The sequence below is a fragment of the Cricetulus griseus genome, chromosome 3 (genome assembly GCF_003668045.3).
Source record: "Cricetulus griseus strain 17A/GY chromosome 3, alternate assembly CriGri-PICRH-1.0, whole genome shotgun sequence".
NCBI lineage: Eukaryota > Metazoa > Chordata > Mammalia > Rodentia > Cricetidae > Cricetulus > Cricetulus griseus.
The window spans coordinates 48,523,436-48,652,914 of record NC_048596.1 but is presented as its reverse complement, the minus strand read 5'-3'; the positions used below and the strand labels follow the sequence as shown (position 1 = coordinate 48,652,914).

Here is a 129,479-nt window from a genome sequence, read left to right as displayed (position 1 = left end):
CAACGGAGATGAAAGGAGAGCAGGAGGAGCAGAGGGAGGGGGAACTGGAATTGGAATGTAAAAAGCAAATTTAAAAAAGTAAAGGCAAATAATAAAATAGATATAACTCAGTACCTTATGTTTTCCTGAAAATTGGAGTCTCCTTGTACACATATCCTCATTCATGAGTTCCATCCTTGCCTGCCTTGTAAGTGCCAGCTCCTGGCCCTCCTCAGCCAACTTCTTTGCCTTTGTGTCCTCTAGTGTTCGGTCCCATTTTCTCCTGAGCCATTTCTTCCTTTCATTGCTACATTACATAGTTATAACATGCCTTCTTTTCTCTTGCCGTGACTTCTCTCATTTGCTTATTTTTATCTGCACCCTTTTCTAAGTCTTGAAGGGCCCATCCCACAAGTTTCTTGCTCCAGCCCCGTCTTGTCTGTGCGCCTGCTGCATAGACTCTATCTTCTCTTGCTTTTCTTAGTTTCCTGGTGCCTTCTGTTTCTGGAGCTTCTCTTTCGGTCCTCTAGTTTAACCTATGCATTGCTGTGCTGCAGGAGGCAGGCCTCCTCTCCCTTCGTTCACTGTACAGCATGCCTTTGCTCCTGGATGCTGGTGACAGAGGCCTTTGGTCCCAGGTGTGTGTTTTTCGCCAGGTCTTTCTGTTTCCTCTCTTCTTGGACTTCTCACTGTTCCTTGTTTAATCTGTTTTCCTCCCAGAAGAACCTTGTGAACATCTGCGTTTGCACCAGTTTTTGCCTCTTTAGCTCCTTGCTGAATGCTCTCCACTCCTCACCCACGTTCTCCCATGGACACAAACCAACTTAGTATTGAACTCTTCAAAGTGTCTCCTCAATTGCTGGTCCAATTTTTTAGCCATAAAAATCTTGCCTCTCTTTTTTCTTCTTTACTCTTAATAACTTGGTTTTCTCTCTTATTCTCTCTCTTTTCTCTCCAATGCTTCTTCTTTCAATTGCATTTTCTTCTGATGCTAAAAGTTTACATAGCTTATTATATCTCTTTTCAGTGTTGATGATAGAGTCTTAGCTAGGGTTTCTGTTGCTGTGATGAAACATCATGACCAAAAAGCAAGTTGGAGAGGAAAGGGTTTATTTGACTTACACTTCCACAGCACTGTTTACCATAGAAGGAAGTCAGGACAGGAACTCAAACAGGGCAGGATTCTGGAGGCAGGAGCTGATGCAGAGGCGGCCATGGAGGGATGCTGCTCACACTAGCTTGCTCTCATGGCTTGCTCAGCCTGCTTTCTTATAGAACCCTCTCCCATTGATCACTAATTGAGAAAATGCCTTACAGCTGAATCTCATGGAGGCATTTTCTCAACTGAGGTTCCTTCCTCTCTGATGACTCTAGCTTGTGTCAAGTTGACACACAAAACCAGCCAGGACACCTTTCATGGCATCCTTGATTCTTGCTTGCACAAGATGTTCAAATATTCTCGGCCCACCACATTGCCGGATGGCGGGCGGCAGAAATAGTCAGTTGCATTGCAGAGGAGCTCACTTAATTTGAGCTTAATGGAGCCAGAAGTAGTATGCTACTTCTGGTATCTACACTGGAGATTCTTTTTAGATGTTGGTTAGCTCCTTGAGCCTTGGGAGGCTTGGCTATGGTTCCAGAGGGTTAGAGTTCATGGCGGTCGTACCTGAGAGCATGACAGAAGGCAAGTAGGCATGGCGCTGGATCTAGATGGGAGCTAATATGTTTTGACAAAAACTGTTAAGGGAGAGACAAACAGACAGAGAGAGAGGCTTTTCCTTTTTGATCTCCTTTTCTTTGTGCTGCCTATGACAAAATTAGAAATAACTGGAGCTCTGGCAGCCATCTTGAGGCTAAAAGTAACCTTACCAACAGAAACAATACAGGCTGCAGGAAGCTGTCTATCTGAAGATTTCAGGGATCCATTCCACATAAGCCTCTGCACCAACCCAGAGCGACTTTTTCTGTGTCTTTTCTTTGCATGTGAAAGGGTTGTGTTTAATCCAATATAAACTGAGTTTCTGTTACTTGCAAAATAAGTCTAGCCAATTATTACAAAGGACTTTTGCTGTCATTTAAGTGCTATTAAAAAACCACTTTTTTGAATTTTTGGTTTTTTGAGACAGGGTTTTTCTGTGTAACTGCCCTGGAAGTTGCTTTGTGGATCAGGCTGACCTCAAATTCACAGAGATCCACCTGCCTCTGCCTTCCAAGTGCTGGGATTAAAGGTGTGTATCACCATGCCTAGCAAGAAAAAACACTTTCTAATTGTTATATATTTTGAGGAATCCATCCCCCAGAGCCTACAGTTTTCTCTGCAGTGTAAAGCATGCTTTTCTGGTGTGAAACCATGGGGCTATGTACCTTGAAGAGGGTGATAGTTCTGCCATTATGTAAGAAAATTTTTTTTTTTGTTTTGTTTTTGAGACAGAGTTTCTCTGTGTAGCTTTGGAGCCTGTCCTGGTACTCATTCTGTAGACCAAGCTATTCTGGAACTCACAGAAATCCACCTGCCTCTGCCTCCTTAGTGCTGGGATGCTATCAAAATTAAGTCAAATGTCATTCTGTTGTGTTGATGATATCTTGACACCTGCTATCTATCTATCTGGGGCTTCTTACACCGTGGCACAGACATGCAGGTCAGAGGATAACCTGGGGGAGTTTGTTTTCTCCTTCCTTCCTGTGGGTTCTGGGGCTGGAATTCAGGTCATCAGGTCTGGGAGCAAACACCTTTCCATGCAGAGCCCTTGTTTATTTAGTTTTCTTTCGTTTTTGAAAGGGGGCCTCATACAGCCCAGGCTGGCCTCAAACTTGCAATATAGCCAAGAACGGCTTTGAGCTTCTGATCCTCCTACCTCTGCTTCCCCAGTGCTGGGCCTTCCAGCATGTGGCACCGTGCCCATTTTGTTACTGTGGTGATGGGGATTGAACCCAGAGCTTTGTGCACACTAGGTGTGTGCCTTACCCACTGAGCCACATCTCCAGCCTCTGTGACTCCTCCTTTGAATGGATCCAGCTTTTTTTCCCCTTCCCTCTCTTTAAATCAGGGTAGGTGAGATGACTCAGTAGGTAAAGGCTCCTGCCACTAAGCACAATGACTGAAGCTCAAATCCCAGGACCCACATGGTAAGAAGGATAGCACTTTAATCCCAGCACTTGGAAGGCAGAGGCAGACGGAGCTCAGTGAGTCTGAGACCAGCCGGGTCTACAAAGTGAGTTTCCAGGACAGCCAGGACTGTTACACAAAGAAATCCTGTCTTAAAAAAAAAAAAAAAACATAAAACAAAAACAAAACAAAAAAAAGAAGGCAAAAATTGCCAGGTGGTTGATACACACCTTTAATCCCAGTACTTGGGAGGCAGAAGCAGGTAGATCTCTATGAGTTTGAGGCCAGCCTGGTCTACAAAGTGAATTCCAGGACTATTACACAGAGAAACACTGTCTTGAAAAACCTAAGTAAATAAATGAAAGATGACAAAACATAGGTAATATATGACATGCCTAGTCACATCTGTGTTTGATGTTACTTTGCTTGTTTGAGTTTCTGTCCTCTCCACAGAAATGTAGCTAGAAGTGAGGATGGTATGAAAACATAAACAGTGCGACACATGAAGATACTTTACAAAAAAATAAAAATCTACTACTGCTTCTAAAAAGTTCAAATGTTTCCAGACTTCTCTACAACATGTCTGATGCTGTCCTTGAAAACCATTTGAGTTTTTAGTTACTGGGACAAAATATCTATTAAAAAAAAAAAAAACAATTTGGGTTGTTGTAGAAAGATGGCTCAGTGGTAAAATTACTTGTTCTTTTAGAAGACAGAGCATGGTTCCCAGCACCCTAATCACGTAGCTCACAACTTCCTGTAACTCTAATTCCAGGGGATCTGACACTCTGACTGGCCTCCTCAGACACTGCTTGCATGTGGTACACTTACAAACCAGTAGGATACATGTATACACATTAAAAAAAAAATGCTTTAACAACAACAAGGACAACTTAAGGGATGAAGGGCTGATTCTGGTCTCATGGGTTCAACCCATGATCACTTAGTTCCATTGCTAAGGGGCAGGGAACTTGTGGTGGATAGGGCATTTCCCTTCCTGGCAGCAGGCAGGGCAACAGAGGAAGAGTCCAGGCGTAAAGATAGCCCTTTAAAGGCAGGCCCCTAGGCCTCATAAACCTACTTCCTCTAACCAGGCCCCGTCTCCTCATAGCCCATTCAGTTATGAGTTTACAAATGATGCAGCTATATCCTATGATACCATCACTTCTTATTATGGTCATTAGCTAGGGACCAAACCTTCTGCATATGAGCCTGTGGGAGGGAAGCGTCAAATCTGAACTACAACTTGGGTGAGATATATTGGGCTCTAATGGCCTTTCACAATTAATAATTACAGGTAGCATTTAGTATCATAAATCAAGGCACATTTCCTGTGTTTTCATTTAATCCTCCCCCAAATCCTTAAGAAACAGTTACTAATATGGTGATTGGAAAATTGTCAAGCTGTTGTATAAACAGCCCAAGATTGAATGTATTTAGCAAACACAGGATTTATGCCCTGGGACATTGTGACCGAACGAGGGGCACAAAGCTCTCCTCCTTATTTGAAAACACACAATGTGGTGCTTACACCTAAGGAGCCAAAAGCAGAAGGCACATTATTTCCTTCTCTCTCAAGGATCCCTTCTGACACCCTCACTCTGTCTCCTTAGTTTCAATGAATTACATCATTCGGTTGCCTAGACTTGAGTGAAAGAGGAAGGTTAGAAGGCTCAGAGACAGCCCTTGCTCCAGGAAAAGTTAGATAGCAAACAAAGGAAATTAGACCAATCCCCAGTGATCACAAAAATAGAATTCATTCCCCAAGCTCTTTCCCACTCTGAGTACAGGACCTGGAACCGGTAGACACTACGAATCACTTAGGGAGAAAAGGAATTAGTGTCTCTCTGGCAAGCAACAACAGGGTTACTAAGTTCAGCTCCTAGCAGGGTCTTTCATGTAGGTTAAGAGAACTAACGAAGTCTTGGCCTAAGAGGGGAAGTGCTTATGGAGTATAGGATGCTCTGGAGCAACCTCCTAGATGCTCATGTTAGGACTAAGCAGTGTCCTCAGCTGCAAGTGTTAGTGACTGATGGCTCACAGCTGAGTGTCTGTTTCTCAGGATTGCCCACTCCCTGGGCAATCTTCAGGGAAAAGGCTGAGGCTTATCTACTCTGAAGCTTGAGCACCTCAGCAAGCTGACTCCAGTCCAGCTCATGCTGTGCTTGAGGGTATCTGTTGCTATTACATTCATTCTTCTGCTTCTGGCCCTTCCTGCTGCTTTCATTTCCCAGAAAGGAGTGTTTCCAGTAACGCCTTGGGAGAATTCAGTCTAAGGCAAACTCAAATTACTTCACATTCATATTTACAAAGACACTCCTGGACCGGGCAGTGGTGGTAAACACTTTTCATCCCAGCACCCAGGAGGCAAAGGTAGTCAGATCTCTGAATTTGAGACCAGCCTGGTCTACAGATTGAGTTCCAAGACACTCAGGGCTACACAGAGAAACCCTGTCTCAAAAACAAAACAAAAATATCAAGAACCAAAGAGACTCTTACTGTCCCTTAAAACAACAAATCAGTTGTTGGGGCATGGTGCTGTAATGCCAGGCGGGTGGATCTCTGTCAGTTCAAAGCCAGCTTGGTCTACACAGTAAGATCTAGGCCAGCCTGAGCTATATGGTGAGTACTTTAACTGAAAACACACATGCACAAATCAATCAATAATTAAAATTTTAAAAAAGATTCTCTTTTCCAATAACAATGTGTTTTATGGACTATGCAAATGAAGTGAGGGTAAAATAGGGGCACCCAATGCCCAGATTGCACTACATTAACAAGGTTTACACACCACAAACATCTGTGCCATTAGCAAAATATCACATGGTCAAAGTTGGGCCATAGAACCATTGTCACCATGCACAATGAAAAATAAGTTTAAAAGTTTAACCTGGCAAGTAGGAAACATGTTTATCTAAAAACGTGTATGCTCAGATGGAAGAAAAATGAACTAGGAAGCAATGGAATACATATTACAGGAAGGCAGATGGGGGACTATTTGGAGGGGAGAAGACACCAGCAGAGCCGAGGAGGGAGTAATTAGAAATAAAGTATTGGTGTGGAGATTCTGTAATGTGGACTGGAGTGATAATCAGTAAAGGGCTTTGCTTGGGCAGGGGTGGGGGGATGGGAGGTGAGGGAGGCAGGGGGCCTGGGCAGGGAACCACTTGTTTAATCCCCAGAACCTTATTTAAAAAGCTGAATGTGGAGCAGTCAGGCGGTGGTGGTGCATGACTTTAATCCCTGCAGTTGGCAGGCAGATCTCTGTGAGTTCGAGACCAGCCTGGTCTACAAGAGCAATTTCCAGGACAGCCTCCAAAGCCACAGAGAAACCCTATCTCGAAACCCCCCCCCCAAAAAAAAACAGCTGAATGTGGTGGTCCACATCTGTAATCTCGGGCTGGGGAGCCAGAGATAAGATAAAGGCTTGACAGCCACCCAGGATAATCAGGTCAGCAAGTTCCTCCAGGCCAATAAAAACCAGGTGATCATGTCACCCATGGTTGACCCCTGGCCTCTATGTGCACAATTGTACTCACGTACCTACATGTATACGTGTGCACACAAAAAGAAATGCTGTAATAAAACTACTTCTTTGTGTGTTGACTTAAAAAAAAACTTAAAAAGACTCAGTGGGGGGCAGGGGAGGAGGGGAGGGAGCGGGAACTGGGATTGGCATGTAAAACAAGCTTGTTTCTAATTTAAATTTAACAAAAAAGAAACAATGCTGCACACAGATCTTTCTTCATATCCATTTTATTGCTAATTGCTAAAACATGTATACATTCCCTGCCAAGCATGGTGGTATGCTCCTTTACTCCCAGCACTCAGGAGGCAGAGGCAAGTGGATCTCTGTGTATTTGAGGCTAGCCTGGTCTACACAGTGAGTTCCAGTACCAGGGCTACAATAGACTGTCTCAAAACAAAAACAAAAACAAAAACAAAAACAAAAACAAAAACCAGAGGATGGTTGTGTAAAAGGAGTCTTTGTTTAAAAAAAAAAAAAAGTAATGAGTGTATAAATGTCAAAAGTACTGGCATTTGTATAGACTGAACAGTGAAAATTGGGACCATGAAGGAAGGTTAGAACCAGCAGAGGAGTTGTTGGATTTCAACCTCTAGATCAAGGAAGCCATTGAGAATCCTGGATGGAGAAGGTCAGGCGTGATGACATGCATCTTTAATCCCAGCACTCAGGAAGCAGGCTGATCTCTATGAGTTTGAGGCCAGCCAGGTCTGCACCACGAAACCTTATCTCAGCAAAAAGAAAAAAACAAACAAAAATAAAACAAAACAACACCAAAAAAGGAGAATTCTGGATGGAGAATAGACTGGATTAAGAAGATGCCCCTGGAGGCGTTGTGTGAGATGCATTCTAGAAGATAGGCTGAAGGCACACATAGTCGTTGAAGGTACAGAGCTCTGTGTTCAGCTCGCAGTCTCCCTTGGAGGCGTGGGTTCGAATCCCACTTCTGATACCAAATATAGTGGGAAATTACCAATACGGAGTTAGGTAGAAATATAAGGGTACTTAACAGGGAAAAGCCTTACTTACAGAGCGACCTAGCCAGCCAGCGTGACAGCAGTCTGTACAGCAAGAAGCAAAGTGAAAGCAAAAGAACAAACGTAGTCACCCTACATCCCCTGACCACGCCCTCGCAAGCTTGTGAGGGCGTGGTCAGGCACACCTGTAGCCAGCCCCTAAGTAGGCGTGGCTACAGCTTCCCCTACACAGACTCCATAAAGAAAAGGGCTGCATAGAAGATTACATAGGGGTGGGTGACTGAATGACTACATAGAGTTCAGGACTCGATGAGAATACTAAACAGTAATTTCAAACATTTGTCCTCACACACATTGACTAAACCACTGAGATGCACCAATCCTAACTCCAAAACCCTGGAATTTGTCAGCATCTTCCCATATCTGTTGTCACAGTATTCAGTGACGTTACCAGCTTTTGTTTGTTTCTTTGTTTGCTGTTTTTCGGGTTTTTTTCAGGCAGGGTATCTTGTACCTCCTGTCTCTACCTCTCAAGTGCTATATAATGGGATTACAGGTGTGTGCCAGTTAATGGGGTGCCAGAGATTGAGCCCAGGGCTTTGTGCATGCTGGATAAGAGCAGCCACTGGTAGGCTTTAAACAAAAGCTGAGGTCACTTGCTTTAACTAAGTCCCCGTGCACTAAGAAAGAAATCCAGGTCTCCAAGCACCATGTTCTGTCTCCACCTGGGTCACTGTCTTTTTCCTCCTCAGACCCTTTCACATGAATGACTGTCTCTATTATTTCCTAACTCATTCTCAACTGCCAGATTATAGCTTAAAGAGTGATTATTCTTCTTTGAAATAAATTACACTTGTTACTCTCTTTCCTAACACCCCAGTTGACCTCCACAGCTTTTCTTGTGTGTATAATCATTGTAATACTTTTCTCTGTACAAATACTGTGTCTATCCATTCACATGTTCCGTATTGATTATGCCTCTGACCCTCAGGTCACACAGAGCCAGTCTATTTGTATGTTTACTCTGGTGTTCCCAACACATGGCTGAGGCTTCAAGCTGATAACAGATGCACAACTAATTTATTTTTAATTGTATGTGTGTGCGTGCGTATATGAGTTCCCTTGGAGGTCAGAGTTCCCTTGGAGGCTAGGATCCCTCTCAAGCTGAAGTTATAGGCAGCTATGAGCTACCTGATGTAAGATCTAGGAAGAAAACTCTGGTCCTCTGTAAGAATTGGACTCAATCTTAACCTCTGAGTCATCTCTCTAGCCCCATAAAGGTTAATCTCATCAAGTTTATTGGATTGATAGACAAGTAAATTAGTGAAGCACACCTTTTGGGTCTATGAGGGCATTTGCTGAGAGAGTTAACTGAGGGATAAAGACAACCTCCCCTTGAATATGGAGAGCAGCAATCCACAGGTTGCATAAAATAAAAGGAGAAAAAAAGAAAGCCCTCATGCCTCATCACTACAGGCATGCTCTCTCTCCCTCCTGTCCCACCCCTTCCTGCTGTGACTGAGAGTTCTAAAATTATGATCTAAAACTAATGTCCCCTTTTTCAAGTTGCATTTCTCTGATGTTTTTACTAAAACTTAAGACAATACTATAGGGAAAGTGTGAGTCTGTAGGGGGATTGCTACAGGATAAAGACCAAGGGGATACTCTATAGAAATGTAGTAATCACATTGGTCACTGAGAGAGAGAGAAAGTCTCTACAAAGGCACCAGTCGGAGGAAGTCCAGGGCCCACCTGGAGAAGGTGTGTGCATCAATTTAATGGAGCATGGAGACAAAAGCAGGAGAGGAAGGGGTGGGCAGAGATGGTTCCCAGAGGGACCTCATCTGCCACACTAAAAATTCTGAGTTGTATTCTGGAGGTGGTTTGGAGTAACAATAATTCAACTTAGTAACTTTTTTTTTTTTTTTTAAAGACAGTTTCTCTGCATAGCACTGGCTGTCCTAGAACTGGCTCAGTAGACCAGACTGGTCTTGAACTCAGAGATCTCCCTGCCTCTATCTGTCAAGTGCTGAGATTAAAGCCATACACCACCACACGAAGCTGTTTGAAAATCTTTTTGAACAAAAATAAAAATTGTAGCACAACAAACAGTGATGTACTTGATATGTGAGAAAAACAACCAACCAACCAGTTCCGGTTTTGCTATATTTGCTTTTTAGGTAAGCACATAGATATGTACGTCTCCATGTGTGCAGATTTTAGGGTACACACTCCTGTGATGATTTACATATAGGGAGCACCTGCCAAATGGTTCCTTTCTTGAAGGCTTGGTTCCCCCATGTGGTGGATTCAATCACTGAAATGTGATGTTCTCATAAGGGCTTTGAACTAATCAATAGGCAAATCTATTTTTTAAAAATGTATGTACACCAGCCGGGTGTTGGTGGTGCACACCTTTAATCACAGCACTCAGGAGGCAGAGGTAGGCGGATCTCAGTGAGTTCGAGGCCAGCCTGGTCTCCAGAGTGAGTGCCAGGATAGGCTCCAAAGAAACACAGAGAAACCCTGTCTCGAAAAACAAAACAAAAATGTATGTATACCTATGTGTGCCTGAGAATATGTTTGTGCATTATGTGTGTACAAGAGCCCAAGGAGGTCAAAAAGAAGATTCAAATCCCCTAGACCTGGAGTTTCAGAGTTATAGGTGCTAGATAGTGAGCCTCAGTCCTTTGTAGGTTCAGTAAGGCCCCAGGGTAGAGGTAGCTCACACCTTTAATCCCAGCATTCAGGAGGCAGAGGCAGGAAGATCTCTGTGAGTTTGAGGCCAGCCTGGTCTACAAATTGAGTTCCAGGATGGCCTGGACTGTTACACACACAGAAAGCCTGTCTCAAAAACCTGGAGATGAGAAGTAAGCACTCTTACTCCTGAGCTAACTCTCTAAGACTTGGAGGAAGTAGAACACTGAGGACTGGCCCTTCTCTGTAAGGTGCTTTGCTGACTACATGCTCGTCTCATCCATGCAGGCCCAGAATCAGTGGAGCAAGGAGACCCTGAGCAGGAACTTTGGAAATGAGAAGGCAAAATAAATTCTTCCTACTGCAAGCCGTTTCTCAGAAACTCTGTCTCACTGATGAAAGTAAACATAGTGATTTAGGGACCGTCTTCCTTTTTCTGCCTTTTGTGGTGAATCATTTCAAAGGAAATTAGATAGTGCAACATTCACTTCTATATACTTTGGCATAGTTTCCCAAATCTTTTTTTGTTTGTTTGTTTGGTTTTTGAGACAGGGTTTCTCTGTGTAACAGCCTTGGCTGTCCTGGAACTCATTCTGCAGACCAGGCTGGCTTTGAACTCAAGAAATCTGCCTACATATGCCTCCTGAGTGCTGGGACTAAAGGTGTGGGCCACTATGCCTGGCCAGTTCTCCAACTCTTAAAGATTTATTTTCAGATCTCCCACATTAACACTGAATTAATGTAGTAACTGCCTAACAACAGGCTGATAATACCAGACAGTTTGTATTTTGCAACTGTGCTGGAAAAAAAAGTCTAAAAGTCATTTTTGCAGAACCAGAATCCAATCTGGTATTTGCCTGTGTCTTTAAGTTTGTTTGTTTGTTTGTTAGCTAGCAAACAGAATCACCCTAATATGTAGCCCAGGCTGGTCTTGAATAAGTTTACTGCCTTCCTCTCCTAGTGAGTGGTGCTGAGGAATAGAATTCAGGTTCTTGTGCATGCCAGGCAAGCCCTCCACCAACTGAGCTAATCCTCGGTCTTTAAATTCACTCATTAAAAATAAGTGTTTTAGACTGGGCTGTGGTGGCACGTGCCTTTAATCCCAGCACTTGGGAGGCAGGTGGATCTCTGTGAGTTTGAGGCCAGCCTGGTCTACAAAGCAAGTTCCAGGACAGGTTCCAAAAGCTACACAGAGAAACCCTGTCTTGAACCCAACACCATCCCCCTACCCCCACCCCACCCCAGTCCCGAAGCAGTTGCCAGAGGAAGACAGAGGCATTGGATCTTTGGAACTGGGATGACCAGCGATTGGGGGTTTGAGCTGAGAGAAGTTGGGTTGTGAGCAGGAGCAGAAAACTTCACAACCACTGAGCCATCTCTCTGGAGACCATATTCTTGATTTGACTGTCTCCTTCGACCTATTGTTGAACTTTCTCTAGCCCCTAGAAACAGGAGTGCAGATCTAGAGGCTTTACATGATTCACTTTCAATTATTTTGGCAAGAAAATCTCATTCACTGATGGCACTAATATGTACTTTGTGCTGCAAGATCACAGGGACCTCATAAAAATGTTGTTCCTGGGTCAATGATGTTAAAGTAGATTACTAGGTTGAAATTGGGACAGCCAGACCTCCTGGTTTTAAAAGTGTGTTTCTCCTTTGTGACTGCACATTGAACAAAGGAACAAGAGGCAGCACTGCTCACAATTTTTACATCTGTTTGCAGTTTGTCGAAACTCAAATGAACTTTATTACAACTGCATTATTGTGCGGGCCCTTGTTTTTGCTGTAATCATTTTTTACCAAAGTGAGAAGCCAGGCTTCCCAAACAAACATGCTAGATAACTTTTTTTTTTTTTTTTTTTTTTTTAAAGACAAGGTTTCTCTTTGTAGTCCTGGCCATCCTGGAACTCCTCTCCTTCTTGAGTGCTGGTTTAAAGAAAGGTACCACCACGAGGTGACAGCTATGTCAGTTGTCCTTTGTTGTTGTTAAGATTTCTCTGTGTAGCCCTGGCCTTACTTACTCTATAGACCAGGATGGCCTTGAACTCACAGATCTTTCGGCCTCTTGCTTCTGTGCTGGAATTAAAGGTGTACCCCCACTCCCTGGTTTAGATTACTTTCTTGACATCCAAGAGGAAAATAGTTTTTACAGGATCTAAAAGCAATTCCTGGGGTTAGAGAGATGGCTAAAGGTGCTTCCCGATCTTCTAGAAGGCTCAAGTTCTGTTCCCAGTATCCCTATGGGTTGATTACCCTTCAGCTTTAACTCCAGCTCCAGGGGGATCGTATTTACTCTTCTGGCATCCACAAGTACCTGCACACAAATGCAAACAGATACACAGATACACACACACACACACACACACACACGTAATTAGAAAAAAATAAAAAATAAAAGTTCCTACTATCAGCTACAACTGCTAAACTTTAAACAGGTATTGGGTTCCCCGAAGTATAGATTTTTGGCTATTTTTGTTATAATTTACAACAGCTCAATGCTGCACTAGTTACTGAATTTGTGACCCCCCCAACACAAGCTGTAATAAAACTCATCAAACCTAATGATTCGACACTCAGTACAAAACAAAACAACAAAAACCCAACAACAAACAAGAATAGTAGTATTTGTGTTTTTACCACACTAAACCTAACAAAGGCTTTTAGATCTGAAAAGAAATATAAAGGCCGGTAGGTCTTTGCTAATCTATTCTCCCCGGAAACTAGGTCGGCAAATAGATGGTCAGAATCAGCAGAAGTGTATAACAATCTAGAATGAAAAGACAGAGGGTAAACCAGGAAAGGGACTAGGATGGGGGTGGGAAGTGGGAGGCGTCGTGGGTGCAGGAGGGAGCTAAGGAAGCTCTTTCTGGGCTCTTCAGGAAGCAGGGCCTGAGAAGGGAATCCCTAGGAGGACCCAGAAACCATCCATCTCTATCAAGACCATCTGCAAATCTTAATTCAGGAGGGAATTCCACAACACGCCCACATCAAAGAGCACTTATAGCAGTCCACCGCTTCCTTAAAGCTGCGAACAGAAGGGCGCGGCCCACTCCTGCGTCTAGGAATGTATTTGATGTCTCGGCCTTCCCCAGCTTTCACTGACAATTCCCAGAACCAATCATCTCCAAGCACAGCTCCGCCTCTCCATCGACGTGTGAAAGACATAGATATCAGCCAGTAAAGAAGAAGAATGACTTTGTGAAGGCCGGACTCTGCCCCTTTTACCTCAATGCGTTCAATAATTGGTAGAAAGGCTTGAGCAGCTGATGTCAACCACCAATGCCTAAGAGCGGAAGAGGACGAAGGGCAGAGCGATGGGCGGGGGTGACGTGGCAGTGACAGAAGCATAAACTGAAATGACTGGCGGAAATAGTAGCCAATCAGAGGCCAAACCGGCCGGGCGCTCTGCATTCTCCCGTCCTCGGACTTCAGAGAAGCACCAATGGCTTTGGAGATCTGCCTGATTGACTTTCCTTTAAGCCAATCGAAATCAGGCCTGGAGGACGCGTCGCGCCCCGAGCTTCTCACTGGGCGGAGTAGCATGACAGGCCCGAGAGAAATGCCAATGTCCGCGGGGTCTTCCGCAAGTGACACTTGGCGGCACCAATCGCCGCCCTCCTTCCCGGCGGCCGAGCCCTCCTTCCCGCGGCGGGGCTGGCGGGGCGGGGACGCTGCGCGGCGGCGGCTGAAGCGCTAGCCGTGTTGGGCGCTCCGGGCGGCGGTGGCGGCGCTCGTAGGCGGTTCCGGTCTTGTCTCTCCGGGCGGCGGCGGCTCATGGCGGCGACCGAGCTGAGAGGAGTGGTGGGGCCGGGCCGGCCGCCATCGCAGCTCCGGGCGGCGGCGGCGCCGGTCCACCCGCGGTGGGAGGCGGCGGCGGACGCGGGGACGCGGGGCCCGGCTCCGGGGTGGCGTCCGCGTCAGCGGCGGCGGCGGGCGCCCTGGCCCGGAGCCGGGGGAGTGGCGGCGGGCGGCCCGGGCTCTGCACCGCCAGCCGCCGGCTCGGGCGGTTCGGGCGCCGGAGGCTCGGGCTCTGCTAGAGAGGGCTGGCTCTTCAAATGGACCAATTACATCAAGGGCTACCAGCGGCGATGGTTCGTGCTGAGCAACGGGCTACTGAGCTACTACAGGTAACTGCTTCCGGGGCGCCACGCTCACCTGGCCTCCCCCAGCGCAGCCCACGGGCCCGCGCTGTCACTCTCCTCCGGCCGGCTTCGCAGCCAAGGTCTCTCTGGGTCCCTGTCTGTCACCTGTGCAGGCTGACAGCTTGCAAAAGTCATCCCCTCCAAGATTTGACATGCCGCTCCTGTCCCCGCCATCACCCGTCTCTGGTGCCTCGTCTGCCTCCATCCCTGGGTCTTTCCTGTCAGCAATTGTTTGGAGAGCAGCTGCTCTGCCATTGTATTTCCGCTACCACGTGGGTGCAATCGCTAATTCTGCAAGTAAGGCACTGTTGTGAGGCTAGAGCGGCACAGACAGAGCTCGGGCACTGCCCCTCAGGAACTTACAGTGGAAGTTCTAACTCCTAACTTCATGTGCTCCAGTCTCGCAAATTAAAAGTTCCTGACACACTCTTGATAATTCCTGCCCTTGCTTGCTCGCTCCACACATTCAGACATCAGAACACCACAGACAGGGAGACTTGGGGATTCTGTCCACCATATATATGTCTTACCTCTTTAAGCGTGCGCTTACTTTCTCGGTCTGGACAGCCCAGAATGGAGATGTGTACTCTTGCTATAGCTTTTACATTTGCTTGCCCCACCTCCTCCCACAGGGATGATTGTCTTAGCCAGAAGTCCCGTGCTCTTTTTAGTTTTACTTACATTTTATTAAAGGAAGTATGAGTGTTTTTGAAATGCTTATTTTGGTATGGGTATACTTACCGTGACTCATAACGTGGTAATAACATGTCACACTTTGGGGCTTATATTACTAGACAGAGCTGTTGAGAGGTGATTTGGGGATAGATCATAAGCATTCCCAGTGTCTGGGCATTGAGGCTGGATGCCTTACATGCAACATTTCATTCAGTACTCATAGATCTCCTAGCTTCCTGGGAGTTAGGACATGTTCCCATGTTCCTGACAAAGAAGCAGACTCTCCCAAGGTCTTAGAGAAGTGAAGATTTCAAGTTAATGATCATACCAATATAACCTAAAACCTAGGTTAGTGTTACATGAACCAATTAGATACAGAGATAATTACCTAAAACAGGGTTTATAGATTATGGTTACAATGTGCTTCATGCAAAAAGTACATAAGTATACTTTAAGAGGAATTTGCTTAGTATAATGCCATTTTTAATTGAAATCTCTTCCCAAAGGTCATCCAGTTTGGGAACCCAAGACACTGATCTGTGTAGAAGAATGGTTCAGCCTGTATTTCTTTTTAGTTTCACCAGTAGTCATTCTCGATACCAAAAATTTCAGAGTAAGCAAATAAGTTTCTCATAAACAACATTGGCTTGTTTTTTGGAGACTTTTAACGAAAGCTTGAAGACAAGACTTAGAGGTTGTCATGGGGGCATTGTTATCTTCTTCTCAAGCATAGAAGATGCTGTAAGGTAGCTCATCCTCTATGCTTAAGCAACATTAGTTGTGAATCACATTTGCATTGTTGTAGTTTGACTTTGTTTTAATGAGCCCTTTTCTTCTGCTCATCCAGAACTCAGTTTAGGATTATAACATGTATCTAAAGTTTGACCCAAAGTTTTGCCCCATTTATTCAAGCTCATATCTTGTTTCTATTCTAATGTTCAGTTCTTTCATATCCTAACTTGGTTCATAAATCACTAATGACACTGATTCCCCATTTTCAAATATTGTTCATTATGGGATGGGCATGGTGATAACAAGCTTTAATTCCAGTAAAAGGCAGAGACAGGCAAATCTTTGTGAGTTCGAGGCCAGCCTGGTCTTCCAGGGCAGCCAGTGCTATACAGAGAAACCCTGTATCTAAAAACACAAAACAAACAAACAAAAACAAAACCCAAACAAACAACAAAAAAACCCACATAAAGTAAATCTAAGAAAAATTAAAAATATTCTGTGGTCTTTGTAATCCAACCAAATTCTTGAGTGATCTGCTTTTCAGGCTATTTGGTTGTTTGTTCAGTATCAATCTTGATCAGTGCTGACCTTGGACATTAATAACTTACCTGTTGCCATCTCTTTGTATTTGTTGTTACTTTTACCTTCTTTTTCACAGTAGCTGACTCCATGTAAACTCCTTCTGAAACATACAAAAATATACCATTAGTCTGTCCTTGCCAACTAGGATGGTCCCACTCACAAACCAACCAATCAACAGGGTCCAGTTTATCAATCTATACATAACCTTACACTCCCAGGGAAGTACCTCCTTTCTACAGCATTGACAGTTTATTCTTCCTGGTATGGTGCCTGTGATCCTCATTTCTTTTCTAGAATTATTTAACTATGTTATTCCTTCTCTGATTGTCATATGTCCAAAACCTAGAGTCTCTTATGTATGCCATTTCTAAAATACCTTTTTCCTTCATAGACTCCATCCTCTAATGACAGAGAACAGACGTGTGCAAGCCTTCCTTTTATCGTTCTTATGTTTCTTTACATAGATACCCCATAATCTATTCTCTTATACAGAATCCCAGCACTCCCCAAACACCCCAGGCTATAGTATTGGTTTTTCTTTTAGCTTCTAGAGATTAAATTACTATTTCATCTGGCCTTATCAGGCAAGAACTTTTCCTGCACTCTCAGAATCTTTCCTGCCTCGGTTCTAAACATTTATAACCATAGGTGTGTTTGCCTGAGCCTAAGAGCTGTAGTCAAGCCTGCTTCCCTCCCATTGTTTCTTAGTGTCTGTTAAACAGCTGTAGACTTTCTATTATCCGAGAAGCTTCTTTGGTGCATGAAGCCGGGGAGGCAGAAGAGATCCTAGGAGGTGGTTAGTGAAAAGTGCCAATAAGGAGGGAGGAATGTGATGGAGGCCCAAGTAGTAAGGGTAAACTGGCCTTCAGCTGTGAGTCTGTAATTCAGCCTGCATTATTCATAATGTAACTGAAGCTTGGGGCTGAGAGGTAAGAATAGAAAAAGCAGGAGTTCACGTTACAGTGGCAGGTGCAGGACAAGGAAAATGGCCAGTCCTTTGAGACCCCTACCCCCACTCCAGGATCCCCTGTTGCTCATTAGTACATTTGAGAAAGAAAAAAAAGTTACATGTGATGAAGTGAACAACAGTGGATCTGTCTTCCTAAGGGCAGTAAACAGACTTTCTCAAACATACTAAATCTTGGGTGTCTGGAGAAGGGTGTGTGCCCTTCCTGGCATGTAGGAATTCTGGATGTGCCAGGTATATTTGGCTGCTTGGCTCTACTGCTTTGTAATGTGGCAAAGGACTTTGACCTCTTTATGTTCCGATTTGGACAGGGAAAACTGCAGTTTCAATGTGAAGGTCCCTGGGCATAGCCAGCGGTAGTGAAAAGATGAACACAGTTTTCTTTGCATTCTCAGTAGTGCTGTGAGTTTGATGTTTAATGTGAATCTTGATATTTTATGTCAAGTGCTTTGTAACTTGTTGTTACCAAGTAATGTTGTAAAGTTCAAAAGTTAGTCTATTAATAGAACTGTCAGTAGACATTGGGGAAATTTTTACACCCAGTCCTCTTGAGTGCAGACCTGCTGAATCTTTCCTGGCTATTAATAGGATGGCTTAGAAGTTCCCACCAATAAAAGTCTGGAACTTAGGAAACTGCGTTTTCTAGAAAGATTAAAATGCCTGGTGATTCTTTTGTGGTTATTCTTTAGTGTCTCAGACAGATAGTTATTTCTTATCATTTGAGCCATGACCAATATTTAATAGTCTAATCGCTAAAGATTTATCTTTTATACACTTTTGCAATATGATCCTAAGTGTGGCATGACAGTTCTCATTTGGGCTGATTTACAGTGAGGGGGTGGCTCAGTGTATAAAAATGGAGCTATTCTTAGAGAATGAGAGTGTCAAAAATTTTTGTTGCACAAGGTTATAAAGTGTTTTATAACTTGCTAAGTAAAAAGTGTTTTCTGACTTCAAATGGGCATGAGGGAGCTTTGTTAGGTGAGGGAATGTTCTTCACTTGGATTGTGGTAGTGGTTGCACAATTGGATCCATTTGTCAAAACTCATTCAGTTGTACTTAATTAACTGCTGAATTAATATTTCACGCAATTTTATCTCAGTGAAGACTGTATTTTAAAGCTAATGGTAAGAGGAACAGTGGGGCAGTAAAATCTGACTCACATTATGTTTATAAGCTCTGAAAGCAATTTCCCAATGCTTACATTTCCAAGGGTTGAAAAATTTGCTAATTCCTAAGACTGCTTAATTTTCAAAGTGCTCAGAGTTATGAAAAAAAAACTAAAAGCAGAGCAGGACAAATATCTATTACCTTTCTGTTCAGCCTTTTTTGTCTTGCTATGGCAGGTCCAAAGCAGAAATGAGACACACCTGCCGTGGTACCATCAACCTTGCCACAGCCAACATCACTGTGGAGGACTCTTGCAACTTTATCATTTCCAATGGGGGTGCTCAGACCTACCACTTGAAGGCCAGCTCAGAAGTAGAGAGGCAGCGCTGGGTGACAGCCCTGGAACTGGCCAAAGCCAAGGCTGTGAAGATGCTGGCAGAGTCAGGTATGGAGCAAAGAAACACTGGACCTGAGTAACACAGGTTTTACCCTTGACTGCAATGTAGCTTTTGATTATGCCCCATGCCTTAGATATCTCAAGCTTCTCATTGGATGTTACTTCTCTTGAGTAGTGGTTCTAAACTGAGTTCAGTCCTACACATGCACATACAGCATTTTTAGTTAAAATAATGAAATCTGGGGTGTGACTGGCACATAGAGATTAGAAGCCAAAGACACTGCTTAATTCCTTATGAGGCACCCCACCCTGCAACAAAGAACCAACTAGCTGAAGTTGAAAAACCTTGGTACTAGAGATAGAACATAGCACTTAGGCTTTTTTTTTTTTTTTTTTTTTTTTTTTTTAATTTTTTTGATTCAGGGTCTTACTAGTAACCTTGGCTGTCCCAGAACCCCATCTTCCAGCCTCTCCTCCTGAGTGCTAGGACCAAAGACATGCTTCACTAATGCTTGGCCTGTGCCTTTGTTAGTTGAGACATAATTATTTTGTTACTAGCTCAGTATTAGGATTCTTACTTGACCTAGGTTTTTTTGTTTTGTTTTTTTTTCTGGCAGTTTCATGTCCCAGGCTGGCCCTAAACTCACTCTGTAGTTTAAGACCTTGAACTCCTGATTCCTCTGTCTCTACCTCTCAAGTGCTGAAATTTTAGGCCAGCTTCTGATAGCTTCTCGTTTGTTAAAGTTGTAACAGAATTGATAGCTGACCTAAAAAACAGTGTTCTCAGGGCTGGAGAGATGGCCCACTGGTTAGGAGTGCATCCTGCTCTTGCAGAGCGTGGGATTTCAGTTCTCAGCCCTGGAATCAGGAAGCTCACAACTATTGTGACTCTGGCTTCAGGAGGATCTGCCATCTCTGACTGCTAAGGGTACACACACACAAACACAACTTAAATAGTCAAAATCTTTTTTTTTTTTTTTTTTAAGAAAATAATAGGATTTGCCCTATTGATAGATAATCATACTGAGCTTGCTTGGTGGCAGAGGACTGAAATGTTCAGTTCTGGCTTTTTTTTTTTTTTTTTTTTTACCAATTGCCTAGCTTATTTTCCATCATTTCCCATACTGTGCCTAGTATGTTAAAGCCATGAGAGGAAACTTCATCGCTTTACCAGTTTTGTGGTGACAGGTTATATCTTGACTTGACCCCTGCCTCAGTCTAGCAGAAAGGACAGGTCTTTTTCTTTTTTTTTTTTTCTTTTTTTTTTTTCTTTTTTTGGTTTTTAGAGACAGGGTTTCTCTGTGTAGCTTTGGAGCCTATCCTGGTACTCACTCTGGAGACCAGGCTGGCCTCTGCCTCCCGAGTGCTGGGATTAAAGGCATGCGCCACCAACACCCGGCAGGACAGGTCTTTTCTTGTTCCTTTTGTTTAATTTGAAGCTGATGTCAGCTCCACAAAGGAGTGACACTGCTGGAAAAACAGTTTGCAGTGATAAACTGTTAAGTACAAAGCTGGTGGTGAGAGGTACAATACAGATTCCTACTTGGTTTATGATTTGAGAGCTCTCTTGTTTTGCTTGTGGAGTAGCTTTAGGGTCAAATAAGTTCATCATGAAGTTCAGCTTTCCCTTGGAGAAGAAAAATGAATAGAGCTTTTAGTGATGTACACTTTATCTCAAGAAGCTGCTCTGTGATGCCCCCCATTTTGCAGAGGGCCAGCATGCCTCCCTAAAGATAATGGTGGGTTTGCAGTAATAATTAGTGTGGATTACATTGGACTCCTCAGGCTTAAAATGTTTAAAAGCTTGTTGCTGGGGATGTAGTACAGTCGGTAAGAGTGCTTACCTACTATGCATAAAGCCTTTGATTCCTCACAACAGCATAAAATAGGTGTGGTGTTCATAATCTTTCAGGAGTTGGAAGCAAGAGGATTAGGTGTTCAAGGTCATCTTAGCTACATAGGGAGTTCAAAGCTAACCTGAGCTGCATTAGATGCTGCCTCAAAAAAAGAGTTGGAAGGCTTAGTTATATGTTCCTAATTCTAAGAACCATCCAGTTTCCCATAATATCCTTTTCATCAGTAGATCTTAAACTTCAGCATACATTAGGACTACTTTAGTCACAATTAGAAACACAGATTCTGGGCCAGTGAGATGGCTTATCTGGGGAGGGCACTTCCTAACAAGAGTGACAACCCGAATTCCACTTCTGAGATCTGCATGGTGGAAGGAGAGAACTGACCTCCACAGTTCTCTGACCTCTCCACATATGTACTATGACATATGTGCCCTACCCTTACCCCCACAAACATAATTATAAATACATATAGCTTTAAAGAGAAATGCAGGTTCCCAGGCCTTGCCTCTGATCATCTGAATCTAAGTGTCTAGGAGTATGACTTGACGCTATGAAGGGCTTCAAGTCTGTGTGGTACAGGCCATGGGCCACACTTACAGAAGACTCCTCTGGAATAACCAGCCCTTAGTTGCTCAGAATTTGCATCATGAAGCATGGTGGTTTACTTGGAGCAGAGTAGGTCCTGATCCTAGAGGCAGAACTTAACCTTGACGTCCCTACAGATGAATCAGGAGATGAAGAGTCTGTCTCACAAACTGACAAGACTGAGCTTCAGAACACCCTCCGAACACTCTCCAGCAAAGTGGAAGACCTGAGCACATGCAATGACTTGATAGCTAAGCATGGCACTGCCTTGCAGCGTTCCCTCAGTGAGCTGGAGTCCCTGAAGCTGCCTGCTGAGAGCAATGAGAAAATCAAACAAGTCAATGAACGAGCCACACTCTTCAGGATAACCTCCAATGCCATGATCAATGTGAGTAAAGGTGGTGCACCTCTGGCTTTATGACACTTCCCCTCTGAAATGTAATACTTTCCCCACCCCCTTGGATCCAGCTGGTAAAGCACTGACTGTACCAGGTCTTGCTTGGATGATGAGTGCTTCAGGTTACATTGTCTGTTGCATGGAACAGGACTGGCTGCCCAGCTGGGAGGTGCTCTGCTTAAATGGTAGTAAGGAGCCCTGTAGTGCACACTTCTTTCTCAGAGCAGCAGGGCATCTGAGGTGCTATTAGTTCGGTGCCTGAACTTCTTTTGTTTTTGGTTTTGCCTCTTTGCTCTTTTTTCCTAATCTAATCTGTCAGAGCTGAAAGAGCCTCTTGAATCATTGGCACTGTTGTGTTCTTTCGCTTCCTTCTTCCTTGGAGTCAGACCCTGCATGGCTAAGGCGTCCTGCCTATGAGATGGCAAGCAGGCCTGGCTCAAGCACTGCTGAGAACTTGTAATACTAGTTAGTTCAGTGTTAGCCTTTGATTCCAGAATACTCCACTTGGGCATTAGAGACTGTGGGTAAATACAAAGAAAGCATCGTGGGCCTTGCTGGTGTATTGCTAGGTATGAAAAGAGCACCAGGTTTTACAATGCTGTTTTTCCTCTCCTGGTAACTGATTCTCACCTGACGGATTGTTTTAGCTCTCATGCACATAAAGACGCTAAAGGACATTTCCCAAGTGAGCTGAATATTCTGTGAGAAATGGTTTTGCAGAGCTTCTCTCCCTATCTAATTAAATGGGTAAAGTTACCTCACAAGTGCCGGATTTCCCTTGTTTAGGGAGTGATCGTGAGAAGAGCTAGTTTAATTCCTGTAGTGCCTGAAGATCAAAGACCTTTTCCTGCCATGAAAGGGAAATATCATTTTCTCATTTTGTTTCTTTGTTACTTGATGGCAGTTGTGTTAACCTTTATTTAAGTGTTGAACACCTGCAGGGCTCTGATTTATCCCAGCCAGAAAGAAGACAAATTAGTTTTTCCTCTTAGGAATTTCAGGAAGGTTAGTCACCCCCTTGGAGTACTCAGCAGGTCAGTGCTAATGCAGGCATTCAGTGACCAGGAAGCCTGGTAATCACACAAACTGATATCCATGGTAAATCTGTAGACTTACATTTTGTGGTTTGTGTGTATGGGTGTTTGCCCTGTATGTATGTCTGTGCATATGGAGGCCAGAAGAGGGCATCAGATCCCTGGAACTGGAGTTATTGGTATCCACAAGCCACTATATATGGGTGCTGGGAAATGAACCCAGGTCCTGTGCAAGAGCAGCCAGTGCACTTAACCCCTGAGCCATCTTCCAGGACTCAAATATGTATACTGTTAGTAAAAAAACAAAACAAAACAAAACTACAAATATCGCAGTCACCTAAGAATGATGGCTAATTGTTATCAACATCACTCAACTTCCTGACTGTCTTTTTTATTTTCCTTATTCTAGTATGAATATTTTTTTCTAAATAAGAAACCCTGCTTTATAGAACCAAAGCCTTGCCTTAGTCTTTTCTCTTGGAAATTGCTCATCTTTGTTCTTTGGGGAATTATTCATCCTCAAGTTCTAGATTATGTCGGGAATGGTCTCTTAGAAGTCAGAACCAAACTTTCAGGAGGGGAATGTAGCTCTGGGAATATATTTGCCTAGCAAGCTCCACGCCTTGAGTTTGATCCTCAGCACAACACACACCAAGTCATCCAATAGCTTGGTAGAAGTAAGCTGTTCTCTCCCTCTTTGCTTCCTTGTCCACTGCCTGTGTCCCTGTTATCTGATTGTTGCCTGAAATGCACTTTTTGTCCTTTGTCATCTGTTTATCTTTCAGGTGATAATAGCAAGGATTTAAATGCAATGTGCATATTAAAAAGAAGCCAGGTATGGTGACACATGCCTGTTAATCTCAGCACTCTGGAGGCTTAGGCAGGAGGAACAAGATTTCAAAGACAGTCTGTGCCGTGACAATAGGCATAGGCAGCACATTGGAGGTGTTCAGTGTGTACTAGGAAAATTAAAGAAGCTAACACGGCATCCAAATGCTGAAGGAGAATGAAAACCTTCCTAGAAAGAAGGCAATATAGACTTGGGACTTGGACTCCAGCTGTGTCCTCCACTGTCTGCATAACCCAGGGAAACCTATCCGTTTTGTGACGTCTGCTTCTTATCTATGAATGCTTTGATACTAGTAGATCTTTCACGGTGTTGTTGAAAGACTTTTGGTAATACATTTGAAATGCTCAGTGAGTGCCTGGAGGTACAACTGTCTCTTAATATTTTTTTTTATTTTAACTTTTGAGACAGGGTCTCTCTGTAGCTCTAGCTGTCCTGGAACTTATAATGTAGACCAGGCTGGCCTCAAAATCACAGAAATCTGTTTGCCTCTGCCTCTCTAGTGCTGAGATTAAAGGCAGGTACCACCATGTCCAGTGATTCTTGCTAAATTTCAATTATCATCAGTATTATTAAAAGAGAATGAGGGAGAGGAATTGGCAAGGATAGTGATGTATGGCATATGTGGACTCCTGAGAGTCTGGCACCTGCTGGTGACTGTTAGAGCAAGGAGGTAGCTAGATGTGAGGCTTGAGTTAGAGGTTAGGGGCAGTGCAGACTTAGGCTTGTGGTCACCTGCTAGAAGAGACTGAGGCCAGTCTTGAGGCAAGCAAACAGGGCTACTGCCTTACTGAATGCTTACTGTGAACCGGTGTGGTTCAAAGTGCTCTGTATAAAGAGTGACAGCTCTGAGGTGGTCTCTGTTGTCAGTCTTTGTTTACAGTGACTGTGAGGCAAGAGGAGTTCTGTAACTAACTAGATGGCAGAAAAGAGCTGTGATTTGAGGCCAACCATCCCAACCCCAAATGTATGCTCCCCTGCTTCTGCTGTGGAGGAATGGAAAGAGATTACAGACTCCAGAATATTAGATAGTCACTAGGACTTTGATATTTGGCTATGAAGAAGGAAGCAAAACTGAAAGAGAGACGCCTCCATAGGGTTGGACAGCTTGAAGGGTTTTGGAACCGCTTTGTGATGGAGAAATTCAAAGGAAGAAACAAGAGGCAGCAAGAGAATGTGGTGAATCAAGCGTGAGGCCCACTGATTTTGAAGTTACTTTGAGCCATTGAATAGGTACTTGGATATTCTGGTCTGAACTCAGAGAGTCCAATTTGGAATCACTGATTTAGTAGCCATTGGTGGACCTGTAGGCAATTGTTGAAACCATGGGAGCAGACATTCTAATAGAACCTTTTAGTTTCTCTGTAACAGGGAATACACTTTCAAGCTTACATTGGTTCCTTCCTTCGTTTATTTATTAAGCAAACTTTATGAGGCTCCTGCTATGTGTTAGGAGCTGGAGACCTGTATATGTATAAGCTGTAAAATGTGTTTTAAAGTTGCTTGTGATCCCTCTGGAGAGATAGAAACTTAGTCATGATACTGCTGTGCATGTGTTAGGTGGAAGTATGCTGAAACTGGTAAGGAGATAGAAGCAACTGGCTGCTCAGGAGTGTGGGTGTCATAGAAGTACCATTTCTCTATAGGTCCTCTGCTTTCTTATAGAAAGGGGAGATGGAAGAGCAGTGCAGGCAGAGTGAGTAGCATATACTTAAGTAGTTAGGGCTAGGGGAAGGCTGTGTGTCCAAGAAATGGTGAGTTCAGTGTGTCTGCCTGTGTTGTACAGTACAGAGGTAACAGCAGCGGGGAGAGGAGGATTCAGGTGGTTGGTGGCTATACCTGGGAGGGCCGTTTGTGTTGTAACAGTAATTAGGATTTGATCCTTGCCATGAAGAGCCAGTAAAGGGACTGAGATAATCAGATGGGGGGGGGGTGTTGTTTTTCTCTACTTCCCATCTTTGATAGTATCCTAAAAAGATCAGTTGTTTCCTAAATAACTAAAATACAAGCAAAGCCAAGTTATCCCATCTCTAGTTTGAGTCAGTGCAGATTCTGTTCTCAGTGTCTCAGTCCTCAGCTTTGGGTTATGTGAGCTTAGTTGGTTTATTGAAAGCAGTTGTCATTCACTTTATCTTTCAGCCAGTAGATCTCAGGTGCAGTTCACATGCCCGCCCTTTGTGCTGCTGCCACAAATGCCTTGTCTGGGTTTGTTGCTCACTTGGTATTTGCTTGGTCCTCGTGACCAGGAAAATAGGAGAACTATGACAACGTTGTTCACTCTTTCCCAAGTCTGACCTTGATTGCAGCACAGAGCTGGTTGTCCCTGATACTGTGAAATAGCAGGAAGTATTAAATTGTCATATGCCTTCTCATGTTCCCAGAATAAGGTTACTTTGTGGGGAGTCTGACTAGTTGAAGTGACATAACGAATACTTTCTCTGTACAGGCCTGCAGAGATTTCCTCATGTTAGCCCAGACTCATAGTAAAAAGTGGCAGAAGTCACTACAGTATGAAAGAGACCAGCGTATCCGACTGGAAGAGACTCTTGAGCAGCTGGCAAAGCAGCATAATCACCTGGAGAGAGCATTTCGGGGAGCCACGGTGCTGCCAGCTAACACTCCTGGCAGTGCTGGCTCTGGTAAAGGTGAGAAGAAAGTTAGCGCTTACATAGCTGTTCCAATATGACCCAGGCGGTTTCTGCAATTGACAGAAGAAATTCTCCACAATTGGTGGCTCATGTGAGATGCATTTGGAGCTGTTGGTTTCTTTTGGCCTTTCTGCTGCTTTCTACCATTGTTGCCATGTTTGTGATCAGTATTTAAAAGAACCCACTGTGCCAGGCATTGGTAAATGTAACCACAGAAAACAAATGAGGCTTTTCTCCTTGTAGATCAGTGCTGTTCTGGCAAAGGGGACATGAGTGATGAAGATGACGAGAATGAATTTTTTGATGCACCAGAGATTATCACCATGCCTGAAAATTTGGGCCACAAGTAAGTTGTCCTTGACTGTTGAAGAAAATGAACATGTGTATTTATATGATGAGAATCTTTCCCAAGAGAATCTGAGCTGGTGACACTTGCTAAGATGTGGGTTTTCTTTGTGTTGAGTAGATGGAAAACTGTCAGCATTCACTGAATTCTCCAGAGACCCCAAATTCATACCCTTTCTAAGTGTGGGCAGATATTTGGCATTGTGCTTCATAAAGAACTGATGAGGCCCAAACTTTAGTTCTGTTCTTTGCTCTAATTCTCCTCTGTTTTTCATCCATGAAGACGTACTGGTAGCAATATCAGTGGAGCCAGCAGTGACATCAGCCTTGATGAACAGGTAACTCTTATTTGGAGATTGTCAGAGTTGAGGGACTTTAGTTTTGATTCCCAAGGACTTGTCTGTGAGGCTCTAAGAGAAATAGAAACTCCTGTTGTTTGTTAAGCATTGGGGGAAGGGAAGGTTATAGATAGCAGATTTTTTGTTCTTTGTGGCTGATTGAATTTGTGGCTTTGTTTTTGCTTCTAGTACAAGCATCAGCTGGAGGAGACCAAGAAGGAAAAGAGAACCAGAATACCATATAAGCCCAACTACAGCCTCAACTTGTGGAGCATCATGAAGAACTGCATTGGAAAAGAGCTCTCTAAGATCCCAATGCCGGTGAGGTCCTCGGATACCCAGAGTGGTCTACTCTCCACCTCAGTGGCACTCTGTAGCAGCTTTAAGCATGGTCTTTATTACCTTGCTAGTCATCCATCATCCCTTTAAATCGGCTTGTCTAGTTCTGGCTATGGATCTGGTATGTTTGCAGATCATTTAGAATCAGTTGCTTATGTTTGATAATATTTATGAGCAATTCCTGTGGCAGGCAGGCAGGCATGAGGCATGTACAGATAACAGCATCACTACTGTCTTCAAGAAGCAGATAGTGGGACTGAGGAGATGGCTTAGTCAGTAAAGGTACTTCCATGTAAGCACAGGGACATAAAAGGTCAGGTATGGTGACATCGATGTCTGCCTTGGTATGCCATGCATTCACTACACACAAACACAACTACCCCCTCCCAAATCAAAATAAAGACTGTAGTAGCAGGGTGTGGTAATTCATGCCTGTTAATACCAGCACTGGGAGGAATGAGTTTGAGACTAGCCTAGGCTACATAGTTTCTTGCCAACCTGGGTTAAAGAGTGAGACCTTGTCTCAACACACACACACACACACACCTACCCACCCAAAACAAAACACACATAGATTAAAAGTCAAGGAAACAAGTGGAGGATATTTTTCCTCTTTTAGTGTTATGGGAAGCCCTATACAAAGGAAACACAGAAATGAAAGTAGTTTATTCAGCTAGGAGATAAGGACCATCTCCATGGTGAAGATGGATATTGGAGCTAGGTATAGTAGCGCACACCTTTGATCCCAACACTTGGGGCATAGAGGCAGGAAGATCAGGAATTCAGAGTCAGCCTTGACTACCGATCAAGTTCAAGGACAGCCTGAACTACTTGAGACCTTGTCTCAAAAATAATCAGAGATGGGATTTGAGTTGACCTCCCTTCTCTAACTACACTTCTCCTGTCAGTCCATACTCTTGTCAAAAGGATCTTAAAACTGAAGATGTGATCATGTCAGTTCTCAGCTCACCATCCTTTAGTGGATCATCGATGCCTTGACTATAATCTGGTTCCTTGGTGGGCTGTGTGCTTTCTCCTGATGAGCAGATCTCTATTGTGAAGATTAGAGTCAGGATAGCCTTTGGGTGTTCAGGCATCTTGCCTCTTCCCTTAGGGCATTACACACATGCTCTTTATGATTGAACTGTGTTTATTTGCCCACCAACCCAAGGCTCTTTGCTGTGTTGAAGGATTTTGCTATAGTGTCTCTTTAATAAACCGCTAGCATATCTATCAGGGTGAGATACTGATCCCCTGTGCTCCAAGAAGCTCCATTGTTTGTGTCTGACAGTGTTCTGCTTGCTTATTTATTCTACAAATTTTTACTGAGTATTTCCAATTTGTCTATGCAATGTCAGTATGCCTCTTAGATAGATGTTCAGTTTATAGGAAGAAATTCCAAGCTACATTAATTTGAATCAGAGGTCAGCAAACTGAGGCCCTGAGGCCAAATCTGTCCACCATGTAAACAGCCATAAGCCAAGAATGTATTTTTATTTTTTTATTAAGTGGTTGGGGAAAAAAAATCTAAAGTAATGTTAATGTCCACAAATAAAACTTTGTGGGGACATAGATTCTCATTCATTTATTTCTGTTTGTGGTTGCTGTCTTGCTGTAGCAGCAGTGTTGAATGACCACCTGGTTCTGAAGGCTTAAATATTTACTGTGTAGCTCTTTACAGAATAAACAAAAACAAAACAAACAAAAAAATGGGCACCTGCCTTAAACAAATGTTGGTTTGACACCTGTCCCAGGCTGATACCTACAGTGTTGGGACCAAGATTGTTTCTGTTTTGTTACCTTCAACTTACGATTAGGTGCCTTAATTCATAGATCTGTAATGGGTCCTTGAGCCATCAGGGGATACTTCTCAGTCAGCTGGAAGATGGAAAAATAAGAGCAGACTGTGCCTTTTAAGGGCACTTCCTGGAAATTGTGTAATCCATTAATCTCTTGAATCTCTGTGGCCAAAACTTACTTATTTGACCATGGCTACCTAGAGAAAAGTCTAAAAATGAAGACTTAGGGTGTGGCAACTGCATGTTTTGTACTAGCTGGTACTTGGAAGCAGAAATAAAATGCCCTTCTCAGCCTCTTGGTACATAGCACCTACGTCTTCATAGACTGTTTCTCATAGGTAGGAATTATATTGTTGCTGTGTGTGTCCTTGATGCTTGGCATGGACATTCAGCAAATACTGAAGTAATTAATTAACTGAGCCCAGAAAACAAATAGGATTTTTTGGTTTTTTGGTTTTCTTTTTTTTTTTTTTTTTTTTTTGGTTTTTCGAGACAGGGTTTCTCTGTGTAGCTTTGGAGCCTATCCTGGCACTCACTCTGGAGACCAGGTTGGCCTCGAACTCACAGAGATCCTCCTGCCTCTACCTCCCGAGTGCTGAGATTAAAGCATGGGCCACCAACGCCCTGCTAACAAATAGGTTTTTACATACACGTTTAATCTTTACTTTTTAAAAGGAGTGATTCCCAAAGGTGAGAATGTAGCCCAGTGATAAGATGCTTGCCTAGCATGTTTAAGGTCCTACATTCCATCTCTAGTACTACAAAACAATAATGGTGATGATGGGATAGTAACAGCAGTAGTAAAAGCTAGGCAGTGGTGGCACCCACCTTTAATCCCAGCACTCAGGAGGCAGAGGCAAGTGGATCTCTGTGAGTTTGAGGCCAGCCTGGTCTACAAAGTAAGTTCCAGAACAGCCAGAGCTATTACACAGGAACTCTGTCTCAAAAAAATAAAACAAAAAACAAACAAAAATTAGTGGTAGTAATTAATTAAAACAAAATGAAGGTTGCCCCACAAAAAAGATCTTAATGAGCATATATTGGAAAAACCTCCAAATAATTGGTGTTTGGAAAATAGAAGAGGACCCACTTGTTCGGGCATTGAGCACCTTATAGGAATTAGTAGGCAGGTGGGCTGGAAAGGCAGGTTGTCACTGTCTCAGATTGTAGATCCTACTTATAAACAGCTTCTGGGCTTGGTGACCTCTGTGTCTTCTTTCCTTATTGACATGGCCATTAGGAGTGTGTAGTCCTGTATCTGCCTCCAGACAAATCATCTTCTCAGGCAGCATTCTACCACAGGAAAGCTGGTGTAGGTTATGGGTTTAGAACTTCTGTTCCTACTGGCGTCTGCCTGGGCACTGCCAGTATAAGACACCAGTGGGAGATCATGGTTCCCTCTTAGGCAGTCTTTTGGTAGCACCTGTATGACTCTAGTTTTCACTAGGCAGTCCTCCCTGAGCTCCTCAAAGTGTTAGGCTTCTGCCATATCCCCTCAACCTCTGAGGTGCAGTGATGTTCCTGCTTTTCTTTGTCCCTCGCTCATGACTGCTTGGTGTTGCTAATCTCTGGTTGTCTTTTGTGGCTAGCTAACTCTAATTGGCAGTGAGTGATGTCCTTGCTTCCTTCTGCTTAAAATACTCACACCCATTTGTTTGTGCTTGGCCTCTGAGTAATAAAATGACCATAATAAAGAGCTTGGCACTTTCAGAGAAGCTGAGATTCTTGGAACATTTATTAGAAGGTGGCTTATATGTAAATGACAGACTAGTGATGTTTGGACTCTGGTCCAGGTCTGTTCTGTGTCTGGTAGCCACCAGTAGGACACAGTTTGTCATGATTTTCCTCTGAACATGTGAAAGTTTTTCTCTATTCTCCCTGAAGTGTTGCCACTAAGAGATTCTGTTGCAGTAAGGATTTGGGTTACACTGGTCACCATGCCACATTCAGGCATCTCCTATAGTGTAGGTGTCTCTGGAGTCTGAGGCAAAAGTGTTACAGGAGGGGATGGGGGACTGGAACTCGATCTGTAGACTAGAGGCTGGCCTCGAATTCACAGAGATCCACCTGCCTCTGCCTCCCAAGTGCTGGGACTAAAGGCGTGTGCCACCACCACCCATCAATTTATTTTATTTAATTACATATATGTGTGTGAATATGGGCTTTGAGTTGAAGTGGCTGGAGGACAGAGTCATGTGATTCCCCACTATCACAGGTGGTTGTGAGCCAATGAGCTCTTGGGAGGTGCCAGTCTCTACTTATGCCCTCCTCACCCCCCACCAATGTTGGGGTTACAAACATGTGCAGCCATGCCTGGCTTTTTTTAATGTAGGTAGTGGGGATTCAAACTCATGCTTGCAGAGTAAGAGCTCCTACCCATCAAGCCCAGCCCCTAGAGCAAATTTTGTTTATTGTTTTGATACGTGGGTCTCCTATTATGTAGTAGCTCTTGCTGTTCTGGAACTCATTATGTAGATCAGACTCAGAGATCCACTTGCCTCTGCCTCTCTGTGTGCTAGGTAAAGGCATGTGCCACCATACCTGGCCTTAGAATAAATTTGTTGTTGTTGTATTTTGAGACCAGGTTTCTCTGTGTAGTTTTGGAGCCTGTCCTGGAACTTGCTCTGGAGACCAGGCTGGCCTGGAACTCACAAAGATTTACCTGCCTCTGCCTCCCGAGTAGTGGGATTGAAGGCATGCGCCACTACTGCCTGACCCAGAACAAATGTTAAATTAGCAAAATTATTTAAAATTTCAAAGTTACCTTAGAAATTAGCTTATCTTCTTGAAGGAGAAGCAGTGTGAGCAGTGTCTATTGTTCACTTCACTAAGTGGGAAGATTAGGCTCTGGCACCCACAGCACTCAGATAATGTTTGTGTAATGAATAGTAGGTGCACATTTCCCCTAGCAGAAGTGCTTCCTCATTCCCTGCACCCGTCTCTACACACTTGCATCAGCTAGTGATTGGGTGCTGTAAGTCGGCTGTAAAATTTGAAAATTGAGAGCATACCCTGCTTCCTCTGAACCCTAGCAGCAGCAGTCTGTGTCTAGCAACACTGTCCTCAGAAGTCAGCTCCTGACCAAGACTCAGCAAGTGACTAGTCCAGGGTAGAAGCTGACTTTGGCAATGCAGTCATTTCAGTGGTCAGGACACTCCTATACTTATAATTTACCACCCCTTTGTTTATCCCCCCAAAACGTTCAATATCTAACTTCCTCTCTAGGTGCACTTTTGAAATTTTTCGTTCCTTTAATTTGCTCAGTTACTGTCTGATGAGGTCTCCTATGATCAGTCACTTCTGCCTGTTGTTGGATCTGCAGTGCTGCATAAACAAGACATGATTTCCATCTCAAAGAGCTTATAGTTACTAAAATGACAGAAAGCCACTCACTGACATGGACTTTAACAAAGAGTGGGTCACCTGAAAACTAATCCGAGAGCTACGACTTATTTTCTCTTCCGTTGCATTATCACCTCAGCATCTCAGTGTCTTTCTCCAGCTGTCTCCTTTAAATGTCTGGGAAGAGACTTTAGATCTGTTCTTTTCCTTACAGGTAAACTTTAATGAGCCCTTGTCCATGCTTCAGCGCCTTACTGAAGATCTGGAATATCATGAGCTATTAGATCGAGCTGCAAAATGTGAGAACTCTCTAGAACAGCTCTGCTATGTTGCAGCCTTCACCGTTTCCTCCTATTCCACTACTGTCTTCCGAACCAGCAAGCCATTCAACCCTCTTCTTGGGGAGACCTTCGAACTGGACCGATTGGAGGAGAATGGGTATCGATCCCTTTGTGAGCAGGTAAAGAGCCCAGGCCTGTAACACTTTCCCTTCCTTATGATGGGATAGTTTTTGAGAAGCGAGTCACAATCAGCCGGGTCTATCTTCTTTTTCATCAGAGTTCAACACACCAGGCCTGTCATTCACTGTTGTGGATGTAAAAATATCACAGAAGACTTTTGGGTGTTTACCACCAACTAATAGGCCATATCTTTCTCTTCTCTGGTCTTCTTTCTTAATTTAAACCTTGTTTCTTCAAGGTGAGTCATCATCCCCCTGCTGCTGCGCACCATGCTGAATCCAAAAATGGCTGGACATTGCGTCAGGAAATCAAAATCACCAGCAAGTTTCGAGGCAAATACCTCTCCATTATGCCCCTCGGTAAGGCCACCATGTTTATTCCTGTGAAGGTGTTCTGGCGTAATGGAAGACACCACTGTTTCAGGCATCAAGAGATTGGGAGCTCTGATTCAGGCACCAACATCACTAGCTAGCAATCATTTAACTTCCCAACTATCAAATGAGTAAGGAGGGCAGGTACTTTTTAAAGACCCATCCTGCATAAATTCTTTGTCTCTTTAGTATATTCACTTTTTGCCTGTAAGTGCTACTTTAGAATATGGATTCTAGCATGCCTTTAAAACGTTTTTTAATGGGGTTTCCTCATTGCTCTAGTTCCATCTGTACATAGAAGATTAGGTTTCTTGGCTAATCTTTCCCCTATGGTCCTCTCTCTGCTTGATGGTTTAGGTGTCATTTATATAATGACTGAATCCTGGGTAGATGAAACTTTATTTTACTGGATTACAAATTATTTTTGTGTTAGGATCAAAAAGATGAAGCCTAGGAGTAGGAACCCTGACTTGCAGAGTTGGAAGCACACAAGAACTTTGTAGCCGCTACCATTCCTCACTTTACACTGATTTTCTTGCAGAGGGTGTGTGTGTGTGTGTGTGTGTGTGTGTGTGTGTGTGTGTGTGTGTGTGTGTGTGTGTGTGGTCTTCTAAGATTTATTTTTGCTGGGTGAGGTGGCACATGCCTTTAATCCCAGCACTAGCAGCACTAGGGAGGCAGAGTTAGGTGGATCTCTGAGTTCGAGGCCAGCCTGGTCTACAAAGCAAGTCCAGGACAGCCAGGGCTATTGCACAGAGAAACCCTGTTAAGATTTATTTTTACTATTTTTTTGTTTTGTTTTGTTCTTTTGGTTTTTTGTTTTGTTTTGTTTTTTTCAAGACAGGGTTTCTCTGTATAGCTTTGTAGCCTATCCTGGCACTCGCTCTGGAGACCAGGCTGGCCTCGAACTCACAGAGAACCACCTTCCTCCGTCTCCCGAGTGCTGGGATTAAAGGCGTGGGCCACCAACGCCCGGCTATTTTTACTATTTTTAATTTGTGTGGTTTTGCATGTGAATGTGTACATACGAGTTCAATGCAGTTCCCACAGAAGCCAAAGGTGTCAAATGCCCTGGAGCTGGTGTTAGAGACATTTGTAAACTACCAGATAGTCATGCTGGCAATCAAACTTAGATCCTCTGAAAGAGCATTTAACCACATAGCCATTTCTGCAGCCCCTGGAAATTGTATTTTTATGCTTTAAATCTCATTACATAACTTTATATTGTTTACTTACATGAATATTTTATAAGAACAAAGTTATATACTATAATACATAGCTGACTCACTGGTCTCTTAATTTCTTGGGTTTTTGTTGTTTTGTTTTGTTTTGTTTTGTTTTTCTAGACAGGGTTTGTCTGTATAACAGCCCAGGCTGTCCTGGAATTCACTTTGTAGACCAGGCTGGCCTGGAGCTCACAGAGATCTGCCTGTCTCTGCATCTTGAGTGCTGGGAATAAAGGCCACCATGTGCCACCAACGCCTGGCATCTCTTAGTTTCTTAATGTGGATTAAAGTTATCCACTAGTGTCCTTTTAGAGTTTCTTAGAAGACTGATTATTTCAATTTTATTGATCTGGGGATGACTCTTGAGTTCTTGCTTATGCAGGATAGTTTTTTTGGTTTTGTTTCTATTTTTTATCTTTTTATATATTTGAATCACAAACAAGATTGAATTACATGACGATCCCAGTTACCTTCTCCCTCCCTCCCTCCTCTACCACGCCCCCCAACTAAAATCCTGCCTATCACATGTCCTTTCTTGTAATCTATACCTGACTCAAAATTTCTGCTTCCTCATGACCTCTGCATCCTTCCTTTTCTTCCCTTCTCACTCTCGCAGCTTCCTCCCCCCTCTTCCCATGTTCTCAATTTTATGCAGGATAGTTTTGCTGGTTATAGAAGTCTTCCTTTAATAGTCTTCTCAGCATCTTGAATATGTTATTCTACTCTCTTTTGGCCTCATGTGTGCTTTTTCCCTCAAAATTTTATTGTAATTTTTTATACACATACATATATAAGCATTCCTTACATGTTTTTTTCCTTACATGTTAAGTATGTAATTCAGTGCTGTTTACTACATTCATAATGGTATATGAACACCATCTGACTCCAAGATGCTTCATTTTGTTCAGCTGATAATTTCCACCCAGTAAATAGTAACTGCTCATTTGGTCCTTTCTCCAGACTCAGAATACCACTGCTCCACTTTCTGTCTGTATAGTTCTGACAGATCTGTGACTTAAAAGCATTTCTCTTTTTGTTACTGGTTTATTTCATCTCAGGGTCTTTTTCTCCTGTGTTCAATGTTAGGATTTCTCTCTCCTTTCTCCCCCCCCACCCCCCAACAGCCCTGGCTGTCCTGGAACTCACTCTGTAGACCAGGGTGGCCTCGCACTCACAGTGATCTGCCTGCCTCTCGAGTGCTGGGATTAAAAGGGTGCACCACTACCACCCGGCTAGGATTTCTTTTTTTTTTTTTTTTCTTTTTTTTTTTTTTTTTTTTTTTTTTTGGTTTTTCGAGACAGGGTTTCTCTGTGTAGCTTTGGAACCTATCCTGGCACTCACTCTGGAGACCAGGCTGGTCTCGAACTCACAGAGATCTGCCTGCCTCTGCCTCCCGAGTGCTGGGATTAAAGGCGTGCACCACCAATGCCTGGCTAGGATTTCTCTTTTTAAAATGACTATTGCCATTACATTGTACACGTATACACACTGGTTTTTTTTTTTTTTTTCTCTCTTTTTAATCTGTCTACCTGTTGATGATTATAGGTTGCTTCCTTGTTTTAACTATTGCATATAAATTCTTCTGTGAAGCTGAGTATAAATATCTCTAAGAGTCCTTGCTTTCTATTCTTTTGAATATACACCAGTAGTAGAATTGCTGGATGGTAATTCTCTTTCTAATGTTTTAAGAAATTCCACACTTTTCCAGTGTGACTATCATTTTATATCCCTCCAAATGGTGTACCAAGGCTGTAGTTATCCCATGTCCTTGTTGTTCATTCATTCATTCATTCCTCAATAGTATCTACACTGATTGTTGTAAAGTATATCTCATGTGTTTTTGATTTAACAGTGGTGTAGAGTATGTTTTTTGTGTGCTTTATAATGATTTGTGTATTTACTTTAGAGCAGTCTATAAGTCTTTTGCCAGTTGTTTTTAGGATTTTTGTTGTTGTTTTGAGATTTTGTAGCTCTGGCTGTCTGGATCTGAAAATGCAGCCAGGCTAGCCTGGACCTTATTGAGATGTTCTCCCTCTGGATGCTGAGATCAAAGGTGTGCACCGCTATGCCTGGGCCTTTTAATGGTTTTTATTATTATCTGTTTTTGAGAGAGGGTCTCACTATATATCTCTGGTTGGTATGGAACTGTCTTCTGAGTACTGGGATAGTATTGTGCCACCATACTATGCCCCTTTTGCCAGATTTTAAATTGTTTTGTTTAGTTTAAGGAATTTTATATGTGATCTGGATATTATTCCCTTATCCAAAGGAAGGAGAGAGGGAAGGGAAAGGAGGGGGTAAGATTTACAAGCCAGGCAGTGGTAACACACGCCTTTAATCCCAGCACTCTAGAGGTAGAGGCAGGCTGATTTCTGAGTTCAAGGCCAACCTGATCTACAGAGTGAGTCCTAGAACAGTGTGATCTACACAAGAAACCCTGTCTCAAAAACCAAATTAAAAACTCCATTCTGTGAGTTGCGTTTTTACTCCATTGTTTTGCCCTTTGATCTACAAAATTTTTAAATTTCAAAAAGACCATTTTGTCCATTTTTTGTGTTTGCTTTTATTGTTGCTTATACTTTTGATGTCATTTCCCAAAAGTCATTACTGCTGGGCAGTGGTGATACATGCCTTTAATCCCAGCGCTAGGGAGTCAGAGGCAGGAGGATGTTTGAGTTCTAGGACAGCCAGGGATACACAGAAAACCCTATCTCGAAAAATCAAAACAGAAAAAAAAAAAAGTCATACTAATATAATCTTGAAACTTCTTTACCTTTGATTTCTTTTGAGTCCTCCCTCTCACATCCACCCATCTTCTCTCCTCCCCACCCCACTTCCCCACACTCCCAGAGACCCTAGCCCTAGCTGTCTTAGAACTTGCTCTGTAGATTAGGCTGACTTTGAACTCAGAGATTCACCTGCCCCTACCTCCCGACTGCTGGGATTAAAGGTGTGGGCCACCACTGCCTGACTTACTGAGTTTTATATCGAGGTGTAACCTTTAACATTTGGGATGAATGTTTGTGTATATGGTAATCATTTTGCATGTAAATAAAAGACTGTCCTTTTCCTATTGAATGATCTTGGCCCCCTTGTCAGAAATCATTGAGAGCATATGTAAAGTGTTATCTCTGGGCTTTTTGATCTGTCCAATAACCTGCTGTTTTTATGCCAGTGCTACATTGCTTTGGTTAGTATGATTTTGCAATAAGCTTGAAATCGGAAAGTGTGGATCTTCCAGTTTGTTCATTTTCAAAATTGTTTTGATTGGATTCCCTTGTAATTTAACGTGAATTCTTTCCTTTAAAATTTCTTTTTATCTGTGTGTGTGTGTGTGTGTGTGTGTGTGCGCGTGCGCGCGCGCGCGCCTAGGGTGTCCTGATGCTTCTGGAGACCATAAGAGTCCCCTGGGTCTGGAGATGCCGGCAGTTGTGAGAACCTGACATGAGTTCTGGGAGCAGAATTCAGGTCCTTTGCAAGAAAGAACAGCAAGTGCTCTTAACTATACAAACACACATTTTGAGTTCTCAGATACCTCTGCTCGTACTGTAGATTTTGATTTAACATTCATTTGGGAACCTATACCTACTTGTAACCTTGTAATGTTACAATCACCTTAATGAGCAAACAAGTATTTGCTGGTGACCAGGGTGTGGTGTCCCAAGTCTATAGATTATAAACCTGCCAAAGGAAGTTAAAATATAAAATATTCATTATAAATACAATCCTGACACTACCCACAGTATTTACAGATTCTGTATGTTAAGGGCACAGTTTCCAGCAACATTGCCCTTGCTTCTGATATAAGCCACAAATTTTGGGGTGCTAAATTCCCCATACTTTGGACCAACAAGCTATAAATTTAAGGGATACCCAAGTTCCCTCAGGTCTGAAAATTGCAAAAACAAAAACAAAATAATTCTAGATTTATTTGTGTGTGTGTTTTACCTGCATGTGTGTATGTGTACCATGTGTGTTCCTAGTGCCCTCAGAGATCAGATAGAGAATGCCACACATATTCTCTAGAATTAGAGCTTTGGATGGTTGTCAGCCACTATATAGCTTTTGGGAACCAAACTGGATCACCTGCAAGGGCAAAAGTACTCTTAACCACTGAGCCATCTCTTCAGCCTCATTAGTTTTGAAACTTACTGGAATGACTTGTGGAACTAACTCAGGAAAGTGGTGTGCATACAGTATTGTCATTTAGTGTACAAATCAGGGTCAGTTGAATGAAGAGACTTTGAAGCTGAAGCAAGGTGGGGTCTGCATGCACCACTTCCATGACCTCCTACAAAGGAATCAGGGCATGTTACTCTTGAAATTTGGACTCCAGAGATGTTCACTATGTGAGCTTAATTAATTGAATTCCATAAGATTTAATTCAATATCTGTCTTCCCTTCTTGAAGATTAGTAGGTATGGTAATAGGTAACTCAGCCCAAATTGTCAACAACACAGTTGATCTTTCTAGCCTGTCTTGCTCTCATCCTGAATTGTTTCATTAACATTAACTGTCAGTGACCCCTGAGTAACCTCAGCAGCATAAAGTATCAAACCCACCTAAGATAATTTCTATTGAGAAATTACAGCAGTCAAAAGATTCTCTTCCAGTAACCATAGCAAACCCGGAAAAATTATTATGTTACATAGGATTGCACATGTAGTGAGTGAAAAGCCAGGACTGAGTCCAGTTCAGTTCTGAATCTCTCTCTTTGCTCTTACTGTTAAAATCCATAGATAAGTGGTTGTTTAAGGTCAGCCAGCTAATTACTAATCCTGACTGCCAATATGTATTCCTTTCTCAATGCAGTTTTATGTTTTTGTTTTGTTTTTTTCATGATGAGACACATTTGTCTTGTTTCTGTAAATTTTAAATTTGGTATTATAAAATACAATTCCTTAGCTAAGATGCCTCAGTTGTTGTTATCTGACATCACCTAATCATATTCATATACTTAAAATCAAGTAATCCAATACATTAAGAAAGTTATGCTTTTATTACTTTTTTAATTGCTGTTTTCTTTTTTAAAGTAAGAAATGCTAATGGAAATCAGTCTTATTTCTAGTGTGCATGATGCTGTTTTCCTGATACCTGGCTGTACACTTTTGTTTCTAGGTACCATCCACTGCATTTTCCATGCAACTGGGCACCATTACACTTGGAAAAAAGTTACCACAACAGTACACAACATTATTGTGGGCAAGCTGTGGATAGATCAGGTGAGCAAAGGTACCATAAGTGCCTCTGAACTTCAGGGCACCTCTTCAGATAATGTTGGTTGTATTTAGTATCCAGTAACTGGTCCCAGACTGTTTTTACTGGATCACTAGTTTCTCCTAAGGATTTTCTCTCAAGCAGTAGTCCTACGTCCATATAATTCTATATTCACATTATTACTTATGAATGACCAAATTATAAGTTCCGTCAATGACTACTGGGACTCTGTTGGGCAATAAAAGGGATATAAGACATAGTTAGATGGGCCCAACTCTTAATGTTTTTGCTAATCATGAAGTGTTTATTGCCAAGCAGTGCCCTAGGTATTATTGTTACAAAATCAGAGAAGGCCCTCCAGGGATTATTGTATCATTGAAGAAATATGACTTGTGTAGGTTGAAAAGTATGTAACAAAATAGCCTATAGTACAGGAATAAGCTAAGAGACTAGCTAGTTAAGTGTTAGCTTTGGGCTAAGACAGGTTTAGCTACAGTCAGAAAAGAGGTAATACTGCCTTCTGATGAAGATATATATTCCGTGATAGATGTGGAATTAGGCTGAGTCTTTAAAAGACAGAAAGGAGAGAAAAATAAACCAAAGTCTATGGGAAGATCTATAGAACTTTGAAACTGTAATTTGTGTTAAGCAAAGGAATTCTAGAAAGGTCCTAATGAGGGACCTGCTTAGAAGGGTAGATTATTACATGTGCATTTTACTACATGTACTGAAGGTCAGGTCATGTTACCAACATGTGACACATATAAAGAAATTACTAGCCGGGCGGTGGTGGTGCATGCCTTTAATCCCAGAACTCAGGAGGCAGAGGCAAATGGATCTCTGTGAGTTCAAGGCCAGTCTGGTCTACTGAGTGAGTTCCAGGACAGCCTCCAAAGCCACAGAGAAACCCTGTCTCAAAAAACCAAAAAAAAAAAAAAGAAAGAAAGAAAGAAAGACTGACCTTAATTCCAACCAGAAATACCATTATTGTCAGAGGGGTTCCATAGTGCCCCAGGTCTGGCTAGGACTTGTTCTTTAAACAAGGGAGCACTCATATGTAAAATTCATGTCAGCCTTCATAAAACTAATTCATGATTCTTTTCACTTTATAGTCTGGTGAGATTGACATCGTAAATCACAAGACAGGAGACAAGTGTAATCTTAAATTTGTTCCTTATAGCTACTTCTCTCGGGATGTAGCAAGAAAGGTAAGAGTGGTTGAGATGTAAATATTTTTCATTTAGTGTGCATCCCTTAGAAGTGCTGGTGTGTGTGCATGTATATAGAGGTAGGTAGGTAGGTAGAAAGACACATATCCTAAATATCAGAAAAGTAGATGCAAAGAAGAAAACCAGAAAAGGGACCAAATTCATTGCTGCATCAATTTTTTCTCCTGAACAGCAATGATGAAGTGAACCTGAGTTGAATTCCCATATCAACTGGTATGTTCACAAATACTTGGAACTCTAGCCCTAGGGTATCATACACCTTCTTCAGAACTCCAAATGCACCTGTGTACATGTGGCACACACACACACACACACACACACACACACACACACACACACACACACACGCACCCCTAAATAAAAATAAATTTATTTTAAAAATAAAGACCAGTCGGGGGCTGGAGATGGCTCAGAGGTTAAGAGCGCCGGCTGCTCTTCCAGAGGTCCTGAGTTCAATTCCCAGCAAACACATGATGGCTCACAACCATCCATAATGAGATCTGGTGCCCTCTTTGAGTCTGCAAGGACACATGCAGACAGAACACTGTATACATAATAAATAAATAAATCTTTAAAAATAAATAAATAAAGACCAGTCATAGAGTGATTGTGGGAACATGGAGGAAAGGGAGAAGGTACAGAAAGTAGGATCACTGTGGCATGCAAGGAGAGATGTCTATTACTGCCACAGGGTGATCATGCCACACATTCAGATTTTCATGTAGAAATGAAGACTAGCCGGGAGTGGGGGTGCATACCTTTAATTGTAGCACTCAGAAGGCAGAGGTAGGATCCCTGAGTTTTGAGGACAACCTGGTCTTCAGAGTAAATTCTAGGACAGCCAGGGTTACACAAAGAAACTCTGTTTCGAAAAATGGGGGGAAAAAATGCAGGGCGTTGGTGGCCTTTAATCTCAGCACTTGGGAGGCAGAGGCAGGTGGATCTCTGTGAGTTTGAGGCCAGCCTGGTCTCCAGAGCCAGTGCCAGTGCCAGGATAGGCTCCAAAGCTACACAGAGAAACCCTGTCTCGAAAAAACAAAAAAATAAAATAAAATTTTATTTTTATTTTTTTGGGGATTCAAATGTGTTTGTGGATCTGTGTAATTTCTAGAGTAGTTTTAAAAGTGTCAGCCAGGTACTTTTCCTTCTTACATCCTTGTGTCAGGAATCCCTGTGCAGTAAGAAGCTTTGATCATAAAACCCATCAATTTATGACTTTTGTTTCAAGTAGTATTTAAAAATCAGCAACAAGAAAACTTGGCTTGGGTGTCAGTGAGGAGGCCTTGGCAATCTATGGTAGTAGACCAGTATTTATCCCTGGCACACAAATGGACTTTGGGAGCCCATTCCACACAGAGGGATGCTCTCTCAGTCTGGACACATGGGGGAGGGCCTAGGCCCTGCCTGGGATGATATGACAGACTTTGGAGATCCCTCCATGGAGGGCCTCACCCTCCGTGAGGGGCAGTGGGAGAGTGGGGGACTTAGGAGCGTCTGGTTGGGGACAGGGGAGAAGTGGAGGGAGAGGGGAGCTTGGATTGACATGTGAAGCAAGCTTGTTAAATATTTTTCTTTAAAAAGGAAAGAAAGAAAGCATGGCTAGCTCCATAATGTTTACCACTGGATTTAGCCAGGACTTACCCTGGGACTTTTTCTAAATTAGTCAGGTAAGCCACCCCACAGTGGTCATTCTGCTCCAAAGCTGTGCTCTCCACCCTTGTAGGTGACAGGGGAAGTGACAGACCCATCAGGAAAAGTTCACTTTGCCCTCCTGGGAACATGGGATGAGAAAATGGATTGTTTCAAAGTTCAACCAGCCTCTGGGGAAAATGGGGGTGATGCTCGTCAGAGAGGCCACGAAGCAGAAGAAAGTAGGGTCATGCTGTGGAAGAGGAATCCTTTACCGTGAGTATGGCATGCAAGCCTCCTGGGAGCAGTATGCAGGTGTTCTGCCTGCTTTCTTCATGGTTATCTGTGGGAGGTCAGAACCTTACAGAGATTACCAGAAATTGTACACATGATTAGAATTGAAGTGTGCTTTGTTCTTAGACTGTACCCCACCAAACATATGCCAAATTGTATTTCTCCTCTCTAAAGTCCACTGAAGAATCTCTTTATATAATTTAGCATTCTGTTCTGAGACAGGGTCTCATGTAGTCCAGGCTGGTCTCACTGTATAACTCAGGCTCTCTTTGAAGTCCTGATCTGATCCCTACCTGTACCTCCCAAGAGCGGGGTTATAGGCATTCACCACCATGCCCTTTGCATTCTCACTGTGATTCAGAGCAGAACTTTACAAAAGCAGCCAGGGGAGAATGGTGCTTTCTACCTGCTAACACGCAGGACTTTGCCAACAGGTGCAGGCCATTTGTCTCCTGTCATCATCTTATATATTGTGTCTTTAGAAATAGCCAGATCATCCCAGAAAGAGGTCTAAAAGGAAGCAAAGGAAATAGGAAATAGGCCATTTTGAAGATTTCATTCTTCCTGATAAATATAGATAATATAGGGCAGATCCTGCAGTAACTGTTGGGTGAAGTGATGCTGGGGAAGGTTGGGAGCGGTGCAGTTTGGGGTTACCTGATAAGGCTTTTGGATTTTTTTCCCCTTGTAGGACACTTAGATGCAAGGCAGTATTGCAAGCTGTTGCTCTTTGGGCTGGGTTGAGACTGTAGCACTGCCTTTTCCTTTGTCTTGGTTATCTTAGGAAGAATGCAGAAAACATGTACTACTTCTCAGAGCTCGCCCTCACTCTCAACGCCTGGGAAGGGGGCACTGCACCCACAGACAGCCGGTTGCGGCCTGACCAGAGACTGATGGAAAATGGGCGCTGGGATGAAGCAAATGCTGAGAAGCAGCGCCTAGAGGAAAAACAGAGACTTTCCAGGAAAAAAAGAGAAGCAGAAGCTATGAAAGCCACGGAAGATGGTAACAAACCTGTCCCCTGTTGTGATTTCTTGGTGCGTGGCGAGTGCCAGCTCTAACCTAGCTTTTCATTTTCTTCCCTTTTAGGCACACCATATGACCCCTATAAGGCACTGTGGTTTGAGCGGAAGAAGGACCCTGTCACCAAGGAGCTAACCCATGTTTATAGGGGGGAATACTGGGAATGTAAGGAAAAGCAGGACTGGGGCTCTTGCCCAGACATTTTCTGAAGCGGCTGTAACTCAAAGGAAGAGGGTGGATCGGAGAAGACGGCAGAGGATGTGCGGGAAGGCTGGCAGTGGGACTCTTACCAAGTGCTTTCCTCAAATTTGTCTGTCTTAACCAATCACTTTTTCCAAATCAATCACCAGAAGCAGACACCCGTGGTGGTGATTGGCTGGTTGCCTTAGCTGATTGACGCTGAAATCGACGTAGTAGATACCCATGTTTGTAAGGGAGCGGTTTAGTGGCTGAAAGTTAGTGTTACCCTACATCTGCAAAGGCAAGTAAGTGTTCGTGGTCTTTTCTCTGCCCCCATGTAAGATGATGTCGTTCACTCTTCCCTTGTAGTGTCCTGCTCAGCCAAGATCTGCGTAAGATTGTGATTCATGAGCATTTTGGTGCTGTTCAAAGCAAGAACTGATTTTAAAGTTCCTTAAAAAGAAACACAAGACTTAACCAGCAGAGGCCTCATGCACAGGTCTCATGTTAGGAAATGTACTCACACGTGGGGTTGGTTTAATGAGGCGTCGTATATAGATAACAAAGGTTTTGGAGCATCTGCCGGAGAGATTGTTCTCTAGGGCTGGAGTTCTGAGTTATGTTCTTGGAGATTTTATCTTCACTTGCATACAACACCCCTCTGCTGTTTTCTATCTACTTTGACAGCAACCAGAGGCCTCTTTGGTAGTTGATAAGAGGGCCACGCTATCTTTATAAAGGGGTTTTATGGTCTTCCTCAGGTGGAGAACCTCTGAGAACACAGGCAGGTTGGAAGAAGACTGCTAGCCACTTGTACCTTCCCAGTCCTTCCTATCCCGTCTTTCATTGCCTTTCTGGCTTCTCTCCTGGCACATTACCAGTTTGAATTTGTGTCACAGTCTGGAGCCAAACATTGCCTGACCTGTTCTATATACTTCAGAATCTGAGAGAAGTTTCTCTGCAACACACATTTTCATCATCTTGAAAGTCCCATGGAATGGAGCCACCTCTGGAATAATGTGTTAAATCATCTGTATATTATATATATATATATACATATATATATATGTATGTAGAGAAAAATCTAATTTTTTTTGTTTTCCTCTTTCCCATGAAGACTCTTGGTTTTTTTTTATATCACCTGTCTCCCTGGGACTCTCGGACGCATGTTACTATGGGTTGATGCCCCTCTGCTTTCCATCTTTGAGGGCATTGCAACCCCAAGCAGGGTCACATGTGGCAGTTACTGAACAGGGACAAGGATGAAGGTTTGTGTCACGGTGACCCACTGCTGCCTCAGCTCTGCTTTCCTGATTACCTGGCTCTTGGAAAGGAAGTCCTAGTCTTTTTCCCACCTCAGTTTCCTTCCTTAGGAGGAGTACGGGTAGAAAGTCAGGAGGGTGATTTCTAGCTTCCTTCTGTCCCAGCCAGCTCAGGCTAAATCCCAAAAGAGTTTTCTTCCAAGAATGTGAGCTAAGAGCCCTGTGCCCTGTGGGAACTGCTGGGCCCTGGCTTCCTTTCATCATTTTTTCTGTATTAATTTCAGTTTCCTATTCAGAAATGTAACCCTTGTGCAATCCACCCTTGGTTGAGGGTCATAAATTGAGGTGCCTTCCTTATGTACTTTTTGTTATTGTTTTTGTTTTTGTTCCTTAACTATTGAGCCTCAGCCAGTGTGGGTCCTTGGGGAAAATATCATTCCAGAAGAAGTTATCCCTCCAGGGAAATTGGATTTTACTGGGTAAATTAGTACTTTTAGTCATATCCTCCCCTCCCCCCACCATCTCTCCCTCCCTAGATCAAACATGTTCAAAGATTGAGCACTGGGGAATTTCCTCCTAAGAAGGCTTTCCCCCAGTACAAGGGGTTACTCCAGGAGGCCCATGAAATGGGCACCATCTCTGGAGACTTTGGATAGAACGGAAATTTCCCACAGAATCTTATTGCTTTAGCCCCTTCCTCTGTATCTGCACTACATTTCTAGCTTGATTCCCAGATCCCTGCTAACGGAAGAAGCTTAGAAGTCCTGAAGATGGAATAAAGTCACATGAAAGCAAAACAAGACTATATATATATATTTTCAGTTTTTTTGCCTTATTGCTTTTTTTCAAAAAAAAAACTACTAAATTAAATAATTTTTAAAAAGCTATATTGTCTGATTTGCTTCTACTCCTACTAGGCAAAAAATAGTGGTGGACAGAGGGAGACCTGGTCAGTGGTAATTTTCTGTTTGGGAATTTTATTTTATATGTATGAGTTTTGCCTATGTGTATGTATGTGTGCTATGTGCATGTCTGGTGGCCACAAAGGCCAGAAGAATGTGTGGAAAGGTTGGTAACCACCATGTAGAATCTGGGAACCAAACTGAGGCCTCTTGCAAGAGCAGTAAGTGCTCTTTTTGTTTGTTTGTTGTTTTGTTTTGTTTTTTGTTTTTCAAGACAGGGTTTCTCTGTGTAGCTTTGGAGCCTATCCTGGCACTCGCTCTGAAGACTAGGCTGGCCTCAAACTCAGAGATCCGCCTGTCTCTGCCTCCCGAGTGCTGAGATTAAAGGCATGCGCCACCAACACCTGGCACAGTAAGTGCTCTTAACAGCTGAGCCATCTCTCAAGCTCTTAGATTGTAATTCTTCAACATCAGTCCAAGTTTGTGAGCAGAATAACCTTGCAGTGTGACATTTGTTAATGTCTGAGCATAGAGAAACATAACTATATATAGTTTATGGGTAGGGCTTACCTAGCATGTCCCTGCCTGGCCTGGATTTAATGCCCAGCCCTGAAAAGTAAAATTCTCAAAATTTTTAGCCATTTGATGTATAGGTTTAAATCCAGCCTTTGGAACCATAAGCAATTGTACTTTGTTTGAAAGACCTTCAAAATGAAGTGGCACACTTGTCTTCCAGCAATCAGCTGAGGCAAATTTCCCAAGCCCAGGAGCTCAAGTCTGGGTGACTTGTGGAGAGTCTAACTCAAACAAATAGAAGGCCAGGAGTGGTGGTGTAGGCAAAAGCAGGAGAGGCAGGAAGATTATAGAGCAACCCGAGACACTTAGGTCCTGCCTCAAAAGCAAAAAGACCATTTCCAAGCAATGACAACATTTCACTTTTTCTTTTGCAAAGTCCAGGCGCTAGAAGAGGATGAGCATTGTAGGGTATGGGCTGAGAAAGAGTTCCTGTTAGAGAATGCAGCAAAGGATCCTGCCCAGGAGGAGCCCTAAGTACAGAGAGCTGAGAGGAACTCATTCTCTGGGTCACATAACTTTTAAGAGGAAACTATTCAGATCATGCTGACGGTGGGGGAAAAAAAGGCACTCAGAAAAACTAAATTTGTTCAGGCTCACATGGATGATTGATTAGTCAGGGTTGGAATTCAAAGCTGGGAGTGGCTATGGCCTCTATCAGCTATTCTTTGCCCAAGGAGTAACTGGTTTAGAAGTGATTTAGTCTTCTCATGTGACCCTTTGTGGCCGTGTCACATACTGCCACTGAAGTGCTTGGCTATCTGTACAGGCTCATAAGACTAGTGCCATTTCTTTTAAGGCTCTACCCCAAGGAACATCCTAGAAATTCAACCTCCAGGATTCTGGATTTTTCAGATTCATGTCAACAAAAGTAGCTGTGTTGTCATGGATTGTTTTTGTACCAGATTTTTTGAGAAACCACCTATCTGTTCAATTTGCCTGATTACTATTACAAAATTGAATGTTAAATTGCTATAAAGTTTTATTATTTTGTTTTCTGGTAAGGTGAAAACCATGCCAGTAGGTACAAGGCCTAACAGCCCTGTGCCAAGATCTGGAGCACCATTATATAATCTAATTCCTACATTAGGGACAATCAAGCAGCCACAGTGTGTAATTGTCCCTCTTTGATCTAATAATGTGACATGACGAGTTAGGATGTGGATCCCAAGCGTCATAGTCCAACGTGATTCAACCTTATGACTCAGCAGTATTTCAAACCCATGCATTCATGGACCTTTAAAGTCCTACAAGCAGAAATACAGGCTTTGATCACAGAGATGGTTCACCATGCTGTTTTAGGCAAGTTAGAATGATTTGGGCATTTATTATGTTTGCCTTCCCCAGCCTTCATTTCTACACAGTTGAAAAGCAACAGAGGAGATCCATCCTGAAGGGAAAGAAGAGATGATATGGAGGAGGACGACAACCACTGTTTCCCACATTCAAAGAATTAGGACAGAAAGTCTTTGAGGACTCTCAAGCTATAGAGCTGGAGCTGTCTGGTAGTGATAAAGAAAGGAACAGAGAAAAGCTTACACTGCTGAACTTCACTCCACTACACTGGATTCTCCCACAAGGACTATGCATGGTGCCAAGGTCAAGATCCTTACTCCCTCATTAGCCAGATCTCAAAGGAGACTCAATCTCTACAGACTGCAGCAGAGAGGACAGTCTTGACATGATGACCTAGGCGCTTCTCTTCCCTTGTTTATAAAATGTCATTGCATTCACATTCACACACACACACACACACACACACACTTGTTCAACCCATACACTTCAAGGATTTGCTCTACAGGGTCAGTAAAATAAAGTCTCAAAAGTGGTACAGAAAATCTTCAGATTTCAATCATTTTACAGATATACACTTTATGAAACAAAATTCAGACACTCCATGTGCCATTGGGACATGGTGGTAGGAGGGTAGTTCAAGTTCATTCTTAACAACATACTAAGTTTGAGGTCAGCTTGGGTCTCATGAGACCCAGCCAAATAATAAACATTAAATAAATAAATAATAAAAAGCACACAGCTTTTGTCCCTTACCCAGTGAAAGCATCCAGAGCCTTGTGTGGGTTTCTGGAGCACCTGTGGTAGCTAGCCATAGTCCCCCAACTCTTTCAAACTGCTGCTACTCTGGTTCATTGTTCCATTCAGGAAGGCAGCTGAGTGGCCCAGTGAGGGGTCTTCAAAGGGCTATGGGTATTACGCAGTATGTAAGTGCAAGGCCTGGGGTTGGGTCCCTCCCTACACCATGACACATGACTCCATCTTCCATAAATAACCAGTAGAGGTCACTGCCTCTGAGCTTGACCAGGCCTTTTTTTTTTTTTTTTTTTTTTTTTTTTGGTTTTTCGAGACAGGGTTTCTCTTTGGCTTTGGAGGCTGTCCTGGAACTAGCTCTTGTAGACCAGGTTGGTCTCGAACTCACAGAGATCCGCCTGCCTCTGCCTCACGAGTGCTGGGATTAAAGGCGTGCACTACCAACGCCCAGCTATTGACCAGGTGATTTAAGGGTTACTAAAAACAAGTTCATTTTAGGATATGGCTAGGAATGTTTTTAGTCATTCATTCACTCATTCATTCACTCACTCACCCATGTTTTCTGTGTTTTTACCCCAGCCTGTTATCTAACTGATAACTAACACAAATAGGAAAAAAAAAAAAAAAGATTAACTAAACAGCCAATTGTAATCAAGTTTGGCCAGTGGTGTGAGGCTCTGTAGCCTGTAGGGAGTTGGAAGAAAGTGGATAGAGGCATGTCAAAGAAGGTTTCTAGAACTAGAAGAACTTGAGCTGTGAGTTGCAAGTTAAGTAGGCATTAAGGGAAGGGTTATATAAATGTATTTCGTAGACAAAGAGAAAGAGCAAGGCCCAAACAAACATGCTGGCAGGGATTGTATGCATGCCAGTTTAAGATCAAGAATTTACTAGCCTTGAGGGCTCTTTGCTCAGCTCACTATCCCACTTCCATCCCTGGGAGTGCATTTTCCTTTCCTAATAAGCTACCTCTATTTCTATACCATGTCTAGCTTTTACTTTTAAACTGGTGGGTTTTTTTTGTTTGTTTTGTTTTGTTTTTGAGACAAGTTTTCTCTGTATAACAGTCCTGATTATCCTGAAACTCACTCTGTAGACCTGGCCGGCCTTGAACTCACAGAGATCTGTCTGCCTCTGCCTCACAGCTGTTTGTTTTTTGAGACATCTCCCCATGTAGCCCTGACTATACTGGAGCTCTTTGTAGACCAAGATGGCCTCAAATTCAGAGATCCTTCTGCTTCTACCTCCCAAATGCTGGGACCAAAGGTGTATGCCACCACACCCTGCCTTCCATGCCTATCTTAAAAGGCATGACTTTTCCCTATACTTCTCCTTGTGGCAGCTGCTGGTATTCTCAGTTAACCTGTACTGTTTCTCTTAAACTCTAGTAAAACTGTCCTCAAGCATTAAAAAAAAAAAACAAAACAAAACCACCAAGCAAGGTGCAGGAGAAGTGTGTGCTCTCCCCCCAAAATGCTTCATGTGCTGTCAGAAGAAGCCTTGGCTTTTATTTTTAACTAGTGAAAAGCAGGGTATTGGGTTTCAGGTAGAAAACAATTTATGAATAAGACCTGTTAAGAAGCTGGAGAGGAAAGATGGGCAGCAGGAGAATTCTAAGTGGGATGTACAGCGTGTGGGATGATGAGCAGGAGGCAGAGAAGGGAAGGTTTTGCAATTCACTGCCCTGGGAATCTTAGATGAGAAATCAGGTGTCCTGGCTAGTTTTATGTCCACTTGACACACAAACTAAAGCCATCTGAAAGGAGGGAACTTCAGTTGAGAAAATGCCTCCATCAGATCCATCTGTAAGGCATTTTCTTAATTAGTAATTGATGGAGGAGGGCCCAGCTCATTGTGGGTGGGATCATCCCTGGGCTGGTGGTTCTGGGTTCTATAAGAAAGCAAGCTAAGCAAGCCATGAGGAGCAAGCCAGTAAGCAGCACCCCTCCATGGCCTCTACATCAGCTTCTGCCTTCTGGTTCCTGCCCTGTTTGAGTTCCTTTCTAACTTCCTTCCTTTAATGATCGAGTGCAATGTTGAAGTGTAAGCCAAACAAACCCTTTCCTCTACAACTTGCTTTTAGTCATGATGTCTCAACACAGTAATAGCAACCCTAACTGAGACAAATGGTAATATGAATTTCGAGATTGGAGAAACAGCTCAGTGGTTGAAAAGTCTGTACTGCTGTTGCAGGGGACCAGAATTCCATTCCTAGCTCATCTCTGCCTAGACTCCTGATCAGTGGATCTGATGCTTTCTGATCTCTAGAGGCACCTGCCCTTGCATGAACACATCTGTACACAACTACAAACATGTATACATAACTGAAATAAAATAATTTGGGACATTGCAACTCACAGCCTTAATCTTAGCACTAGGAGGGCAAAGATAAGAGGATCAGTTGTTCAAGGCCAGCCTGGTCTATATAGAGTGAGTTCCAGGCTAGCTGGAATTCTAAAATAAAATAAAAAAGAAGGGGGTTGGAGCAATGGCTCAGTTAAGAGCACTGTCTGCTCTTCCAGGGGTCTAGGGATTGGTTCCTAACACCCACATGGCAGCTCATGGCTTCCAGTAACTCCAGTTCCAGGGGATCTGTATGTATGTCACATATACATACATACAGGCAAGACACCAATGCACATAAAATAATTTTTTAAAGGAAGAAAGGACTTTGAAAGAGAAACAACTCATTTTTGTATATGCTTTGTTGGAGGGACTTGTAGAGATATCAATTTTTTTTTCAGACAAGGTCTACTGTGGCCTAGACTAGCCTCTGATTTTCTTTTCTTTTTTTTATTTTTTTAAAAGATTTTATTTATTTATTATATATACAACAGTCTGCTTCCACACACCAGAAGAGGGCACCAGATCTCATAACAGATGGTTCTGAGCCACCATGTGGTTGCTGGGAATTGAACTCAGAACCTCTGGAAGAACAGTCAGTGCTCTTAACCTCTGAGCCATCTCTCCAGCCCTAGCCTCCAATTTTCTACATAGTCTAAATTTACTATAGCCAAGGATAACCAAGGATACAATAATACATATTGTATGTATATATCTGCAAAGATTTGGATTCAACTGAGGAACTGAGGTTAGGCTAGTATATTATATATATAATAATTGTACTATATAGTTAGTGCCATTATATCTAAAATATGACTATGAAGGGACTGACTTGCTCTGAATCCCAGACAAGCACTTGGCCAGGATTTAAGTCACCTTATGTCATGCATACACCAAGTCTATACAACTGAAAGGGTTTTCCACTGCTTCATACCCAATTACCATATGCCTGGTGGCTTAAAGCCAGGCCTGTTTATAAGCTCAATGCTGGAGGTAAGGAGTCACACCACATGGTTGGATTCTTTGTTTAGGGTCTCATGAGACATAAAGGGGACATGGTTGAGCTCTTGTCAGAAGGCACATCGTGGAAGTCTCCTTCTAGACTTATCCTTGGTGGCAGCCTTCAGTTTCTTGTTGTGGAAAAGAACCAGTTTCTTTGTTGATTGTCAGCTAGGAGCCAGTCTTATTCCTGGGGCTATGTGTGGGCCTTACCATGTGGTCTCTAGCTTCAAGCCCAGGGAACTTTATACCCTTCTTATGTGTTTAACTCGAGTCTCTTCTGTGAACAGCTGAAGGACCCCATGCTGGCCACACATCCTATTGCTGTGACAAATCCTAGAGAGAAACAGTAAGGGGAAGAAGGGTTCCTTTTGGTCCATGGCTTTAGTCCATGCTTAGCTGGTTTCTTGGCCTTGGGTCAGATGCTAGGCAGAACATCACCTCCAAAGGAATATTATAGAGCAAGGTAACCAGGAAGTGTATCGGAGTTACAGAAAGGACCAGCGCTAAGATATGTCCCTTGTCGTCTACCCCAAGTGACCCACTTCTTCCAAATAGGAACAACTTCCTTAATTTACCACCACATAATTACCAATTTAAATATTGAATCTTTCAATTGCTTAAACGAGTGATTAGGTCAAAGCCTCCATGATCTCTTCCCTTCTAGAAACAGCCTCATGGACTGCTCAGAAGCGTGCTTACTAACCCTGTAGGCATCTCTCCATGGAAGTAAGCTGATCATCAAGATAACCATCACAAAACCCTCTATGACTAATAGATAATATTCTAGAGTCAGTTGTGCTGTGTAGGCTATTGTAACCATAAAAGACAAACCCTATCATATTGATTGTGTAGCTTTCTTTGCTGCTGCTGCTGCTGCTGCTGCTGGTGATGGTGGTGGTAGTAGTATTCGGGCATCTGGCCTGCCCTTGGGGTTCTGACAGGACATGTTCTGAGTTGCAGCTGCTAAGCACTATCTGTGCACATTCACTACATTCCTTTTTAAAAGGGCCCTGCCCACCTCCTGTCTCTCTCTCTGTTCCTCTCTCTCTCTCTCTGCTTTTCTGCCTATCTATCCCCCACACACACACACCTCTCTTTTTTCTGCTGCTCCTGTCCCTGGAGGCTGGTCTCCCCCACTCCCCTCCTTCTTTTTCCCGTTTCCCTAATTAAAAACCCCTTCACATGAACTCTGTCACATGGTGTCTTACTCTCTCGAGCCGCTTTTTACATTACAACAGGTGTCTGGAGGGTTGGTTAGATGGGCATTATTTTAGGATTTTTTTTCCTACAGCAACTACCTAGAAAAATCAAAATGGTGATATTGGGTCTGTAAAAACCTTGACAACATCTAGTTGAGGCATGGCAGCTCCGTACCATGGATGTGCTCTTCCCTCATTCCCTTGAAAAAGGCAATCTGGAATCATTCACTACTTTGTCTTTGCAAATCCTAAACCAAGATCATCTTTTCATTTCAAGTGACAATAAGCCCATGTTCCCCCTTCTCATGAATCAACTTAGTATGAAACATCGGATTATTTTAACTAGCCTTATGGTACTTAAGATACTTTTAGACAGGCGGTTGTGGCGCATGCCTTTAATCCCAGCACTTGGGAGGCAGAGACCAGCAGATTTCTGTGAGTTTGAGGCAGCCTGGGCTACAGCTCGAGTTCCAGAACAGCCTCCAAAGTTACAGAGAAAAACCAAAGGAAAAAAAAATATAGTTTTAAATTAAACACATGCAAGGAATGTACAGCTAGAATGGGAGACAGGTGGGACAGAACCAGCATCTCAGGTATAACATTAATCCATAACTGACTTCTTAAAGTTTGAAAGGGGCCAGAGCCAAGTCAATTTCTCAAGTATCTACAACTCCTATTGAGGTAACATGGAAAGTCTACATTGTGTGAAGGGTTTGCAAATGTCGACGGTGTGTGTGTGTGTGTGTGTGTGTGTGTGTGTGTGTGTGTGATTATGGGGAATCAAACTCGGGATAGCTCACATTCTTGGTCTTGCCATCCTTTTCCCAGACGTTTTGTAAATATTTCTGACATTCAAATTGATGGCATCTATAAAAGCAAAGCAAAAACCCAAAAAGGGAAATTGTTAATCCCGCCAATTGAGAATAAGATCCACTACTACACTTAAAAGCCAAATTTGAAGCAAGCTTTAATTAAATACTGGCCAGGTGGATGGGCTCTAGTCAGGTCCATACCCAGATTCCTGGGAAATGCCTCAGCATCATAGTTTGCAGCGGCTTAAGAAGGAAAACCATTTTTCATCAGAGGCAAGCACATATCCTGATGTACCTCCAGCCTACACATAATCCTGACATAGTTCCTCCCAGTGAACCTCCCGCCCACATGTGATCAGGCACATCCAGTGCAAATGGGTCAAACAAATTTGTTTAGGGGAGTGAAAACATGTGGCTTGTTATCTCCCATAAACAAAAGCTTCAAGCATTTCAGGAACTATCTGTCCTTGAGCAAGGAGCTTGAAGAACAGAGGCATTTTTGTTTCATTGATCTCTTAGGCATAGTGATTAAAACTTTAAATGTAACTTTGCCTCTCACAAAACAAAACTAAATGAAAATAAAGGTTATGTCTTGACCTTATAAAATTTGTTTGCCTCAAAATATTAGTTTATGTGTATATACCCATTGCAATGTTGTTTTACATCATGAAATCTGGGAGATGGGTGATCCAATTAGCTTGTGTTTGACCCATATAGCCAATGCTGTGCATTAATAAATCATGCAATTGTAACTATTATGAGTTATAATTTCAAAATTTTATGAATTGGATTGGGGCTGTAGCTCAATGTTATAGCACCAGCTAGCATGCATGAGGCCCTAGGTTCAATCCTCATTACTTTAAAATATTCTTTGAATTTAACAACAACAACAACAACAACAACAACAACGAAATAATCATTAGCCTGGTCCAAAGAGCGAGTTCCAGGACAGCCAGGGCTCCATAGAGAAACCCAGTCTCAAAACATCAACATCCACAACAATCACAACCACAACCAACCAAGTACTTTTAATGCAGAGAAGTGAATTGCAGAGCAATTTCTTAAAAAGTCGCTTGAGATGTAATCGATCCCAGATAGTAAACCTAGCTTTTACGTCATCGTCTTTGTAACATTTGTGAACATCTAACCTTTAGCCAAACTTACCTGATTTAGTGGCACAAAACGGTATTTCTTCGTTATAATTACAGAGGTTAAAAGGTGCTCACAAGCACAGCCGAAATAGCTCAGTTGGGAGAGCGTTAGACTGAAGATCTAAAGGTCCCTGGTTCAATCCCGGGTTTCGGCAGTGGTTTTACTAGGCACCACCTGGACTAGCACTCACATTTAGCAAAACTCTAGTGATTAATTTGCTCCCTCTCTGAGGTCATTTGTGTCCCTTATTCCCTCATCTTGTGTTCCTGTCTTCACTTTTGTATATTATAGAGTTAGTGTTCCCTGTCTTGTACTCAACTGAGCGCCCTTCGCTTCTTGATGACCTCACACCATTCTTTCGGATTTCCTATATCACGGTGGTGTGGTGCCTGCCAGCTGGGAGATTTGGGGCTCCGGATCCTGCTGGGTGTGGGGTGTGGCTGAGCTGGATCCTTACAGCCGGAGGGTTCTGAAACCCAGGTCTCAGCCTAGCACCGGGTTTGTCCACCTTGGGTAAAAATAACCAAGACCTGCAGACAGCTGGTTTGGATGGAGTGCGGGGAATGAAGGAATCCTTTTCCAGCTCAGGTCTACACTAGCGTTATCAGGCCAAATACAGCACACCTAAATAAATGTGAATTTCAGAGACACAACCCTGTAGAATAACCACTGTCCCAAATTTTGCACGAAGCATACAAAGTAAAAGTCGTTGTTTACGTGGAATTCGGGTATAACTGAATGCACCGTATTTTCATTTGCTACATTGAAAGCCACTATTATATAGCCTCCTGCCCTCCGACTTCAATGCTCATTCACTTTGTGTCCCAGCAGAGGTTCCCAGACTCCAAGCACTCAAGATGACTGATTTTAAGAGGGAGAACTATACTGAGCCTCACTGCTTCACAGGTTTTACAAGTACATCTGCATCTTTGAGCTGATTGGTTCACACCTCCAAACACCTTCCCCTCCCCACATGCCCCACAGGTGCCCAGGCCTCCGGAGATTCTGAAAGCTGTGGGCTGAATTCTAGATTCTAATACAAACCAACAAACAAACCCAAAACGTGCTAGGGTGATGAGCCAACCATTGGAGAATGCAATGGAGCAATGTTCCGTGGGAAAAATAGAGCCGTCTGTGTAGCCAGGTGCCAGGCTGAACCTTGGGCAGAAAAGAGTGAGATCCAAGTCTCACAGTCTAAGACCACACACTATGGTAAAACCACCACTAACAACAACAAACCCAGCAACTTTCTGCAAACTAACGCTTGCTCTTCTGTTAATTGCCAAGAGGTTAGATGATACGGGGCTTCACCCACCAAATCATTATGTTCTTGGGAGGAAAGATGTGTTTTGCTCAGAGACTCTTGAATCTCTAATTATGACCAGAGCAAACCAAAATGGTCATCTAAAAAACTGGATTGTTCCACCTTTGAATGATGGCTGTGACATGAGCTATGAGTAATTTTGTGTTTCAAGTTGGACAACAGTGCTTGGTTATTTGTTTTAAACACCAATTTAGATGTTATTGTTGAGTGTGTGTGTATGTATGTATGTATGTATGTATGTATGTATGTATGTATGTATGTATGTATGAAGGTGCTGTGGCCAAGCCTGACGATCTGAATTCATTTCCCAGGATCCACTTGGTGGAAGGACAGAACTGATTCCTGAAAATAGTCCTCTGACCTTCCCATAGGCACTGCGGTAAGTGTGCATGCCTCCCCCAAATACATAGATAAATGCAACTTAAAAAAAATAAAATAAAAGCTAGTCCGGCATTGGTGGCACATGCCTTTAATCCCAGAACTAGGATTTTTGTGAGTTCGAGGCCAGCCTGGTCTATAGAGCGAGTTCCAGGACAGGCTCCAAAACAGAGAAACCCTGCCTCCAAAAACCAAAAATAAATAAAAATAAAAGCCATAAGTAATATTCAAATCAGTAGACTTTAAGCAAGACCAATTATTCTCCATAATGTAGTTTGCTCCGTGCAATCATTTGAAACCCTTAAGAGCAAAGATGAATTTCTTTTTTTTTTTTTTTTTTTCGAGACAGGGTTTCTCTGTGTAGCTTTGGAGCCTATCCTGGCACTCACAAAGATGAATTTCTAATGAGAAAGGAATTCAAAAAATGTGGACGTAGAATACCTGCCTGAATTTCTGGCTGACTGCCTGCTGTGTTCATTTGGAATTGAGACAGCTTCAGCACATCAAAGCTCTCACAGATATTTGGTCTGTCAGCCTGCCCTACAGGTTTTTAAATTTTTTTAATTTTTGAGCATAGCATATACGTATACAATGACATAAAATCATATCTATTTTTTCACATTCTCCTTCCAACTCCATTCATATCCCCTCCACACCCCTCCCAACTTTTCTCTTCTTTCTTTTCTTCCTGTCTTTTTCTTTCCCACTAAGTCCAGTGGGTGATGAGCATGGGTGTGGGGGCCACACACTGGAGCATGGGAAACCTCCCAGTGGTCACACCCTCAATGAAGTTTGATTCTCCCTCCTCCAGCAAATACTCACTGCAATAACTTCAGTATGGTGTGGGGCCTGGGCATCATCTAGCTATCAATGAAGGGATTTGGGCTGGCTTGTTTTGTGCAGGTCTTGAGTAGGTAACCCCTGCTGCAGTAATTCATGAGCTTGATAGCCAGGTCAGGTTCAAAAGTTGGCATCCCACAGCACACCTCCTCATCCTCAGACTCTTAAATTCTTTTTATCTCTTTTGCAATGTGCTCTAAGCATTGGTGGTGGTGGCGATGGTGGTGGCGGGGATTGGCGTAGATGTCCTGTTTAGCAGTCACAATCTCTATCTTCAAGCTGTGACCATTTCTGCATCTCCCCATCGACTGCTGTCTACTGCTAAGGGAAGCGTCTCTGACCAACGCCTAGCTGAGCGTAGCCCAGGTCTGCTAGCATCAGGAGCTAGAACCACTGGGGAAGTTTGGGCCTCTACAGGTTTTGAACTTAAGACTCTCATAACAGTTTGAACTAAGTTCTTAAAATACCTCTGCCTCTAACTGTGTCCAATCAGTTCTGTTTCTCTGGAGCCACCTGGCAGCTTGCTTCAGCATCTCTTCTACACAGGTAAGGGGACAGTTAGGATCTTTAATGAAAAGGAGAATCACACATGTCTAGGAACTGTTGCCCTTTTGCCCTGTCCAGGTTTCAGCCAGGAGTGGAGGGAGGACACCGCGAGAAGCACTTGTGATCCAAGCAGGAAATGTAAAGAAGACAGCTGAATAATCTCACTCAACTTACAAAGCATACTTCAGATGCCTTTATCCACCCACTCTGCAGGATGCCGCTGTGCCAGCTGGTTACACAGGGCACCCAAGAGAAGGTGGCATTTCAACTACATTCCCCAGTGTCTAACAGGGAGGAGACCATGCCCAGGCCAACATATCTCTTTGGCTTCAAGTTTGAGTCATAGTAAATTAAGAAGCCAATACAATGAAAAACTCAACCTTTTCTCTAATTGCATGCAAGCAGGGCATACATGTACAAACCTTTCCCTTCTCTCCTCTTTATCTAGAAGGACAAAGGTTGGTCAACTAAAAATATTTTAAAATTAGTATCCTTGCAGATGGTATCAGAATAATTTACACAGCAGACTTCCTTAACTATCTTTATCTACTGTTAATTTCCTATATATTTACTTCCCCACAATTTGTTTCTCTAGAGACACAAGGTCTTTTTCCTTTATCTTGCCATTCATCCGAAAATATTTATTATTATTATTATTAGTTATTAATTATTATTATTATTAGTTTTTCTTGTTGAAGGTGCTATATAAACTGGAACTTTGGGCCACTTCTTGAAGAATCACCCCTTCCCTGAGAATCCCTTTCGAGTCTCTCTGAAATGCACGGGTTGCTTATTTTTCTCTTGTTTTTTTCCTTTAGAGCGTCATCTGAGAACGCCGCATAACAGGGATTGTTCAGAAAGGGGAGGTGCGAGGGAAGAGCAACTACCAGCAGAGGCCCAGAGGACTGAAAGGTTGTGGCAGGATCTGCTATAAAAATAAGATTCTGTGGTATCAGAGAGGATGGGGTGTTTGGAGCTGAGCGAGCTGAAGGCCGGCCCTGGGACGGAGGCAGGTTGGGAGGGCTTACTCTGACTCCTGGTATACCAGGGCAGCTCCCTTCGGCTACTGTGTTTCGTGCTTGCATTTTTTGAGCTGGGCACCCATGATGGGGAGGAGGGAATTGAAAGTCGTGTATTGGAAGAAAGGGCAGCCCGATGGCAGTAACAACTGGCTTCAGCCTTTTCGATCTGGGGAAGAAAACACCAAGTGTGGCAATTGTTAGCGGGTGGCATCTGCCCGCACCACACACTTTTGCAGAACTAGGTGTTCACGGTTAAGGGAATTAAGCTCTAAGTGAAAAGGGGCGTGTTTGTTAAAAGATATCTGTGTTCAGATGGTAAGCAATAGCATCATTCCACTTCATGATCCGTTTTCCTTTCCTCGCTCTCACGTGATTTGTGCCCAGAGATTGTATGAGACACAAAGAAAGGGCGCAGTAACTATAAAATAGTGTAGCTCAGAAAAAGTGGTAAGAGTCTTCATATATCGAATTGACTCTCTGTCTTGTGAGCCCGGATAGCTCAGTCGGTAGAGCATCAGACTTTTAATCTGAGGGTCCAGGGTTCAAGTCCCTGTTCGGGCGGAAACCTTTTATTTTAAAGAAGGTACTCAGAGTATTCGTTTTAGGACATTAGACATCTCATTTGGGGAAAGGAATGTTAAAATCCTGGCGAGCACACCACGTTCCTGATGGTTTACTGGGAAGGAGCTCGAAAGTTCGAGAGACATGCTTGCAACCGCATTCCCTCTGCCCCAAGAGCGGCCGGCTCGGGTTTCCCTGCACGGTCCTACCCTGCTGTCAGGAACAGGTGTTTTTTTCTGGGAACCGAAACCCCTCTATACACCAGGTCAAATTTCCCCTTCTCCGAAGTGTGCCCGTGATTACCGCGAGATATTGAAGCCGAGGTAGAGATGCCTGTTAGTGGGAGAAAAGTGGGCCTCGTATTGGAGAATGTTCATTCAAGGGCTGGGACAAACCAAAACAGTCAGCGCACACCCACGACAAATTCGTACACTCCCATCCTTATTCTTGCAGGATTTTAAGAAATTGGCTGGTAAACACAAAAAGTTCGGGTGCAAGTTCCCCGAGGTGAAGCAAGTTCCCTGGGAGGAGAAGACACTCCTTGCTTGACACAGATTGAGTCTTCCTTGATTCAGGCGGGTCACAGAATGAAGCAGACCTCCTCAACTGGATGAGGAGTTAAACCAGAGTAAGTCATCCGCCCTCGAAAAGCCTAGAATGCCCTGATGAGCAAGAAAGGGCAAAAATGGAGGTGGAACTCGAATGTGAAGCAGGGTCTTCACCCTCCTCACAACGACGTTTCACGCAGGGGCCACAAAGACTTCAAGACGACCTCCTCTTCCTCTCTAAAAGCAGCCTTCTCAGAAGTAAAAGAATCATTATCTTGGTTTCCATATCATAAACCTGTGATGATTAAACGAGAATGCACTCACTCACAGGCTTAGTAGAGTCTAAAGGCAAGCAGGTGTATGTGATAATTACTAAGAGCTTTTAATCTGGTGATGAAATAAGAAAACGTGTGTTGAAACGGGTAAGGAACGTTTAAAAAAAAAAAAAAAACATGTACACAATACACCTACAATTGTAGGCCCATAGCCGTGGGGCTTGGTTGGTGTTTGTTAAAGGAACAGCAGTGGTCACACATCCAAAGAAAAGTGGACAGCAGGGTGAGATTCAGCTTTTGGAAAAATCACCATCATCCGGATTCTGGGGCATTCATTATCTTTAGTTGTGTACCCACCAAGGCGCCCACTAATCTGTGAAGGATTGTTCCATATCCATGGTCACACAGAGTCAGTAGGTTTCAAAAACTGAAACCCAACCCAAACACAAAACAACAGACAAACAAATCCAGAAAACATGAATGTGGACGAGAGGCTAATAGTAGGGCTGCCAGGGTAGGGGTTACAGGAAATCAGAACACAGTTCACATATGTATGAAGTTGACAAAGCACATATCCAACAAAATTTATACAAAGTCTGCTCATTGCTTTTTACTCTTTGGCTCTTTTGGGGGGGGGCAATACCTAGCTCCCAAATAAATCACACACATGGAGGCTTATTCTTATTTAAGAATGCCTGGCCTTAGTATGGCTTGTTTCTAGCCAGCTTTTCTTAAATTATCTTAAATTATCCCATCTACTTTTTTTTTTTACCTCTGGGCTTTTTCCTTTTCTTCTGTATATCTTATTTTCACTCTTACTGGCTGGGTGGCTGGGTGGCTGGGTGGCTGGGTGACTGGGTGGCTGGGTGGCTGGGTGGCTGGGTGGCTGGGCTGGGGCTGGGTGGCTGGGTGGCTGGGTGGCTGGGTGGCTGACCCCTTCTTTTCTCACTCCTTGATCTCTCTTGCTTTTTCCTGATTTCTCCTTCTATTTATTCTCTCTGCCTGTCAGCCCCACCTATCCTCACTCCTGCCTAGCCATTGTTCAGCTCTTTTATCGGACCATCAGGTGTTTTAGACAGGCAAAGTAACACAGCTTCACAGAGTTAAACAAATAAACAAGAATGCAACACATCTTTGCATCATTAAGACAAATGTTCCACAGCATAAACAAACGTAACACATCTTTAATAGTCTACAACAAAGCCATCATAGAGGATCGTGAATCTTGAGACTGAGAAGGCATCCTAAGGAGAGAAACAGCAAGTGCCTGCAGCAAATACCCAGACTCCTCTTTCTCGGGGACACCATTGGAAAGTGCAAACTTGTCCACTGGGCAACTGTAATTCTCCACTCTTCGCTCCCATCCTTCTCAGGCCAGGCTGGTGCAGAACACTGACTGCTTCCTTCTTACCCTCCTGCTGCCTGCTTTCAGCTATGATTTGCATGCGCCCTTCGCCAAAGGGCGACAGACTAAACACTGAAGTCTGTCTCGACCCTGACCTTTCAGGCCTCGGACAGAGCTGGATGACTGAGGACAAACTGGTTACCCCATTTAAGAATTATGATGGCGTAGACCTTCCAGCAGACCTGAGGGTTGAATGGGATCCTCAGGCCATACTATATACACCAGGTAATCCCTATCTCTTTGGGACCCTGGACAGCGATAGAGAAATCTTATGAATTAAATGCGATGGTAACCGGGGACGCAGCAGAACCCGCCCTGGTAGGAATTAATTTTCTCATTGTTCTCAAAACGGTAGAAGTAGAAACCATACACCTCTAAAAGTGAAATTAGAAAATCAAAAGTTAGAGGTGAAGTCATCTGAGTTTTTTCTTTTTCCTTTAAATTTCCCTTGGACCAGGTACAGGGCTGCCTGTGCATTTGCTGAAATAGCTCAGTTGGGAGAGCGTTAGACTGAAGATCTAAAGGTCCCTGGTTCGATCCCGGGTTTCAGCAGGAGTATGTTTTATTGGTATTTCCGTCTCTGGAGTCTTCCCAATTCCAGTACAATAATCTCCGGGAATATGAGGCACAAAACAATCAAGGGATTGCTGCCTTTTCTCTTTAGTCATTAGATAATAGGGTTCTGGCAGTGATATATGGCTCCAGATCTTATATACCATATAAGAAGCTGCCCCGTTGTAAGTCGGTTTGTCAAGGTCTACCTCCTCGCCTCATAAAGTGTCAATGACAAACCAAAAATCGATTACATCAAAGTTCATCCCTCAGAACCAATGAGTTTATCAGGGTTATTTACAGATCGTGGATGAGGGCAGGAGCGTGGGTGACCCCAAAGAAGCCACTAGTTTGAAGCCAGCGTGGATAATGGCTTCCCCATGGCCGTGTATGTGGAGCCCCTCTACCAGTTTCTTCCAGCTGTGTACTCTAGCTCCTCTCTCAGGCCATAGGTAAAATTGCATATGACCTGTGGGGAGCAGTGACTAGAAACTCAGGTGAAGATCCCATGACCCTCCGCGGGCCCCTTTTCCTGGAGAACATCCCAATCAACGACCAGCCCAGCTGTAATGATCTTTCGAAAGTATGTGTAGCTGAACTCCACCAACTGCCACCCCATGTTGTCCTTTGCTAAACCTGCAAGTTTCAGTGACAGGCTTGAAGACAGTCCTGAAAGCATTTGCCACCACAGCCAGGAACACAGGGAATCTGGCTAAGAACGTGTTCCTAGCTGGAGACTATATATTATGTCTTCATCAGAAATACAGTTTTGGTACCTTGGTTTCCATGCTTCGCCTTTAATAAGAGATACCAGCACTCTTCTTCGTGATGGCAGGGATGATGTGCAATGTTTTTAGTTATATACTTATCGATGTCTTGAATACAAAATTTGAACACAATGTCGTGTAACAAGCATTTTCCAAGCAAAAGCCAGCCACATGAAGTCTGAGCTCAATTGGGACAGGGCGGGGGATGGGAGGGACTAGGTGGAAAGGGATCCCAGTCCGCCAGGCTCTGAGACGCATCCCCGTAAAGTCTCCAGGACACCCTCACAGAGATCTCTGAGTGGCTGGAGTCGCACCCCTGTGAGGTCGTCATCCTGGCCTGAAAGAATTTCAAGGGGATGCGAGTTGTACAAATACCTCGTGGGCTGCATCAAGAACATCTTTGGGGGCATTCTGTGTCTGTGCGGGATGAGGATGGGTGTGGACCCGGCGCCACCTGGTCCGAAGCCTCAAGTGGCCCCTGTCACGAAGGACATCCCTATGCTGAGGCAGCTGTAGGCCCCAGGCAAGCAGGTGATCGTGTCCTACGACAACGAGGCCTCTGTGGGTCGCCATGCAGAGCTGTGACCTGGAATCCCCTACTGGTGGGGGGACAAGGTGAAGTCTCAGGGCTGCTGCGTTACCTGGAGGCCATGAAGACCTGCGATCTCCCAGGTCCACGCAGGACGCAGCCTGGGGTGGGAGTCTGTGAAGATGTCACCTGTCGGTCAGGTGGGATGGGGTGGGCGTAAGTGGGGACATCATCTGTTAATCAGGTGGGGGGAAGGCGTCTGTGGGGATGTCACTTGTCAGTCAGGTGGGGTGGGTGTCTTTAGGGAAGTCACTCGTCAGTCAGGTGGGGATGGGGGAGTCTGTGGAGATGTCACCTGTCAATCAGGTGGGGGTGGGCATCTGTGGGGATGTCACCTGTCAGGTGGAGGTGGGTGTCTTTGGGGGACATCACCTGTCAGGTGGGGATGGGGTGAGTCTGTGGGGACATCACCTGTCAGTCAAGTTCGGGTGGGGGTGTGTGGGGATGTCATCTGTCAGTCTGGGAGTGGTTGGGCACTGATGTCATGTGGGACAGGGTGGTGGGCTTCTCTAGGGATGCCATCCTGTCAGTCTCACCTGCTGTGATGTAGACCCTTGCATGACACCACTCCTCCCTCCCAGGTGGCCTGTTTGTGGCAGGCATCAACCTCATGGAAAACGTGGAGTACTCATCTGGGTCCCTGGAGGAGGTCATGTTGCCCAACCACCTGTCCCTGAGAGCATGAGTGAGAAAGCAGCGGCCGGGGCCGGGCTCCGGTTGCGCCAACATCATCACGTGGGATTTCGTGGGCGCCGATACCTTCATGAGTGACATTATTGGACGCAACCATAAGTTGCTGGGGCCCTGACCGTCCAGTCCCCACCAGGACACAAGGTACAGACTTCAGTATGAGGTCAAGGTAACGGATGTCAGAGTTACGGAGGTCATGGATCTATTGGAAACACAGGGAATGTCCTGTTGTCCCCTGTGAAGGGCTGAGGCCTGGGAGAGCCCGCCTGAGTCACACTAGCAGGTGCAGGTTTTGAACTCCTAGAGCTTGCGAAGCAGCCTGTTGGCCATTTCCGGTCATCAGGACCCCCGAAGACTGAAGTTCCAGAGTGTCCCACATCACCACCCCAGTTGCTATGGGGTCACGTGACCCGTCACATGGGGTCTGTATCACCCTGCAATAAGCACCTCCATTAATTAAAATTAGCCAACCGTGTCTGACTGCGACAGAGTGTTTGTGCAACATCTCCCATAGCTCAGGCTAGACTCTCATTGGGAAGATGCGGGGGGCAGTGTTGGACTGTTTTTTTCCTGCCTCAGTTTCCACAGGAACCACCACCCTACCTGGTTTGTGTGGTGCATGCAAGGTGAGCACTCTAAGAGCAGCGAGCACCCCAAGTACTGAACCACAAGCACTCTACCCACTAATGCGCACCCGCTGCTTGTTGGGAATTTCCACCATCCCCACACAGAAACCTGACATGTGACTCGTGACCCTGTGACCTCAGTGTTAGTGCATTTTTTTCAGGTCAGAGTTAAAAGGTGTCCCCCGAGGTTGGACACCCCACCCTCCATCCAGACTGCAGCTTCGCTGCAGTCTGGAGCTGAGAGAATGGAACTACGTCCCTGTCGTATGGTTCAGAGGCCCGACTGGGGTGGGGGATGCGATCTCATGTGTCTGTCCTCCTCCCTTTTGTGACCCTCCCTGCTCACTTCCCCCAGTGACTCGGACCCTCCACGCAGCCTCGACACAGCCACACTGAGGAGAGGGGAGCGAGTACAAATCCTGTTTAATGAGCTGTCAGTCAATCTGGGAGGGACTATCGGTTGTCACCCAGGGAACAGCTTCCGGAACCTGCCATAGGCGGCTCGGCTGATGATGACAGTCACGTGGGCAGCACCGGTTTCTGGCAGCTCCTGCACCTGCTGCACAGTGGCCTCCTTGTATAGCCAGCTGGGGGGGAGAGGAGCTGTCAGCGTGGTGCCTGCCGGGAAGTGTGCTGACAGGCAGGTGGGCCACGCAGCGTGTGTGCACACTGTGCAGGTGCTCCAGGACTCACCTGAGCTGGGGTCCCCCAAGTCGCACGCAGAGGGTGAGGACCTGCCTGCCTGTGGCCCGCAGCACGGACTCCTCCAGTGCTGCCTTAAGCTCGTCCAGCCCATGCCCCAGGAGGGCTGATACAGCCAGGACACCTGGGCCCGGGGGGCTATACCTGCGTGCAAGGGGCTCGGTGGGTCACAGGAATGGTGGGGTTATATAGACACCTGCGGTGTAGATACTCGCAGACACGCATACGCAGCCTGCAGTGAGCTCTCACGCCCCCACTCACCCAGGAACCAGGTCCACCTTGTTGTGAACTTCCAACATGGAATCCAGGAGAGCGGAGGGCAGCTGCAGACCCTGCAGTGTAGACAGGACGCTGGCCTTCTGCTGCTCTGTGCTGGGGTGACTCACATCCCTCACGTGCATGATGACATCCTGCAAGCAGGACGAGCGGTCAGCCCCAGGCACTAGGTCCCCTTGGGTGGGAGACGGGCGGTCTGGGGACCGGAAGTGCCCACTTCCTGAGGAACATGCCCACGCAGTGACCTGTCCCTGAGGACACCTGGCCCATGCAGATGCGCACCGAATGCGCCACGTCCTCCAGCGTGGCGGAGAAGGACTGTATCAGGCTGTGTGGCAGCTGAGACAGGAAGCCAATGGTGTCCATGTACAGGACAGGTATGCGCGACGGCAGTGACCCCGCATGCGCTGTGACGTCCAGGGTTGCGAACAGCTGGTCGCGTGGCTGCATGGCGGCCTCGCCTGTCAGGGCCTTGATGAGAGTGGTTTTCCCTGGGTGGGGGGTGCGGGAGGACACAAGGTGAGAGACCTGAGGACCCCGTGTTGAGATGAGGGCTGCTGCACCCTCCCAAGGCTGGGATTACGGACCCTCCACACGTGCCTTGTCCTGAGATTGGGGTCCCCGAGTACCCTCCCATGCGTGCTCTGTGCTGAGGTGGTGTTCCATCTCAGGGACCCACCCCTGCGTGCCCTCCTGAGATGCGGTACTGCACTCTGGGGACCCTCACCACAGTTGGTGTAGCCGACCACAGATACTATGGGGAACTCGCGCTGTGTGCGCTGCCTCCGCAGCAGGCTCCGCTTGTCCCGCAAACGCTCCAGGGCGCGCCTGATCTTTGCTTCCTTCTCCTTCAGCACCCGGTGCCGCAGCTTTGTGAATGACTCCCCTGGGGACACGGACACACGGATGGCTGTGGAGAAGCTAGGGGCGAGGGTGCTCCTGGGGGTCCTGTGGGTGTCAGCACCATGTTCTCAAGGACAGTGGTCCCCAAACCATACTACACACTGATCGATGGGGCAGCGCATCACTCCTGGCTCCCAGATGGACCCACTGGTGGGCCACTGGATCCTCCCACTTGGGATCACAGCAGTCACTCACAGATCAACACACTAATCCACTCACAACTCCTGCGCTAGAAACAAGGGCGTGGTCAGCTCTTTCAGAGGTCAGGAAGCCTGCCTGCTACAGACCAGAATGTGCGCACAGTGACTAGCAGATCAGTCTGCGTACACTAGGCTATCCACTCACACATCACTGCATAAACAGAGCCTGTGACTGACTAGAAGGTGCACACGCAGTGATTGGCAGGTCAGTCCAGCACAGTAGGTTATCCACTCACATATCATGGCTTAATCAGAGACTGTTACAGACGAGGAGGTACACACACAGTGACTGGCAGGTCAGTCTGGGCACAGCAAGTCATCATTCACATGCCAGGGCATCAGCAGTCCTGCTGGTTACAGACTAGGATGGGCACACAGTGACTTGAAGGTCATTCCATGCACAGCAGGTCGTCACTGATAAATCATGGTCATCACAGGGCAGCACAACTGTACACAGGTCAGCACATCATGTGGCCAGTGTTCCCCACCTTAACAGCTGGGACACTGTGCGGCACCCTTACCTGACCCCATGATATACCGGGGGCCCCTTCTCTCATGGTCCAGCCAGGCAGAATGTCTGCTCAAAGTAGACCTAGAATTGAAACACACGCTTAGTGGCTATTGGCACTATGGTCTCTGCTGGCCAGAGCCAAGTCCTCTCAGGGTTTAAACGGCCAAGGGGGTGCAGAGCTGGGGGTCTCTGTATGGGAGGGGACACTGGACACCATAGCAGCAAGTCTGTGGAGATCCAGATGCACCACCTGTCCTATGCTCACCTCAATAAAGACTAAGGCGTGTGTGGGTGGGAGTGACCCACCTGAGAAGGGGAATTTCAGCCAGTGCCAACTGCAGTCTAGCCTCCTTGGTGCGGGCGTTACAGCGGAAGATGTGCAGGACGATGGTGAATCTGTCAAACACCTCCACGCCCCAGGCAGCCTCGAGTTCCTTCTACAGAGAGGCCGGCAAATGGGGAGTGAGGGGACCTGAGGCCTGCAGCCGAGCTCAGAGAAAGGGGTGGTGAGGCCCTGTGGCTCCATGTTTTCACAGCAGATCACATGCTGTCATCTCAGGCATGGTGTCAGAACCGTCCTCAGCCCATACTGCCGCTGTACCTTGGTTGGTGCAGCCATCCTCTCCACGTTCAGGAAGACAGAAGTGATGTCTGGACACCCCCTGATCTTCTCTGGTGGGTAGAGAAAGTTCCATCAGAGGCAGGCTGTGCCAGGGCCACACAGCCTACACACAGAGGACCACACACATGTACACAGAGGGATGCACACCCACACTGAGGGTCTCACATACAAACAAAGGATTGCACACACACACACACACACACACACACACACACACACACACACACACGTGCACACAAAGGGAATCACACGCATGTACTCAGAGGGCAGCACACAGGACTGAACAGGTATGCACTCAGGATTGCACAGAGGGCTGCACACGCATACAGAGTATGCAGCACAAGCATGCACACAGAGTACTGCAAGGCAGGAACACAGTGTGTGTGTGTGTGTGTGTGTGTGTGTGTGTGTGTGGTGTAGGGGGTTATGCTCCGGAAAGCATCTGGTTCTTGAAATCAGGCTGAGATTGTTAGGGACCTGGACAGGGACCCATAGCTCGAGGCAGGGACATGTGGGCAGGTGAGTGACATTTCTTGCACCCTCCTACCACCTGCCAGTTCGGGGCCTGCCCTGAGGCTCGAGGGTGGGTCTTCCCACAGCGGTGGGACTCGTGTCCCCGGGACCCACCACGGGGTCCGATCACGGACGGCTCCACCGTCCACAGGGTCGGGCCGGAGGGGGTGGGGCGACTCACCTGTCAGGTCTTGGAAGTTGCCCTTGCCGAAGACGAGCCTGCTGTCGGGGACTTTGGTGGGCACCACCAGAGTCTGCACCACCGACCAGCCATGCAGCGCGTGCACCAGCGCGGCGGCCTCCGCCACCTGCAACTCTAAGAGAGTACAGACGGCGTCCGTCGGGGGCCGCGGCTGCACAGACCCTGAAACATCGCAGAGGCTGCTGCAGCAGCGGGCAGGAGTGCTAAGAAACCAAGTTACCAGGATCCCGCCCCAAGCTCATCTAGACTCCACGCCTAGCAAGCCAAGCCCCGCCCCACCGTCACCCAGGCCCCGCCCGACGCCCCGCCCCATGCTCAACAGGACACCGCCCCAGGCCAACCCCCAAACTCCGCCCCCTTCCGGATGCACTTCAGTTTGACCTCCCCCGGCTTCTCCTCCACCTTACTTTTCCGTGGCTCCGCCTCTTCATCCCTGCCCAATCAGCTTGTCCCCGTCAAGCCCGCAACACCTCCCTTCCGGCTTCAGTGAGCACTTCCGCCCTAGTGTCCCGCCTCTTCTGGGCAACCCGCTCCACTGCCTCCCTCGCCTACACGCCCCTCCGGAAGGGTCCCCTCCTCTTCTGGCGACGCCGCTCGTTCCTGCCCTCGCCCTTTCGGTGACGTTATTCCGCCTTCCGGCCCCGCCTTTCTCCTTCCGGTACCTGTGTTCCGCGGCGTCCTTCCGGCCCGGCCCTTGACGTCAGGATGCAAGACGCACACGCGCTGGGAGGCGGTGGGCAGCAGCGGCTCGGCGCTCAGCAGCTCCTCCTCCTCCTCCTCGGGCTCCTCCCCCTCCCCTTCGGCGCCGCTCGCCCAGCCCCGGTCGTGCGAGCCGCCTCGTCCCTGGCTCCCGAAGACCCGGATGTTGGCGATGCCCGCTCGGACCGGCCATTGCAGGGGCGGCGCGGAGCTCCGAGCGGCAAAGCCTCGGACTAGGAGCCGGAGGCCCGGGAGGACGGCAGTGCGCACGGAGAACATGCTGCGTGCGCGCGCAATGGGGACGGGGAAGGGAGGAGCGGGGCGAGGGGGCGGGGACAACGGTGCTTCTCCCCGCTTCCACCCCCCGCTGCTTCTGAGATCCCGCTCCTGATTGGCGAGCGATGGAGTCCCAGTCTGTGCAGTGTTCGAGTCCCGCTTGGGGGTGGTGGTGTGGGGGAGAGTAGAGGGAACCTGGGACCCTCGGGAGACGCATGACAGGAAAGTGTTGGAAGGTCACAGGCAAGCAGGTCCCCACGGGAGCGAGTGACTGGCCCAGCTGGGGCTGATTATCTCCTGGAGAGGGCGGGGCCTGGGCCGAAAGTCATGAGGCAACTTTATGCTAGAGTGCGGGTCACCGTATGGAGTCACCTCACTACAATGGGGTCATTACACCTGTCACCTGCACACCTCCTGGGGCCCATCACACAAACCTTAACCCACTCTATCCCTATCCTCTAACCCTAAATATATGAATAAAACCTGCTGGGTCCATTTCTGTTGGCTGTGTGTTATGGTTTCAGGACTGAATATGATATTTTGCATATAAAAATAGGGAGCTCATTCCTGTCTGAGGCTAATTCACCCACTTGCAGGAGAATATTACTCTGTTGGGCAACATGAGTCTGACCCTTAAGTGACCTAGGCTGCCTTGGACAGAAAACATTATCAAGAATAGAAAACATGGACTGGTAAATACCTCAGCTAACACTTGCTGGTGCCATGAACCTGAAGTTCTAGAGCTTCAGGGAAGACTATAGACACTGTCCTGAGTCAGTCAGCCACCTTAGGTTCCATGGGCCTCCAACCATACTCTATTTAGACCATTCTCATCTTGGATGACTTTGAAATCCTGAAATTCCTGTCTCCACTGAGTATCATGGTTACAGGTCTATGCCACCATAGAAATACCACGATTTCTAATAGGTCTTAATAATAAAAACCCTGAGTCAGGTATCAGGGGTGAAAGCTGGAAGATCAGAAAAGCAGAGCAGCCAGCCACTGGAGAGTTTTTACCTCTACCAATGCTCAGACCAAAAGGGTGATCCTGTCTCTGAATCCTCAGACTGAAAGCTTTGAGCTCCTTCCTGTCTGTTCTCACCTTTAATCCTAACACTTAGGAGGCAGAAGCAGGTGGATCTCTGTAAATTCAAGGTCAGCCTGCTCTACAGAGCTAGTTTAAGGACCGCCAAGGCTACATAAAAAGCCTGTCTTTAGTTGTCTGTAATGTAACCACCTACAATTCAGGTACACTGGAGACACAATGGGCAAATCTGTCTGATGTTCTAGAAGAGCCTAGTAGTAGTCTATATAGTGAGTTTCAGGCCAGTCAGACATTCATACTGAGAGTATTTTTTAAAGATTTCTTTATTAATTATATATACAGCATTCTGCCTCCATGTATGCCTCACACCAAAAGATGGCACCAGATCTCATTATAGATGGCTGTGAGCCACCAAGTGGTTGTTGGGAATTGAACTCAGGACCTCTGGAAGAGCAGTTAGTGCTCCTAACCTCTGAGCCATTTCTCCAATCCTGAGAGTATTCTTTAAGATGGAAAACAATAGAAAAGATAAAAAGAGCAAATTATTATTATTTTTAAGACACAGTTTCTCTGTGTAGCTTTGGAGCCTCTCCTGGCACTTGTTCTGTAGGCCAGGCTGGCCTTGAACTCAGAGATCCCCCTTATTAACGAAAAATTGTAAACATGACATTTTCCAGTGTGACTTATTTGGAACAGTGATGAAGAGAAAACCTTGGGGTCCTAACAGGTTTCGATAGATGGCAACAATAGTACAACTAAGTAATATAATAAGCCATATAAAGTTTTCCCACCTCTAAAACCCCTCCCCCAACCTCAGCTCCTGTCTCTCCTGCAAGGTAGTCAGATATGGAGTAAATGTTTCTTCAGTGCAGACATTCTCATCTGCAGGAGTCAGTCTTTTCCCACAATGAGGTTCCCAGGGGAATTAGAATTTCATGGTATCTACTGTTTCACTAGTTGTTAGCCAAAGGGAGAGATATGTCTCTTAGGACATCCTTATTCCTGCCAGGCAGGCAAGTACCAGGGATTGATGGGGTGGAGACTGAGGAGCTTTAAGGTCCTAGTGGGGACTGCAAAGAGAGGGCTGCAGGGTACTGTCACTGACAGCTACATGAGTTGACAAAAAAGTAAAGAAAGAGTGGAAGACCTGGAGGGGGAATGACCCACCATAGCTGAGTGGATACAGTACACACTTCATGCCAACTTGTCCTCAGCTACACCCCAAACACTGCTCTCTGGCATTTGAACTTTGGGCTTTCACACCCAAAGCTCCATCCCTAATACTTCTTCCAAACTCCACAACTCTTTGTGAATGCCTGATTGCCTTAGCCTTGGAGAGACTTCAGTTCAAGTCTCAGGATCTCCAGACAACCTGGATGTTATCTATAGTCAGCACCATTCAGGGTCCTAACTGGAGGTTTTTCAGGCACCGGGGAAGCAGAGTACAACCCCATTCAGACAAGTCAGGCTTGCCTGCATGTTCCTTTTCCTTCCTTACAGGAGGTCTAAACTCAAGCATGGTACACCTGACATGTGAGCTTGTGGGCTCCCGTTGCTGCCTCTTTACCACACTGGAGTTAAATTCACTCTTGTAGCTTTGGTTAAATGGTCAACCATCTTCTAAAGATTTTTATTGTCAGTTTCTCTCCTGATCATTCTTTGTACTTTACCCTCATTTTGTGGAGATTTAGGCTCAGAAAATTTAAGCACCACGTCTAAGTTTCTGATGCTACCAATCTTATATTTCTTCTGGGTCAGCAGGGCTGAGGTAAAGATGAACTTAGATAAGCCAGTCACACCTTACTGCTATTAATGACAAACTCGTGGGGCTGAATAGAAGGCTCAGTACTTAGAACACTGGCTGCTCATCCACAGGGGCTGGCTTTGATCCCCACACCCACAAGACAGCTCATAACTGTCTGTACCTCCCATCACAGGGAGTTAAGACACCATCTTCTGGTCATCACTGATACCTGGCATACACTTGATGTACTCACTGACAAAACTTATACACTTAAATTTCATTCTCTTTTAAGATAACAGGCACATGAAGAAATTTTTTTCCAGTACAGAATCACTTATATTTCTGTCTTTTCACCATTTGCACAGCATAATGCACCAGACCCGAGGACAAGGAAATACAGGTGGCTCTGACCAATCTCATGTGGGTGTTAGGAATCAAACTTGGGTACCCAAGAGCAGCAGTACTACTGAGCCAATTCTCCAGGTCCCAAATATCTCGTTATCATGCTGAAGATGAAGGTGTCCTGTTGCTGGAGTTACTTTCCTGCCAGGTTCCGCTGCCGCCTCAGCCCCAAATAAACACACAAAGATGTTATATTAATTATTAATCAGTTGGCCGATGACTAGGGCTTATTGGCTAGCTGTCTTAGTTATTAACCCATTTCTATTAATCTATGTATTTCCACATGGTCTTGTCTTACCAGAGAATGCCTGGACCTGTTACTCCTTTGTGGTCTACATGGTGTCCTCTTTCTGGTGCCTCTCTGCCTATCTTTCCCAGAATTCTCCTTGTCTCCTAGTCTCGCCTATCTTCCTACCTCTATTGGCCAAACAGTGTTTTATTCATCAACCAGTAAAAGAAACATATACAGAAGGACATCCCCATCATCTCCTTTTTTCTGTCTAAGTAAAAAGAAGGGTTTTAACTTTAACATAGTAAAATTATATATAATAAAACAGTGATTAAGAAGAAAAAAACGATAGTTACGATGTTTATTCCATTAACATTTGGCAAACTTAAAGAAAATATTCTATCATCTATCCTATCTTTGTGAGTCTAAAGTTTTTGTATGTAACTTATCTTTTATCATGACTAAGGAAAACCCATAACCATAACTATCTGTCTTCAATTCCATCAAAGACATCAGAAGGACAATATATTGACTTTGGAATTGACAGAGATATCTCACTGGACAGTTGCCCAAAGTTCTTCTGTAATGTTGGGGCATCCATCTCCAGCCTACAGGCCTAGTGTGTCTGGCAGACTCCTTAGTGAAGCAGGGAATTTTAAACTGTCTACCTGTATTGGCAGTTTGTCAGTCATTTTTCTCTGTGTCCTGCAGAGTACCTGGCAGACTCTTCCATGAAACAGGAACTCTTCAGGACTGTCATATTTTGTTTTGCCAAGTTCAGCAGTCACTTTCCTGTGGATCCTGCATGTCTATTTATACAGCATACAGTCAAACAGTCCAGGCAAGAGCAGTTTCTTGCCCAAATGGCTAGTCTTGCCATGTTGAAAGCAAACTCCATAATGAGTTTCTTTGATGCCCATCTCCTTTTTGATGTAATTGGTGTGCCAGGAGCAGTTGTGTCCCACTGTCATGAAAAACCCTAAACCATTTAAATGCAATACTCTGTAGGTCTTTGAAAGGTTTGAAGAATGCCTATCCATTTGAAATATAACTCTATTTATCTAGAAAACCTAACTAACATAATTATGAGTTTTGACTATCATAGGTGAATATCTATAATCTGTATTTAATTATCCATTACATTTTTTAAAAGTTAGAAACAATCTTATTTTACATATCAATCCCAGTTCCCTATCCCTCCCATACCCTCCACAAACTCCCATCCCATTCCTCCTTCTGCTCCTCAGGGAGGGTGAAGCCTTCTATGGGGATCATCAAAATCTGTCACATCATTTGGGGCAGGGCCTAGGTCCTCCCCCATGTGTCTAGGATGAGACAGTATCCCTCTATGCTGAATGGACCCCAAAGTCCATTCATACACTAGGGATAAATACTGATCCACCACCAGGGGCCCCATAGACTGCCCAGGCCTCCTAACTGACATCCATGTTCAGGAAAGTTTTCTTCTATGATTTTGTTGAATGTTTTCTGTACCTTTGAGGTGCAGTTTCTTCACCTTCTTTTTTACCTGTTATTCTTAGTTTTGGCCTTTTCACGGTGTCCCATATTTCCTGGATATTTTGTTAGGGATTTGTTGGACTTAAGATTGGACTTAAGATTTGGTTGATGAATCTATTTCTCCTAGTGTATCTTCAACACCTGAGAGTCTCTCTTTCATCTCTTGTATTCTGTTATGCTTGCATCTGTAGTTCCTGATTATTTACCCAGCTTTTCTATTTCCAGCATTCCCTTGGACTGTTTTTTTTTTTTAATTGTTTATTTCAGATTTCAAGTCTTGAACTGTTTTGTTTCCTTCATTTGTTTGGCTGATTTTTCTTGTCTTTTCTTACTTTCTTTAAGAGATTTGTTGACTTCTTGAATTTTTTAGTTTGTTTTTTTCTTCCATTTCTTTGAGGGATTTTCTCATTCCTCTTTGAGGGTCTCTATCACCTTCATAGATTTGTTTTTTAAGGTCATTCTTTTCTGCTTCATCTGTGTTGGGGTGTTCAGGTCTTGCTGGTGCAGTGTCCTTAGACTCTGGTGGTGTCATATTGGCCTTTCTGTTGTTGAATCTGTTCTTATATTGTCGTCTTCCCATCCCTTCTTCCAGTGGGTGCAGGTGGGGTCTCTCCCTCTCCTGGTGGGTATGGATCCAAGGTTCTCCTCTGATGAGTGCAAACAGGTCCAATACTCTGATGGCTCTCCTGGTGGGTGCAGGCAGGTCTGAGAAACTCCCTCTCCTGGTGGATGGAGGCAGGACTAGCACTTCGATGTTGGCAGACTCTGGATGGATTGGTTCGCAGGGGCAGGTTGATCTGCTCCCAGTCCACAGGCCAGGAGACTCCAAGCTATACATTACATTTTTTAAATGAGCTGTATATACACATTACCTAAGCAAGAAAAGAAATATGACTATAACAAACTGACCTTAAATTTGTATCAATAAACCAAAACTCATACCAATATAAAGTATTCATTTCTATATCATATTCCTTTTTTATGAAAAAAGATTGGCTGTGATCATTAATCATTTATTTATTTATTTATTTTGGTTTTTCGAGAGAGGGTTTCTCTGTGGCTTTGGAGGCTGACCTGGAACTAGCTCTTGTAGACCTGGGATCATTAGTCATTTATAACCAACCCCTTTTGAATAAAAAATATCATAAACAATATTTGGGAATTTGGGTATTGCTGTCTTCAAACTGCTTCCCCCATCAGTGTCCCACTGCCCTTCTGTCTCCTATCACTTGAAGGTGATGAAAGTCTCCACTAGATGGTTGTCAGAGGATTCAATGGATTTCTATACATGGATTATGGAGCACAATTTGGAATTTGCCCTATCCACCTGCCAAACCACATGCAAGTCTGAAATATCTCTGCAGCTCAGAAACTTCTTTTCTCCCCTGAATCAGTTGGAGACTGATGGCAGAAATTTTAAAACACTGTAATTACATACTGCTGGAGGGTGACCCCCAACACTTCTTTCTACCAGTTTTTAAACTATTTAACATTTGTAAGACAAACCTGAATGTGGGAAGCAATATACAGAACTTCTAGAAACCACACTTTCAGTTTTCCAATCTGTCTTCCCAGTTCCCACTAAAAGCAAAGCCTCCCCCTCCCCCACAGAATCCACACTTAGGGAGTCTCAGAGAAGGGCCACTGCCCAGGTCACCACATGGACCAACAGAACCAGTCTGACTCATGGCCATCCCAGGCACAGTAGCTCCAACAGCTTAGCAGAACTGCTCTGCTTAGTCTGGGGTCAGTGGTCCCCACACTCACCGTGACATGGCTTGTGGTTTCCCTTACAGTTCCCTACAGCAGAGGAGAATCCTAGAAAGAACCTGCAAATTACTTCCCACAGGTACTCCTGTGTGCTAAGTCTTCCCAGGGTCCACATTAGCTATGGCCACCTAGCTGGGGCTCAGACAGTAGCAGCTCCCCTACTCAGCGATCAGAGATCAAATGACACAGACAGCAGAGGCCTTCCTAGCTCTACCCTTCCACTCTAGGAGCAGACAGAAATCTGAGAAATTTGCATGTTAGTAGAAATTCTTCCAGAGCACTTCCTCTTCCTCTTCCAGGCACACAGTCCTTTGTGTACAAATTCCAAAACACAGATTGTCCAGTGGAGCTGGGAAGTCCTACAGCCAAACACAGGTCACATTCAAACAGTAACTGTTGTCACTGTGTAACTACGATTAAAGAAAAACAGGCCGTGAATTAGAAAATAATGGGTCAATGGTAGGGCTTGTAGGTAGGAAAGAGACTGCCTACAAGGGATGGGCATGAATTAGTCACAATCTCAAATGATTATTTTGAAAAGTTGAAACAGAATTGATGGCCACATGTTCCACAAAGATTACTCACCCCCCCCCCCAGGCCATACATCTTTTTTTCTTAAATGATATTTATGTATTTATTTATTTATCATGTGTACAGTGTTCTGCCTACATGCATGCCTGCATGCCAGAAGAGGGCATCAGATCTCATTAGAGATGGTTGTGAGCCACCATGTTGTTGCTGGGAATTGAACTCAGGGCCTCTGGAAGAGCAGCCAATGCTGGTAACCTCTAAGACATTTCTCCAGAACCAAGGCGATACATCTTAAAATAGTAGTCCTGCTAAGCAGGGCCACACCATTTACCCAGATCTTCTATTTGGTTGAACCAGTGTAACTACAGTAATCCCAGTAGTCCTATATCTAGATTATTGATTGCTCTGGTATATGGACCCCAAGAAATGGTCAGCCAGGGCATGTATGGATCATCTAAAATGGATTACATGATTCCTCGTTGCTAATCTCGACTACTGTTGGAGCACGAAAGCTCTCACTCTCCTTCCTGCCTCTCCTTCCTGCACTGTCACTACATCAACTTAAAGTTGGTCAGTGAACTCAGTTCTTGCACAGGTCCCTCTTCATTTGTATGTCCACGCCCCCCCCCCTCAAAAAAAGCCAGAGACTGGCAGACACACATTAACTTGTCCATTTTTCCTCCTCACTGAGCTGTCAAGGCCCAGCCTGAAAGGAGTTGTAGGACTTACACAACAAAGATATTCCCAGAGTGATTTAAGTACACCAGTGATCTGAAACAGCAGGTCTTTCTTCAGTGACAGGGTCCTCTGGTGAAGGTCACAGGGGATGAGAAAGATAGGACAAGTAGAAGGTCGAAAAGATAAAGGCTGGGGTGGGAGGTCTCATGCCAAGCAAGCTTCTTAAAAAGAATAGCTTCTTGTATATTAGTTCGGGGAGCGGGGGGCGGGGATGGAAGGAAATGGGAGACTTTTACGAAGTCAACAGAAACTATACAGAAACTATCATTCAATAGGACAAATTCCGGAGGAGGCTAATCAAACAATGCTACACAAGGGGAACATAGGGTGGCCTTGGGACTGACAACCATAGCTCCATATGGTGGGAACAGTTGGGTTCTCAGTATCTGAAGCAACCCCTCCACAAAGGCCCTGGCCCCAGAACATTACCAGCTCTCCCAAGCATATTCCTGGTTTTAGAGAAGTTCTGTTTTATTGTCAATATGAGGCTCTTACTCAGGGAAAGCTCCTAAGGCCTAGGCCCCAGGTGGTTACTAGCTCTTTCAAGAATGTTCCTCCTCCCTGCCTGAGGGCTTTAATGAAAGCCTTGATTGATCAGGCAAGTCCTTACCAACAACATTTTACCTTTCAAATAGTTGTCATCTTCTGTCATATTGCCCATCTGGCAGAGCTATGTTTTTCTCAAGAAGTAAACTAGAACTTTGTGGCACACCAGGCCTTAAGGTTGGTTGTGACCCTGCAATGCCTCCTTGAGCAGATTGTTAGAGGCCTATTTTTCCATATGGGGATGGGTCTCGTGTCTGGTTGTAAATCAGGGGCGGCTTCTTTGTAATGGTTTGGAGCCAAATATCTGTGCAATCCTAGCATCCTAATATCTAACGGGCCTGGTTAGCATACACTTATTTTTGGGGTATTTTAGAGGCAGTCTTTCTAAGGATTCAGGCATTATGCTGGCCTGCCCCTGTCACCCGGCAGAATGCACTCGGGCAGTACTCTGGTCAGCCCAGGGTTCCATGAGTAATAGTCTGCACACAGGTGTAAAGGACCCCTTTAAAAGAAAGACACCCCACCACCATCCACGCTCTCTTACTGTTCTTTTTGCTCTGCTTTTTCTGCTCTGTCCGCTCCTGTCTCCCTCTTCTCTTCTGCCCTCCCTCTGTGTCTCTTTACCTCTTTTCTCTTTCCTTCCCCCTCTCTCCCCTTTCTAATAAAACTTCTCACTCAAACTCTGTCTGCCTGGTGTGTTTGTCCCTCGCCTCGGTCACCCTCTCCTGCCATGGAATCTGCCCTGGTCCCACACTCCGGAGGATCCCCTTTCAGCTTTATCCTAACATTGGTACAAAATAACAACAGTTGGCCTGGAGAGATGGCTCAGGGGTTAAGAGCACTGGCTGCTCTTCTTAGAAGTCCCGAGTTCAATTCCCAGCAACCACATGGTGGCTCACAACCATCTGTAATGAGATCTGGTGCCCTCTTCTGGAGTGCAGGTATACATGCAGGCTGAACACTTAAAAAAAAAAAAAAAAGTCTTCCCACACCTAAATTCCACTTTGTGAGACTTACTATTTCCTAAGCACTGGTAAAAATCCTTTATATCACCAATTCTACATCACGGCGTAGTCGTGGAGTGCTACCTAACACATGAAATGCCTTTTACAACCTCCACAAAATTAATAAAGCCTGGCGGTGGATTAAACGCCTTTAATCCCAGCACTCGGGAGGCAGAGGCAGATGGATCTCTGTGAGTTCGAGACCAGCCTGGTCTACAAGAGCTAGTTCCAGGACAGCCTCCAAAGCCACAGAGAAACCCTGTCTCAAAAAACAAAACAAAACAAAACAAAACACAACAACAACAACAAAAAACCCCAAAACAAAACAAAAATTAACAATAAATGTATCTTACACATAAAGGTTAAATGCAAAGCTCTGAATGTCTAGAAGATACTGGTGAAACTAGGCCTCTCCGAGTTTGGCAACTTGTTTTCCCTGGATGCACCAAAAGCATGTTGAAGTTGACTAGAAAGACGTTTCTACACACAGCTCCCTGCTACCAGTGCTCTGAGCAGATGCAGCCCACAGAGCAAAATTATTCAGAGGCTTGCCCCTGGGTCTAGGGAGTTGCAAGGACCGCATGGGATCTCACAGGACAGGGAATCTGGCTACAGGGAGGACCCACCACACTGGCTCCCGCACCTCATCATCTGCTCCTCCCTATCTGGGACAGCAGCTCCTCACTCACCATATTGTGATTTCCCAGCTCACCCAAGCACCCCGCCCAGCTCCCTGCAGCAGCAATCACCGCACAGCACACAAAATCACTGGTGCCAGCTCCTTTTCAAAGCCAAGCCTGAAAATGGTGCCCTCGAAGAGCTCAGCAACACTCTGACCAGAGGCTCATCTGGAGGGCCTGATTGGCTAGTGAGGCCTGAGTGACAAGAGCACCTAACATAGGGTTACATTGTGCTTAAAAATACAGCACAGCAGGGAAATGGATGGAACTAGAAGAAACCGTTCTGAGCTAGGTAACCCAATCACAAAAAGACAAACATGGTATATACTCACTCATATGCAGATTTTAGACATAGAGTAAAGGATTACCTGCATACAATCCACCCTGCCAGAGAAGCTAGGAAACAAGGAGGACCCTAAGAGAGACATACATGGTCCCCTGGAGAAGGGGAAAGAGTCAAGATCTCCTGAGCAAATTGGGAGCAAGGGAGGAGGGGGGAGGGAGCTAGGAGAATGAGAAGGGGAGAAGAGGAGGGGTGCGGAGGACATGAGGGAGCAGAAAAGTTGAGTCAGGGGAAGAATAGAAGATAACAAGAATGGAGATACCATAATAGAGGGAGACATTTTAGGTTTACAGAGAAATCAGGCACTAGGGAAATGTCTGGAGATCTACAAAGATGACACCAACTAACAATCTAAGCAACAGAGGAGAGGCTACCTTAAATGCCTTCCCCTGATAATGAGATTGATGACTGACTTACATGCCACCCTATAGCCCTCATCCAGCTGCTGGTGGAAGTAGAATCAGACACCCACAACTAATCACTGATCTGAACTGGAATCCAGTTGCAGGGAAGGATGAGTGAAGAACAACAGGGTTCAGACCAGGCTGGTGAAACCCACAGAAACATCTGACCTGAACATCGGGGAGCTCTTGCTCCCCAGACTGATAGTTGGGATACCAGCACGGGACTGATCCAGACTCCAGGGACATGGGTTTCGGTGAGGAAACCTCGAAAATCTACGGGACCTCCTATAATAGTTCAGTACTTATCCCTAGCATAGGTGTGGACTTTGGGAGCCCATTCCACATAGAGGAATACTCCCTGAGCCAAGACACACGGGGGTGAGCCTAGGCCCTATCCTAAAGGATACGATAGACTCTGATGACCCCCTTTGGAAGGCTTCACCATCCAGGGGGAGCAGAAACGATAAGTGATAGGTAGGGTTTTAGTTGAGGGGGGTGGTGGTAGGGGAGGACTGGAGGGAGAGGGAACTGGGATTGTCATGTAAAACAATCTTGTTTCTAATTCAAATAAAAATATGCAAAAAAATATAGCACCGTGGTTCCTGACCCTGCCCTTTCACCCCAGACCAAGGCATTTTCCTTTCTTTCTTTCTTTCTTCCTTCCTTTCTTTCTTTCTTTCTTTCTTTCTTTCTTTCTTTCTTTCTTTCTTTCTTTCTTTCTTCCTTTTTCTTTCTTTCTTTTTCCAGACAGGGTTTCTCTGTGTAGCTTTGGAGCCTATCCTGACCAGGCTGGCCTTGAACTCCCGAGTGCTGGGATTAAAGACGTGTGCCACCAATGCCCGGCTCAAGGCATTTTCTAGATCTGGAAAGATACACATTTCAATAGCACTTGCCCCTGCTATCTTCCTGCACTCCATAGTCACTTCCCCTTCTTCCTCCTGGACACAATGTGGCTAGCTAGCTTGCACAGCCCACAATATTATGCTGGCACAGTGATTCCCTGTCCCACAGGTGGATGAGTGCCCAGAATATTAACAATTAAAGAGAGATTTAGGGACACCAGAGGAGATGTTTGTTCTGTGGTTTCACGTCGAGGTCAGATGAACTGAAGGTATTTTTTACCTCACCGTCTGTGGATGGCAGCCTTGCTTGAGAGCCCTGGCAGCAGCAGCTGAACTCACCCGTGAGGCTCTCAAGATCACCTTGTTCAGGCCAATCACAGTGTATTCCACCCACCGCCTCTCAGACTTTCTCTTCTGAGTCATTCTTCTGTTTCCCTCCTTGGACGCTCACGAGTCTTTCACCTACTTTTTCTAGAAAACCCCCATATTAATTACCTTGGCCTCCAGTCCTGCCCTAAATCCTGCAACCCTACTCTCTTCCCCTCTCCCTCTGACACCTCCTCACACTCCTACCCAGAGGCTGTGGAGGCCAACCGCTCCCCCCTCCCCCCCCAGCCTGTTCTCTTCTCCTAGACCAACCACTCACAAACCCCCAACTCACCCTGTTTGTTGACAGAAGTTCTCTTGTAGATAGATCAGAAAACCAGAAAACCGCCAGGTGGCGTATGCAGTGGTTACTTCCACTGAAAAGGTTGGAGCAACCCGCCTGCTAATAGGAAACTCTTCACAAAAGGCTGAATAAATCGCCTTGACTAGAGCACTCCAGATGGCCAAGGGTCAAGGGCTAACATCTATACTGACTCTAAATATGCTTTTTAATAACCTATATCCATTCTGACCTCTGGAAGGAACCAAGGGCACACCCATAGCTAATGGACCCCTTATAGCCAAGCTCCTAGAGGCCCGCCAGCTCTGTAGAAGCAGCCTTAAATCACTGGCAGGGAGTCCTCCAAAGACTCAGTAATCTTAGGTAATGCCAGGGTTGACTCAGTAGCCCGGGGATTGGCCTCCCGCTCCTCTGGGCCAATTGAACATATTTTGTTTTTGACACCTTCCTATCAGCCCTATTATCAATCAGAAGAGAGGGACAAACTCTTTAAAAATAAGGGGGGGGGGCACTCAAACATAGCCTTTAGTGTGTGGTTCAAGTCAATTCCTAGCATTTTATCAGAAGAAAATTTTGGAAGAATACATGTTCTTGGCATACAATATACTAAGATTAATTCTCTGTCTTTCCTCCCCATGTCTTTGCACACACACCCCTCTCTTTTTGTGCTGGAGAGCAAAGATCCAAATGCCTTGGGAGTGCTAGGAAATACCAAGCCTTATCCCCAGCCCTTTATTTATTTATTTATTTATTTATTTATTTATTTATTTATTTATGTTAGGTTAGAATCCTTATGTAGCTCAGGCTAGACCAGGCAGGCCTTTAACTCTCTACTTGTTTTTCTATATACTGTATGGTAGAATTACAGTTGTGTGCCACCATGGTGTCTTTGAAGTATAATTACCTTATATTCATTCTCAAATATTTTTGAAGTAGTCGATTGAAATCGAGATACATTTCATAATCGATGAAATTAATTGTTAGACAGTATATTTTCTTCATGGCATTTAAAATTAATGCTGGAGCCAGACGCTGGTGGCACACGCCTTTAATCCCAGCATTTGGGAGTCGGAGGCAGGCGGATCTCTTTGAGTTCAAAGCCATCCTGGTCTACAGAGCGAGTTCCAGGACAGGCTCCAAAGCAATACAGAGAAACCCTGTCTCTAAAACCCACAATAATAATAATAATAATAATAATAATAATAATAATAATAAAATCAATGCTGGAACAGAGTTTTCTTTTCAGCCCTTTACACCATGTCTTCATAATATTTCCAAGTTATAGATTAGCCTCAACTAAATTCTGTACCACTTGTCTTTAATTTCTTCTAGTATATCTTAGTATATAGTTTTTCTTCATTTATTAGCAAAATTGCTGTGTTTTAAACTTACTAAATATGTGTGCTGGCTAGTTACCTTGACACAAGCTAGTGTTATCTAAGAGGAGGGAACTTCAATTATGAAAATGCCTCTCTGAGACTGGCCTGTCGGCATGGTTGTAGGGCATTTTTCAAAATTAGTGATTAATGTGGGAGGACCCAGCCCATTTCATCTTATAAGAAAGGCAACTGAGATGCCAAGGAAGAAAAGCCAGTAGGCAACACTCCTCCATGGACTCTGAATCAGCCCCTGCCTCCAGGTTCCTGTCCTTTGGAGTTCCTGCCCTGGCTGCCTTTGATGATGAACTGTGATGTGGAAACAGAGGGACACAAATCACTTCCTCCCCAAGCTGCTTTTGGTCATGGTGTTTTATCACTGCAACAGAGAAGACCTAACTAATAGACTAGCTGTCTGCAGTTTTTCTTTCTTTCCTTTTTAAGACAGAGAACAATTTGAGAATTTGGGGTACTATATAGATTGCAAGGGAAAAATAATCCACTTCTGGCATATTATGACATCTAAAGATCAATAGGCATGGGGACCTTTTTCCATATTTTATGCTGGTGACTTCCAAAGGTTTAACGTTTTTCATTTTAAAGAACATGGGAAGAGGGAACTTTTTTTTTTTTTTTTTCTAGTTTTCTTGTTCTAGCCCTGGTCCTCCCTTCTCTCTCTGCCTATTTTATTCTATCATTTCCTGGAAATGGAAACTTAGTTACCAGTTGTATATATTTGTCAGTATTGTTTATTCATTCCTGTAATAATCAATCATGATTGCCCCAGTTTTTTCTTTTATTTTTATAATTCTGAGCTGCTTTTACATTTTTTAAATGTTTTATTTTATTTTTATGTGTTTCAGTGTTTTGCCTGCATGTATGGATGTGCATAGTGCCTGAACCTGCAGAGAACATTGGATTTCCTGGAACTGGAGTTATACCTGGTTGTGAACTGACTTGTTGATGCTGGTAACTGATCCCAGGTCTTCAAGAGCAGCCAATACCGCAAGCAAATACACCATCTCTTCAGCCCTTATCATGTTACTTCTTGAGCCCTACTTTTAATACTCTTTCCCCTCCCCCCAAAGAAACCTTCGTAAGTTTTTTTTTTCTTTTTATACCTAAGTATTTTCTTTTACTAGTGTAGCATGAGTTCTATTAGGTCTTAATAATAAAACCCTGGGGTCAGATATAGGGGAAAATGCTGAGAGATTAAGGAGACAAAGGGGCAAAACCACAGCTTCCCAGCAGAAAATAGACTGAGCTCCTGACTCCTGCCTTATCACTTCCTCTCTCCAACCAGCCATCTCACTTCCTGTCTGTACAGACCTCCAGACCTGTGTGGTTAGTTGGTGGCAAGATCGCTCTCTGATCTTCAGGCAACTTTTATTTGTACAAACAAGATTATCACTACATACTCGTCTAATTCTTTTATTATAAGACTTAATTATCCTTCTTAAGTTACAAACAAAAGACTGTAAAATACACCAGTTTTACTGCTCATCTTTCCAATTTCTTTGGTTTTTGCGCATGACCTACTGTTTAGGTGGGGACTTCTAGTGTTTTTAAGGACGCTGTTATCTCGGAGATAGTGGCTCGTAACTGATTACATTCATGTCTCATAACTGGAGTAAGGGTATTAGTTCGATAGAACTGATTCTACTGACTGCTGATTTGTTTAGTCAGGATTGGACATAGGAATCTAAAACAACTTCCGCCCGAACAGGGACTTGAACCCTGGACCCTCAGATTAAAAGTCTGATGCTCTACCGACTGAGCTATCCGGGCTCTTGGCAAAGACCTCTTCCCAAGACTATCCACAGCCAAAATTAGGCCCAGAATCTAAATTCTTTGCAAGTAGTCTTTTGCTATTTCTTCAAAATCGAGATGAACAAGCGTGTGGTGAAATCAATTCTTTCTTCTCTCTGGTCACACGTAGACTATAAAGACTAAAATTATTGGAGATCCCTCGTGCGTGAGGCCTCCGAAGAGCACTTCCCGGCTCGAACGCCCCATAATTTGGACGCTCTGGTATGGCCTCTGGAGCTGGTGGAGACATTTCTAATTCCGGTCTTGTTTTTTGAGGCGCCCTAGAGCGTCTTGTGGGTGCAGTGGGGATGCATAATTTGAGGTTCTGTTTGTGTTTGACATTTATTGAGCATATGCCGAGTTCCAGAATCTCTGCAAGCTCGTGCTGCTGCAAAGACCCAGACTTGGTCCTCTGTGGGATCGGGCGGATCGCAACTTGAACCCACCACCCCTTTCCCCTCTCCCCACCCTCATTTGGATAATCACACATGATCTAAGTAGTTCTCCCAAACGAACGTATGGGACCCTAAGCATCAGATGTGGAATGTAACTAAGTTCAACTTTTCAGGCTAGCCCCGTGGCCACACGACTCTCTCCGTGTCATCAAGGGTAGTGTGGCACAGACCTGATATACGTAGAGCGGTAACCTGAGCTGCATCCCATTTAGCGACTTCATATCCCACTTTTGAATCCCCTTGGTTTGAGAAAGTCCGTCAGACCCTAACAGACATCCTGCAGAGATGTTTGGTTAGCCCCGGAACGGTTAGGGGAGACGCTGAGCCTGCTCTGTCGCTGTGCCACCACACACCAAACCCTTCTGTTTATTTTTCTGCTGTTTCTTATGTCACGCCTTATGTGTAAACACCTTGCTTTTTATTTTTTCCTTTTAAAATATTTTACTTAGAAATTTTACTTTTAAATTCTCTACACTCCTGTATCTAGCCATCAGAAAAGGATCCGGCACGTAACTGGGTTTAGAGAGTTTAGTGTTGAAAAAAGTGAATGTTTCTCTACGACTCCTTGTGCCTTCCGTTCTGTGTCCCGACGTTGTAGGGGCTGGGAAAGAAAAAGATGCATCTACCAGAAGTGGGGTTCGAACCCACGCGGATATAAATCCATTGGATCTTAAGTCCAACGCCTTAACCACTCGGCCATTCTGGTACATGGAAGCACAGGCTTTAATTTATCAGCAACTGGGACAACACCCTGAGCCTTAAAAGTTTCTAAAAAGCCCTAAAATTATTTTCTACTCTTATAAAGCAAAACATTGAAATACAAAGTCACAAACGGAGGGCGATTAGTAACTGTGATTACACTTCGCTCATTTCTTCGTTTCCCCAGACTTTGGGAGTGTGATTGATGGTGGAAGGTGATTTAGAGTAACTCTCTGGTAGTAGTAGCGGAAAGATTCCTGTTCTCCCCAAGTGGTCGGACTCAGGCAACAACTGCGATTAACAGCACCCCCACTTCTTTTAATCTTAATGGGTGCGCCATGCAGGACAACTTAAATGGTCACGGATTTTGGTTCACTTTTCTTCGCAACTCTTATTTTATTCTTCCTTACTAAAATAAAAGCGACTCTGGTGGGACTCGAACCCACAACCTTTGAATTCCTTCATCTGTCTAGAAGTCCAATGCGCTATCCATTGCGCCACAGAGCCAGGTGTGTTTTCTTCTCGGTACTGTCTACATCAGAGCAGGAGCGACCACTCGAGGGCGGTTTTCTCTCTCTCCTGTCCTCTCCTGTCCTCTCCTGTCCTCTCCTCTCCTCTGCTCTCCTGTCCTCCTCCCTCCCTCCCTCCCTCCCTCCGTCCCTCCCTCCCTTCCTCCCTCCCTGCCTCCCTCTCTGTTTGTCGGTCTCTCTGTCTCCTTGTCTCCCTGTCTCCCTGTCTCCCTGTCTCTTGTCTCTCTGTCTCTCTCTCCTTCCCTCCTTCCCTCTCTCTCTGTCTCCCCCTCTCCCGTTCTCTCTCTCCTCCATCAACAGTGGGTTGTGCAGCGAGGAGAGAGCAGAGCGGCGGCGCTAGAAAATCCGAGGTCCTGAAGTTTCCCGGCTTAGGATACAGAAGCATCTTGTTTCCCATTTCAGCGCGTCAGTGTCTCTAAGTGTAGTTAGTCTATCTGGAAAGCCACTCGCTCACCGGGTTCCATAGTGTAGTGGTTATCACGTCTGCTTTACACGCAGAAGGTCCTGGGTTCGAGCCCCAGTGGAACCACGTGGTGAGGAGCTTTCACTTTTCAGCCGGCCAGTGCTACTGAATTTGCTGTGACACATCAGTGTTTGTGTGTTCGCGGGGCTCCTGCTGCTTTTACCTTTTTTCTCCCAGTGTTGGGAAATACGGGTGAAGTCTGAAACTTCTTTCTTTGAGAGCCGTTTTATAATTTTCTGTTTTTACCATTTGCCATTAACATCCAAACTTTTCATTATTCACCATCAGAACTGCTTCCCACCACGTGGTTCCATAGTGTAGCGGTTATCACGTCTGCTTTACACGCAGAAGGTCCTGGGTTCGAGCCCCAGTGGAACCAAGTGAGTCTTTTCTTACGCTTTATTATTAATGTTGCGGTTTTAGTTTCAGTCCGTTCCCGGTAAACACTAATTGGGTTCTGGGCGGGAGCCATTGCGTACAGACATCAATGGCGGTTTCCTCTGCCGTTCTCCGTAGGTTTCGTCCATCACCTGGACCAGTGAGACCGCCCCCTGGTGTTCTCTTGTGGGAGGTGCAGGTGGTGAATTGCTTCTCCTGCTGCCACTGCGCCTGCGCGGCTTCATCCATGTCTTCAGGTTCTGGGGGTCTGACTCACCGTGGCCCCAGGCTAGAAGGCCGGGCTGGCGTTTGGTTGAGTCCCGCAGCCTGCAGTCCTCTCGCGTACTGGGGACCTACTCACTGTGTCTGCCTAAGGCTTCCCTGATGACATTTTTCCTTCTCTTCTTTTTTGCTTTTCTTTACTTTTTTCCTTTTTTCTCTTAAATTTTATTTTATTGGGCGGTGGTGGTGGCTGCAAGGGCAGAGGGCGGATACAAAGGAACGGGGAAACGAATGGGATCGAGATACATGATGTGAAAGACACAAAGAATAAGTAAAAAGGAAGTTAAAAAAAAAGTTGCTTCTATTGCGTGATGGAGCACGCCTACAATTCTTTCTTTAAAGAATTAAAAAGTTGTGACCATCAGTGCTGATTAACTACAAGCCCGTTGGCTTTATACTGTATTTACTGATATAAAATTACTTACTTAGAAATCAATGTCAGGCACAAGGGAAGCAATTCAAAATTCTCCCTCATGTTTAACTGTTACAAGTTTCTTTTGTTGTCTCCTAGAAGTATTCCTATTACAGTTCCGCACAAGTGCATCTGTTTCTTTATTTTATTTTTTTATTTAAAATACAATACTATTTTATATATACCAATCCCAGTTCCCTCTTCCTCCTGTCCTCCCGTTACCCCCAACATCTCCCCATCCCACCCCATCAGTGGGTGAGGCCTCCCATGGGGAATCATCAAAGTCTGTCACATCATTTGGGGCCTCCCTCCTATAGCCAGACTGAGCAAGGTATCCCTCCATAAGGAATTGGCTCCAAAAACCCCATTCACACACTAGGGATAAATACTGGTTCCACTGCCAGTGACCCCATAGACTGCTCCCAAGTTTAGGTGGCCTAGTTCAGTTTTATGCAGGTTCCCCAGCTGATAGTCTAGAGTCCCCGAGCTTCCACTTGTTCAGGTCAGCTGTTTCTGTGGCTTTCCCCAGCATGGTGTTGAACCCTTTGCTCATCACTCCACCCTCTCTACAGCTGGATTTCAGGAGTTCATCGCAGTGCTTAGTTGTGAATCTCTGCTACACGTGCATCTCGTATGGTGCACTTGGCAGCAAAACTTTCACATGGACCAAAAATTGAAACATTAGAAGTATTTCTGTACAATTGGAGAGAGATAATGGTGGTGGATTGAACCCAAATGCAATATACATACATACATACATACATACATACATACATACATACATACATACATACATAATAGTTGATAAAAAGGGAAAAAAAGAAGTATTTCTGTACATTGTCATTAGGAGCAAGCAGCAGAGTTTTTAGAGCATAATCTTAAAATAGAGCAGAATTTTCCAAGCAGGAAAAATTTAAAGTCTGCAAGCGATAAATAAAAGGGTGACGAATTTGATGGTGTCAAAAATTTAATTTCTGTATTGGCAGAGAATATCAGAAATAGAACACAAAGACAAAGGGCAAATCTGGGAAATGTGTTTGCAAAGCCTGGCCCAGCCTGGGACTGGGGTTGGGGTGGGGTCTTAGTGGTGGGGTTGGGGTGGGGAGGATCTTAGTGGTGCAGTTTCGGCAGGGTGTTGCCAGGCTCTGATAAAACTGCTGTGAGTTCGTGAGTGCAATGACTTAGTCCTGGGCTGAAGGCAGCAGCACAATTCTTCCTGCTCCCTCGTCTGAGATGTCCCTGAACCTCGGGGCTTGGGCGTCTGTGTGGATCCATGAAGATGACCTAGTCACTTATCTCAGCACTTGGTTGGTCAGCTTCTCTTGGGTGTGTGGCCTGGGCAGAGTTCCTAAACAGGTATGGGCCTACCTGTCCTGTGTCTGGTTCTCTCCGCCAAGGGGTAGGGGTGGGGGATAGCGTCCTGTATGATTCTCGAGAGGATTTGGTGAACTGACAATCTCCACATAGTCAGCACTGAATTAACGCTGTTGTTCTTATTTTGTCAGGCACACTTATGACAGTTTGAGTACAGCACAGGGTTTTTTCCTTATTGCATTTTTGGAAACTGCTAACTGCCAAATATATCGGATCTTGGCTTGGTGGGCTGATATTTCTTTGTCTTCTCTTTTCTCTTGGTCCTTACTCTCTTTCTTTCTTTCTTTCTTTCTTTCTTTCTTTCTTTCTTTCTTCCTTCCTTCCTTTCTTTCTTCTTCCTTTCTTCCTTCCTTCCTTCCTTCCTTCCTTCCTTCCTCCCTCCCTCCCTCCCTTCCTCCCTCCCTTCCTTTTTTCCTTTCTTTTTGTGTAATTTTTATTAAAATATAACATCACTTTCCCTGTTCCCTTTTCTTCCTCCAAGCACTCCCATGTCTCTGTCCCTCATTTTCTCTGAAATTGATGGCCTCTTTTTCTTCAACGGTTATTGTTATACACACAGAGATATATGTTTACACATAAATAAATAAAATCCGCCCGGCGTTGGTGGTGCATGCCTTTAATCCCAGTACTAAGGAGGCAGAGGCAGGCAGATTTCTGTGAGTTTGAGGCCGGCCTGGTCTCCAGAGCGAGTGACAGGATAGGCTCCAAAGCTACACAGAGAAAAACCCTGTCTCAAAAAACCAATATATAGGGCTGGAGAGATGGCTCAGAGGTTAAGGGCACTGACTGCTCTTAGAGGTCCTGAGTTCGATTCCCAGCAACCACATGGTGGCTCACAACCATCCATTATGAGATCTGGTGCCCTCCTCGGGTGCTCTGGTGTACAGATATCCATGGAAACAGAATGCTGTATACATAATAAATAAATAAAATCTAAAAAAAAAGAAAAAACCAATATATATATCCAATCTACTGAGTGTGTTTAGTGTTGCTTATATGTATATCATTTCAGGGGTGACCACTTTGTATAGGGGGAGACTATTTCTCCCTTTCTGAGCATTTATTAGTCATTGCCTGTAGTTTTGTTTGAGGCAACCCTGTGGAAATTTGAATGTAATTGGCACATGTTGGAGTAGTTATGGCCTTGTTGGAGGAAGTGTGTCACTGTGGAGGAGGGCTTTGAGATATGCTTAAGCCACACACAGTGTCTCAGACCACTTCCTGTTGTCTGTGGGATCAAGATGTAGCTCTTTCTCCACTCTCAGCTCCTTTTCTAACACCATGTCTGCCTGCATGCTGCTATGTTCCACCATAATGATAATGGACTAAACCTCTGAAACTGTAAGTCACCCAATTAAATGTTTTTCTTTATAAGAGTTGCTGTGGCTGTGGTGTCTCTTCACAGCAATAGAAACCCTAACTAAGAGAGACCTCATGAGATTTCCTCCACCTGGGGCTGGTTAGGCCATGAGTCTTAGAGGAGAGTCCACTCCGGCCACTTTACTAGACCTTCGTGTTTCCCAGCCACATCCTAAATACTTATCCTCATAACCACAGATTAGTGCAGCTCTTCACCATCACCAAAGATGCTTGTCTTTAGAGAAAATGAAGACCATTAGAGGAAATCACAACTGGTCAAAGTATAGCAACTAGTGTAGGGAGCCCAGCCCTAGTGGACATATCTACAACACAACTCCTGCACCAAGGTCAAGGACTTCAAAGAAGAGGAGACAGAAAACTTGTCGGAGTAAAAGAACTGGGAAGTTGGCTATGAGATTGTGTTTCTTAGAAATGACAGGAAAGGCATGATACCTCAACAGTATGGCTGTCTGCAGAAGACCTGGACAAGGATAGTGTCAGTCAACACTGTCTTTCTCACCCTTTTAGGTGGGCCTCAATTATAATGGATCAGAGTCCATTCTGGTGACCACATTTTAACGTGGACACCTTTCTAAAGACCCTCTTTTCCAATAAACTCACAATTTTGGGACAAGCCGTTGGGATTTTAGCATATGATTTTGGGGTGGACATAACTCAAATCATAGAATAAACTGTCCATAATGAACCACCATTGCATTTACCTTCTTGAAAAATTCTATACAAACACATTGATCCTTTTCTCTTCATTCCCGTCACCCAGACCATTACCAGTGCTGTAAACTCTTTTGTAAGCAGCAGATTCATTGCACTTCTCTATCCTCAAAGACTTCCCCTGTCTTGTTCTTGGACTCTAGCAGTATGTATCTCAGGTTTTGCCATTCTTGACAAACAACCAGAGCAACTTCTCTAATTGTAGACATGACACAGCCCTTCATCCTCGCAACCTCTAAAAGCACTATGAGACGTAGTCCATATGGCTACCATGTTTCTTGCTATGCTTTCTTTCTTTCTTGGTTGTAGTCTGAATGTGGCCCTAAAGTCTGTGGGTTGAAAAATTGGTTCCCAGTGCAATGGCACTGGGAATATGGGGCTTACTGGGGGATGTTTAGGTCACGAGCAACTGACCTTTATGAATGGAGTAATGTTAGTTATAAAGGGGTTTGAAGCAGACTTGCTGTCTGATCACATAATGCTGTCAGCCATGTCACCAGGTGGGACTCCTGGGTCTTGGACATCACAGCCTGAACAATCGTATACCCAATATATTTCTGTTCAATATAAATTACCCGAGGCTGAGGTATTTTGTCACAGTAGCATAGAACGGACTGTGATGATCCATTTTGGTTGTCAGCTTGCTGGGTTTTAGAGTCGTCATGGAAACAGTTGTATGAGGGAGTTTCTAGTGTAGGATAATTTAGGGAGAGGACACACCCAAAATGTGAGAGGCATAACTCCATGGCTAGGTCCTGAACTGAATAAAAAGCAGAAAGTGAGCTGAGCATCTGCATTCATCTCTGTCTGCCTCCTTACTGCAGATACAACATGGCCGCTCTCTTCAAACTCCTGCCAAACCTTCCTGCCACATGGACTATACTCTTAAACTGTGAGCCAAAATAAACCATTCCTTCCTTAAGTTGTGTTTGACACAGAAAAAGTAGTGAATACCCAGACAAAGGTCCCTGGTGCTATAACCTTCAGTAAGTAATTCTTTTTTCTCCTCCTTAAAAAAATCCCTTTCATCTTCATTTTTAAAAAGGATTTATTTTCATTTTAAGTTTTTATTGTGTCTGTTGTGCATGCACACCTGTGTGCAGGTTCCCATAAGGCCAAAAGAGGGCGTCTGATCTAATAGAGTTGGAGTTATGGGTGCTATAATCTGAATTCCAGTCCTCATGATAGAGCAATAAGTATCTTTTTTTTTTAACTGCTGAGCTATCTCTACAGCCCCCACTGTCATTATTAAAAAAGTAATTTATTTTACCAGGTATGGTGGCACAAGCCTTTAATCCCAGCACTTGGGAGGCAGAGGTGACAGATCTTTGTGAGTTCGAGGCCAGCCTGGTCTACAAAGCAAGTCCCAGGACACTGAGGACTATTACACAGAGAAACCTTGTCTTGAAAAAATAAAAAAAATATTAATTTATATTTATTTCAATTATATGACTGTTTTGACTGCGCGTGCGTGCGTGCGTGCGTGCGTGTGTGTGTGCGTGTGTGTGTGTGTGTGTGTGTTTATGTGTGTATGTGTGATGCATTTCCGGTGCCTGTGGAGGTCAGCAGAGGTCACTGGATCATCTGAAACTGGAATTATGGATGGCTGTGATGTGGCTTTGACTTCACCTGAACATTTTCTTGACTTCCATCCCTGGGTCACTAGGCTGGGTCACTCCTTTCTTCTAGCTCTCATTCAGTTTTCTGCTGTTAAGGCTCGAGGACTATTATAGAAGTGGCTTAAAGAAGCCTGGCTACAGTTAAGACAAAGAGACAGTCTAACAGTTCCAAGACCCCAGTCTGTAAGAGGCCCGTCATTCACATACTTGAATCAAATGCGTTTCTAAGGCAAATACTTTTAAATACTATTTAACAGTTTGATCTTCTTAAGAAGTAACTTTAATTCAAGTTCCTTTGTAATTCAGTTTTATTCATCAAACAAAGAAAGGGCCTTTTTGGATCTTGCCCTTAAAGATTTTCCAACAAAGTACAAATTTGCTCGTGCGAGAATGCCTTACCGGAGACTTCTGTTTAAACTTCAAAAGAGGAGACAATGATGTGAAACCAGAGGCAATATCAGCTATTACTTCTAGCAGGTACAGGAGAAAAATCTTAGTGGCTGTTGGTCAGGCAAAAAAATTGTTAAATAGTACACAAAGATCTATATATTAAAAAACTTTATGTACATGAAAAATGAAGTCTCTCACCCCTCTGAGGACACCATGAAGGAAAGAGAAGGAAGGGAAGGAAAACAAAGATTTAGTGACAAACCTATGGGCACCCAGGGTCCTCAGAGACTGAAGAGTCAGGAAAGACCCACTTGTCCCCTGGGTCCTTTAGAGCAAGCATAATGTGGTAGCTTGAATGAGGATGGGCTGTAAATAGATTTTTCTTTGGGCTGCCAGCTCACAAATTAAGACACAGAGACTTATTGTTAATTATGAAAGCTTGGCCTACAGCTTAGGCTTGTCCCACTAGCTCTTATAACTTAAATTAACCCATTTATATTAATTTACATTTTTGTCTCGTGGCTTTTTACCTCTCTTCTGTCTTGCACCTCCTGTTTCCTCTGGCATCTCTCCCATGTCTAGATTCATCTCCTCTTCCTTTCTCTCTGCCTGGAAGTCCCGCCTATCCTGTTCATGCCTAGCTATTGGCTATTCAGCTCTTTATTAAACAATCTGAAAGGCAACCTGGCAAAGACAGGTTTTCACAGTGTACAAAAAATTTATTCCCCATCAATGGGCCCCATAGGCTCAAATGTTTGAGTGACTGGTCCCAAGTTGACGAAACTGTTTGGGAAGGAATAGGAGGAGGCCTTGTTGGAGGAGGTGTGTCACCAGGGGAAGTCATGGTGACAGTGTGAAGCTGTTGGTCCCATTGTACCCCGAGTTGAGAAGAAGAGAACAATGAAGAAGAGAACAAATGTGGTATGTACTCACTCATAGGTGGATTTTAGACATAGATTAAAGGATTATCAGCCTACAATCCACACTGCCAGAGAAGCTAGTAAACAAGGAGGACCCTAAGAGAGACATACATGGTCCCCTGGAGAAGGGGAAAGGGACAAGATCTCCTGAGCAAATTGGGAGCATAGGAGGAGGGAGAGGGAGCTAGGAGAATGAGAAGGGGAGAAGATGGGGCAGGGAGGTTGAGTTGGGGAAAGAACAGAAAAGAGCAAGATAATAGAGGGAGACATTATAGGTGTAAAAAGAAATCAGGCACCAGGGAAATGTCTGGAGAGCTACAATGATGACACTAACTCACAATTTAAGCAACAGAAGAGAGGATACCTTAAATGCCCTCCCCTGATAATGAGATTGATAAATAACTTATATGCCATCGTATAGTCTTCATCCAGCAGCTGGTGGAAGTAGAAACAGACACTCACAGCTAAACCTTGAACTGAACTGAAATCCAGTTGCAGAGAGGGAGGACTGATGAGCAAAGGGGTCCATACCAGGCTGGTGAAACCCACAAAAACAGCTGACCTGAACAAGGAAGAGCTCTTGGTTCCCAGAATGCTAGCTGGGAAACCAGTATGGGACTGAGCCAGACCCCCTGTATGTGGGTGTCAGTGAGGAGACCTAGGAAATCTATAGGGTCCCTTGTAGTGGATCAGTACTTGTCCCTAGCATAGGAATGGACTTTGGGAGCCCATCCCACATGGAGGGATACTTCCTGAGCTTAGACACACAGGGGTTGGCCTAGGCCCTATCCCAAAGAATACGACAGACTCTGAAAATACGGAAGGCCTCACCCTCCCTGGGGAACAGAAAGGGTATGGAATAGGTAAGATGCTAGTTGGGGGGTCAGGGGAGGAGGGGAGGGAGAGGGACCTGGGAGTGACAGGTAAAATAATCTTCTTTCTAATTAAAATAAAAAGAAAAAAAAGGAAAAAAAATTACAACTGGAACCAAAAAAAGAGCGAGCGAGAGAGAGAGAGAGAGAGAGAGAGAGAGAGAGAGAGAGAGAGAGAGAGAGAACAGTTAATGCTAGTATTCAGCTCTCTTTCGCCATGTATTCATTCTGGCATCCCAGCTCGTGGAATGTTGACACCTACTCACCTAGAAACTCTTTCCCAGACACCCCAGAGGTCTGTCTGTTAGGTGAGTCTAGATTCTGTTATGTTGACAATATTACTCATCTCAGTCAGCTCAGTCAGAAAGCCCTGACCTTAATGTCCCCTCCAGGTAACTGTGCCCAATAGCATCCTCCTTCAATTCTGCTTCTTGACTACAATTTCCTATCTGTGTTTACTTTGTTTAGACTTGAGTTCATTCTGTCTGCTCTGCTATGGCAATTAGTGATAATTTGTCCTTATAGTCTCGAATAAAGTTTCCCAGCATTTTGTCTGTGTGTAAAGAGGGTGAGGGAGAAAGTATTCACTGCAAGGATGACATGGGGAAAGTTTTTGAAGCGATGGGATCATACATACATACATACATACATCTATCTGAAAGAGAATATATATCTTTCAGAATTCATTGAATTCTATACATATCAAAGGGTAAATTTTATTGTATATAAACACTGAAGTCAAAGGCAACACTTACCTCTGCTGAAGAAATGAAGATTTGCTTGAAGAAATAAATAACCTTGAGAGTTATTTATTTTTATATTCTTTTTGATATATAATTTATCAAAAGAGAAGTCACATCTGAGCGGAAAGCTCAGAGGTAGGTTGGTGAGCAGGAGCGGTCATTCAGCTGTGCCAGTGAATGAAGCCACGCGTGTTGATGGTCTCCTTCACATGTGTCCTCTTCTCCTCCTCTCCTCTCTCCCCTTCACTATTCCATTCTTTTCAACAGAAACTACTTTTCTGTTGCTGTCACAGACACCATGGCTGAGTTTAATTTGGGTCCATGATGGTGGAGCAAAGGCATGATGGCAGAAATAGCTGAGAACTCACTCTTGATCCACAAGTAGGAGGCAGAGAGAGAGAGAGACAAAGAGAGAGAGAAAGACAGAGAGAGACAGAGAGAGAGAGAGAGACAGAGAGAGAGAGAGAGTGCATTGCGAATGTAGCACATCTTTTGAAATCTGAAATGCCACCCCCAGTAACATAGCTCCTCCAGGGCCACAGCTCCCAGTCCTTTCCAAGCAGTTCCACTAACAGAGAACCAAGTATGCAAACGTATGAACCCCAGAAGGGCCATTCCCATTCAAACCATCACAGTGAGGGAGGGGCTTGAGAGACACCCCTCCCTGAGAACCCTTTGGCAGTTAATGGCTACCTAGAGAGGGGGAATAATTTTCTTCTGTGGTGTGTAGCCAATGGTTATTTACCCATACACCACTATTATAAATAACCCTCTACCCATGTTCATGCAAACGACACTAACTGAATTGAGAGGGAGAGACAGTAAGAGAGAGGGAGGGAAGGAATTAGCAGGAGGAGAATGTGCTGAGAAGTGGTTAGTGGGACAGGGGTAAGAGATAATAATGGGAGCATGTATGATGAAAGCACATTATATTCATGTATGAAATTGCCAAGGAATAATAATTGTGGTGGTAATAATAAGATGTCCTACAAATTCTTTAAATACCTGATCCCCCCCCTTGGTGACACTGTTTGGGGGAACTTAGGAGGTATGGCCTTCCTGGAGGTGGAAAATACATCACTAGAGGTGAACTTTGAGATTTCATAATCCCCAGTTTTCTCTGTCTGTTTCTAGTTTGTGGGCTGAGATGTGAGCTCTCAGCTGTTTCTGCCAAGATGCCCGGTTGCTGCCACGCTTCTCTGTTTGATGGTCATGGACTCTTACTCCTCAGGAACCATAAGCCCCAAATAAATTCTTTCTTATTTAAGTTTTATTAGTTGTGGTGTGTTATCACAGTGATAGAAAAGCAACTAATTTAATAGTTAAAAATTAATCCCCAACTCATGTTCTTAATTGTCTGTCAAAAGGACTTGAAGGGGTTGGAGAGATGACTTAGTGGTTAAGAGCACTTATTGATCTTTTTCTGGGGGTGGGGACAGGTTATCTCTATACAGCCCTGGCTGTCCTGGAACTACCTCTATAGACCTTGAACACACAAAGATTTGCCTGCCTCTGTCTCTTCTTCGCTGGGATTAAAGGCGTGGGCCACCATGACCTGCTGCACTTATTGCTCTTGTAGAGTCCCTGGGCTTAACTCCCAGGACCCACATGGTGGCTATAACCATCTCCAGTTCCAGGGGGATCTGATGCCCTTTTCTGTCCTCTACAGGCACCAAGTACAACAGCATATACATGTGGACAAAACACTGATATAAATAAAATTGGTACATCTAAAAAACAAAATCAATTAGCTCTGTAACTGACAGATAAGGTTGCTAGAATTTATTTGTGTGTGTGTGTATGTGTGTGTGTGTGTGTGTTTTGAAAGAAGGTCTCACTGTGTATGCTTGGACAGTCTCAAATTCACTCTGTAGACCAGGCTGGTCTGGAACTCATAGAAATCCACTTGCCTCTGTCCTTCGAGTGCTGGAATTAAAGGCAAGAACCAGCATGTCTGGCTTTAGAATTAAATCTTGTTCTCTATTTCTTTACATTAAAGAGTAGGTACTAGCCGGGCATTGGTGGCGCATGCTTTTAATCCCAGCACTCGGGAGGCAGAGGCAGGCGGATCTCTGTGAGTTTGAGGCCAGCTTGGTTTCCAGAGTGAGTGCCAGGATAGGCTCCAAAGCTACACTGAGAAACCCTGTCTTGAAAAACAAAAAAAAAAAAAAAAAAAAAAAAAAAAGAGAAGGTACAAAAGACAAAGACCACATAGACAATGGACTGAACTGGCAATGTAGACAGTGGTTTGGGAGTTAGTGATGGTTCTGTGCTGCCATGTGGGTGTTGGGATTTGAACCCAAGCCTCCCGGAAGAGCAGCCTAGGCCTCCAGGCTCCAGAAAGGAGGGTTTTAAAAGCTTTGCTTCTTTCTTGTCAGGCACCCTTAGGAGATGTGGGCAGGATGGGATTCTTTTCTTCATGGAAGGCTGCTCAGAATCGAATGGTGTAAAGTGATGAATTTTTAAGTACCAGAAACCTTACAGTTTGTACTGTCTGGTCAGGTGAGGGCAACCAAGTGCCTTTCATGACACTGCAGCAGAGAAAAGTTTCTTCTTCCCTTTCCTTTTCCTTTTTTCTTCTCTTCCCCTCCCCACCTCTTTTTGTGAGTTTGTTTCAAATTTGTGAGTTTGTGTGTCTGAGGTAGCAGGAGTAATCAAATCTGTTCTAATCTCAGAGTCAGATATATCAGCTCTAGCTGGGCTTCTCATGAAATCTGAATTCTTTTTCATCTTTTGAAGGGGAACTTTGGGAGCTTCCTCAGGAAAATGGAGTGGGAATCTTCCAAAGGAAAGCTAGTTCCACATGGGGAGATGTGACTTCATTTTATTAACTTTTCCCCAGGTCATTTACTGATTGTTGCCTGGACAATACATTGTGCAGACACAATTCAAGAGTTGCAATTGGCTGCAGATAACGTCTGTGGCAGAGTACTCGCCTAGCATGTGTGATGCCATAGGTTGCTGGAAAAGAATATTCTTGGACACACACACACACACACACACACACACACACACACACACACACACACACACTACATATAACCCAGTAAGGTAATTTCTTTTTGAAAAACAGGTGCACCACAACTCTTAGCCACAGTGAGTCATCTCACCAGCCCTAAGTGTGCCATAAGCAAATGGAACAAGCAAGCACACTGGGGATGAGACTTCAGTTAGTTTTTATGCTAATGGTGGTGGCTGTGTCTCTTCTCATTGGTGGGAATGTGATCTCCTAATCTGATGTGATTGGCTAATTCACAATCAGCTTAAGGAGATGTGGTAGTGAAGTCTCAGGGATGGTGGGCAAATAGACAGATACTGTAAGACCCCCTGAGACGGAGGATCCTCACTCAAGTCTCGGGATGACGTGACCTCCCAAGAACTCATGCTATCACATGAGGTTTATTGACAGGAACCAGCTCACTGGGGCCAAGACTCATATCCCATGCAGGGGTAGAGGAGTTTCGACCCCGAATGGCTGGGAATAGGGGTTTTTAAAGGAAGAATCCACAACCCAAAATACCAAAAATACCAGTGGAAGGTCCCAAGGGAAGAAACCACAACCCAAAATACCAAGAATACCAGTGAGGAAAGAAACTCCAACCCAAAATACCCAGAATACCAGTGAAAGGTCCCGAGGGAAATCACAAGTGGAAACTCCCTATTCCTTAAGATAGTTTGTAAGATTCTAATATGGCTAGCCTTTTCCTGGAACAGAGTTGCTGAACCAGCTAGCCACCCTATATCCTAGGCCTTATTTTGTCTGCTGAGGGGGTCTTCTTTATCCTGGCCTTTCAATACAAAGGGGTTTCATTAGATAGGGGAGGTTTATAGAATACTGACCTTTGGTGGGTTAGACACTTTTGATAGGATAAAAAAATCTCATAAGTTCAATTCTTAGCATTACACAGAAAAAAATAAGCCAATCAAAAACCAGTAAACTGCCCCCCATAAGACCTAACTTTCTCTTGGATTTAATTTTCTTAACAGTAAATCAAGGTGTCTGAGTCTTATAAGCATTTGAGTTCCTAAGAGCTGACATTTAATTTTATTTTTAATTATGTACATGTGTATATTTGGTTCTGTCAGACACCAGAAATGTCAGGTCCCCTGGAACTGGAATTATGGGTATTGAGAGCTGCCTGATGTGAGATTTCACACTTGAACTCAGATCCTTGGCAGGAACAGGAACAGCGAGGCTTTTAACAACTGAGCCAGCTCTCCAGTTCAAGAATTGACAAGAATTATGTCTAAGGCTCTATGTTGTCATCAACCTCACCATGAAGAAACCCTAGAGAGACAATTGTCTCTAGCTTTTGAGGACTACACTGTACAGTAAAGATACACACCAGCCTCACCATGGTCTATTGATTGGGGTTTTTTTTGTCTTTAAGTTCTGATTTTTCTAATTGGAGACTTAGTATCTATTCCTTTGCAGAGGGTCAGAGTCTTTTCCTGAGTTTCTTCATGGCTGACTTCATCTCCTGGTTCCGAAGGGTGTAGATCATTGGGTTTAGGACAGGGATGATGACAGTGAAGGTGATGGAGACAGCTCTGTCCATGGGGAGGGCAGTGAAAGGCCGGGCATAGACATAGATGCAGGGCACAAAGTGCAGGGTGACCACGGTGATGTGGGAGGTGCAGGTGGAGATGGCTTTCCTCCTGCCCTCTCCTGTGTGGGACCTCAGCATTGTCATGATGACTGTGTAGGACACTAGCAGGAAGACAAACCACAGGGTAGAGATCAAGCCATTGTTAGAAATCATTAAGACTTCAAGAGCAAATGTGCTGGTACAGGCCAGTTTGAGAACCTGTGGGACATCGCAGTAGAAACCATCAACAACATTGGGTCCACAGAAAGGAAGAGGGAGCAAGAGAGAAATCTGCACAATGGAGTGAACAAAGCCCCCCACCCAGGAGGCCACGATGAGGGCTGTGCACCGCCCCTTACTCATGATGGTCACATAGTGCAGGGGCTTGGAGATGGCCATGTAACGATCAAATGCCATCACAGAGAGAGAGAAAATGTCTGCCCCACCAAGCAGGTGGAAGAAAAACATCTGAGTGAAGCAGCCATTGAAGGAGATGGTCTTTCTTATTGAAAGAAGGTCCACTAGGACTTTTGGAGCAGTGATGGAGGAGAAACAGATGTCTAAGACAGAGAGGTTGCGAAGCAGGAAGTACATGGGGGTGTGGAGGCGGGACTCCCAGGTCACAGTGACCATGATGAGGAGGTTCCCTAGCACAGTTGCTGTGTATACCAAGAACAAGAAAAGAAACAAGACCAAACTCAGCTCTTGGGACTGGGTCAGTCCTTCAAAAACAAATTCTTTCACCCTGCTGTAATTGCTCTGTTCCATTGGCTCATGTTTCTTCTCCTTCTTTTGTCACCTGGAGAGGAAATAATTTTGTTATGGAAAAGAACATCATCAAAAACAAAAAAAGTGGACTGTGTTTTGGGTGTTATTTTGTTCTAAAAAATTACATTTACTTCGTGTGTGTGTGTGTGTGTGTGTGTGTGTGTGTGTGTGTGTGTGTGTATGGTTGCATGCCATAGAACACTGCTGCTGGTCAGAGGACAACCTATGGGGTGTCAATTCTCTTCCACCATGTGGGTCCTGGGTGTTGAATTCAGATTATCAAGTTTCGTGGTAAGTGCATTAACTCAGAGTCACCTTGCTGGCCCTGGGTTTGGTTACCTTTAGTGTTCATGTGCCTTGATACTCCCTCTGCTCCATAGTCTGTCCTTCTTGAGGCTGACCTCTGACCCTTCTTTAACCACTGAACATTCTGGATTTTCCTGGACTTCTTTCCATCAGCACCGAACTATTTTGTTAGTTTTCCTGCTTTAGTCTCCTTTGAGGCTGAGACCACACAAATCTAATCTCTAGTTTCGTACCTAATTATTTGCTAATATATCAATAAATCAGAAAATTTTGTTGCTCATAAACATTTTAGTGTATAAAATAATCAGGTATTTTTTTTCAGGGTAAATACTTTACAAGACTTATTGAAAACTGGATCATATGCAGCCAATAAATGCATAAGCCTTAATGCATAAGAAGGTCATGAGAATAATATGGAAGAGAGAAAGGACAACAGCTTGAGAGACATGAGCTTTGATGCCTACCTCGGGGATTGTGGAGAAATGGTGCAATGTTTAAGTGCATATGAACTCCGGAGGCTTAGTCTCTCGTTAGTGGAATTAGAGCAGTGGTGACCACAAGGATGTAAGGTCTTTATAGCCCATAACCACATTAGATAAACTTGCCCTAGCCCTTCTAGCCTTTGGGACTTTAATATTAAACTGTTTTCAATAGTGTTGTCTTCAATTACCAGGTGAGAAGGCAAGGCTGTATTATACTGCCCATGACTTAACAGCACTTAGCCCTTAATTGGTCATAAACTCAACTGGCCAGGATTTTCCTGACTCCTAACTTGGGGCTGATTGGTGTTAGGAAAAAAAATGAAAAACAAACAACAACAAAAGCCCTTGCTGTGTTAAAGAGTTTCCAGAAACAGTTTATAGCTGCAGAAGAAAGGTCTTTACAAGTGCAGTGGCTACTTTCTTGGTAATGGAGCCTTCAGTAGGTAGAGCTGAGTGGTTATTGGGACCCTGGCCCAAGCCTCCCTCTTGCTGCTTCCTGGTTGCCCTGAGGTGAGCTGCCTCTCTGCTGTGTGTTCCCACTGTGAAATTATAGGCAAAGACTCACTGGGTCATGTGATAATGAACTGAATGAAACCTACGAAACCATGAGCTGATTTCTAGATGTTTAATCATTTCTCAGTCACTCAGAATTTCTACATCTCTCTATCTGAAGGTAGAGGAACTAAAAATAAAATTAAGGGCTGTTAAGTATGATAATTCATTGTATTGAATGTTTTTCAGTAGATGTTGTCTCTGATCATTACTGTGGACTGAATTCAGACATAAACATCTCCTAGTGCTGAGTCCATCTATCGCTTCAATATTGTCTAGACATATTGATAGAATAATTGTCATGAAGCATTGCAGATGTCACAGAAGTGTTGGTATGAGGAGAGGCAACCAAAACATGACATGCATAATTAAATAAACAAAAAAGAATAGTTAAATAGGGGTGGGCTATGTGTTCTGTTCATGAGTGTGTGTCTCTAGACTAGGGGTTCTTGCTCTGGGCTCACTCTTTAACTTCAGGTCTTTGTAAGGTCAGAGACTATTAGCATTGAATTACAGTCTTGTCTCTTACTGTCCTTATCTGGGCTTCAGGAGCAGCCATATTCAGTGAGGGGAATATCTGAGACTCTGAAATCCTCCTGGGAACATTCCTCAGGCCCAGGGGTTTCAGGCCCACTAATTTCCTGTCATAAGAACTAACTTCCTGTTTCTGACCTTAAATATTCTAATTCTTGGTGCCCAGAGACAGACAGTGAGAACAAATAGAATTTAAAAAAATAACATTTACTGGGTACAGTAGTCTGGGTTGACATCCATGCTCCCTTAGTGCTTGTAGTGTATCACACTACACTAAGGGAGCATGGATGTCAACCCAGACTACTGTACCCAGCAAAACTTTCAATCACTATAGATGGAGAAAACAAGATTTTCCATGACAAAAACAGATTTAAACAATACATATCCACAAATCCAGCTCTACAGAAGGTTCTGGAAGGAAAACTCCAACTCAAGGAACATAACTACATGCACAAAAACACAGGCAATAGATAATCTAATATTGCCAAACACAAAAAGAAGCAGGAGAGCAAAATCCACACACAATGACACCACCAACAATAAATCCCAACCAAACAAGAACCAACGAATAATGGACATTAATATCCCTAAATATCAATGGTCTTAACTTACCCATAAAAAGATATAGGCTAACAGAATTGATACGAAGACAGAATCCATCCTTCTGCTGTTTACCAGAAACATACCTCAACTTCAAAGACAGACGATACCTCAGAGTAAAAGGATGGGAAAAGATTTTCCAATCAAATGGCCTCAAGAAACAAGCAGGTGTAGCAATCCTAATATCTAACAAAATGGACTTTAAACTAAAATCAATCAAAAGAGATGAACAAGGGCATTTCATACTCATCACAGTAAAAGTCCATCAAGATGAAATCTCAATCCTGAACATCTATGCCCCAAATACGAAGGCCCCCACATTTGTGAAAGAAACATTACTAAAGCTCAAACCACACATAAAACCACACACACTTATAGTAGGAGACTTCAACACCCCCCTTACACCACTAGACAGAACCACCAGACAGAAACTTAACAAAGAAACAAAGGATCTGAAAGAAGTTATGACCCAACTGGGGTTAACGGATATCTATAGAGCATTCCATCAAAACTCAAAAGAATATACCTTCTTCTCAGCACCACATGGCACCTTCTCTAAAATTGACCACATAGTAGGCAACAAAGCAAACCTCCATAGTTACAAAAGAATTGAAATAACCCCCTGTATCTTATCAGACCACCATGCATTAAAGCTAGAATTCAGCAACAATACAAATGGCAGGAAAACTGCAAACTTTTGGAAAATGAATAACACCCAATTGCACCATTCCTGGGTTGAGGAAGAAATAAAAAAACAAATTAAAGACTTCCTAGATTCTAATGAAAATGCAGACACAACATACCCAAACTTATGGGACACTCTGAAAGCAGTCCTAAGAGGGAAGTTCATAGCACTAAGTGCCCACATGAAGAAACTAGAAAAAGTCACATTAGAGAACTGACAGAACAACTGAAAACACTAGAGCAAAAAGAAGCAACTCACCAAGGAGGAGTAGACACCAGGAAATAATCAACCTGAGAGCTGAAATCAATAAAGTAGAAACTAGGAAAACATTACATAGAATCAATGAAACAAAGAGTTGGTTCTTTGAGAAGATCAACAAGATAGACAAACCTCTAGCCAAACTAACCAAAAGGCAGAGAGAGAGCATGCTAATTAACAAAATCAGAAACGAAAAGGGGGATATAACAACGGACACTGGAAATCCAGAGAATCTTTAGGTCATACTTTGAAAATCTGTACTCCACAAAATTCGAAAATCTAATGGAAATGGACAGTTTCCTGGATAAATATCACTTACCAAAATTAAATCAAGATCAGATAAACAATTTAAATCGACCCATAACCCCTAATGAAATAGAAGCAGTCATCAAAAGCCTCCCAACCAAAAAAGCCCAGGACCAGATGGCTTCACTGCAGAATTCTACCAGAAATTCAAACAAGAGCTGATACCAATACTCCTCAAACTGTTCCGCACAATAGAAGCAGATGGGATATTGCCAAACTCCTTCTATGAGGCTACAATCACTTTGATACCCAAGCCACACAAAGATAAGAATAAGAAAGAGAACTACAGACCAATATCTCTCATGAACATTGATGCTAAAATACTCAATAAAATATTGGCTAATCGAATCCAAGAACATATCAGAAAAATCATCCACCACGATCAAGTGGGCTTCATCCCAGGGATGCAAGGATGGTTCAATATACGAAAAACCATCAATGTAATCCACCATATAAACAAACTGAAAAAGAAAAACCACATGATCATCTCACTAGATGCTGAAAAGGCCTTTGACAAAATCCAACATCCCTTCATGATAAAGATCTTGGAGAGAACAGGAATAACAGGAACATATCTAAACATGATAAAAGCGATATACACCAAACCAATAGCCAACATCAAACTAAATGGAGAGAAACTCAAAGCATTTCCTCTAAAATCAGGAACAAGACAAGGATGTCCACTCTCTCCATATCTCTTCAATATTGTTCTTGAAGTTCTAGCTAGAGCAATAAGACAAGATCAGGATATCAAAGGGATACAAATTGGAAAGGACGAAGTCAAACTTTCACTATTTGCAGATGACATGATAGTCTACATAAGTGACCCGAAAAACTCTACCAGGAAACTCCTACAGCTGATAAACACCTTCAGCAAGGTAGCAGGATACAAAATTAACTTAAATAAATCTGTAGCCCTACTGTATACAGATGATAAACTCAATGAGAAAGAAATCATGGAAACATCACCTTTCACAATATCCACAAGCAACATTAAATATCTGGGGGTAACACTAACCAAAAAAGTGAAAGACCTGTACAATAAGAACTTTGAGACTTTAAAGAAAGAAATTAAAGAAGATACCAGAAAGTGGAAAGATCTCCCGTGCTCTTGGATAGGCAGAATTAACATAGTAAAAATGGCAATTCTACCAAAAGCAATCTACAGATTTAATGCAATCCCCATCAAAATCCCAACACAGTTTTTCACAGACATTGAAAGAACAATACTCAACTTTATATGGAAAAATAAAAAACCTAGGATAGCCAAAACAACTCTTTACAATAAAAGATCCTCTGGAGGCATCACCATCCCTGACTTCAAGGTCTACTATAGAGCCATAGTTCTGAAAACAGCTTGGTATTGGCACAAGAATAGACAGATAGACCAATGGAATCGAATTGAAGACCCAGATATTAACCCACGCACCTACGAACACCTTATTTTTGACAAAGGTGCTAAATCCATACAATGGAAAAAAGATAGCATCTTCAACAAATGGTGCTGGCACAATTGGATTCGAACATGCAGAAAATTGCAGATAGATCCATACTTGTCACCATGCACGAAACTTAAGTGCAAATGGATCAAAGATCTCTCCATAAACCCAGCCACACTGAATCTTTTAGAAGAGAAAGTGGGAACAACCCTTGAACAAATTGGCACAGGAGAACGATTCCTGAACATCACGCCAGAAGCACAGACACTGAGGTCTGCAATTAATAAATGGGACCTCTTGAAACTGAGAAGCTTCTGTAAGGCAAAGGACACAGTCAGTAAGACAAAACGACCACCAACAGAATGGGAAAAAATCTTCACCAGCCCCACATCTGACAGAGGTCTCATTTCCAAAATATACAAGGAGCTCAAGAAGCTAGCCACCAAAACACCATACAATGAAATTAAAAAGTGGGGTGCAGAACTAAACAGAGATTTTTCAACAGAGGAATCTGAAAAGGCTGAAAGACACTTAAGAAAGTGCTCAAAATCATTGGCCATCAGAGAAATGCAACTCAAAACAACTCTGAGATACCACCTCACACCTGTCAGAATGGCTAAAATCAAAAATACCAATGACAACCTATGCTGGAGAGAATGCGGAGAAGAAGAACACTCCTCCGTTGCTGGTGGGAGTGTGAACTTGTAAGACCACTTTGGAAATCAGTATGGCGGTTGTTCAGGAAAATGGGAATCAATCTACTCAAGATCCAGCCAGTCCTCTCTTGGGTATATACCCAAATACTGCATGTCCAGACAACAAGGACATATGTTCAATCATGTTCATAGCAGCATTGTTTGTAATAGCCAGAACCTGGAAGCAACCTAGATGCCCCTCAACTGAAGAATGAAAAGAGAAATGTCGTACATTTACACAATAGATTACTACTCAGCGGAAAAAGCAATGGAATCTTGAAATTTGCAGGAAAATGGATAGAACTAGAAGAAACCATTCTGTGAGAGGTAACCCAATCACAAAAGACAAACATAGTATGTACTCACTCATATGTGGATTTTAGACTAGGCAAGGTTTACCAGCCATATCATCCTCTACCCAGGAACAAAATCATGAATGACATCTTAAGGATAAATGGACCAGGAAATGGAAATGCATGAACTCCCGAGCTAATGAGAGCATGAGGTCGGGAAAGTGGGTGCTTGCCACAATAGAGCACAAGATGAAGAGTAGAGGAGAAGAAATGGAAGAGCAGATATATTGAGTTGGGGGAAGAATAGAGGAGAGAGAGCAGGATGAGAGATACCATATCAGAGGGAGTCACTATAGGTCCGAGAAGAGATCTGGAACTAGGTAGATCTTCAGAGACCTATAAGGATGACACGATCTGACAATCTGGGCAGTGGAGGAGAAGTTGGCCTAGAAACCCTTCCCCTAGAATGAGATTGATGAATACTCTCTATGCTATTCTAGAGTCCTCATCCAGTGGCTGATGAGAGCAGAGACAGACATCCACAGAAATACACTGAGCTGAAATCTGGAACTCAGTTGAAGAGAGGGAGGAATAAAGAACGAAGGGGTCTGTACCTGGTTGGAGAAACCCACAGAAACAGTTGGCCTGAAAAAGGGAAAGCATATCGACCCCAGATGCTCTTTGAGAGGACAGTACAGGACTAATCCAGCCCCCTGATCATGGATGCCAATGGGGAGGCCCCTGCACTCCTGGGATTTTTAGACATAGAGCAAAGGTTTACCAGCCTATAATCCTCTACCCCAAGGAAACTAGAAATCATGAATGACTCCAGAGGGAGGTGGACTGGCGTTTTGCCCTGGTGGGTGGGACTTCGAGAGCCCATTCCACTTGAAGAGATGCACTCTGTCTCTGAACACATGGGGAGGGACCTAGGCCCAGCACAGGAAGATTTGGTGGACTTGGTGGAGCCCCGGTTGGGGGCCCTACCCTGCCTGGGGAATGGTGGGTGGATGGGGTGGGGGGTAGGTTGGAGGTGGGAGAAAGAATGGCGGAGGGGGAGGCGAGAGGAGAGGGAAAGTATATGTGAAAATATTAATAATTTAATAAAAAAGAAAAGAAAAAAAAAAAAAAAATAACATTTACATGTGTGTTTATCTCACTCTTGTATATAATATGATAATGGCAATAGAAAATGTCCAACTACAGGGTACTGCTAAAACATCATTGGGAAAAATCTATTTACCAGGTATCATGAGGTTATTGAAAAAAATTCAGGCTGTTCTATATGTTCTATATATGAGGGCAGAAAAAGTGTTCATGACACATTAGTTGAAAGAAACAGGTTGCATAAAATTACATATGGTAGGATTTATTTATAGGATGAGGTTATTGTTTATAAAAATTCTCAAAGCTGAGGGGTCTCCTGTGGCCCTGTTCTTTGGGCCCCAGGTTGTCCTCTTGGACCTCAGTCCCTTCCTCTTGCTTTCCAACACTAACCGAACTTAGGGGCTAGGCCTTCCTGGGGAGGGTCTCCACTCCTCTGGGGCACTCTCCCACCCATAGGCCCTCTTTGAGATGGAGAGAGTAGAGTGGGCCCTGGGACCCTAGCTCTCTGTTTATCTGTATAAATGAATGGGATTTTAATGGTGCCCAGCCCACATTATCACTGTGTGACAGTCTGTCAGTCCTTCCCAGCTCCACACTTTTGCCCCTATTTCACTCTTTATTTGGGTTCTACCTGGTGCCCATGGTTCCCACTTCAGGTTCCTATTTATAGCCCCATCCCTTTTGTCCCCAACCTGTATGTGGAAAAAAAATAACTGTCTCAATAAACCTTTTGGAGTAAGATAGAATCCCCAGGACACCTGTCAAGGGCATATGGAGCTATGTGGAGGGTCACTCCTTCTGCCTTGGCTGAGTGGAGCTTGAGGAGAGGGGTATGTGATGGGTTGGGGTTCTGAGATAGAATGGGGCAGGGGTGGAGTTGAGTGGCATGCCAGTGAAAGGACAGAAGTGGAGCACAGGTCTGAATCTTTGTAAGCCCTTCCTTATTGTCCCTAAACATGTCTTCCCTAGGGGCAGTGAACTGGCGAACAGGTGCTGTGTTGTGGCAATAAAAAATTTAGTTGAAGAAAAAAGAATTCTCAAGCTGATGATAAAAGGATCTCTTATAAATTGGTACATATTGCCAAGCGTTGGTGGCTCACACCTTGAATCCCAGCACTCAGGAGACAGAGGCAGGAGGATCCCTGTGAGTTTGAGGCCAGCCTGGTCTCCAGAGCGAGTGTCAGGACAGGCTCCAAAGCTACACAGAGAAACCATGTCTCAAAAAACCAAAAAAAAAAAAAAAAGTACATATCCCCATCATTTGGTTATCTAACAATTACCAATTGCCCACTGTTTTGTTCTTTCAATAGTGATGGGTTAGGATTAAGTGTGACACAGAGACTCCTCCCCCCTGCATCACAGCTTGCTCTCAGGGCTTCTGCATGCTGGGCAAGCCCTCCACCACTGAGCTAAGCTCCCAGCCCCTCTCTAGCTCTCTAGATGCATTTATTATGCACTATCTAAACCACCATACAGTTATGCTTAAGAAAACCACCCTATTTTATGATTCCTATTATGTCTTCTATTCTTCACTTGGCCAGGCTTACAAAGCAGTTACTGAAGAGATCGATATAGAAATAATATGAGCAAAAAAGATATAAGGCCAGTTCTGAGACTAGCCTCAAGGTCACACCCAGAGCATCTTACAGGGCTGAGGAACTTGTAAGCTCCCATTGACAGCCAGGGCCACCCAAAGGCAAGAGAGGGAGCATAGACCAAGCCTGGATACTGTGCTGCAGATGAGGAAATGGAGGTGAGAAGAAGAGAAGCCTTTGGTTCCCCCTCCCCACTCCCCAAAGTTAACCATCCTGTGGATTTGGATTATCTGGAATTCCTTTTGTGTTGGATGGGGAGTCTTGAGAAGGGAACCCTCCCTCACTGCAGCCTGTGCTGGGTGTTTGGGCCAGATCAGGTGGTTGAATTGAAGCAGGAAGGATTGCAGATGAGAAGCCTGTGTTGTACCTTGGGCCCCACCTATGGAAGGAAGATCAGTGAATTGGGAAGTAGATAAAATTTGAGTGGTGGGGTATGTGTAGCTGAATAACTGCACATGGAAGAGAACTAGGGGATGAATTAAAAGCATGCTCTTTGCTTTCTGTCTTAAAAAATATAACAGGACCAACAGCCTGAGGTTCTGTAAAGAAATCAGCCTTGAAAGTGACCAAATGGCCAACTCAATGGGCAAGAATCTAGCTGATAGCCTCCCCAACTGGAGCTGATAGACTTTTATGTTCAATAATAGAAACCAAGAAATGAAGACCAGGAGTATTAATCAAAATGCCTGGGATGTATGTACCATTTTGGAGCCTAATAAAGAAACCAGATGTAAGAGGTTTGCCTTTGTTTTTGGCAAGAAAAACTCAGCTCCCAAGTACTCTGTTACCAATATGTCTGAGAGAATACACTTTGATGAAATAGGCTTTTGAATGCTACAGTTCCCAAGTTGAGGAAAACCCCCAAGTCCATCATCCACATCTTCTAACATGTTGAACTTTCCTGCGTCCTTCAAGTGCCTTCTCTATCTTGAGTAAGTTCTTCCTCTCTGTACTGTTCTGGCGTTTAACATTAATAACCCCACACCTACTGAAAGCATCACTGACATACAAACCTTTCTTAGTTAATGCATAGTAATATTTCAAAGTTGGTTATCCATGGACACATGTACCCAGACATACAAATATACTCCTCAAGGTCTGACTTCCTCTGCCATCTCATTAAAGACCCCCAAACTCTAATTCCCACCCAAGAAGTCGACATGACTATTTGATTGTATAAACTGACCTTAGATGTTGGTAATTTGTCAAGGCTTTCTTTTCCTTAAGGAAGGCTAGCATCTGAGGGTTAGAACCTTCTCTCTTAAAAGCTCTGAGACTCTCTTCTGTGTGACTTTACCATGCTTCTCCATAGCATGCTTGCCCTGAGTGCCATTCCTTCAGCCTCAGGCACAATAGAATAATCAGCAAAGATGGTAATACTGTTGGGCAAGATTATTGAAGTTCAGTGGCCAGACTTTTCCTTTAGGGAGAAAATTCTGTTGGGAGCTATTATATGCGGTACACCAGAAGATGTGTGCAAACAAACAGTTTGGCTTTGAGAATCTCCTGACATAGGCAGGGGAGGGGATGAATCCTCACAGATCCTGTACCCAGAGCCCAGGTATCTTTGCTTAATAGGCTCAGAGGGAGCCAGCAACTCTCTGTGTGTAAGAGGTAGGAACTTAGAAAAAAAAATGATCACAATTCCTTATATGGCTATTTCATCATATCTGTTTTTTCTTGTTGATCCATTACATACTCAGAGTTACCATAGAGATCAGAAAACACATTTTTCTTTGTTCTTAAGTTTCCATGTTAACTATTATTTATTTATTTCTATTTCTCCTGTGTGTGTGTGTGTGTGTGTGTGTGTGTGTGTGTGTGTGAGTGGTATCAATGTGTTCCAGTGGATATGCCTGTGTATGTCAGCGCATGTGCCCATGCTAATGGGTGTGGAGGCCGGAGGTGGCAGTTGGATGTCTTCTCTTGATTGTTCTCCACTTAATTTTTTGAGACAGTGTCTCTCACTGGACAGATTGCTGAGGTGGCAGTTGGATGTCTTCTCTTGATTGTTCTCCACTTAATTTTTTGAGACAGTGTCTCTCACTGGACAGATTGCTCATGCCCAACTTAAGTCTCCCGAGACTGGTAAAGATCTTCAAGACCAAGAACAGGACACTTCCCTGTGTGGTGCTGGCACTACCATCACCTCCACTCCTTCTTCCTTCATAAATCTTCCCGATTACATTGTGTTCAGATTTCTTCCCTATATTGCAAGAATTAATCACTTTTTCTTTTAGAACTTGTGAGCTCTTTAGGTATCAGGAGAGATGATCAAAGAATATATAAGCAAATAAACAGAAGGGCAATTTGATAGAGGTGGACTAGGAGAGTAGCTCATGAAAGTACACCTCTAGTAAGGCTTCTTTTGAGGAAGCTGGAGAGAAAGGAAGAGCAGCTGGGTGAAGCCATTTTAGAAGATGCTTTTTCCCTGACACACTGATCAGGAAGTGTGATGAAGGAAAGCAGATGTCACGAGCAGACTGTGGAGCAGGAAGCTGATGGGAATGTGAGAGGCTCATGATGATGGTGCTGAGGTTTCCTGTGATAGTTGTCACTCACACCAGAATCAGGGCAGATAATATCTAGCTCAGCTCTTGGGGTTGAGCAATCTCCAGGATGATACATTTCTTCACTGTGGTATAATTTCCTGATCCATCATGTCAGGTATCCCTTTTCAAGTGCATCTCTGGAAGAGTAACAATATATTGAGTATATAAAATGGTCTAGATTCTAGTGTTGTCTTTTCAGTTGCATGTTGGGTTGGACTTCAGGAGGAGAAGTAATTCTTCTTCATTGCAGGGATTCTTTTCTCTGTGTAGTCCTGGTTGACCTGGAATTTGCTTTGTAGACCCAGGAGGCTGAACTTGAACTTATAAAGGTAGATATGAGCCTGCCTCTGTCTTCTGAGTGCTCAAATTCAAGGTGTGTGCCGGTATCCTTGGCAAAAATTCTTTTTTTTTGAATGTATGCTCTGTGATTGAAACTTAGGATGCAACTATTATCTGAAAAATCACCCAGAATTTTGACTCAGTCATCAAGCAGGTAGATTCTGTCACTAACTAGATGTAATGTAAGGGACAAGAACTCTTTACAGCTGGGCGTTGGTGGCGCACGCCTTTAATCCCAGCACTCAGGAGGCAGAGGCAGCTGCATCTCTGTGAGTTTGAGACCAGCCTGGTCTCCAAGAGCTAGTTCAGGACAGCCTCCAGAGCTACACAGAGAAACCCTGCCTGGAAATCCCTCCCCTTAAAAAAGAACTCTTTACAAGACAGGGTGTCCAAATCCCAGTTCAACTTCATTAGCATGGCATCATAGATTCAAATTACAACAGCAAATCATTAAACACACACACACACACACACACACACACACACACACACACCAGAAAGACTAGAATGAAAAAGATGAAGGAAATTATAAAAATAACAATTATAAAGCAAATGAAAAATATCAAGGGAAGGTGGTGGTTTGGGATTACTGATTACTGGAAACTTTATACAATGCAAGTGTCTGTGAGATTGATATAGCCACTTTACTGCTTCATTATATGCCTGACTTCATATAAACATACATATGGTGTATATCTTTCGGTGCTATATTCAGTAGGGATCTATTTCTTTGTATTTTATGTCTACCAAGAGATATCTGCAGAAGTGTTCATAGCAGCTCTCTTGACAACCTCCTCAGACCATGAAAGGACACATTCCCCCATTGATAGTTTCCAATTTACACACTATTTACAGCAGCAAGACTGACTCCCATTATTTGTAATCTGTATTCTCAGATAGTGTTTTCCTAAGTAGCCTATCCAAAGAATAAACATTCTTTTTTTTAGAAGATTTTATTTATTTATTATGTATACAACATTCTGCTTCCATGTATATCTGCACACCAGAAGAGGGTACCAGATCTCATAATGGACGGTTGTGAGCCACCATGTGGTTGCTGGGAATTGAACTCAGGACCTCTGGAAGACCAGTCAGTGCTCTTAAGCTCTGAACCATCTCTCCAGCCCAAGAATAAACATTCTTTTGTTTTATTAATGTAGATTCAATTGAAGGGAGCTTGAAGGAGGATCTTGAGGTGCTGATAATGTTGCATCTTAGTAACCTGGTGCTTGATACAAAGGCATTTTCAATTTGTGTAAAAATTTACTGAACTGTGCATGTAAGTGCATTTTTCTCTATGTTAGTGGATTCTCTTTTAGGAAAATGCTGAAGTTATAAACATGTAACACTTGGGAGGCAGAGTTAGGGGGATCTCTGTGAGTTCCAAACCAGCCATGCGTAAATAGTGAGACCTTTCCTCTGTAATATATTTATTGTTTAGCTCTGACTGTCCTGGAACTTGAGAAGCACCTGCCTCTGCCTCCTATTCTGGGATTAAAGGTGTGCACTGCCATCAGGCAACCCTCAGTACCTTTTTTTTTTTTTTAAATCCCTGAACTCATTTTACAGACTAGGCTGACCCACAGCTCAGCCCCCCCTCCCCCCGCTCCAGCTTTTATGTTCGGTATCAAGCTAAGGTAAATACCAAAAAAAATCAGATTATATATCCACTGGAAGAATTCTGCTTTGTTAATTTTTCTTTGCCATCTTTAGTGAACATTTATGACATAATAATTTTGTGCCCGGTGTTGGTGGTGCACACCTTTAATCCCAGCACTCTGGAGGCAGGTCTACAGTTCCAGGAGTGAGTTCCAGGACAACCTTCAAAGCAATACTGAGAAATCCTGTTTTGAAAAATCAAAAAAATATTTTTTGCTTAGAATTATGTATTTGACAGAGCTGGAGGATTGGCTCAGAAGTTAAGAGCACTGGCTATTTCTCCAGAGGTCCTGAGTTTAATTCCAAGCAATCATATGTCAGCTCACAACCATTTTTAAATGAGATTAGGTGCCTTTTTCTGCCCTGCAGGCATACATGCAGGTGGAACACTATATATAATAAATAAATACATCTTTTAAAAATACCCTTCCATAAACACACAAAAGAGGTTATTGAAAAGATCCAGGCTCTTCTATATGAGGGTAGAGAAAGTGTTCATGACACATTAGTTGAAAGAAACATGTTGCATAAACTTATATATGGTAGGATTTATTTATAGGATGAGGTTATTGTTTATAAAAATTCTCAAAGCTGAGGGGTCTCCTGTGGCCCTGTTCTGTGGGCCCCAGGTTGTCCTCTTGGACCTCAGTCCCTTCCTCTTGCTTTCCAACACTAACCAAGCCTCAGGGGCCAGGCCTTCTTGGGAGGGTCTCCACTCCTCTGGGGCACTCTCCCACCCATAGGCCCTCTTTGAGATGGAGAGAGTAGAGTGGGCCCTGGGACCCTAGCTCTCTGTTTATCTGTATAAATGAATGGGATTTTAATGGTGCCCAGCCCACATTATCACTGTGTGACAGTCTGTCAGTCCTTCCCAGCTCCACACTTTTGCCCCTATTTCACTCTTTATTTGGGTTCTACCTGGTGCCCATGGTTCCCACTTCAGGTTCCTATTTATAAGCCCCATCCCTTTTGTCCCCAACCTATATGTGGAAAAAAAAATAACTGTCTCAATAAACCTTTTGGAGTAAGATAGAATCCCCAGGACACCTGTCAAGGGCATATGGAGCTATGTGGAGGGTCACTCCTTCTGCCTTGGCTGAGTGAAGTCTGGGGGAGGGATATATGATGGGTTGGGGTCTGCAATGGGGGGGTGGGCATAGTTGGGTGGCATGCCTGTGGAAGGGCAGAAGTGGAGCACAGGACTAAATCTTTGTAAGCCTTTCCTTATTGCCCCTAAATATGTCTTCCCCAGAGGCAGTGTGTTATGATGGAAGCTTCATCCCAGCTCCTGGCATCCATATACCCAAAGTCTGTGATGCTCTGGTCGAAGGTACACCCAACCCCCCCTCCACTGTTTCCCTCCAAACCCTGCTGCATCTCAGAAAACCTGCCAAATCATGACCTCTGATCCCCACTCCCAGATATGCTCAAGACTACTCCCACAGGGTGTTTAAACTGTCCCCCAGAAAATAGATTTTCGATTTTCTGGTGTCTCTTTCCAGTTTCCTCTCTAAGGGCAGGAAGGTCACCCGAGAGCATTGTGGCCATTAAATGTTGACTTTTTCTAATTCTGTTTGATTTGGTCTGATTTGGATTGATGCACTGGTGGAGAGGCTTACTTTTGTGTAGAAACATTCCTATCTCCCTCCAAACTTTGCTGCATCTCAGAAAGCCCACCAAATGATGACCCCTTCCTTCAGAGATGCTCTAGACCACTCCCAGGGTATTTAAAGAGCCCCAAGAAAATAGACTTGTGGTTTTCCCATCCTTCTTTCCCATCTTCTTTTTGGGGGACTGGAAGGCCACCTGGGAACGTTGCAACCATTAAATGTGGGCTTTTTCTAATTCTGTTTGATTTGGTCTGACTTGGATGGCTGCATCGGTGGAGAGGCTTTTCGGGATTAGAAACTTTTCACAGTGAACTGGTGAACAGATGCTGTATTGTGGCAATAAAGTTTAGTTGAAGAAAAATATTCTCAAGTTGATGACAAATGAATCGCTTATAAATTAGTACTGAGGGGGATTTACATGTTGTATATCCATGTACATATCCCCATTGATTGGTTATCTAACAATTACCAATTGCCCACTGTTTTGTCCTTTCAATAGTGGTGGGTTAAGGATTAAGTGTGACACAGAGACTCCTCCCCCTGCATCACAGCTTGCTCTCAGGGTTTCTGCATGCTGGGCAAGCCCTCCACCACTGAGCTAAGCTCCCAGCCCCTCTCTAGCTCTCTAGATGCATTTATTATGCACTATCTAAACCAACACACAGTTATGCTTAAGAAAACCACCCTATTTTATGATTCCTATTATGTCTTCTATTCTTCACTTGGCCAGGCTTACAAAGCAGTTACTGAAGAGATCGATATAGAAATAATATGAGCAAAAAAGATATAAGGCCAGTTCTGAGACTAGCCTCAAGGTCACACCCAGAGCATCTTACAGGGCTGAGGAACTTGTAAGCTCCCATTGACAGCCAGGGCCACCCAAAGGCAAGAGAGGGAGCATAGACCAAGCCTGGATACTGTGCTGCAGATGAGGAAATGGAGGTGAGAAGAAGAGAAGCCTTTGGTTCCCCCTCCCCACTCCCCAAAGTTAACCATCCTGTGGATTTGGATTATCTGGAATTCCTTTTGTGTTGGATGGGGAGTCTTGAGAAGGGAACCCTCCCTCACTGCAGCCTGTGCTGGGTGTTTGGGCCAGATCAGGTGGTTGAATTGAAGCAGGAAGGATTGCAGATGAGAAGCCTGTGTTGTACCTTGGGCCCCACCTATGGAAGGAAGATCAGTGAATTGGGAAGTAGATAAAACTTGAGTGGTGGGGTATGTGTAGCTGAATAACTGCACATGGAAGAGAACTAGGGGATGAATTAAAAGCATGCTCTTTGCTTTCTGTCTTAAAAAATATAACAGGACCAACAGCCTGAGGTTCTGTAAAGAAATCAGCCTTGAAAGTGACCAAATGGCCAACTCAATGGGCAAGAATCTAGCTGATAGCCTCCCCACCCCCAACTGGAGCTGATAGACTTTTATGTTCAATGACAGAAACCAAGAAATGAAGACCAGGAGTATTAATCAGAACTTCTGGGGAAATATGTAGCACATTGGAGCCTAATAAAGAAACCAGATGTAAGAGGTTTGCCTTTGTTTGTTTTTGTCAAGAAAAACTCAGCTCCCAAGTACTCTGTTACCAATATGTCTGAGAGAATACACTTTGATGAAATAGGCTTTTGAATGCTACAGTTCCCAAGTTGAGGAAAACCCCCAAGTCCATCATCCACATCTTCTAACATGTTGAACTTTCCTGCGTCCTTCAAGTGCCTTCTCTATCTTGAGTAAGTTCTTCCTCTCTGTACTGTTCTGGCGTTTAACATTAATAACCCCACACCTACTTGAAAGCATCACTGACATACAAACCTTTCTTAGTTAATGCATAGTAATATTTCAAAGTTGGTTATCCATGGACACATGTACCCAGACATACAAATATACTCCTCAAGGTCTGACTTCCTACTGCCATCTCATTAAAGACCCCCAAACTCTAATTCCCACCCAAGAAGTCGACATGACTATTTGATTGTATAAACTGACCTTAGATGTTGGTAATTTGTCAAGGCTTTCTTTTCCTTAAGGAAGGCTGGCATCTTAGGGTTAGTACCTTCTCTCTCTCTCTTTAAAGATTTATTTATTTATTATGTACACAGCATTCTGCCTGCATGCATGTCTGCATGCCAGAAGAGGGCCCCAGATATCATTACAGATGGTTGTGAGCCACCATGTGATTGCTGGGAATTGAACACAGGACCTCTGGAAGCGAAGCCAGTGTTCTCAACCTCTTGTCCATCTCGCCAGCCCCTGTACCTTCTATCTTAAAAGCTCTGAGACTCTCTTCTGTATGACTTTACCATGCTTTTCCATAGCATGTTTGCCCTGAGTCCACTCGCTCAGCCTCAGCCACAATAGAATAATCAGCAAAATGGTAATACTGTTGGGCAAGATTATTGAAGTTCAGTGGCCAGACTTTTCCTTTAGGGAGAAAATTCTGTTGGGAGCTATTACATGCGGTACACCAGAAGATGTGTGCAAACAAACAGTTTGGCTTTGAGAATCTCCTGACATAGGCAGGGGAGGGGATGAATCCTCACAGATCCTGTACCCAGAGCCCAGGTATCTTTGCTTAATAGGCTCAGAGGGAGCCAGCAACTCTCTGTGTGTAAGAGGTAGGAACTTAGAAAAAAAAATGATCACAATTCCTTATATGGCTATTTCATCACATCTGTCTTTTCTTGTTGATCCATTACATACTCAGAGTTACCATAGAGATCAGAAAACACATTTTTCTTTGTTCTTAAGTTTCCATGTTAACTATTATTTATTTATTTCTATTTCTCCTGTGTGTGTGTGTGTGTGTGTGTGTGTGTGTGTGTGTGTGTGTGGTATCAATGTGTTCCAGTGGATATGCCTGTGTATGTCAGCGCATGTGCCCATGCTAATGGGTGTGGAGGCCGGAGGTGGCAGTTGGATGTCTTCTCTTGATTGTTCTCCACTTAATTTTTTGAGACAGTGTCTCTCACTGGACAGATTGCTCATGCCCAACTTAAGTCTCCCAAGACTGGTAAAGATCTTCAAGACCAAGAACAGGACACTTCCCTGTGTGGTGCTGGCACTACCATCACCTCCACTCCTTCTTCCTTCATAAATCTTCCCGATTACATTGTGTTCAGATTTCTTCCCTATATTGCAAGAATTAATCACTTTTTCTTTTAGAACTTGTGAGCTCTTTAGGTATCAGGAGAGATGATCAAAGAATATATAAGCAAATAAACAGAAGGGCAATTTGATAGAGGTGGACTAGGAGAGTAGCTCATGAAAGTACACCTCTAGTAAGGCTTCTTTTGAGGAAGCTGGAGAGAAAGGAAGAGCAGCTGGGTGAAGCCATTTTAGAAGATGCTTTTTCCCTGACACACTGATCAGGAAGTGTGATGAAGGAAAGCAGATGTCACGAGCAGACTGTGGAGCAGGAAGCTGATGGGAATGTGAGAGGCTCATGATGATGGTGCTGAGGTTTCCTGTGATAGTTGTCACTCACACCAGAATCAGGGCAGATAATATCTAGCTCAGCTCTTGGGGTTGAGCAATCTCCAGGATGATACATTTCTTCACTGTGGTATAATTTCCTGATCCATCATGTCAGGTATCCCTTTTCAAGTGCATCTCTGGAAGAGTAACAATATATTGAGTATATAAAATGGTCTAGATTCTAGTGTTGTCTTTTCAGTTGCATGTTGGGTTGGACTTCAGGAGGAGAAGTAATTCTTCTTCATTGCAGGGGTTCTTTTCTCTGTGTAGCCCTGGTTGACCTGGAATTTGCTTTGTAGACCCAGGAGGCTGAACTTGAACTTATAAAGGTAGATATGAGCCTGCCTCTGTCTCCTGAGTGCTTGGTTTAAAGGTGTGTGCCGGTATCCCTGGCAAAAATTCTTTTTTAAAACATATACTCTGTGATTGTAATTTAGGATGCAACTATTATCTGAAAAATCACCCAGAATTTTGACTCAGTCATTAAGCTTGTTACTAACTCAATGCAATGTGGGAGACAAGAACTCTTTACAAGATAGGGTGTCCAAATCCCAGTTCAACTCATTAGCATGACATCATAGATTCAAATTACTACAGCAAACCACACACACACACACACACACACACACACACACACACACACCAGAAAGACTAGAATGAAAAAGATGAAGGAAATTATAAAAATAACAATTATAAAGCAAATGAAAAATATCAAGGGAAGGTGGTGGTTTGGGATTACTGATTACTGGAAACTTTATACAATGCAAGTGTCTGTGAGATTGATATAGCCACTTTACTGCTTCATTATATGCCTGACTTCATATAAACATACATATGGTGTATATCTTTCGGTGCTATATTCAGTAGGGATCTATTTCTTTGTATTTTATGTCTACCAAGAGATATCTGCAGAAGTGTTCATAGCAGCTCTCTTGACAACCTCCTCAGACCATGAAAGGACACATTCCCCCATTGATAGTTTCCAATTTACACACTATTTACAGCAGCAAGACTGACTCCCATTATTTGTAATCTGTATTCTCAGATAGTGTTTTCCTAAGTAGCCTATCCAAAGAATAAACATTCTTTTGTTTTATTAAAGTAGATACAAATGAACGGAGCTCGAAGGAGGAACCCCAAGGTGTTGATAATGTTGCATCTTAGTAACCTGGTGCTTGGTACAAAGGCATTTTCAATTTGTGTAAAAATTTACTGAACTGTGCATGTAAGTGCATTTTTTCTCTATGTAAGTGGATTCTCCTCTAGGAAAATGTTGAAGTTAATAAACATATAACACTTGGGCGGCAGAGTTAGGGGGATCTCTGTGAGTTCCAAACCAGCCAGGAGTAAACAGTGAGACCTTGTCTTACAAAAAAATTAGTAAACATTTCAGTATTTCCTCTGTAATACTTTTCTTTCTTTCTTTCTTTCTTTCTTTCTTTCTTTCTTTCTTTCTTTCTTTCTTTCTTTTTGTCTTGATCTCATTTCGTAGATCAGGCTGGTCTAGGACTTTAAAGGTGTGAGCCACCCCACCCAGCCATTTTTTCTCTTCCCCCTATTTTTTTATGCTCAGAGATCAAGTCAAGGTAAATACCCCAAAATATTAGAGTACACACCCACTGGAAGAGTTCTGTTTTGTTAGTTTTTGCTTTCTTTTAGTGAACATTTATGACAAAATTCACCTAGAATTATTTATATGTATGAGTGTTTTGTGTGTATGTATGTGCACTACACAGGTGCCTCCTCCAGGGGTCTCCAAGATCTCCTGAAACTGTAGTTGGGGATGGTTGTGAGCCTCTATGGGTGCTCGAATCAAACCTGGATTCTTAGCAAAAGCAACAAGTGCTGTAAACTGCTGATCCATTTCCCTAGCCACTGGAGTGATTCTCCTATGTTGTGCCACCTTATCTCTTCCAAAGCCTGAGTCATTCATACCTTGATGTTTTCATCCAGGTTTTATAGTTTAGAAAGCAGTCATGGGAAGTTGACCCATGTCTCAAAGCCTTCAGGAGCTTATCTCCACTTAAGATTGGTCTTATTTCAAAGCTAAATGTTCGTAACCACAATCAGAACTCTTCTGAGCGTTAACTATTCCCTGCCTCCTGAAACTGCTGTAAAAGAAAGGCTCAGGAAGATTATTTGCACATCAAATCAAAGTAGTATGCCGTGTGAGACCTTGGTGCTGGAAGCCTGCACATGGTGAGAGGCAAGGCTGGGAGTGACTTAGCAGGAAAGGATGTTATATGTGAAAGCAGCCTGGGTAGGGACGACAGTGTCAAAATTCAGACTCTGTAGTCTGTACTGCCTTCTTTACAATTAACCAGCAGCAGCCACATGCTATTCCAATGGCAAAGCACAGAAAAGGGTTCCAAGGACTCTGCTTTAATCATAAGCTCTTTTTTTCCCCCCAAACGATTGATCTAGTAAGGGATGTAAAAGATAGCTTTTAACTTTGGGTAAGATATTCTCAAAGTATAGGATTTTGCACATTGCATTGAAAGACAGGCAAAATGGAAAGGGGGCAAGGGAACTGGGCTGGCTAGTCAACTTGACACAAGCCAGACTCATCAGAGAGAAGGGAGCCTCAGATGACAAAGGGCTTTCATAGGACCAGGCTGTGTGCAAGCCTGTAGGGTATTTTTAAAATTGGTGATTGCTGGGGGAGGGCCCAGACAATTGAGGGTGGAGTCACCCCAGACTGCTGGTCCTGGGTTCTATAAGAAAGTAGGCTGAACAAGACATGAGGAACAAGCCAGTAAACAACACTCCTCCATGGCCTCTACACCAGCTCCTGCCCTGTTTTTGAGATCTTGTCCTGACTTCCTTCAGTGATAAATGTGATGTGCAAGCATAAGCTAAATAAAACCTTTCCTCCCCAAGTTGCTTTTGGTACTGGTGTTTCATCCCAGTAATAGTAACTATAACTAAGACAAGAGTGGGTAAAGACCTATAATATCCTAATTCTTCCAAAACAGGGCTCTTGAAACTATATTAAAACCACCCGGTGACCCACAGCAGAACATGCATTGGAAAAAAATCCCAGCAAACATTATGGACATGAACCTGCAAATTAAGAGCTCCCCTCTGCCCCAGCATCCCATTGAGCAAAGTGTGTCTGTCTACTGTGACTTCATGCTCTAAAATGCCCTTTATGTTGAGGTTTTTCTCTTGTATTTTACTTTTGAAAACTTACATTTATTTATTTGTTTGTTTATTATGTGTATTTGCTTATGTCCTTATGTGCCTCAGCTCATATGTGGAGGTCAGAGGATGCAGAAGTCAGTTGTAGCCTTCCATCCTGTGGGTCTATGGGATTGCACTCAGGTTGTCAGGCTTGGTGGCAAATGCTTTACCAACTGTGCTGCTTCACTATTGCACAATTACCTTGCTCTTCATTGAACCCAAAAGCTTCAGGAGCTTTAATCGTCATTGGCGGCAAATGCTCACACAGATAACTGACTCGCTAAAATACCTTGTGTGGACTGAGGACGTGACTCAGTGGTAAAGTTCTTGACTAGCATGTTCAAGGGCTTGAATTTGATCCCCAATACAGTAAAAAACTTCTTGCTCAAGGCTTCTAAACTCCATTCCTGGTTAAGAAGCTATTAGAATCCACATATGAAGCTCAGAAGCTCTTGCCTCAAAGTCCCACAGAGAGAGATGTGGTACAGCTCTCCTGTCCCTGCTACCTGTATTCTGTGCTGTATAAACTACACTTTCCATCTGCCCCAAGTGAGAAACTACTACTTCTCTTTGTTTCTTTTTTTTTTAAATTATTTTCATTTTTACAAAATTATAATTTCCTATGTCAATCCCTTCTCCCTCTTCCCCCACAGCCCTCCCCGTCAGCCCCCTTCCCCCTCGGCTCACCATAGAGTTTAGGGCCCTCCAGGGGGGCTCCCCAAATTCCACATCATCCTGGACCAGGCCTAGGCCCTCCCCCATGTGTCCAGGCCGAGAGAGCATCCCTTCACGTGGGATGGGCTCTCAAAGTCCCTTCTTACACCAGGGAAAAATACTGATCCACTACCAGAGGCCCCATAGGATGCCGAGGCCTCCTCGTTGACAACCACTTTCAAGGGTCTGGATCAGTCCCGTGATGACCTCCCAGACAGCAGACTTGGGGTCATGCGCTCCCCCTTGTTCAGGTCAGCTGTTTCTGTGGGATTCACCAGCCTGGTCCCGACCCCCTTGGTCTTCATTTCTCCAGCAGACATCCATAGCTATACACTGAACTGAATTCTCTTTGTTTCTTTAAGAGTGTTGCTTTGTTTGGATCATTCTATACAATTGTAGCATTTTTGAAGTCAACATAAACAGATACTGGTTTTGGAAATTCATTGTTGATTTAACTGCCAAGTGGGAAATTGATCTTATAATATTTACAATGCTCCAAATTGAATCTTAGAAGTATGTTTACTGGAAATTCTACATGTAACACAAAGCTTGCCTGTCTCAAGCCTACTGATCTAACCCTCTTTTAGATTGGGGGATGTGGGTGTGGGAGTTGGCGGAATAAGAGAGTGTGTTTCGGGGCTGGGGAATCGCATGGGTTGGTGAGCAACCTCTGGGAATCATAAGGTTCTCACTCTTCTGCTTTGCAGTGTCTAGGCTACCCGCTCTAGTTCCTCAGTCACAAAGTCATAGGAAACAGCAAAGGGAATATTCCTGGGGATCAATGTGTATGCAGTGTGACCAATACTGCCATGGGATCACTAAAATGTCAGCAGTTCCCCCTTCCTCCTACACACACACACACACACACACACACAGACACACACACACACACACACACACACACACACACACACACACACACACAGTATGGCATGTTAGTGCTCCTTTGGGACATGACCTTTAGCCCAAGAGACAATTTTCTTTGCATCAGGAAGAAAACGTTGCAACAAGCCAGCAAGGACTGTGGTCTCCCACTTGGTTAAAAGTTACTTTGTCTGAAATCAGCTGGGAAACGGAATTAAACGGAAAGTGTCAGTGGGAAAAAAACAGGAGCTCTGTGGCTGTGGTTCTCTGAGCTGGATTATGGAGATTTATCTGCTCAGTTTCTTTTTTAAAGCAGTATGTGCACGATTTTTGTGCAGCAGCTATTTTAATTGACATCGATGAGATTCACAAGTCACTCAGAATCTAGGTGACAAGTTACTTATTTCACAAATAAATATATATTTCTTTGTTATGGGCACTCAGAGGCATTGATCATTACAACACTTGAATGAGGGAGCATAGAGACCAAAGTCTCTATAAATCACTGTAATATACTTCACATTGTATACTGAGAATATGAATAATTTTATTTGATGGATATATTTCAATGGAACAGGTAAAAACACACCTTTAGTTTAAATGAAAAAAATAATGCAGTTCAACTTGATATTTATATTATACCAATAACTGTTTGCACTACCAGATGAAATGACTATTTCCCAGGACTCTAACTCAAGTTGTGTGCTTAGACATGGTTCATTGAAGTCACCAGAGATAAACATTAGGCAAGCTTTCAGGGTTCCTGACTTCTTGGAACTATAGTCTGAGATATAAGGACTCAGATGTTTAGATTTTTGTGCTGTCAGATCCTAACAGAGATAAAGACATGATTTGAATGAACTGCAAGAGATAGATAGGGGGAATAAAGGACACATTGGTGTCAAATGGGCAGTCAGGGTTGTATGGTGTGCATTTTTCTTAGGCAATTTCATAAAGAAAAGTCTGGGGGCCAGATGTGGGGCACACATGTTAATACTAGCACTTGGGAGGCAGAGGTATATGGAGCTCTCTAAGTTCAAAACCAGCTTGGTCTATGAGTTCCAGTCCAGCCAGGACTATTCTAGAGACCAAATGTACTAGGATAAGGGAACAGGACCCTAAGATCAATGATTTGGCAAGTGTGACTTGTTCCTAGAATTTCCATGCTTGTTGGGAGCCAAATCTCAGGGCTTGGCATGAGATCCTAGGCCATGCTTGGCAGGCCACATAGTTAACGTTTACATAGCAGCTCCTTAGAACCTCAGCTCAAGAAAAGAAACAACTTGACCCAGTCCTCCACCCACAGGCTCAGTCACCTAGGCAACCCTTCCTGGACCTCTTATTCATGAACTCTTTACCCTGTCATACATCCTCTTTGTGGCTTCCTAATAGCCTGCCTACACTAACACCTGGTGCACAAACAACCCATTCTGCCCCTCCCCACATCCTGACTATATAAGCTAGCCTGAGAAAAGTAAAGTTTGCCACTTGATCAGAATCCTGTCTTGTGGTTGTTCTTTCTGTGTCTCTTGTCCCCATTCCCTATCCCTGACTCTTTGTCCCAGGTTGATGTCCTGCAGGTCGGGACACATGCTTAAGGATGTTAATAGTGTAAAAATTTACATGGGGGTCTAACAGGTGACGAAGACCAGCAGACAGTTGAGGCTCATTACCAAGCGTGGTAAATATTTATGGGCCAAAGAGAAATCCGGTGGGGAGACATATCAAGTTTGTTTTCCACATTCTCCATGCTTTGGAGGACTTTTCTGGGGCTTGGTTCTCTTTTATGTGCTCTCAGGTGACATTCCCAGGAACTCACCCACCTCCTTTAAGGCAGGCTTCTTACTGGTCTGGAGATCACCAATTAGGCCAGACTGGCTAGCCAGTGATCCCCAAAGATCTTCCTCTCTCTGTCTACCCAGATCTGCTATGACAAATCCCCTCACTTGCAAGGTAAGTGGTTTACCTATTGAGCCTTCCCCAGTCCTGAGGGTTTATCTGTATTCATAGCTTTTAAAAGTTATAGCATTTTCCTGTGATGTATTGTTCATCAGCTTTAGGGTATCTCTTTTTAAAGATGCATTTATTTTACTTCTCATGTATACATAAAAATATAAATATATATTTCATTCATTTTTCATTTGCCCACATATATATATGTACCACATGCATGTTTGTTGCCCATGGAGATCTCTTGGGCCTAGAATTGCAGATGGTTGTGAGCCACCATGTGTATGCTGGGAACTGAACTTGGATCTTTTGCAAGAGCAACAAGGGTTCTTAATAACAGAGCCATCTCTACAACCCATTAGGGTGTCTCTTTGAGATTCATAAATGACAAGCAAGCCTATTGTCATGTTTTAATGATAGAGAGCTGGGCATTTAAAGATGATATAGATTTTTGAATTTGGTATATTTTCCAATTCTTTCTATTTTGTCTGTTTCTTCAGTAAGGTGGAAGAACATGGGAACTGACAGGTCAGTGTGTGTGTGTGTGTGTGTGTGTGTGTGTGTGTGTGTGCAGGAAGCTTGTTAGGTAGCTAAATAGAGATTGTTATAATAGTGACATTTGCCTGTATATAAGGATTAGCTATGTGGCAGCCATTATGTTTCATAAATACAATCTTTTTTGAACACTAAGACTCTATGAGATGGGTATTATAATTACTTTCACGTAAGTGAGCAATGAATGACCTTTGGAGAGAAGATATAATTGCTCAAGATCTCAGACCAGGCAGGTGGCAGATAAATGACTGGTGTCTATGTCTGTGTGACTCTGAAGGTAGCACTTTCAGCTGCCTGGCTTCACTATGTTCCCAGATGATAACACCAGTCTACCTGGCCTTTCCATGAATGCCAACAGATTAAAAAACAGACAGGTATGAGTTTTATCTCTTCTTTCTCTCTCCCTACTGACCTCCTTGTCTCTCCTATTCCCCCCTTTCCATCCCACAAGTAGCAGGAAATGTGAATAGTGAAATCGACTTGAGATTGAACTAGTAAGTACACAACTGAAAAGTCACTTGGATGTTGGGGATGGACTGATACCTGTAAGGTCCTAAAGGGTCTACTCCTTTTTCAAACTCATCACAAGAATGCCAAACTGGCAAGTCTTATTCTGTATTATCATAAACACCTTTAGGTCATGATGAGAGCTCTTGTCAAGCTTCATTCATGACACAAATCTAGAAGGGTAATAATTATGATCTGGGAACATTCTCACAAGCCCAAGTCCACTACAAGTTTAACTAAACAGAAAAAAATTTCCCAACCTTCATAAGCCAGCCACACCCATGAATGTGAACCTCAGGCCCTAAGCGAGCTGTCTAGAACAGGAATATAGTTTTTAATCTAGCAGACAACAACATAAGAACTTACAGTCATGTGAGAGAAAAGCAATGAGTTAGCTATTAAAAGGTGTTTCTGTGCCTAACTTGACTGAAGGCCTTGAAAAAATAGCCTTTTATCTCTAGATCATCTCCTCCTTTTTATTGCTTAGTGCTTTGAGATAGGTTCTCATATAGCCTAGGCTGGCTTCAAACTGGCCTTGAGTTCCATATCCTTTGTCTCCACCTTCCAAGTGCTGGGGTTATAGGCAAAGCCAACTGTTCTAATTCTTTGCCTTTTGCAAAAG

At 43.9% G+C, this 129,479-nt stretch overlaps 3 protein-coding genes and 8 non-coding genes across 12 annotated transcripts; 6 read left to right on the top strand and 5 right to left on the bottom strand.

Moving 5' to 3' along the window:
• The first annotated feature begins 14,053 nt into the window (after window positions 1-14,053).
• On the top strand, window positions 14,054-45,676 carry Osbp (oxysterol binding protein). Its single transcript, XM_027406637.2, is given in 16 exon segments — window positions 14,054-14,096; window positions 14,099-14,219; window positions 14,221-14,415; window positions 18,733-18,941; window positions 21,472-21,722; window positions 26,059-26,257; window positions 26,504-26,606; window positions 26,889-26,943; window positions 27,133-27,264; window positions 32,638-32,883; window positions 33,123-33,243; window positions 39,600-39,703; window positions 40,811-40,906; window positions 42,651-42,832; window positions 43,635-43,855; window positions 43,940-45,676. Coding segments are annotated over 16 exon segments (2,412 nt in total). The 5' UTR covers window positions 14,054-14,062; the 3' UTR covers window positions 44,083-45,676.
• A 9,746-nt stretch (window positions 45,677-55,422) lies between these two features.
• On the top strand, window positions 55,423-55,495 carry Trnaf-gaa. Its single transcript has one exon. It is a non-coding gene; the product is annotated as a tRNA-Phe (tRNA).
• A 4,444-nt stretch (window positions 55,496-59,939) lies between these two features.
• On the top strand, window positions 59,940-60,012 carry Trnak-uuu. Its single transcript has one exon. It is a non-coding gene; the product is annotated as a tRNA-Lys (tRNA).
• A 2,707-nt stretch (window positions 60,013-62,719) lies between these two features.
• Trnaf-gaa lies at window positions 62,720-62,792 on the top strand. Its single transcript has one exon. It is a non-coding gene; the product is annotated as a tRNA-Phe (tRNA).
• A 3,078-nt stretch (window positions 62,793-65,870) lies between these two features.
• Gtpbp6 (GTP binding protein 6 (putative)) lies at window positions 65,871-70,411 on the bottom strand. 2 transcript variants are annotated; one of them, XM_035441968.1, is made up of 10 exons: window positions 70,056-70,411; window positions 69,373-69,555; window positions 68,658-68,728; window positions 68,363-68,493; window positions 68,067-68,137; window positions 67,170-67,328; window positions 66,725-66,933; window positions 66,428-66,576; window positions 66,158-66,310; window positions 65,871-66,051 (listed from the first exon to the last, which is right to left on the bottom strand). In XM_035441968.1, the coding sequence occupies exons 1-10, from the start codon at window positions 70,369-70,371 to the stop codon at window positions 65,928-65,930; spliced, it is 1,566 nt and encodes a 521-aa protein (XP_035297859.1). In that variant the 5' UTR covers window positions 70,372-70,411; the 3' UTR covers window positions 65,871-65,927. The 2 variants fall into 2 exon arrangements, with proteins under 2 accessions (XP_035297859.1, XP_027262437.1); XM_027406636.2 differs by having other exon boundaries at window positions 69,373-69,507; window positions 70,056-70,410.
• Window positions 70,412-85,922: 15,511 nt separating this feature from the next.
• On the bottom strand, window positions 85,923-85,995 carry Trnak-uuu. Its single transcript has one exon. It is a non-coding gene; the product is annotated as a tRNA-Lys (tRNA).
• A 1,099-nt stretch (window positions 85,996-87,094) lies between these two features.
• Trnal-uaa lies at window positions 87,095-87,177 on the bottom strand. The gene has a single exon. It is a non-coding gene; the product is annotated as a tRNA-Leu (tRNA).
• Window positions 87,178-87,591: 414 nt separating this feature from the next.
• On the bottom strand, window positions 87,592-87,677 carry Trnar-ucu. The gene is given in 2 exon segments: window positions 87,592-87,627; window positions 87,641-87,677. It is a non-coding gene; the product is annotated as a tRNA-Arg (tRNA).
• Window positions 87,678-88,156: 479 nt separating this feature from the next.
• Window positions 88,157-88,229, top strand: Trnav-uac. The gene has a single exon. It is a non-coding gene; the product is annotated as a tRNA-Val (tRNA).
• Window positions 88,230-88,469: 240 nt separating this feature from the next.
• Window positions 88,470-88,542, top strand: Trnav-uac. The gene has a single exon. It is a non-coding gene; the product is annotated as a tRNA-Val (tRNA).
• Window positions 88,543-101,683: 13,141 nt separating this feature from the next.
• Window positions 101,684-102,601, bottom strand: LOC100760660 (olfactory receptor 4D9). Its single transcript, XM_027406815.1, has one exon. The coding sequence runs from the start codon at window positions 102,599-102,601 to the stop codon at window positions 101,684-101,686; it is 918 nt and encodes a 305-aa protein (XP_027262616.1).
• Between the last annotated feature and the right edge of the window lie 26,878 nt (window positions 102,602-129,479).

What these genes read in the sequence shown, in the direction of transcription:
- Gtpbp6 (XM_035441968.1), bottom strand. Translation starts at nt 70,371, where the DNA reads ATGTTCTCCGTGCGCACTGCCGTCCTCCCGGGCCTCCGGCTCCTAGTC. An exon ending in GGTCGGCTACACCAACTGTG is followed by an intron (nt 66,934 to 67,169) that starts GTGAGGGTCCCC and finishes CCCCCCACCCAG; the next exon opens with GGAAAACCACTCTCATCAAG. An exon ending in AAGGTGGACCTGGTTCCTGG is followed by an intron (nt 66,311 to 66,427) that starts GTGAGTGGGGGC and finishes CCTTGCACGCAG; the next exon opens with GTATAGCCCCCCGGGCCCAG.
- LOC100760660 (XM_027406815.1), bottom strand. Translation starts at nt 102,601, where the DNA reads ATGGAACAGAGCAATTACAGCAGGGTGAAAGAATTTGTTTTTGAAGGA.